General features: G+C 38.0%; 5 protein-coding genes, 1 long non-coding RNA gene and 1 pseudogene across 9 annotated transcripts in view; 2 read left to right on the top strand and 5 right to left on the bottom strand.

Moving 5' to 3' along the window:
• Positions 1-56,974: 56,974 nt before the first annotated feature.
• On the bottom strand, positions 56,975-63,269 carry LOC132065754 (uncharacterized; annotated as a pseudogene).
• Positions 63,270-72,842: 9,573 nt separating this feature from the next.
• Positions 72,843-74,380, bottom strand: LOC132030289 (uncharacterized). Its single transcript, XR_009408022.1, has 2 exons — positions 73,938-74,380; positions 72,843-73,150 (listed from the first exon to the last, which is right to left on the bottom strand). It is a non-coding gene; the product is annotated as an uncharacterized LOC132030289 (long non-coding RNA).
• A 5,138-nt stretch (positions 74,381-79,518) lies between these two features.
• Positions 79,519-90,659, top strand: LOC132056361 (6,7-dimethyl-8-ribityllumazine synthase, chloroplastic). 3 transcript variants are annotated; one of them, XM_059448532.1, is made up of 8 exons: positions 79,519-79,763; positions 81,990-82,111; positions 83,686-83,736; positions 84,003-84,098; positions 85,092-85,170; positions 87,655-87,701; positions 89,123-89,182; positions 90,399-90,659. In XM_059448532.1, the coding sequence occupies exons 1-8, from the start codon at positions 79,598-79,600 to the stop codon at positions 90,444-90,446; spliced, it is 669 nt and encodes a 222-aa protein (XP_059304515.1). In that variant the 5' UTR covers positions 79,519-79,597; the 3' UTR covers positions 90,447-90,659. The 3 variants fall into 3 exon arrangements, with proteins under 3 accessions (XP_059304515.1, XP_059304508.1, XP_059304501.1); XM_059448525.1 differs by having other exon boundaries at positions 83,677-83,736; XM_059448518.1 differs by having other exon boundaries at positions 79,520-79,763; positions 83,641-83,736.
• A 1,891-nt stretch (positions 90,660-92,550) lies between these two features.
• LOC132030283 (inactive glucose-1-phosphate adenylyltransferase small subunit 2, chloroplastic-like) lies at positions 92,551-96,671 on the top strand. The gene is made up of 9 exons (XM_059419853.1): positions 92,551-92,923; positions 93,705-93,995; positions 94,457-94,708; positions 94,816-94,983; positions 95,149-95,252; positions 95,347-95,458; positions 95,561-95,659; positions 96,033-96,140; positions 96,335-96,671. The coding sequence occupies exons 1-9, from the start codon at positions 92,765-92,767 to the stop codon at positions 96,449-96,451; spliced, it is 1,410 nt and encodes a 469-aa protein (XP_059275836.1). The 5' UTR covers positions 92,551-92,764; the 3' UTR covers positions 96,452-96,671.
• A 615-nt stretch (positions 96,672-97,286) lies between these two features.
• On the bottom strand, positions 97,287-104,169 carry LOC132030275 (potassium transporter 4-like). Its single transcript, XM_059419842.1, has 10 exons — positions 104,032-104,169; positions 102,479-102,642; positions 101,572-101,812; positions 101,242-101,490; positions 100,898-100,948; positions 100,524-100,784; positions 100,341-100,393; positions 99,675-99,789; positions 99,324-99,578; positions 97,287-98,707 (listed from the first exon to the last, which is right to left on the bottom strand). The coding sequence occupies exons 2-10, from the start codon at positions 102,632-102,634 to the stop codon at positions 97,626-97,628; spliced, it is 2,463 nt and encodes an 820-aa protein (XP_059275825.1). The 5' UTR covers positions 102,635-102,642; positions 104,032-104,169; the 3' UTR covers positions 97,287-97,625.
• Positions 104,170-109,102: 4,933 nt separating this feature from the next.
• On the bottom strand, positions 109,103-112,367 carry LOC132065745 (pectinesterase-like). Its single transcript, XM_059459272.1, has 3 exons — positions 111,473-112,367; positions 109,788-110,189; positions 109,103-109,518 (listed from the first exon to the last, which is right to left on the bottom strand). The coding sequence occupies exons 1-3, from the start codon at positions 112,365-112,367 to the stop codon at positions 109,229-109,231; spliced, it is 1,587 nt and encodes a 528-aa protein (XP_059315255.1). The 3' UTR covers positions 109,103-109,228.
• Positions 112,368-141,268: 28,901 nt separating this feature from the next.
• Positions 141,269-144,179, bottom strand: part of LOC132056347 (uncharacterized) — a 5,494-nt gene continuing 2,583 nt past the window's right edge. For both annotated transcript variants that reach the window (XM_059448499.1, XM_059448508.1), the window contains exons 2-3: positions 143,464-144,179; positions 141,269-141,538 (exon numbers count right to left, since the gene is read on the bottom strand). The exon at positions 143,464-144,179 is cut by the window's right edge and continues 246 nt beyond it. In XM_059448499.1, coding sequence (XP_059304482.1) covers positions 141,533-141,538; positions 143,464-144,179 — 722 coding nt within the window. In that variant the 3' untranslated portion in view covers positions 141,269-141,532. The remainder of the gene's footprint in view (positions 141,539-143,463) is intronic.

The following is a 144,179-nucleotide window of genomic DNA, read 5'->3' as shown; positions in this document are numbered from 1 at the left end:
CATCTAGTGGCCAGGGTGGTTCTTTAGCCAGAGGATGTGCTCAGTCAGGCCACGGTGGATCTCATCAGTCCAGGGGTGGATACCAGTCAGGTAGAGGTAGTTTTCAGGCCTCCACAGGAGGGGCACAATCGGGCCAGAGTGGTCGTGGTGGTGGTCTTTGCTATTCCTTTGCGAGTGATGCTGTGATCTCAGGTACAATTTTTGTTCATCATCGACCTGCTTCGGTATTGTTTGATCTGGGGTCTACTTTCTCCTATGTATCTGCCTATCATTTTGTTGGTTGGGATTTGACTAGTGACCATCTTGATGTGCCTATTCATGTATATACTCCGGTTAAAGACTCGGTTGTTGTTGATCGATTCTTACGGTCTTGCTTGGTTACTTTTATAGGGTATGATACTTGGGTAGATTTGATGATATTGGATATGGTACACTTTGATATTATCTTGGGTATGACTTAGTTGTCATCGTATCATGCGATCTTGGACTCTCACACTAAGACATTCACATTAGCCATGCCTCGGATTCCTAGATTATAGTGGAGGGGTACTCCTAGCCCCGCTCCGAAGAAGATCATTTCTTATCTCCGCGAGAAGAAGTTAGTTAGCAAGAGGTGTTTGGCTTACTTAGCCCATGTTCGTGATACTAGCATTTATTCTCCGCCCCTTGAGTCCGTACCCATTGTATGTGAGTTCGCGGAGGTCTGTCGAAATTTGCCGGAAATGCCACCCGACCGCAACATTGATTTCTATATTGATTTGGATTCGGGCACGCGCCCCAATTTTTATTCCTCCCTATAGGATAGCACCCGCCAAGTTGAGGGAGCTAAAGGAGCAGTTACAGGATCTATTGAATAAGGAGTTTATAAGACCGAGAGTCTCCCCTTAGGGTGCTCCTATTTTATTTGAAGAATAAGGATGGTACGATGAGGGTGGTCATAGATTACTGTCAGTTGAACAAGGTCACCATTCGTAATAAGTATCCCATTCCTCGCATTGATGACTTGTTCGACCAGCCTCAGGGTGCTTCGGTATTTTCAACGATTGATTTAAGGTCAGGCTACTATCGGGTGAAGATTCAGGTTGAGGATGTTCCGAAGACGGCCTTTAGGACTCGTTATGGTCATTACGAGTTCCTTGTGATTTCATTTGGGTTTACGAATGCCCCAGCTATATTTATGACTTTGATGAATGGCATTTTCAAGTCATTTCTTAATTCCTTCATTATTGTGTTCATTGATGATATCTTAGTGTATTCGAAGAGTAGGGAGAACATAAGCATCATTTGAGGATTGTCCTTGGGTTATTGAAAAAGAAGAAACTATATGCTAAGTATTCCAAGTGTGAGTTCTGGCTTGAGTCTGTGGCATTCTTGGGCCACGTTGTGTCTAGGGAGGGGATCATGGTTTATCCGAAAAAGATTAAGGCCGTTAGAGATTGGGCGAGGCCCATTACTGCGACTGAGATTCGTAGCTTCGTGGGATTGGCCAGCTATTATCATCGATTTGTGAAGGATTTCTCTTTTATTGCTTCTTCGTTGTCTAAATTGACTCAGAAAGAGGTTCCCTTTCAGTGGTCTAATGCTTGTGAAGAGAGCTTTCAGCAGCTCAAGACTCTTATAACTTCAGCCCTGATTCTGGCATTACGCATGGAGGATAAGGATTTCCCGGTATATTGTGATATATCTCATATTGGTTTGGGTGTCGTGTTGATGCAGGAGGGTAGAGTCATTACCTATACTTCCCGTCAATTGAAGATCCACAAGAAGAACTACCCTACCCATAATTTGGAGTTATTAGCAGTAGTCTTCGCTTTGAAGATTTGGAGGCACTATCTGTATGGGGTCCGTTGTGAGGTGTTCACCGATCACCACAGCCTTCAGCACTTGTTCAGTCGGAGAGATCTAAATTCCATACAGCATAGGTAGATGGAGCTTCTGAAGGACTATAACATCGCCATTCTTTGTCATCCGGGGAAGGCCAATGTTGTAGCTGATGCCTTTAGTCGCAAGGCAGTGAGTATGGGTAGCTTAGCCTGATTGGTTATTTCTGAGCTTTCATTAGCCATAGTGGTTCAGAGTCTAGATAAAAAATTTATTTGCCTTGATATCTCAGTTCCGGGCAAAGTCTTAGCTTGTGTTGAAGAGAGGTCCTCCCTCTTGGAGAAGATTAGGGCCCAACAGTTTGAGGATGCCCAGTTGTGTAAGATTCGTGATAAGGTTCCGAAAGGTGAGGCCAAGGAGGCCATGCTTAATAGTGAGGGCATTCTGAGGATCAAGAGACGCGTGTGCATTCCTCGTGTTAGTGATTTGATTCATTTGATTCTGAAGGAGGCACATAGCCCCAGACATTCAATTCATTCGGGTCTTTGCAAAGATATATCGAGATCTGAGACAGCACTACTAGTGGGGGAGGATGAAAAGGGATATTGTAGATTTTCTGGTTAAGTGTGGGAATTGTCAGCAAGTCAAGTATACCCCGGTGGGGTGCTTCAGAGGATGCCCATTACCGAGTGGAAGTGGGAGAGGATTGCCATGGATTTTTTGGTGGGTCTTCCGAAGACCCTGGGCAAGTTTGATTCAGTTTGGGTCATTGTTGACAGGTTGACTAAGTCCATTCATTTCATACGAGTTTAGGTTACTTACATTGTGGAGAAGTTAGCCAGGGTTTACATTCGTGATATTGTGCGATTGCACGGGGTCCCTATTTCCATTGTTTCGGATCAAGGTCCCCAATTTACTTCCAATTTTTGGAAGGCTTTCAGACAGAGTTGGGTACTCAATTGAACCTTAGTATAGCTTTTCATCCCTAAACTGATGGTCAGTCCGAGAGGACTATTTAGTGGTCGAGGATATGTTGAGAGTATGTGTCATTGATTTTGGCGGTCATTGGGACAAGTTCTTGCCCCTAGCGGAGTTTATGTACAACAATAGCTACCATTCGAATATTGATATGGCGCCGTTCGAGGCTTTGTATGGTAGGAAGTGTCGTTCTCCTATTGGGTGGTTTGATGCATTTGAGGTTCGCCCGTGGGGCATAGATTTGCTGAGAGAGTCCGTGGATGGGGTGAAGCTTATTCAAGAAAAGCCTCTAGAAGCTCAGAGCAGACAGAAGATGTACGCGGACCGAAAGGTTCGTGACTTAGAGTTTGGGGTGGGCGAGTAGGTGCTTCTGAAGATCTCACCCATGAAGGGTGTTATGTGGGAAGAGGGGAAAGTTAAGCCCGAGGTACCTTGGCCCATTTAAGGTTCTCTGTAGTGTTAGACATGTTGCTTATGAGTTGGCGTTGCCACCGGGCCTGTCAAGTGTTCTTCCGGTATTCCATGTGTCCATGCTGAAAAAGTATAATTCTGATGGTTCTTATATAGTTCGTTGGGATTCTGTGTTTCTTGATGAGAATCTGTCTTATGAGGAAGATCCTATAGCAATTCTGGATAGGCAGGTTAGAAAGTTGAGGTCGAAAGTGATTGCTTTGGTCAAGGTTCAATGGAAGCATCGTCTAGTTGAGGAGCCTACTTGAGAGACTGAGTTTGACATGCGCAAGAGATATCCCCAGGTGTTTGCTGATTCAGGTACTTTTCCCCATTTCTACTCCTTGTCGCTCGAGGACGAGCGATCGTTTAATTGGTATATGATGTAACAACACGGCTGCTCCTTATAGTGCTAATGACCCTTTTACCCCTGTTGACCGACCCTTTTACCCCTGTTGACCTATCCCTAGGTCATCGGGTGAGTTTTAGAGTGACTTTTGGAGGTTTGAGCCTCAAAGTGTGATTCATTTGACCCAAAGTTGACTTTTGAGTAAACGGACCTTTTTCGGAATTTCGTCGATTTCGAGAGGTCTGGACAGTCATTCTGTCACGACCCAATTTTACTAAGACGTGCTGGCACCTGCCATTTCCCACCTCGATAAGCGAACCCTTTCCTTAACTAGCATACAACAAGAAATGTAGAACAACAATGTAAATAACAATAAATCTCAATATCATTTAAAAAATGAAAAAGTGCGGAAGACATTACAATCTCCAAAGAACTGGTCTGACTCGTACAAGAGCAACTACAAGAATGGCTAATACAAAAGTCTGAAAGTCAAATAAAAAGTTGTCTGAATAATGGAATATAAAGACAGGATAGATGACCCTCCAGGAAGTGACTCGTCAAATGCTCACCCTAGAAACTCGTAAGCTAGGCCTCAGAACTCAGCCTTGAGAGGTAGGAGCGGAACCTGTCTTAAACTCTACACCCCAAAAAAAAGTGTAGTAAGGTAGCATCAGTACAAACAACACGTACGGAGTAGGCATCATAGGCCGACAACAGTTAGTGAACATATATAAAGGAAGAGACTGTAGAATAGATATGCTCGCAATCAAATATAAGGCATAAACACATATCCAAGAATAATTGTTCAGGTATCGAAACATCCAAGAAGCCCTCAGTGAGTTATATCCAGATCAAGCCTATAGTGAAGCATCTAAACTCAGGTCCTTCCAAGTTTTCCACCATTTCTTAGAATAATCAAACACTAGTACTAGCTACAATATTATTTGAAACCTCAAGTCTTATCCTAGGAGAAAGACTCCACTCCTCGAATCCATCCTTTCTCAAGTATATACTAATCAGGTCCAAGATGATCTCAAATCAGGAGCCAACCAGGAAACCAATGTTCATAAACACCATACAGTACAAATAATAATCACAACCAGAAATTAGGTGTATGAGTGAATGAATTATGAATGCAATGATACACACATGGACGATGTCCACCATCCGACATTCATGACATATGGGGAACCGCTAAGTCCATGTACCGTCATTCCGTAACACACAGCCTAGAATGACTCATCCATCCTGATACACACATGCTCCGAGGGGATGATGTCCACCGTCCGACAGTCATGACCCATGGGGAACCACTAAGTCCATGTACCGTCATTCCATATCACACAGCCTAGAATGACTCCTCCACTGAACTCCCCGCTAGCCACTCTGTATCACACAACATAGAGATGGCTACGTGATATAATAATGTCATAAGAATAATAATTACTTCCCTTCTCATTTATCACCGTCGCACCAATATCAAGATCACAACAATATAGCATGGATATGAAAATGTATGTTATGCAATGAGAATATCGAATGCAACATATTCATTTCAGTCATGCCACACAAGGACACTTATCACAACAACAACATCAACAATATCATATCTTTCCTTACCTTTCCAACAATATCAACATATGATAAAATACGATCTCTAACTCATAAGGTCAACCATTAACCATCCAGTCTAGAGTCATTCAATGTTACATTCTCTTTTAACATCATCAGTACCAAGTTATGGTTCAATATCAATAAACATATGAAATGAGTATGCATGCCATGCATAAAGTCATCATCAATAGTAAGTCATAAGTCAAGTTTCCATCCAACTAGTCTCCCATGATACATAGAATCCTCCAAATCATATATGAAATATTAACCATGATTCCTAGAGTTTCTAACAGGCCACAAGCCCGGACACATAAAGCCAAAATAAAAATAGAATGTAACAAGGCGACAAGACACAATCAATCCGTAACTAACCTAGTAGAATTCCATCCCAACTCCACACCCAAGGGCGTACATGCTATCTTCGATAATCACTAACCCTACATATGCTTTACTAACCTAAGTCTAACCATAAGGTAAGCTGTAACCTACCTGGAAAGCCGAACCGCAATCTTGAACCGTCAAACTTGAGCCTTGCCCTTCCTTTGTGCCTTAAAGTAATGGAAGTCTAGTCATATCCAAATACGGTATTAGAATCAAGAAGGACAACACCCATGAGCCTTACTTCTATTCAAGTCCCAAATCCTAACTCATGGAATGGGGAAAACGAACCCTTAAGGGTAAAATGGTCAATTCGAAGGCTAAATATGAAATTTATACTCTAGGTGTTAAATTCACATCAAACAATGGCTAGATTAACTCATGGATTAGGCAAATTCGGATTCTAGGTGAAACCCCCAAATTTGGGTATAAACCCTAACTTTCAATTCCACAAATTGGTCACTAATAATGGTAGATTCATGTTTATATAGCCACCACCCATCAATTCCATACGTAATAAAGCTTAATCCATCCACAAATCACGGTTTGATAACCAAAAACTCATTCAAGAAAGAAACCCAAAAGCCCTATTGGAAGACTCTAGCATGGATTACGAAGTTTCTACGATGGATTATGAATCATAAATGAATAATGAGGATAGATGGACTTACCGCAATGAAGAATCACCCCAAAGTCTCTTGAAATGACCTCCAAGAAGCTTAGAACCGAATGGAAATGAATGAGGCACTTAAGAGTTTTATCATCCCATTAAATACTAGACAATCTCGTCGCCCGCTGCAGCGATCATGAGACCGCTACGGCGGTCTCACTGCAACGGTGACATAATCGCTACGGCGGTGCTCAGCACCAATTGCAACCTTATCCTGACAAACACACCAAATACCAAATTTTTTGCCCTTCTAATAACGGATTAGTGTATCCAATTCCGATGATCCCAATAAAACTTACACTTGTACCACGCACACCATCATAATACCCAGGCGAAGTTGGAACCTTTTCTAAAAACAATCATATAATCGAGCAATACACCCTTGTTAAGCCACAAACGTACTTTTGCCACTTCCGAGCAACCCAACGCTAAAAACATGGAGATCATTTGACCTTCTTTACCATCTGTTCTATTTCTCAAGAAACCCCCCCCCCCCCAATAAATGAATCTAATCGCGACCCCACACATCATCCGTATCTAATCGCGACTCCACACGACAACCGAGTCTAATCATGACTCCATATAACCGAATCCTCAAGCCATAGCTAGAGTCAGAACTTGGCTACGTGTCTAAATTAGAATAATACATCTCGTGTCATACCACAACAAGTAATAACGAAATCGCTCGCATAAGAATTCAAGAATGAGTTTCCACTGTTCGTGGGTGATTAAGGATAAGGCATTAAGATGCCAATTGGAATCGGCCAGATACCAATTCGAACGAAGTAGCACAAAGGAATGAAAGAATTCAAAGTTTCCTCAATGCCCCATAGCCTCTCACAGATAGGTACGGAGCTCCTTGTATCCATCCGCAAGACTCTACTAGACATGCTCCTGTAGTTATAGACTGGGTAACCTAGGGCTCTGATACCAACTTGTCACGATCAAATTTTACTAAGTCATACGGGCACCTACTGTCACGACCTAAATCAATGAATCGTGACGAGTGTCTGACCTCTAATGACCAAACACCCCTATACTTATATCTGGACAATACTGAACATCAAGGGCCCATAAATAACTTAAACTGAATTCACACTACCTCATGAAAGGGTGATGTCAAGAACTCTGTAAAATCTGAATATATATATACATGTTGAAAGAACAGCGCAAGCCAACTAGGCTGCTACATATACTGTACACAAAAGAATAGAAGCCGACAAGGCTATATCATCTGACATATACATACAACTGTCTACAGACCTCTACTGGAGTACAATATTGCAGAAAAGACGGGACAGGGCCCAGTCATACCCATAATGCATATACATCCCAAAAGAATGGCATACCAAAATAGACTGCAGCTCCAGATCAAATGGAGCGCACTGACCACTGCAGGATATAGAGGTTCTATTGAACTAGACCACCGTACGTCTACCTAAACACGCGGTATGAACGCGACCTCCGAGCAATGGGGAGTTAGTACGGATAATGTACTGAGTATGTAAGGCATAAGAGTAACATAAGCATAAGCATAAGAATTATAAACGGAATCGGGAACTCAAATGCCACTGACTGTCCGCATAGATTTGTATGAACCAGTATCTGTAAGTATGCATAAATCTGTATAACTGACAATGCCTCTGTGGGCGCATAATCTGCATGCTCTCAATGATAATCATGCTCATGTATATAAATATAGGCCATACATGTATATATATGCGTATATAACGCCTGTCAAGCCCCTATGGGCATCCCATCATATCATATCGGCCTCTCTGCGGCCATCATCATCATATACACTGCTACGGAACGTGCAGCCCGATCCCTATATCAACATCCTAGTGCACCAGCTGATCAGGTGGTAATGCGTATATAATGTCTATCCCTTTCCCCATGCCCCATATATATATAATACACGCGTATATAATACCTTCTGGTCATGGGTCAATATGCATATGTATATGAATGCAATGCATAACTAATTGTGTACATAGAACTCTCGGAGTGACATAAGGTCGTATTACCTCCGATGGACAACCTTTGAGCTAATGTCATCAACATAAGAAATCTCAAGACCCATGAACAGAAGGAACAATCATATGGGGTATAGGAACATCAAAGACTGAAGTACTTCTAGTGCTACTAAGAGTAGAGTAATACGGAAGCTCGTTTAATCGCTTGTTGGCTCACAACATAGGATCATGCAAAAAATGAAGAAGGAATGGCCTTAACATACCTTAGCGTCTCCTTAATCACTTAATGTTCTCCTTCCAATTCACAAAATCTACATTCAAGAGGAATTACACTAAAGTTAAGTCCTGAAGAAACACTCTTAAGCTCACACTAGCATAGTTAACGAAATTTGGGCAGCATTTTCCCTATTTTATCGAATTCCACCATATGGCAAAACAACTCCCAAACAACAATAAATATATCCACAATATCACAATCAAGAAGTCATATTCAATTAAACCCCAAGTTGGGCCGAAATCCCCTTTTTAAGTTCACACAAAGTCATCTTCTTCATTACACTATCCATGGCTTCTCCATTTTCATTCTTTTCCTCTCTAAGGAGTACTAAACCTTTACATTAGTTCAACAATAAGAATAAGATGGAAAACATACCTTGAATCAAAGAACTTCCCTTCACTCAACTTCCTCCAAGCTCAAGTTTACCACCACTTTGAAAAGGAGCAAGAAACTTCACCTCCCATGGATTACCTTAAGCTCTTGATGTTGATCCTCTCTCTTGATGATATGAAAAGGTGAGAAGGGTTAGGGAACCTCCAAAAGCTCTCAAAAAGTCTCTAGAATGGTAGGGAAATAAGTGAGAGAAGGTGCAAATGAATTTGGGGTCGTTTGGGTTTTAAAAAGGTGGCCAAAATGCACCCCGACCAACTTGGCGAAGAGTATGCGGCTTAGCACACTGAGTGTGCGGCCGCACACTCCTCCATTGACTTAGGGATGGACTTGAGCAGAAAATCCAGCCATTTTGACAAGTTGGCGCCCAGTGTGTGGGTCAGCACATTGACTGTGCGACCGCACACTGCCCACTTTCTTCCGGTTTCGCGAAAATGCGATCCTTTCGATTCGTTTGATCTCCAATCCTTATGGAACCTTCTTGGCACTTGTCTAGAACTTCATTAAACATCTAAGGGGCCTCATATCTCTTCCTCAAGGTCATGCTAGGCAATGCATAGCCAAAATCATATGAAATTTCCCACAACATGGCTCAACCTTAACTTTCTCCGATGAACTTACTTCTTTAGCGTCAAATGCCTTTGGAATCTTAATTAGAATCACCAAACATCCTTCTTAACCTTAAGAGGGCTTCATGTCCACTTTAGGTTTACATTGGCATGTTCATAATGCGAGCGACACAAAATTCCAAGGTGTAACATTCCCCTCCCCCCCCCCCCCCCCAACCAAGAACATTTGTGCCCAAATGTTAAACTCTCAAGGATTCTATAAAAATTTCGCCAAAGTTTCTCCTGTAAATGTATTGACCCATCCTGTACACAGTAACCCAAAATAATGCCACACAGGGCCACATACTAAAATATAACACCATGGCCACACACAACCAATCACAACAACTAGAAATAAAACAATACCTAGGGATGATAATGCTTCACACCGAGCCTCCTGGAACGACGAAAACAGGTATGGGTTGTTATATCCCGTATTTTGAACAACGGGACAATCCGAGTTAATTACAATAAGCTAGGGACAAGACCATTCCGGGATACGAAGTAGAGACTTTGGTTTGTTTTAAAAGTATAAGTGTGTATGACTTTATTGGCATGGAAATATTAAGGAAACATTTGGGGTTAAAAGCTATTTTTGGAAAGTATTTAGTTGATGAAAAAGGAAAAAAAAAGGGGCCACACACATGGATGGTTATAATATGTAATAAAATATGACTAGCAAGTCATCTTTCCCATTTCAACACTTAGAGAACAATCAAGAAACTTGGAGAAAGAGAGACTAAGGCATTCGGCCATAGCTCCAAGAAATCAAGATCAAAAATTAGCCATCAAAAAAAAATTGTTCCTTCTAGAAAATCCACTAATTGAAGGGTCCTTATTAACGTGGGAGTGTTGTTGGAAGCAACAAGTTACCCGTTTTCATCATTCACCACCTTAGCCAAGTTGTGAAGAAAGGTAAGGCTTAATCTTTCTTCGGTTTATGTATGTCGTAGTATGTAAATATGGATGAAATTCGTGGAAAATTTGCATGTTGAAGTGAGCCGTGAATATGGAGTATGGCCGTGTGTGTGTTGTGTTGTGTTAAGGTAATGAACTAGATTCTAGCTAGCATGTTTTGATTATTGTAGTGTGAAGAAATGGATGAGAATCATCATATGTATGTGTGTGGTGATGGCCGAATATAGGCCATGTAGCATGACAAAGAATGGATCAATTCTATTTAGTATTTTGATTGTTGTCGTGGTGACTTAGATATCATCTATGAGAGTTTAATGATTCAAGTTAATATTGTAACTCGGGCTGATTTGGGAGTTAATGTGCTTTTATTGTAATTATTGTATTTATGGAAATGACATTGTTAATGTATGGATTGTTAGTAAATAATGAATTTGGGAGAGAGGAATACGGACGTGGTTGTTCTCAAGTTTCGGGTGAGTTGGAACATGGTTTGAGTTGTTTGAAATATTGTGTGAATTGTTTAAAATGTTCTTGAATATTGTTGGTATGGGTTCGGACTAGTATTTGAACGTATGAGCGTGATGTTGGTTTGAATGTAAGTAGTTAAATTGAATATAGTGAAGTGTTGTGGAATTATGTAGAAAAAGGCTACTAATGTTAGAATGCGTTTTGAATTGACTATTTATGTCATTAGTTTGGTTGTTGGTGTTGTTGTGGAAATTCTCGAGTTGAATTCTCGGGGTTGTCATTTAATGGTGGGAAATGCCGCCCAAATTTCTGTAGAATTTAGTGTTCACTTGGGGAATTCCCAAATGCCTTTAGCTAATTTTTGGCATTTAATGACGTATTCTAGATCTTGGGAAGTCCGCGACGTAAGTTGGATTAGCTTTGGAGATAGAGATTGTAAAGCCCCAATCCTTCTTTCTTTTGGCATGTCCTAGTGTTAAGTAGGCTATGATACATTCGGGGTAATTCCATTCTTACGATCATTTGTATATGACCCTTAATCTCTCTTAATGTTGGCCTCTTAATGTATTTAAATTAAGATCTTTATGTTTTATATGAAAGGCTTTCAAAAGTTGCTAGGGATTTCATGTTTAAAGATTCTATAACTTAACTTCTTTTAAATTTGAATACAAACCAAAATCTTAGTCAAAATAAAAACATCAATAAATACCAAAAATCAAATAAAAAAATAAAGACATCGAATTCGCGCGCAAGATAAAGAACCCGCAAGTCAAGGAGAAATTTGGCGTTATGATGTGCGTGGATCGGATATAGAAAACAAAGTAAATGTGTTATGCCCTATTCTCTCGACCTCTCAAGCCCTGCATGATTTGTCTCTCAAAACATAAAAAGGATCTTGAAAAAGATTACACGGAATCGGATACGTCATCGAAGAAGGGTAAAAAAGAAAAAAATAATATATAAAGCATATACGGGCCTACTAACTAGTTTTCCCCGACACGTATCTATGGTTAAACCACGTACGTGTTCGTATGTTTTATGTTTGGGGATCTACTTGTCTCCGTCCGTGTATAAATGTTCATTATGAGGAGCCGCTTTGGTGATATATGTTGCTCTTTGGAATGGTAAGTGTTATTATAGGCAAACTCGATAAAAGGTAAATGATCATCCTCAACATTACCTTCAAAATCAAGTCACAGCCCTCAAGCTCTCAACACATCCTCGTAGTGTACGTCGGTCACTTAGATACGTTCCGACTCTGATTTCCTATACACTTACGGAGCATGGTGAAATGCGGTGCTAAGAATAACTATACGGTCCTATGTATCCCCATTTATCCAAATCTCATTACTTTCAAAAGATTTCCGCCTACCTTAAACTCTAACTTGCGCGCTGGGACAGCTCGATACGCTAGCATTCCCCAAATCATTTTCACCTGAAATAATGGTTGTATTTGGAACATCTTAGATAAAAACATCAATAAAAAACCAAAAATCATCTCAAAAAGAACCCGCAAGTCAAGGAAAAGATGGATCGTAAATAGTCTTCTCACTCTCAAGCCCCGTTCTCTCAAAACATAAAAAGGATCTTGAAAAAGATTAGTTACGACGGTAAAAAGAAAAACAATACAAAAAATGAACGGACTTTGTTATCTCCATCCATATAAATCGACTATGACCCGCAAGAGGTAAATGATCATAGAATCATCCTCTTCCGGTACGTTCACATTGTCCGTACGGTGGCAATCACGAGTCCCCAAATACGAAAAGAAATCCGAAATATTAACCACCTCCCAGTTTCCATGTCGGGATCTCCATCAACTATGACCCGTATAGAATCATACTTCACGAGTACAAAGGCAACCCGCTAATGAAATACGGGGCACCTGGAATCCATATTGACCTCCATGTCGGGATCTCCGGGCTTTTGGTGCTCTATCTTGACTTGCTGACAATTCGAGCACTGAGCGACAAACTCCGCTATATCTTTCTTCATACCATCCCACCAATACACTTCTTTGAGATCATGATATATCTTTGTTGTGCCCGGATGGATAGAATAGCGAGAGTAATGGGCTTCCCCCATAGCCTATTGTGCCCGGATAGATAGAATAGCGAGAGTAATGGGCTTTCCCCATAACCTGTTGACAGAGGCCTAAAGCATTATGAACACACAATCTACCTCGATATATGAGTACTCCATCTCCTGTAATAATAAAGGATGTCTTTTCTTTACGAAGCGGTATCTCGGTAGTGAACTAAAACAGGATCTTCGTACTGACACCCCTTTATCTCAACTACCAAAGATGACGTGGCTATATCCTGAACTGTGACTTCTGCATCCCCTGAGTCAATCAACTGGACTCCCAAACTGGCTAATTGACAAACATCACGGGCTAGCTCCCTCTTCTCCGGCTGCAAATGGGACAGGCTACCCATAGACTTACGACTAAGAGCGTCGGCTACTACATTGGCCTTCCCGGGATGATAGTCAACATCATAATCCTTTAGAAACTCTAGCCATCGCCTTTGACGTAAGTTCAAGTCCTTCTACTTACAGAGGTACTGAAGGCTCTTATGGTCGGTAAAGACATCAACATGAACGCCATATAAATAATGCCTCCATATTTTCAAAGCATGGATCACCGCAGCCAACTCAAGGTCATGGGTTGGATAATTCTTCTCGTGCTTCTTCAGTTGTCTAGAAGCATAAGCAACAACCTTACTGTGTTGCATCAATACACTGCCTAACCCAATACCCGAAGCATCACAATAAATCACATAGCCTCTGCCCCCTCGGGAAGAGTCAAAACGAGTGCTGAGGTCAACTTGTCTTTCAATATCCCGAAAACTCTGCTCACACGCATCCGTCCCTTTGAAACTTAGGCGGTTACGAGTCAGCTTAGTCAACGGGGCTGAAAGAGAAGAAAATCCTCCTACGAACCTTCTGTAATAACCAACCAAACCTAAGAAACTATGTATCTCTGTTGGTGTCGTAGGCCTTGGCCAATTCTTCACAGCCTCAATCTTTTGAGCATCTACTCTAATGCCTTCGTTTGAAATAATGTGGCCCAGAAAAGCCACAGAGTTCAACCAGAACTCACACTTGGAGAACTTGGCATACAACTCTCTACCTCGAAGAACTCCAAGCACTGCTCGTAGATGTTCTACGTGCTCAACCTCTGACGGAGAGTAAACCAGAATATCATCTATAAACACAATCACAAACAGATCTAAGAAAGGTCTGAATACACGATTCATCAAGTCCATGAATACTGCTAGAGCATTAGTTAATCCGAATGACATAACGCGAAACTCATAGTGTCCATACTTAGTCCGAAATACCGTCTTCGGAATGTCTTCCTCCTTCACCTTAACCTGGTGATATCCTAATCTCAAGTCTATTTTCGAGAAGTATTTGGCGCCTTGTAGCTGATCAAACAAGTCATCAATCCTCGGAAGTGGGTACTTGTTCTTCACAGTCACTTTATTCAATTGCCTATAATCGATACACATTCGCAAGGAGCCATCTTTCTTTCTTACAAATAATACCAGCGATCCCTGCGGCGATGTACTAGGCCTAAGAAGCCCTTCTCAAGCAAATCCTTCAATTGCTCTTTCAATTCCTTCAATTCTGTAGGTGCCATTCTATAAGGAGGAATAGATATTGGCTGAGTATCTGGTAATAAGTCAATAGCGAAATCGATTTCCCGCTTTGGCAGAATGCCTGGAAGCTCATCTGGGAACACTTCTGCAAACTCATTCACCAAAGGAATGGACTGAAAGGCCGGTGACTTTGCTTGTACATCCTGAACCCGAACTAGGTGATAGATGCACCCTTTTCTGATCATCTTCCTTGCCTTAAGGTAGGAAATAAACCTACCCCTTGGTGAAAGCTTGACCTTGCCCTTCCAACTCTAGGATGACTCGCACAGAGCGAAATCAAACTATCTTCGTTACGCAATCACATTAGCATAACGGGAGGCGACCAATCCATACCCGTAATAACATCGAAATCAAGCATGTCCAACTCAATCAAATCTGCTAGGGTGTGGCGATTGCAAGCTATCACTACACAGCCTCGATATACTCGCCTAGCTATGACTGGATCACCAACTGGCATAGACACCACAAAAGGTTTAATTAACTCGGGCTCCATCCCAAACTTGCCGGCAACAAATAGCGTAACATATGATAAAGTGGAACCTGGGTCAATCAGAGCATACACATCATAGGAAGAGACTGAGAATATACCTATGACGACATCAGGAGACGACTCGCTATCCTGCCTACCAGCTAGTGCATATATGCAGTGCTAAAGACCGCTCGAGCTGGATGCTCCACTCCTCCCTCTACCTTGTCCTGCTGGTGTCTGAGAAAATTACCCTGGAGGGTGTACTACAGAAGATGAACTAGCTACAGACCCTAAAGGGGTGAACCGTACTCCGTTTCTCTCGTGGACAACTTTGTCGCACACACTATGACCTGGTTGGCCGCGAGTATAACAACATCGATCCCGGCCGACAACGCTGCGTGTAACTTGCCACAATACACCAAGGCAAAGGGGTCTCATGGGCACGACTGCGGTTTATCTTTGGCTGGACGCTCTAGAACTCGAGGCCTACCTCGAAATAAGAAAACCGATCGAATCTTGGACCTGAAAAACGCGGAGAGGCACTCCTGCTGAATGGAAAGGATATCTGGAATAGTGTTGTATCTGTCCTCTCCTGGACTCGCCTCCGATATCTAAAGATCTGGCCCTCTTACCATGGCCCCTGTCACGGTCACGCTCTGTCCTCCTCTGACGCTTGCGATCTTCCAGATTATGTGCATATGCCCGTATATGGGAGATGTCCATGCCTGGTTGTAATGCAGCAGTCGTACAAGCATCTATCAAATGTGGCCCTAGATCAGCCACAAAACGATGAACTCGGTCCTCCATCTCAGCAACCATGGCTAGGTCTTATCTAGCCATAGAATCAAAATACACACAATACTCTTGGACACTCATCTTTGCCCTGCTCAATACGTAGAAACCTATATGTTCGGGCTCGTCGGACTTCTGGAGGTAAATAATGGCGGATAAAAGTATCTGAAAACTCTCACCAAACAGCTGGAGGGGCATTCTCTCCCCTAGATAACTCCCAAGTCTAATACCAGCATGCTTTGATATCACGAAGCCTATATGAAGCTAACTCCCGGACTCGACCTCGTTCGCGTATATCCCTCGAGGTCCTCGTGTGCCGTCGATAAAATCACGAGGGGTCCATATATTGCTTTATCACGGAAAACAACTGGAAGGATCTAACCTCGGAAAGTCTTAACCCTCGAACTACCAGCCTTGTTTGCTGACTAACCCCAACCCCCTGTGCTGGCGAGCACCGAGCGGCTACCAATTTGGTCGATAAGCCGCACCAACATCCCTCGCGTCACGAGGGCCGGTGCATCCGGTGAGGAGGTAAGGACGGTCTTTGGAGGCGGGGTATGCAAAGTCTCAGACGGACTCTCACTCTGAATCTCATCTCCAGTCCTCGTAGCCTGCCGACTACGATTAGTGGCCTCACCGTCCGCTCTCTTGCTCTTCTGTGAAGCTGTAGCATTCTTGCGAGGCATCGTTGAAATTAGAACAAATCATCAGAAGATAAACTCTCAACTCATGGCTCTACTGCACGATCTAAGAGTGAAAAGAATGACATCATTCTAAATGTCATGTAGCCTCTTGATTATAAGTGTGGTGCACAACACACTCATAAATAAGACTCTACTAGACATGGTCTGGAGACAACCCTAGGACGAACTGCTCTGATACCACTTCAGTCACGACCCAAATAGATGATTCATGACTAGTGTCCGACCTCTAATAACCAAACACCCCTATACTTATATCTGCACAATACTGAACATTAAGGGCCCATAAATAACTTAAGTTGAATTCACACTGCCTCATGAAAGGGTGATATCAAGAACTCTCTACAATCTGAATATACATATATACATGCTGAAAGCACAGCACAAGCCAACTAGGCTGCTACATATACTGTATACAAAAGAATAGAAGCCGACAAGGCTACATCATCTGATATATACATACAACTGTCTATAGACCTCTACTGGAGTACAATGCTATAGAAAGAACGGGACAGGGCCCCGTCATACCCATAATGCATATACATCCTAAAATAAGGGCATACCAAAATAGACTACAACTCCAGATCAAATGGAGCAGACTGACCCTCTTTGGATACAGAGGTCTGACTGAACTGGACCACCTGTCTGTCTACCTAAACCTGCGGGAATGAACGCAGTCCCCGAGCAATGGGGAGTCAATACGGATAATGTACTGAGTATATAAGGCATAACAGTAACATAAGCATAAGCATAAGAATCATGAACGGAATCGGGAACTCAAATGCCACTGACTGTCCCCATAGATTTGTATGAACCAATATCTGTAAGTATGCATAAATCTGTATAACTGAAAACGCCTCTGTGGGCTCATAATCTGCATGCTCTCAATGATAATCATGCTCATGTATATAAATATAGGCCATACATGTATATATATATGTGTATGTAGCGCCTGAAAAGCCCCTATGGGCATCCCATCATATCATATCGGTCTCTCTGCGGCCATCATCATCATATACATTGTTGCGGAACGTGCAGCCCAATCCCTATATCAATATCCTTGTGCACCAGCTGATTAGGTGGTAATGCGTATATAACGCCTATCCCTTTCCCCATGCCCTATATATATATAATACACGTGTATATAATGTCTTCTGGTCATGGGTCAATATGCACATGTATATGAATGCAATGCATAACTAAATTGTGTACATAGAACTCTCGGAGTGACATAAGATCGCATTACCTCTGATGGACAACCTTTGAGCTAACGTCATCAACATAAGAAATCTCAAGACCCATGAACAGAAGGAACAATCATATGGGGTATAGGAACATCAAAGACTGAAGTACTTCTAGTGCTACTAAGAGTAGAATAATATAGAAGCTCGTTTAATCGCTTGTTGGCTCACAACATAGGATCATGCCAAAAATGAAGAAGGAATAGCCTTAACATACCTTAGCGCCTCCTTAATCGATTAATGTTCTCCTTCCAATTCGCAAAGTCTACATTCAAGAGGAATTACACTAAAGTTAAGTCTTGAAGAAACACTCTTAAGCTCATACTAGCATAGTTAACGAAATTAACGAAATTTGGACAGCACTTCCCCTATTTTATCGAATTCCACCATATGGAAAAACAACTCCCAAACAATAATAACTACATCCACAATATCACAATCAAGAAGTCATATTCAATTAAACCCCAAGTTGGGCCGAAATCCCCTTTTTAAGTTCACAAAGTCATCTTCTTCATTACACCATCCATGGCTTCTCCACTTTCATTATTTTCCTCTTTAAGGAGTACTAAACATTTACATCAATTCAACCATAAGAATAAGATGGAAAACATACTTGAATCAAAGAACTTCCCTTCACTCAACTTCCTCCAAGCTCAAGTTCACCACCACTTTGAAAAGGAGCAAGAAACTTTACCTCCGATGGATTACCTTAAGCTCTTGATGTTGATCCTCTCTCTTGATGATATGGAAAGGTGAGAAGATTTAGGGAACCTCCAAAAGCTCTCAAGAAGGCTCCAAAAAGGTAGGGAAATAAGTGAGAGAAGGTGCAAATGAATTTGGGGTCGTTTGGGTTTTAAAAAAGTGGCCAAAATACAACCCGACCAACTTAGCGAAGAGTATATGGCTTGGCACACTGAGTGTGCGGCCGCACACTCCTCCTTTGTCTTGGGGAGAGCTTGGGCAGAAAGACCAGCCATTTTGGCAAGTTGGCACCCTGTGTGCGGTTCAGCACATTGAGTGTGCGACCGCACACTGCTCATTTTCTTCTGGTTTCGTGAAAATGCGATCTTTCGATTCGTTTGATCTCCAATCCTTATGGAACCTTCTTGGCACTTGTCTAGAACTTAATTTACCATCTAAGAGGCCTCATAGCTCTTCCTCTAGGTGATGCTAGGCAATGAATAGCCCAAATGATACGAAATTTCCCACAACATGGCTCAAAACTTAACTTTCTCTGATGAACTTACTTCTTTAGCCTTAAATGCTTTTGGAATCTTAATTAGAATCACCAAACATCCTTCTTAACCTTACGAGGGATTCATGTCCACTTTAGGTTTACATTGGCACATTCATAATGCGATTGACACGAAATTCCAAGGTGTAACACCTATCATTCCCCACCTCGATAATCAAACCCTTTCCTTAACTAGCATACAACTAGAAATGCGGAGCAACAATGTAAATAATAATAAATCTCAATATCATTTAAAAATTGAATAAGTGCGGAAGACATTATAATCCCCAAAGAACTGGTCTGACTCATACAAGAGCAACTACAAGAATATCTAATACATAAGTCTGAAAGTCAAATAAAAAGCCGTCTAAATGATGAAATATAAAGACAGGATAGATGAGCCTACAAGCAGCGACTCGTCAGATGCTCATCCTAGATACTCACAAACCAGGCCTCGAATCTCAGCCTCGAGAAGTAGAAGTGAAACCTGTCTCAAACTCTACACCCCAAAAAGAAGTATAACAAGGTAGCATCAGTACAAACAACATGTACTGAGTAGGCATCCTAGGCCGACAACAGTAAGTCAACATATATAATGAAAGAGACTGTAGAATAGACATGCTCGCAATCAGATATAAGGCATAAACACATATCCAAGAATAATTGTTCAAGTATCGAAACATCCAAGAAGTCCTTAGTGAGTTATATCCAGATCAAGCCTATAGTGAAGCATCTAAACTCAGGTCCTGCCAAGTTTTCCACAATTTCTCAGAACAATCAAACACTAGTACCGCCTATAATATTATCTGGAACCTCAAGTCTTATCGTAGGAGAAAGACTCTATTCCTCGAATCCATCATTTCTCCAGTATATACTAATTAGACCCATGACGCAAATCTGGAGCCAACCAGGAAATCAATGTTCACGAACACCACATAGCACAAATAATAATCACAACCAGAAATTAGGTGTATGAGTGAATGAATTATAAATGCAATGTTATGCAATGATACACACATGCTCCGGGAGGATGGTATCCACGATCAAATAGTCATGACCCATGGGGAACCGCTAAGTCCATGTACCGTCATTATGTATCACACAGCCTAGAATGACTCATCCATCCTGATACACACATGCTCAGAGAGGACGATGTCCACCGTCCAACAGTCATGACCCATGGGGAATCGCTAAGTCCATGTACCGTCATTCCGTATCACACAGCCTAGAATGACTCCTCCATCGAACTCCTCGTTAGCCACTACGTATCACACAATATAAAATGGCAACGCCATATAATAATGTCATAAAAATCATAATTACTTCCCTTCTCATTTATCACTGTGGCACTAATATCAAGATCACAACAATATAGCATGGATATGAAAATGTATGTCATGCAATAAGAATATTGAATGCAGCATATTCATTTCAGTTGTGCCATAAAAGGACACTTATCACAACAATAACATCAACAACATCATATCTTTCCTTACCTTCGCACCCATATCAGCATATGATAAAATACGGTCTTGAACTCATAAGGTCAACCACTAAGCATCCAGTCTAGAGTCATTCAATGTTCCATTCTCTTTTAACATCATTGGTACCAAGTTATGGTTTAATATCAATAAACATATGAAATGAGTAGGAATTCCATGCATGAAGTCATCATCAATAGTAAGTCATAAGTCAAGTTTCCATCCAACTAGTCTCCCATGATACATATAATCATATATGAAAAGTTAATCATATATGAAAAGTTAAGACTGATTCCTAGAGTTTCTAACAACCCACAAGCTCGAGCACATAAAGCCACAATACAAATAGAACGTAACAAGGTGACAAGCCATAATCAATCAGCAACCAATATAGTAGAATTCCATCCCAACACCACACTGGAGGGTGTACATGCTTTCTCCGCCAATTATTAGCCCTACATATGCTTAACTAACCAAAGTCTAACCATAAGATAATTCATAACCTACCTCGAAAGACGAACAACGATCTTGAACCGTCAAACTTGAGCCTTGCCCTTCCTTTGTACCTCAAAGTAATAGAAGTATAGTCATATTTGAATACGATATTAGAATCAAGTAGGACAACACCCATAAGCCTTACTTCTATTCAAGTCCCAAATCCTAACTCGTAGAATGGGGAAAACGAACCCTTAAGGGTAAAATGGTCAATTCGAAGGCTAAATATGAAATCCATACACTAGATGATCAATTCCTATCAAACAATGGCTAGATTAACTTATGGATTAGGTCAATTCGGATTCTAGGTGAAACCCCCCAATTTGGGTATAAACCCCTAACCTCCAATTCCACAAATTGGTCACTAATAATGGTAGGTTCATGTTTATATAACCACTGACATCAATTCCATACTTAATAAAGCTTCATCCATCCACAAATCAAGTTTTGGTAACCAAAAACTCATTAAAGAAAGAAACCCAAAAACCTTCTTTAATACTCATGTTATTGGAAGACTTTAGCATGGATTAGCGAGTTTCTAAGGTGGATTATGAATCATAAATGAATAATGAGGATAGATGGACTTACCACAATGAAGAATCACCCCAAAGTCTCTTGAAATTCCCTCCTAGAAGCATAGAACCAAATGGAAATGAATGAGGCACTTGAGAGTTTTAGCATCTCATTAAATACTAGACTGTCTCGTCACCCGCTGCAGCGGTGACATAACCGATATGACGGTCACCCCTAAATACACTAAGCCGCTATAGCTGCAGGGCCACCGCTATAGCGGTACCGCTGTCGCGGTTCTAGTGTCGCCATAGCGGTATACCAGACACCAGAAATTTCTCAAATTCCAGGTGTCTCAACCCAAAATCCGACTATCACCCGAGGCCCCATAAACACAAACCAAATATGTGGACGTACAAGGAACGCACTCGTGGCCTCGAAATTCCTAACGGGGGTCTTATTGACTAAGTCAACCCCCAATAGCCTAAAACTAACTTTCAACCCATGAAATGAAATTAAATGAACTTGGGTCCCCTTTTTATCAACTTAAAATCTGTCCCGACTCGGTTTTACGGACACACATACGGTCCGTATAATTTATATGGGCCGTATGTGTGACCGTATGTTTGGTCACGTAAAGGCTCCAATTTTGGGCAGTTTATACGGCCTAATATACGGCCAGTATCTTTTATACGGTCCGTATAGTGGACCGTACAATGCTCAGTTTTTCGAAACTTCTTCTCGTCGACTCGTTTGATCTCCAATCCTTATGAAACCTTCTTAACACTTTTTTAACACTTCATTATCAATCTAAGGGACGTTATAACTCTTCTTCTAAGACATTATTAACTTGGTACTTTGAAAATCCTTTTCGATACACAACGTATACCTCGTCTTTCTTGACGAACTTTCTTCACTTACGTCAAACGTCTTTGAAATCTCAATTAGGACTATTAAATACTATTTATTACTTATGGAAACATCATATACTTCTTCCTTTCATTAGTCTATTCATTGTGCAATAACATGGAGTTTTTTCGAGGTGTAACATTCTTCCCCCCCTTTTAAAACATTCGTCCTCAAATGTTAAGTTCTCTGGAATTCTACGAAAATTTTTCTGGAGTTTTCCCTGTAATATGGCACTACCATCCTGTCACAACAGCCCATAATAACAATGCATCATAGGGCCAAAACATAATATCAATAAATTTTGGCCACACACGACCCAAATGCATAAAAAGAAAACATGCATACCTCATAATCTTGATGTTTCATCTTGGAGTTCTTCCGGGGGCTGAAATAAGTATGGGTACTTGGACTTCATATTTTCTTCCGCCTCCCAAGTCACTTCTTATCGGTTGTTATTTCTCCATAAAACCTAAACTGAGGCTACTTCTTTGTTTCTGAGTCTCCTTACTTGTCTATCTAGTATGGCAATAGGTACCTCTTCATAAGCCAACTTTTTTGTAACTTGCACATCCGCTACCGGCACAATTCTAGTAGGATCTCCAACACATTTTTGAAGCATTGACATATGAAAAACTTGATAGACTGCTTCTAGTTCTAGGGGTAAGTCCAATTCATAAGCTACTTGACCCACCCTGCGAACAACCTTATAAGGTCCAATGTACCGAGGACTGAACTTCCCTTTCTTACCAAATCTCATCACCCCTTTCATCGATGATACCTTTAAGAACACCCAATCATTGACTTGAAATTCTAAGTCTCGTCAACGGTTGTCCGCACAGGATTTCTGGCGACTTTGGGCTGTTAATAGTCGGCCTCGGATCACCTTGACCTTTTTTAATGCTTGTTGAATCAGCTCAGGGCCTATTAGCTGTCTTCTCTGACTTCGAACCACCTAATTGGGGATCTAAACTTCCTTTCATATAGAGCTTCATACGGTGTCATTTGTACTGGAATGATAGTTGTTGTTATAAGCAAACTCAATAAGAGGTAAATGGTCATCCCAGCTACCACCGAAATCTATCACACATGCCTGTAACATATCTTCCAGGGTCTAAATAGTGTGTTCGACTTGCCCATCAGTTTATGGATGAAACGTTGTGCTAAGCCTTACCTGAGTACCCAAACCTTCTTGGAAAGACTTCCAGAATTTGGCTGTAAATTGTGCTCCTCTGTCAGTAATAATGGACACCGGGATGCCATGAAGTCGCACAATCTCTTTAAGGTACAACCTTGCATAATCTTCCGCCGAATATGTAGTTTTGACTGGAAGAAATGAGTTGCTTTTGTGAGTCTGTCCACGGTCACCCATATGGAGTCATACTTACTTCGGGAACGAGGTAACCCCACAATAAAATCCATGTTGATCACTTTCCATTTCCAGGTAGGGATTTCCATGGCTTGTAATAATCCTCCTGGCTTTTGATGCTCAATTTTCACTTGTTGGCAATTTGGGCATTGAGCTATAAATTCTGCTATGTCTTCCTTCATTCCATCCCACCAATACATTAACTTGAGATCATGATATATCTTTGTCGCGCCTAGGTGAATAGAATACCGAGAATAATGAGCTTCTTCTAGAATTCGACGACGTAATCCCGCCACATTCGGAAAACATAGCCTGTCTCGGTATTTAAGGACTCCATCTATAGAAATTTCAAAGGGGGACTTCTCTTTCTCATGAAACGTATCTCTATAGTGGCTCAATTGAGGATCTTCATATTGACGCTCTCTCACCTCCATATCTAAAGAGGAAATAGTTGGATTATTAATATTAATTCCTGCACTGCCTGAATCAATTAGACGAACTCCGAGGCTGGCTAGCCGGTGTAGCTCACGGACTAATTCTTTCTTCTCCGGAGGGATTTCACATAGACTACCCATTGATTTGCGGCTCAGTGCATCAACTACTATATTTGCTTTCCTGAGGTGGTATAAAATACTTACATCATAATCCTTCAGTAGTTCTAACCACCGCCTCTGCCGAAAATTTAACTCCTTCTGTTTGAAAATATATTGGAGACTCTTGTGATCTGTATAAATATCAACATGAACACCATACAAGTAATGTCTCCACATTTTTAATGCATGAATCACCGCAGCCAATTTAAGATCATGAGTTGGGTAGTTCTTTTCATGTTTTCGCAACTGCCTTGAAGCATAGGCAATGACTCTACCGTGCTGCATCAACACACAACCTAACCCAACACCGGAGGCATCACAATATACAACATAACCATCTGGCCCTTCTGGAAGTGTCAAGACTGGAACTGAAGTTAACCTATCTTTCAAATCCTGAAAACTACGCTCACAAGCATCATTCCACTGAAATTTAGCTGACTTCTGGGTTAGCTTTGTCAATGGTGCTGAAATGGAGGAAAATCCTTCCACAAACCTTCTGTAGTAACCTGCCAACCCTAGAAAACTATGGACTTTTGCAGGCGTTGTAGGCCTCGGCCAAGTCTTCACAGCTTCAATTTTCTGAGTGTCAATCTGAATGCTATCAGCTGAAATAATATAGCCTAGAAAAGTCACAGAATTTAGCCAAAACTCGCATTTTGAAAACTTAGCATACAATTCGCGAGTCCGAAGAATCCCAAGGATAATGCGTAAATAGTCTGCATGCTCTGATTCTGTCCGAGAGTACACTAGAATATCATCAATAAACACGATCACGAATAGATCTAAGAGGGGCCTGAATATATTATTCATCAAATTGATAAACACCGCCAAAGCATTAGTTAACCCAAATGACATCACCCGAAATTCATAATGGGCATATCTCGTTCTGAAGGCTATTTTGGGAATATCTTCTTCTCTAACTCTCACCTGATGATACCCTGACCTCAGATCAATTTTTGAAAACCATTTGGCACCCTGTAGTTGGTCAAACAATTCATCAATCCGCGGGAGAGGATATTTATTCTTTATCATCACCTTGTTTAACTGCCTATAATCAATGCACATCCATAGGGAACCATCTTTCTTTCTCACAAATAGGACGGGTGCTCCCTACGACGATGAGCTGGGCCTAATGAATCCCTTCTCAAGCAAATCTTTCAATTGTGCCTTTAGCTCTTTCAATTTTGCAGGAGCCATTCGGTAAGGAGGAATAGAAATAGGTTAGGTGTCTGGCAATATATCAATAGCAAAATCAATCTCTCTTTTCGGAGGAAGGCCTGGAAGTTCATCTGGAAATATATCTGAAAATTCATTTACTACCGGAACGGATTAGAAAGTCGGTGGCTTTGCTTCGATGTCATGAACTCGGACTAGGTAATAAATATAGCCTTTAGCTATCATCTTCCTTACCTTAGGTAGGAAATAAACCTACCGCTTGGAGATGCTGTATTACCCTTCCATTCAAGCACGGGCTCTCCCGAAAAATGAAATTGAACTACTTTTATCCGGCAGTCGACATTGGCATAACATGAGGCCAATCAATCCATACCCATAATTATATCAAAATCCAACATTTCCGGCTTGACTAAATCAACTTTAGTTTGACGGTCACATATCACAATTACACAATTATTGTATATTTGTCTAGCTATCACGGGATCACCAGCCGGAGTAGATACCTCAAAGGGTTTAATTGGCTCGGGTTTCACCCCAATATGACCAGTAATATATGGAGTAATATAGGATAACGTAGAACCCGAATCTATCAATGCATATACGTCATGAGAAAATATAGATAATATACCTGTAACCACATCCGGGGAGGACTCAAGATCCTGTCGTCCGGCTAGAGCATAGATACGGGGTTGGATACCACCTGAACTGGACGCTCCCCCTCTGCCTCTACCTCGACCTACTGGAATCTGGGGAGTCTGCCCTACCGGGCGCACAGAAGAAGAACCAGCTGCTGATCCTGTGGGCTAAACCCCACCTCTACCGTACCTTGGGGGACAGTCACGCATCACGTGCCCAGTCTGTCCACAAACATAACAAGCATCTGTACCTTGGCGACATAGCCCCGAATGTAACTTTTTGCACTGACTACATCGTGGGACTGGTGGTCACCTCTGGCTATACTCACCCCCAAACTAAGAACCTGAGACCCTCGAACTCTGACCCTGTCCTGAATGAATGGAGCGGTCAAATCTCCTGCCTGCAAATCGGGGAGGTGCACTAGTCGCCGACTGGCCTGAATGTCTAGAATATGACTGCCTCGATCCTTCTCTATAGTCGCTACCAGCACCCATAGATCTGGCCCTCTTACTCTGCCCTCTGTCAATATCGCGCTCACCCCTTTGTGGATGTTGCTGCTCTTCTAAGTTCTGGGCATGGGCCTGAATATGAGAAATATCCATCCCCTCTTGCAATGAAGCCGTTAAACATTCTTTAAACAAATGTGGCCCTAAGCCACTCACAAATCTGTGCACTCTATCTCCCATGTCAACCACCATGGTCGGAGCATATCTAGCCAATGAATTGAAGTGAAGGCTATACTCCCAGGAACTCATACTTCCTTGTTTTAAATTTAAGAATCTATCCGCTCTAGCTCGACGGACCTTGGGTGGCAAATAGTGGCGGATAAAGACATCTATAAATTCTTACCAAACTGGAGGAGGTGCATTCTCTTTTCTTGAGGATATCCAATTATTGTACCATAGGACCGCCACATCCCGGAGTCTATAAGATGTCAACTTCATAGATTCGGTCTCGGAGGCATGGATAATTTTTAATGTACTCAACATCTCATCAATAAAACCTTATGGGTCCTCATCCGGCTTTGATCCGAAAAACTCTGGAGGATTTAAACTCATAAAATCACGGGCTGTAGTACTAACTGCCCTGTCACTTGGACCCTAACTCTGCCGCTGTGCCTGGGTGACAACTAACTGTGTCAATAAATGAATAGCTTCGGTCATTTGTTGACCGAAGCAGCCGGTGGAGGAATTGTAGGCATAGGAGCTGGAGCTGAAGCCCCCTCTTGTTCTTCTAAGTTAGGCGAAGTGGGAGAGGTATTAGACGGAGCCTCATTATATGATTCACCTTCTTCTACATTAGTTGGCGGCTCCCTCTCCACTCGCCGTGCTGTAGTAGCCTTGCCCTTCTGGGCGGCGGTAGCTTTTCTCTTTATCGGCATCGCTGAAATCATAACACACCATTAGGGAGGAGAAAATCTTATAACATAGTTCTATCGCACGATCTAATAAGATGAAGAATGGTCATTTTTCCTAAATGCCTTGTAGCCTCCTGTTTATAGATGTGGCGTGCAACACACCATAAACAAGACTCTACTAGACACGGCTCGTAGACACTTCCTAGGACGGAACTGCTCTGATACCACTTTTGTCACGACCCGACTAGGGCCATGACGGGTACCTGAAGCTGACTACCGAGCACCACTCATTCTACTAGTCATCATACTTATCCTGCATTCAATTATTATTCTTTACACTTCTAGTCATAGGCAAAACCCATTTTCACCTTCAAGCATATTTACATTTATATACATAAGCCCTTCGGCTATCAAAATATTATATATACAATGAGAAAATCATGAGACCATACTACCCACACATACGTATCTACGAGCCTCTACTAGAGTACTAGACATAAGGACGGGACAGGACCCCGTCGTGCCCAAACATATCCACAAAATAATATGACAAAATAGCACCTCTGAAATAATAGATTGCTCTCGTGACCCTGCTGATCAGCTCCTATGATTCTGGGTCGCCTCCCTACATGTGATTTAGGGTGCTGAGTATGTAAGGCATGCATAAAATTAACATAATAAAGAAAATCATGAAACAAATGGTGAAGATATAACCTGCTTAGCCTTTAAGAGTAAATGCATTTTATACATATCACATATATCAACATATCATATATACCATCGTTATCAACCCACGTCTGGGTAACCATCATACGCCGCCCACTAATGGTGTCATGTCCGGCCCTCTGGGCACGGTGTAATCATATGCAGCCCGCCTTTGCGATGACATGTCCAGCCATCTAGGCACGGTGGAATCGTATGCAACCCGCCTTCGCGGTGACATGTCCGGCCATCTAGGCACGGTGGAATCTCATCATCGTATACTTATCATAGGCTTATCATAATCTTATCATAAAGCATGCATTAGAATTCAAGGACAATCTATAACTATACCGGGGTGACGTAAGGTCGAGAACCCCCGTTTTCATTATGGAGTAATCATGATCATCATACCTTACCTTGAAAGAACTTGCATTATAAGGTGGGTTTAGCAACAATGAGTAACATCAAGGAATCATACAAGGATCATTAGCTTCGTAAAACATCATATCATATTCATAGCATAAACTTCGTGAGAATATCATATCATAGGCTTTAGAATCTCTAGACTTAGGCTCATCATTACCATTATCAAATTCATACATATCTCTTATTCTTTTGTCTCATAAGAAGCCCTATATAACATTGACTCATATTTTCCGGAATGTAAGAAAGTCATGGAGAGATAAAGGGAATTCATATCATGAGAATCATGCCTTAGAAGGAAGGGATTAGCCTTACATACCTTTTCGTTTAGCTACTCTATCGCTTGAACGTTCTCCTCCAATATTCACGTCTCTACCTTTAAGAGAGTTTGTACTATCATTAGATAATCGATAGCTTAAGCATACTTGACTAAGGCTAGAGAAAATTGGGCAGCATTTTCTTTGTTTATACAACTTTCTCATATCATATATCAACTCCCAAATATCACTAATAACATTCATAATTTCATAAGCAACAATCTTCATTCATCTACATTATCTAAATTTCCCAATTTCACTTCAAATCATCCATAACCATGGTCATGGTACACTATTACATTCATTCCTATATAATATTTATCCCATGTTCTTAATGTCATTTATAACATATTTATAATCAAAACATGTCAAGAATCATGATTCATTCTAAGCTACTACTCCAAAAATGCCACTACTCTCATATTCATGACTCATCTTCCACCGCCTTTCATAATCCAAGTCTTTCAACCCCTCAACACCCTAAACCACATGAAATGATCATAAAACTTACCTTTGATAGTGTGGTAATGAGCTTTGAGTGGAAACACTTCACTTGAGCAAAACCCTAGTTCCACTTCCAATGAGATTTCTTGCCTTGGATGAACCCTAGTGAGTTTCTTGCACTTGATTCTCTTGGTTTGATGAAGTTGATCATTAGTTTCTCTTGAATTCTTGCAGGAGAAGTGTGGAGAGGGTTCTAGAGTGTTCTTGAGAGAAGGGGAGAGAAAATGAAATGAAATTAAATGAACTTGGGTCCCCTTTTTATCAACTTAAAATCTATCCCGACTCGGTTTTACGGACACACATACTGTCCGTATAATTTATATGGGCCGTATGTGTGAACGTATGTTTGGTCCAGTGAAGGCTCCAGTTTTGGGCAGTTTATACGGCCTAATATACAGCCAGTATTTTTTATACGGTCCGTATAGTGGACCGTACAATGCTCATTTTTCGAAACTTGTTCTCGTCGACTCGTTTGATCTCCAATCCTTATGGAACCTTCTTAACACTTATTTAACACTTTATTATCAATCTAAGGGACGTTATAACTCTTCTTCTAAGACATCATTAACTTGGTACTTTGCAAATCCTTTCCGATACACAACGTATACCTCGCCTTTCTTGACGAACTTTCTTCTCTTGCGTCAAAACGCCTTTGAAATCTCAATTAGGACTATTAAATACTATTTCTTACTTATGGAAACATCATATACTTCGTGCCTTTCATTAGTCTATTCACTCTGCAACAACATGAATTTTTTTCAAGGTGTAACATTTCTGATATTCTGGTGTGAGAACTACAACGGTACTATAAGCTCTTTGGCGGTCCATTATAGTGCGGGGCCAAAACATAGCGATCGAGTGAGTTTGATGACTAGCCATCGTAGCGGGTTTCTTGCCGCTATAGCCGCATGCTGATTTTGGTGAAGGCCGACATGGTGAGCCATCTCGACGCCATAGCGCATGCGCTAAAGCGGTTCCCATGACCACTGCAGCCGTAGTCGGGCAGAATTATTTCCCCTTTCTCATGTTAATACCCTTAAGCCCTATCACTTCTCATCACATTTTATGGAACCCTTTGGGGGAATAGAGCAACTTGTGGACTGAATCTTCTTGGAGGTAAAATCTACGACCCTAGCCTTCGTCATTTGCCTTCCTCGATTCCCATTTCATGCTTAGAATCACTAGAATCTAGATAGAAAAGATGTGTCTTGTGTTAAAATTCTTGAAATGGGTTTAGACTTCTAAAATAGAAAATAGTGGAGAAATTGACTAGAATAACCATATAATTTGATGAATTCCTTATTTTTAAGCTTATTTTTTCCTTTATTAATGGTTAATTTAAGGGTTGAAGAATTAGGGTCCATACCCAAATTTGGGGGTTTTGCTTTAAACTCGAATTAGGGTTAATCTTGATTTGTTTAAGGAAATGATTAGTGGGTTTGATCACCTAGAGCTTTAATTGCGTGTTACATCCTTCAATTTCCAGTTTTACCCTTGTGGGCTCATTTTCTTAATTTCCTCGGGTTTGAATTTGACCTAACTAGAAGTATAGAAATATGGGTGTCATTATTCGTGGTTTTTAATATAGAATTCGATTATGAATAGACTTTGAGTACTTGGAGGCGTTACGAAAAGGCAAGGCCAAGGTGTGACGGTTCGAGACTCCTATTCGGCTTTCCAGTAGATTACGGTTGACCTTCCAGTTAGACTTCGGGTAGCGGATTATATGTATAGTTAGGGATTGTTGGAGAAAGCATATAAACCTTCGGATATGAAGTTGGGATGGAAGACTTAGTTTGGTATTATTGTGATTATGGCTTGTTGCCTTGCTGTGTCTATTGTGTTGTTGCTTATTGTGAGTTATTGGCTCGTCGCCACGTGATTGATTCTAGAGAGTTGATGCTTGGTGATTACTTCTGTGTCGGAAAACATATTTATCATGAATGAGGTTATTAGGAAGGAAGTAAGGATTATGATATTGTTGTTGTGAGTGAGATTTGTGTGCAAGTGTGGCTCCATTGATTTATATATTCTTGTTGGCATTGTTATCATGCATTCATATATATATATATATATATATATATATATATATATATATATATATATATATATATATATATATATATATTAGGATTGGGTTGCGCGCCGCAACACTTACTTGGATCTGGTTGCACGTACCGCAACACTAACTGGGACCGGTTGCACGTTCCACAACACTAACTATTGGATCGGGCTGTGCGTTCCGCAATAGGTATAGGGACTTAACGGCCCCCCATTGGTCATGACTGTCATGGCGATAAGATATTTCGCCTGAAGCGTGTGTGTATCAATAAATTTGCATTGCATTCATCTCATATTTATTGTTGGCATTGCTTCTGACGTGTTGGTTGATCTTTGGTGATACGTGTACTTGATAGTATTCCAAGAGATTTTATTTCTGACTTATAGTGGAATTTGAGGTGATCACTGAGCTTGCTGATTTGGTATTGGATTCAATACTTGGACTCTGTTGAGCTTTATTTAATTGTGAGCATTCTTAATTTTTCAATCTCTTTTTTATATATATGATTTCTAACTGTTGTCGGCCTATGATGCCTATTTAGTACGTGTTGTTGTACTGATTCTACCTTGATGCATTCTTTTTTAGTGCTGAATTTGTGACCGGATCGACTTTTATGCTCCGTAACTGACCCGAGGCCTTCTGACGAGTATTCCAGGGTGAGCATTTGGAAGGATTCACTGCCCGGATGCCTCTTCTTAGCTACTTGTATTATTGTGATATTCTGAGACAATATTCCACTATCAGACATGTATTCATTTTCAGACTTATAGCATTTGTAGTTCTGGCTCTTGTACGGCCTTAGACTAGATTCCTTGGGATTGTTATTTATTTTCGCACTTATTCACTTATCTTTATTATTATTTACGTTTGAGGCTTATATTTGGTTGCCTTGATTAAATTATTATGGTTGAACGAATGATTTGGAAAAAGAGTTCGCCTACCGAGGTGGAAAATGGTAGGTGCCCGCAATTTTACCTTAGTTGGGGCGTGGCAAAACCTTTGCTGAGTGGGAAGCTACCCGACCTCTAGCCTTTGCCATTGCCTACAAGGACTCATGGTGTTCCCAAACGATAGCTACCAAGCCATAGACACCCGAGTCATTTCTGTCACCCATGTTATCTTTCATGGTATAACCATAAATAGAGAAACCAAATACTTTGACCTAATCCCCATCATCCTTGCCGATACGTATCGAGCCCTAAGCTTATGCCGAAACCACTATAATTATTTCCAAGGATGTAACCTACTCCTATAATGGTGGATTATTAAACATCTAAACAAATTTGAAGGTACCCAATACTTAAGTAAGCAAGCGGGAAAAGATGACATGTATACTCATTGCCCGGATTTCGGACGACAAACCAAAAAGGGTTGGGACTTCATCTTTTCTAGGCTTAGGGAAGATAGCATACAATGGATGTTCGCTGATTTCATATCCGACTCGGTTGTAGTCAAGGAGCGAAAATGTCCATTCTTGCCACTTTTGGGAATTCGAGGGATTCGCTATTATGTGCTCACTAGAATCCTGAGACAATTTGGTAGGACCCAAATCATACCCCAAGTGGGGAACATGGGACAGTTCATAATAGACTATGAGAAAGATAAGATCCAAAAGGTTGGAGACATAGTCTAAGAATGGAATGGTCGTACCAGTTGGGGTCCGAACACTTAGCTCGTGATAGGTTTCGTCCTGAGTGTGATGAAGATTATAAAGATTGGTTGAGGGTCCACTTGCAAAGCACCTTTTCCCCTAGTCTTATCCTTTATAACTGTATCCAATTCAAAGGCCAAGATCAATTCCCTTTGACTTAAAGGCTAGCCGATGATAAGGATGCAACATATTTGGAGAAAATTGAGTATGATCAAGCCATCATAGCTAGCTTGACACACGAGTTGGAATTCACACATAATTTCTTGTTGGAGCTTGACAATTGCGTGAAGAAGACAATGGATGAAATTGCACCAATGAACTTCACAGAAAAAGAATTCTTGAAGGATTCCACGCTGACATCAACTCATCTCCAGATCCAGACCGCCCTCCAAAGGGCCAAGAAGGAGAGGACCGAGAGAGCTTCATCAATATTCACTGGAGGACGTTTCTAATGATTTTACTTTATGCTTATCATCTTTTGTAACCCCCCTTGGGGAAAGTATTATTAATGAAAAACTATGATTTATGGGGCAATGGTTTAATGCAAATGGCACGTTCATGTTTCAAATTGATTAGGATGACTATGCTTTAGAAATGGTAGTAGCATAAATTATTACATGACTATATGATATGCTTATGTGCTTCACGTATTTCATTTAAATGATTGATTGATCCTATGTTCGATCACTATCGTAAAGAAAGACACAAAGAAATGTTAAATAGCCAAAAAGCCCGAACATCAAAAACTAACCCTTTGCACCTCTGAAAAGGTTGATTTGCTATCATGGACCGGCGAAGGAACCAAAGTAACACTACCCTCATAGGCAATCTTTGCTATTGAAGACGAGGGATCATTTTGTAGGAAGATTCGTTAGCTAGAGGAAAAGATCAAATTGGTCCAAGCCAAGATCAAAGAGGTCGACCGAATTTTGGACTTAGCTAGGAACCCACCCAAAGAGACTAAGGAATTGGAGCATTACCGATAGAGCCTTTCAGACAAGGTCAAAGAAATGGCACGAAGCTATGTGCCTCTGATAGTCAAAATCAAGACTCTTGGGGAAGAAGATGAAGATCCCGAGGAGGACTTTGAGCCAGAAGAACAAACCTGGCCGTCTAAAGAGGACACCACTGCTACCTCTGCGGCCCAAGCTGATAGCTACGATGTAGCATAAGGACTCGCACGTCCACCATCGGCAACTTAGTGTACGATCGCCCTCAAAGCACTTGCTTGCCCTTACCATGTAACTCCAAAGCATGTGCGATGTGAAGAGGTCTTTGAAATGATGAAGAGTGTAGAGGCCACATGTGCTAGCTATGAAAAGTTACCGCCTTGAGCTTCGATTTATACACACAAGAGGTGCCATTTCCACACAAACCAACCCGGCCACACTTCGGATGAGTGTGTGGCCCTAAGAAGAAGGATCGTGAGAATGATTGACGATATGACAATCCATAAGTTATGGGGATCCCAATCTTTGTTGGTCCATGAGACGGTCAGTCTATATGAAGGAATCACTTTGGACACCCACATTTGGCGTTACGACTTTACCATCTACAAGGACTCGTATGCCACTATTTTTTTAAAATTAGCAAGTACCGGGAAGGTTTGTCCAATCAAGGTTGTCTAATCAAGGCTGCTTGGAAATCCTCGCCTAGTTGTCCAAGTCAAAGAAGGATATGCTTATTCCATTTAGGAGCATCTAGGCATGATATCGAAGAATGCGAAGCTTTCAAGTTCGAATTGGAACATTTGGTCTACATTAGGGAGATTAGGTAGTGCTACCACCCTATTACTAGGAAGTAGGGCCGAACATGCGTTGTAAGGACAACAACCCATTCCGATCTCAAAGAGAGTTCATCTTTTGAGTAGACGGTCCCCTTTTGTGATTTTAAAGTTTGTCCCCCCTATTTATATGTAAGAGAAACTACATCCGACCTGATGTCCCAAGGAGGGATACGTAGGATGCCCTTATCGGACCTGGTCTAGGAAGCTTTTGGGAAGAATAGATTTAGGAAAAAATATATTTTCTATGTAAACCGAACTACGGAAGGACCTGATTTCCTGCGGAGGGATACATGTACAGTCTACATAAGACTCGGTCCCTATATTATATAAAATATATATTTTCCCATATTTTTAGCATCAAGAAGATCGCTTAAAGCAAGTCAACCATAGACTTCCAAACCAAAATCCACAAATGACTCAAGAGAGCCAAAATACTCAAAGCCTCAAAATAGAGGATCAATCAATGTTTGAATCAAATGCATGACTTTTTATGTGCTTTTGTGTGCCAATACGCTAATCATGTGTGATATCTTGCATTATCGCTTATTTTCTAATGTACTAATGTCATTTGCCTTTGAGTTGTTTTTCTCTTAAAGAAAAGGTTGATCTGTTGTTTGTTCCACACTGGCATGCTTCACTAGATCAAAAGCTGTAATATCATCCGTTTTCGAACAAGACAAAGGCAAGGCAAAAATAACTGGTACTTCGGAAGACGCGCATAATTAGAACGAACTCATCATCAGGGACACACCCCTAGAACCCGAAATACTAAGTCAATTCGGCCAAAAGGCATTTTGAACCCGAGCCTTGAATTCGAGTTGTTTTTTGAGTTCAAAGTTAAATAATTTTGTCTTTTCTTGTCGTCGTTGGTGAAAGGTGATACTCAACGCTCGTCGCCACGTCGCTGCTTAGCAAAAAGATAATCTTCTTCCCTTTATTTTTTATTATTTTTACTTTGATTCTATTTTAGGTGGAATTACGTAGTTATGTTAGTCTAGTGTAGCTTTAAAATCTTATACATTAGGTCGCTGGTTTTTATTTTACCCCTTTAGTGTAACTTTGTCTTTGTTTTAGTAACTCTTAGTTCTCTTTTTAGTTGTTCTTTTTTTTTTTCTGGTAGTCTAGTTTCTGTTACTCCTGATGTATGAAGTATGAAGTATGAAACACTCTTGTCTCTTTCATAGCGAGTTTGTTTCAAGTGTAGAGACATGTGCTGGTATATGCTTAAATCCGTCTGTGTGTATTCATGTATAAATAACCATCTTAGTTTCAGTTCAGACCCTATTGATCCTTTTTTTGCTTTAAAGTTCTGATTTGCTATATGAAATATGGGGATATTGCTATTTGTGTTCTTGGCTAAGTTTTGTGTATATGAGCATCTTACGTATGTTTAGCTTTGTTAACTAGCTCTGTCTGACTCACATTATAATTGATCCCAGTAGATTTGTCAAGCATCTTGTATTTCCCAAAATCATCTGGAGTTTGTTGAAAGCAGTGGGTTATATGGTTGTGAACTGTTATGGATCTTAGTTGCTTGCCGGTGTAGAGTTAATATTTTGATTTTGAAACTATAAAGAAAATTTGAACCACTGTTGATGTCTCAAAATCTTCTGTTTACTTTCCCTGTTTTCCAAGGTCATTTTAAGATCATTGAATGTTTAAATTTGAAGTGAAGTGTAACTCACATGATTAACCTGTTGGATGAAGCATAACATGTTCAATCCCTTTTGTTCCCTCTCCTAATATATGTTTTTCCTTAAGAAAGACTCCGAAATCTTTTAAACTATCAAGTGTTAAACATTTTCCTAAAATATTCAATCAAGGAATAGGTTAACTGTTGACATGAGTTAAGCTTGGGTCATGAATGAGTCTTTCTCTATATAAAGTGGATTGGTTTAGGCTAATGACTCCTCAAATGTTAGCTTTGTTGTTTACTTATGAAGTTTCAGACTAATAGATACTTCAGTTATTTAGAGGACTGATGAATAGTATTTTTTCCAAGTTTAGTTTTTAACCTATTATAATACAAGGATGTGTTATCTCTACTTGTATATTTTACACTTCTCATGGTCTCAGTAACTCTAATGACTAAGTATTAATTTTATGAGCTAATTGCTAGCTTGTATGACTGTTAGACTTAATAGTAAGTTGTTCTTACTTGTTGAAAGCAAAAAACTTATCTTTTCCCCTCTGTGTCGTCATTGTAATCAAAGTTAACTGGTTTCCCCTCCTTCTATGACTATAAACATGTTAGGTTGTGTCTAATAGCTTTTAAAGTCCTGAGAATTATGTGTAGTTACAGCTTTGGTAATGAGAAGTGACTTGGGTGGGGTCTATTTAATTGGCAGACTTTAGACATTTTTTTGCGCGGATTGCCCTTCTTTCGGGGTGGTCTTTAAATTTTGCCTCTCATATTTGTAGTCTTTAAATTATGCCCCACATATTGCTGGTCTTTAATTTTTGCCCTTCACATTGTAATCTTGAGCATTCACGCAGAAATCATGAGGTTCTAGGTTCGAACCTCCGCTCAAGCATAAATTAAAAAAAAAAATTGCAAGGCAAGGTTTGGGTCGCGTGTATGCCAGACCCGGCATACACTTGTTAAGGAATTACCAAAGTTATGCCGGACTCGGCATACTCATGCTTTATGGGCAGACTTGGCATAAGTAGCCGGGTCCGACATAACTTTGGTAATTCCTTAACAAGTTTATGACGGTGGGGGCATACTTATGGACAAACTTTTAGTTAAGCCTTAACTAAAAGTCTTTTCCTAGTTATGCCTTATGGGACAGACTTTTAGTTAATAAGACAATTAAAAAGATCTTTCCTCTATAACGCGAAACTTTTCCTTAAGGCATAACTAAAATTTGTCTTATAAGACAAAGTCTATGTCTTAAGGAAAAGTTATGCCTTATGGGGAATACTTTTTAGTTATGCCTTAACTAAAATTACGCCGCTAGGCATAACTAGTGAAAAACTTTTTAGTTAAGGTTTAACTAAAAGTTTGCCCATAAGTATCTTGGAAAACTGGCCGCATAAACTTTGTGCCAAGGAATTACCAAAGTTATGCTGGTGTCGGCATACTTATGCCAAGTCTCCGCCATAAGGCATAAATACGGGTCCGCATAATTTTGGTAATTCCTTCACAACTATATGCCGGTGGCCATAGCGAAATTTAAACTCGCCTTGTGATTTTTTTTTTTTTAATTTGGTAGTGAGGTTGTCAACTTGGAAAATGGGTTTTAGCCTGAAGCAATAAAATTTAAAGATTTCAAATAATATAAAAAGTAAAATTTAAAGACCGCTAAAAAGAAGGGCAATTCTGCTAATTGCCCGACTTTAGAAGCTAGACTCTTTGCCTATTGTATGTCTCTGTTGCTTTCCAGAAGGGCTAGTTAGTTGGTTTAAGATAGAATCGACTTTTCTTTTTATAATTAAAGTACTACTGTAAGAACTGTTTGGGGCTGTTACTACTTAACAGTTGTAGTTTGATAAGAATTGAAGAGGAATAAGAATGCAATTTATTTGTGTTGAGTCTTAAGTATTATTCCTAATATCAGAGTCAATTTCAAATAATTTTACAAATCTTTATATACATGTTTGGTTTAGCATCTATTAAAAACAGTTGGGGTCTTCAAATACTGGTTCTTTTGAGGATCGTTTTTTAATCTTGAATATGTGTTGCCATATGATTCCTTAACAGTAAGATATGAAAAATGTGCTACCTTGAGTTTCTTTAAATTACATTGGGCAAGCCATGGTATATTGGCATAAAGATATATCTGGAGAAAGGGGAGTATCCCAAAAATACTACGAGCAACCAGAGGAAATCCATCCGAAGAATGGCCAATGGATTCTTCCTAAACAAGAAAATCCTCTACAAAAGGACACCGGATCTGGGATTACTTCGATGTGTGGATGTCGTCGAGGCCACAAGATTACTGGAAGAGGTACATGCCAGAATCTGTGGACCTCACATGTATGGGTTCGTTCTAGCTAAGAAATCTTCCAAGCAGGTTATTATTAGATGACAATGGAAAATGACTGTTGTAAATTCGTGCAAAGATGTCATCAATGCTAAATCCATGGAGATCTGATCAGAGTTCCACCGAGCGAGCTAAATGTTGTTAGCCCATCTTGGCTATTTGTCACCTGCAGCATGGACATCATTGGACCCATCGAGCCCGCTGCATCAAATGGACACCGGTTTATCTTGGTCTTCATAGATTACTTCACCAAATGGGTGGAAGCTACATCGCACAAATCAGTGACGAAGAAGGCAGTAGTCGATTTCGTGCGAAACAACATTATATGCCATTTTGGCATACCAAATTCCATCATAACAGACAATGGAGGAAATATGAACAGTCACCTGATGAAGGATATTTGTGAATAGTTCCTAATAAGCCATCGAAATTCCACCGCCTATCGGCCACAAATGGATAGAGCTGTAGAGGCAGCCAACAATAATCAAGAGGATATTAAGGAAAATTATAGAGAACTACAAATGTTGGCACGAAGAGTTGCCTTATGCGCTGCTTGGATACCGAACAACAACTCAAACTTCAACAGGAGCAACCCCATATTTGCTTGTCTATGGTACTAAAGCAGTCATACCTGCCGAAGTAGAAATACCATCACTAAGGATCACCCAAGAAGTAGAGTTGGACAATGTCGAATGGGTCCGAAACCGATTGAGCAACTGTCTTTAATTGATGAAAGGTGGATGATTGCCGTATGTCTAGGCCAATTATGCCAGTAAAGAATGGCACGCACCTTCAACAAGCAAGTCAGAGCTTGACTTTTCCAAATAGGACAAATGTTACTGAAGCGAGTGTTTCCACACCAAGATGAGTACAAAGGAGAATTTGCACCTAACTAGCGAGGTCCATACATAGCCCACAAGGTACTCTCCAGAGGAGTGGTGATACTAGCATAAATAGATAGCCAAGAGTGGTCAAATCAATCAACTAAGTCGCAATCAAGCGGTACTACGCGTGAAGACACGTTTTTTAATTTGCAATAGTTATTTATTTGTTTGTAATCTTTTTGTAATAGATAGAAAAAATTAGATAATTTTCTTGTAATATGAACTACGCAATGACCTGACTTCCCCACAGTGGGACACCTAGGCAATCCATTTGGGACCCGGTTGCATTATTAGTAAAAACCAAAACTCAATTACTTTATTTTGAACTACGTTCGACCTGATTCTACTGCGACAGGATACGTAGGCGCTCTTTGAACTCGGTCATACCAAAAAGAAAAACCCAAGAAACCCCTAGGAAGCCATAAGAGATAGGACTTCGAGAGGAATTCGGAGTTGGCCCGAGAGTTTTCCACACACATTTAACTAGGCAGAAATTTTGAGAGGATCTCAAAATTTGTTACATCATGACTCAACCCAAGAGTTAGCCGATTCAAAACCTTAAACTGGGGGATCTCATAATTTCTTACATCAAGATTCAGCACGCACGAGAGTTCTCCAAAACAAGACTTTAAACTAGGGCAGAATTTTTGAGAGGCTCTCAAAAAATCCACTCAAGGAAGCTGAAGTTTCAACCATAAGATTTAGCAGAAAGTGGAAGATTCCTCGTTCAAATGCACATGTCATGACAATTAATTCAAACATTTTTCAAAAAATTACTTCTTTCAAGCAAAAGGTTGAAAGATTTATGGTCAACAATCGCAAAAATATTTTACTTTAAGATAAACTCATCTTTCAAAATTACCGAATCCGAGATGATCGAATCCTAGAAAGTAACCGAGTTGGCAAAGCAAAAACACAACAGAAGACAACAACATGGATCAACCTTATAGTAAACTAATATTTTCTAGATGTAGGTCTCCAGTGTCATCAAGAGGACGACCATTTGTTGCTAACATTGTTTGTTCATGATGATAAAGTAGGTAGAGGGCTATGAAAGGAAAAAAGTGCCACAAGGGCAAATATTTTGGCCAAGAGGGCCACGAAAAGACAAAAATGCCACAATGGCAAACATTTAGCCAAAAGGGCTACAAAATGACAAAAATGCCACAAGGGAAATATTTAGCCAAAAGGGCTACAAAATGACACAAATGCCATAAGGGAAAATATTCTGGCCAAGAGGGCTATGAAAAGACAAAAGCGCCACAATGACAGATATCTAGACAAAAGGGATACAAAATGAAAAAATTCCATAAGGACGACGATTAGGCCAAGAGGGTCATAAAAGACATAAATGGTATATCTGACCGAGAGGGTCATAGCCGACATAAAGGATGAAACAAAGATGACTTAGACAAAGGGGCCATATCTGTCATTTGCATGCCAAGGGAGCCATTTCATTGAAACATTTGCATGCAAAAAGGGCCATTTCATTCAAACATTTGCATGCCAAGAGGGCCATTTCATTAAAAAATTTGCATGCCCAGAAGGCCATTCATACAAACTGCCGAGAGGGCCATTCATACAAACTGCCAGGAGGGCCATTCATATAAACTGCCGAGAGGGCCATTCATACACGAGAGCTAACTATTCTTGAGAGGGCCATTCATATCGGGTCATTCATACAAACTTCTGAGAGGGATATTCATACAAACTTTTCAAGAGGGATATTCATACAAACTTTCAAGAGAGCCATTCATACAAACTGCCGAGAGGGCCATTCAAAAAAACTACCAAGAGGGCCATTCATATAAACTGCCGAGAGGACCATTCGTACATATATTCCAAGAGGGCCATCTATTACAAACAAATGACCGGAGGAGGTCACACAAAATCAAACACAACCAAGAGGGCCATGACATCACAAAACCACGCAAGGGTGGTATAACAAGGACACAAAGCAAAGATGGTCATTTGAATTAAGTGTTGCCAAGAAGGCCACCTCACAGAGTCCGAGCATAGTGGTTGACCAATGGGTCACCCACAATGTTACCCAGTAGATGGAAGCAAGTTACTAATCGCCAAGGAGAGGAGCAGGCTGATCAAACCACACCCGGAAGCATGCAGATCAAATATGGAACTTTTTCTTACGCAACCAGTCGAGATAGGGTGTCCATGAGAGCAAGCTATCGGGTCAGGAATTAGAAGATCGATCCACCTCATGATCATCCGTACAAACTTAAATATTTGCTTTCTTTTTAAAATTCCTACAATCAGTCGGGCACACACCGGATAAACACAAAGGCATTCCCGCACAAGGGATACCCTTTTTCTCTGATCGAGTCGAACTACAAGTGACTTGATTTCTAAAATTAGGGATATGTAGGCGGACTCAATGCCAGAGAGTCAATCACGCTCCAACAAACCACTCCGGGCTTCTCAGTTTTGACACTTTAAGATTCGAGATTTGTTTAAAAACTTGCATTTAGAAGTCTAATGAGTCGAACTACAAATGACCTGAATTCTCATATAGCCTGAGATATGTAGGAAACCCAGAGACCAGAGTCCGGCCATACATTTGAAAATTGCATGGAAAAAGAGAAGTATTTGAAATTGGTCAGCCAAAAATTAGGTTTGTCAAATTTCGATGATCAGGGATGGGCTTTCCATCCTCGAGCATCGAAGAAGCAATTGTTGACACCTAATTTTGGCCCACCAATAATTTTGTTTAATTAGCCGGAGTTCTTGGATCTCAAACGGAGTGAAATATGTATTTTATAAACCAAAATTATTTCTACAAAATTATTTCGATAATATTTTGCCATTTCATTTGGAAAAATAATTTTCAAATATATATTGTAAGTAATTTAAAGTATGTCGCATATTTTCCATCAATATTAAGGTATTTTTCAAAATTAATTCAAAATAGTTTAAAACAATTATTCAATCAATTTTTTAAATTATTAATATCAAATTTACAAGTATTCTACTCCATTAAATTCAAGAAAATGATTAATTCAATAAGATAATCAATGTGAATCTCAATTTTACAATTTTCATAACTGCATTTGCATGTATTTTCAAATCGTGAAAATCGATTAATTGCTATGTGTTAATTGTGGCTATATTTGAAATAAGCCAATTGCATGATTAAAGTCAAATAGGGATATAATTGCAATAATTATTCATGGTCGTGTTTTAAAGAATTAATTGGTTAATTATTTTATAATGTGGTCATAATTGGAATGTTCAATTAATGGACACTTTTAATTTTGGCTATTTGTTAAAACATGGCATATCCGCCCCCCCCCCCCCCCCCCCCATATATACACATGTATACATGAATATGAATGAATATACATCTATATGCATGTATATATGTAATGACAATTTGGGCCCCCTTCTTTTTATTCCAAAATGGCCGACCAAACTAACCCACCAAAACATGCACAAAGCGTATTCCTCGAAGACCCATTTTTCTCTTTGAGGAAAGGGTTAGATAAAACCCTAGCCTCCACCCTTTTTTCCTCTCTTCTTGCCTCATCATAGCCGGAAATGGCAACGAGTCAGACGTACTATGCTTTTCACAGGCCTCGCATGGCCGATTGTAAATGTTTGCCTCTTCTTTCCATCGTGATTCGACCAAACAGGTATGAATCCTCCTCTTTTCTTACTTTTCTACATTTTTCTAGGGTCAAACTTGTACAACCTCAATTACTTTTGTCTCATTACGAATTTAAATTCTCTATTTCCATTGGATAGTATCGGTTTGAGAGGGAACTCAAGAGAATTGCCCCCAAAATCCCTTAGTCCCATATCGAAAATTAGGGTTTAGTTTTCAAATTTTCGGGTTCTATATGAAGAACCCTATATCTCAATTCAACACAGACAATCACTAATATACACACACAAAAAGTATCGAATTAGAGCAAATAGGTTCAATATACCTAGGGATCTAGCATTTGCTAGAACCTTTAACTTTTTGAGCCTTTAGTTTAAGAATTTTAACTTGTTTTCGTTTGTGTAATGACCGCTAGGTCGTTATGGGGTCTTTGACCATTTTACCCTTGCTAGTACCTTCCCGAGAATAGAAATGAGCTTGATGGGAACTCAAAAAGTTAGAAGTCTAAAAACTGAAACTTGTGTTGGTTGTTATTGTGCATTGTCTGAAACTTATCTTCATTTCTTTTGGGGGATGACTTTGTAAATTAGACCCCCGTTGAAAATTTTGAGGCCACGGGTGAGTCTGCAGCATGTATTATGTATATGTGTATGTTTGATTTGCGTCTGTAGGGCCTCGGATTGGTGTTAGGATTTTGGGTGAAAAACTGATTGAAAAATCAGAGCTACTGGTCAATATGGACCGCTACAGCGGTGGTAGTACCGCTGTAGCGGGTCAGCCATAGTGGGGGCAGGGTCGCCGCCGCGAAAGTGGGGAAATTAAATTAGGTCCGCCATAGCGGGACCATTCCCGCTATAGCGAGACCGTCGTAGCGAATGTCGACCGCTGCAACGGTCGACGGGAGGTAAAAACAGTGTTTTATATTCCATACTCCGAATCCATTCCCCACATAACACCAAAAGCAGTCCCCAAGAACACTAAGGCAATTTTTCTAAGGCTAGGGCACTACTCTCCTTCAAGGTAAGTCTCAACCTCTAACTTCATTCATTCCATAATCATCTTAAGTCCCTACATCATCTAAGGTTCTTTAATGGTTAATTGAAGGGTTAGAACCCTAGAATGTATGAAACCCTTGAAATAATGAATGGGTATTGATTTTATTATTGTTTAATCATCTAGGAGTATAGATTATCACTTCCTAAGATGAGAAATTGATTACCAATAGTGGGAATTGTTGATTGAGACATAGGATTCCAATAAAAGTGGAAGCTTTAGACTAAAAAGACTAATTGGAAGGGGTTGAATTAATCATAGAACCTATGAATTATTATAGCATGATTGCTAGGACTGATTTTAGGATGAATTCGAAACTAATGATAGTTCACCCATTGAAAAGAGGTAGAAGTAGTGGGGTTTTCTTCCCCAAATTGATGTTGTTGAGTAGATGATTCCTCACTCATTTAGCGTTATGATTTCTAGACTTTGAATGTTTCGAATCTTTGCAAAAGGGGAAAACGGTTGCAGAATAATTGCATTGTTCCAGTTCAGCTTCGAGGTAGGTTACGATTTACTTGAGTTAGACTTGGTTAGTTGATTGTATATGTAATGAAGTTGATAGGAGAAAGTATGATTTGGTTGGTATGAACTCTGATTATGTGGGCTTGTTTCCATTTCTTCATATATGGAAACCTGAGATTTGTTGTGTTTCAAAAGGAAGGAGTCAATGTATAATTTTCTTGTTAATTGTGATGGTTGCATATTCATGCTGTATTGAGTGAATTTATCTGAGTCGTATTATGACTTGTGGCATGGTGCCTTGTATTCATTAACATTGATATTATTGACTGATCATGTTCCATATTGATTGTTGGACCGAAAATATGTTGAGATTCATATTTTGATCAGATAAGAAGATATAAATATATATAAAGGCACATTTGACAGGGGGTGAGGATGTGGCCTAGTTATGGGCTCGTGATCTGAGGTCTGTTCCGGAGCAGTGGTACATGGACACCATGGGTCTATGCAGGTCATGACTATTTGGGTAAAATAATATCGTTTAGCATGTATGTACATGGTTGTGATACTTTCATTATTTTATAGCATTGCATCGGAGTCATGTTATTTTTGTTGTTGGCTGATGACTGAACTTATATCAATTCAGTGATTGATTTATAGCTGGACTTATGGTTCATTTATAGCTGGACTTATCTTATCCTTGTGATTAGCTCATTTCTGTTGACGACATCATTTTTTATGTGATGTTGTACCTATCTGCCTATCTTACTGATTTTATGAAGTATGCATGATACTAATCTTAGTCGGCCTATGATATCTACCGGTACACAGTGTTTGTACTGATACTACCTTGCTGCACTTTTTATTTGAGTGCAGATTGTGTTCCAGAGACATCTTCCAGACCTCATATCTAGTGTGAGGCCAATTCCTGATCAGATCCAAGGGTGATCTCCTATTCATGCCACGTCACCTGAAGATCTTTCCTTATTTGGATGTCTACTTTTATTCCAGACATTTATAATTATTTAGATAGTTATTTCATTCATTAGACAGCTTTAGGTTTTAGAGTCCTTATATGATGACTTTCGAATTTTGGGGTTGTAATAGTTAGGATTTCCACACCTTATATTTATTATGGAATGACTAGACAGTTGGCTATTATTATTATTATCATTACATCCTTGAATGTTTTAAAATTGATTAATTAAATGATGATGGGTTAAGGGAATTGGTTCACCCACTAGGAGAATTAGTGTGGGTGCCACTCACGGCTATTGGGTCGTGACAGTTTGTGGCTGAGCATTGGAGTGGAGGAATGAAGGTGTAATAACCCATTCGATCGTTATTGCATTTTTACCCTTTTGCCCCGTTGACCTCTTCCCGAGCCTCGTTAGCATGATTTTGACCCACGAGGATAGGTGGCACGGTTCCTTAGATCGTCGGGCTAGTTTTAGTATTACCTTTGGAAAATTGAGCTTTTAAGTTAAAACCATTTGACTCAAACTTGACTTTTGGATAAACGATGTGCCTTTTCAAAATTTCATCGATTTCGAGAGGTCCAGATAGTCACTTATGACTTGGTGGGAGGTTTGGTTCGTTTCCCAAGAAACTTAAGGGCGTTTTGGGTTATTGGTTAGAAAGGTAGTTTGGGCCGTTGGGTGTTGACCCGATCAATTAGACCTCTGTTGGGAAGTCTGAGGCTGCGGGTGAATTCGTGGCGTGTTTTTTAGTGTGTTTGCATATCTTGTTTGTGTTCGGGACGCCTCGGATCTATATCAGAATTTTGGGAAAGTTTGGCGAAAAACAGATTCTGGTTTCTGGTGTATTCGCCATGGCGAGACTAGAAGCGACAGCGGGCCCGCTATGGCAGTGCCTTGTCCACTGTGGCGGTATCCTGAGAAATGTGTCTTGCGCTATGGCGACTCTTTTGACCGATACAGCGGGGTGACGGGGCCAGAACCTAATAAATGCTAAGTTGAAACCTTTTTCATTTCCCCATTCCCAATATTATTCCTCCCAGGCACTTTGGAGGCGATTTGAGGTGATTCTAGGTAGATTGAGAGAGAGGGTAAGTTCTTCAACCTAATCTTCTTCCATTTCCTTTTTCCTTAACATGATTCCATGATAGAAATTCATGAAACTTGAGATAGAAAATGGATTTAAGCCTTTCTTCATGAGTTATAATTGAGGGATTTAGCTAAGTTAAGTATGGAATTGGTTCGATTAATGTTGTTAGGCTTGAATTTATCCACTTATTGTGATGAAATTGAAGAGGGAAAGTTGGGTTTTATGAGAAATTCCTAAAATGGGTTTTAGACTTCCTAAATTGTTGATGAAATTGGCTAGTATAACCTTAGATTCCGATTTATTCATTGTTATTAAGCTTGTATCTTCCATTTTTAGAGGTTAATTTATAAATTAGCAAGTTAGGTTTCAAACCTAAAAATTGGGGGTTTCACTTTAAATCCGAATTTAGGTTAATCTTGGGTTAATCTAGCAATTGATTACTGGGTTTTGATCATCTAGACTTGAATTGCATATTCCACCTTAGAATTTTCCGCTTTGCCCTTGTGGGCCCGTTTCACCAATTCCCATAGGTTGGAATTGACCTAAATTAGAATTATAGCAATATGGGTATTGTTCTTCTTGATTTCTAATGTAGAACTCAAATATGATTAGACCTTGAGTATTTGGAGACGCTACGAAAGGGCAAAGCAAAGGTGTAGTTGTTCGTGGCTCCTGTTCGGCATTCCAGGTAGATTACGGCTTACCTTTTAGTTAGACTTCGGTTAGAGGATCATAGATACAGTTAGTGGTTGTTAGAGAAAGCATGTAAACCTTTGGGTATAAAGTCGGGATGGAATATTTAGGATGGTACTGTTGTTGACTTGGGCTTGTCGCCTTATTGTGTTCTATTGAGTTATTGATTATTTGTGAGTTGTTGGCTTGTCGCCGCGTGATTAATTCTAGAGTTAATGCTTAGTGATTACTTGTGTGTTAGAAAGCATATTTATCATGATTGATGTTGTTGGAAAGGAGAGAAGGGTTATGATATTGATATTGTAAGTGAGATTTGTGTCCATGTATGGCACCATTGATTCATATATTCCTATTGGCATTGTTATCATGCATTCACTCATTTATACATATTTTGGGATTAGGTTGTGCGCCGCAACACTTACTTGGATTGAGTTGCACGTACTGCAACATTGACTAGATCGGGTTGCACGTACCGTAACACTGATTGGGATCGGGTTGCACGCTCCGCAACACTAACTATTGGATCAGGTTGTGCATTCTGCAGCAGGTACATGGACTTAGCGGTCCCCCATGAGTCATGACTATCGAGGCGATGAGATATTCTGCCTGAAGCATATGTGTATCATTGCATAGCATTGCATTTCATTGCATTCATATTTCATCCACTCATACATCTAATTATTGGTTGTGGTTATTAGTTATACTGTGCGGTGTTTGTGAACATTGATTTCCTGTTTGGTTCCCCGTTTGAGATCGTCTTGTGCCTGATTAGTAAATACTTGAGGAATGATGGATTCAAGGAGTAGAGACTTCCTCCTAGGTTAAGACTTGAGGTTTCGGATAACATTGTTGATGGTACTAGGGATTTCGGTTATTCTGAAAAATTGTGGAAAACTTGGTAAGACTTGGGTCTAGACACTATAGGCTTATTCTAGATATAATTCATTGAGGTTTTCTTGTATATTTCGGTACTTGAGCTGTTATTCTTAGATGTGTGTTTATGCTTTATACTTGATTATGAGCATGTCTATTCTTCAGTCTCTTCCTTTATGTATTTTAACTAACTATTGTCAACCTATGATGCCTACTCAGTACTTGATGTTGTACTGATGCTACCTTGCTACACTATTTTTCAGGGTTTAGACTTTGAGACTAGTTCCTCTTCCACCTCTTGAGACTGATTTCGAGGGCCCGGTTTGCGAGCTTCCAGGGTGAGAGTCTGATGAGTTGTTGCTCGGAGGCTCATCTATCATGTCTTTATATTTTTTTTATTTAGACAGTTGTTTACTTGATTTTTCAGACCTGTAAATTTAGTTATTCTTGTAGTTGCTCTTGTATGAGTCAGACCAATTCATTGGGAATTGTATTGTGTTCCGCACTTGTGAATATTTATGCTTCAGATTTCTATTATTTCTGTTCTAGTTGCTTTATGATGGATTGAATTTATGATTTGGAAAGGGTTTTCCTATCAAGGTGGGAAATGGTAGGTGCCCATGCGACTTAGTGAAATTGGATCGTGACACAAGGCTTCCAAGTCCATTCTCGATTAAGGCTACATACATAAAAAGTAAACCTTTTCCTTTATTTATTTTAGTGTTCTTAAGTGTTTCCTGTATATTTGGTTATTTTATGCCTATGTGTTAGCTATGTTATGTATTAGCTTAGTGTTAGTTTAATTCTGTTAGGGTTGATTAGTCATTAAGTATGTTTAGTTTATTAGTTCATACATGTTTAGTATTAGTTTAGGTTAAGTGTGTTTTAGTTTAATTATTTGTTTGTATAAGCATGCCATTTATTTTTACTATCAAATAGTAGTATGTTAGCATAACTGCTTGCTTAGATTAGCTTGATTATTTGTCTACTAGGTGTATAATTGCCTAGCTTGTCTGCCCCTAATGTTTAGTCTGAGAATGTTGTTCTAGGTTCCTTACATGGTCACAGATGCTTCATTTACGGAAAGCTTGATTCTGCCGCTTGAATATTTATGTTTAAGATCAAAAGAATGATATAAAACTTTGGGAATTGGAGTAAGGGTTGTTCTGTACTAAACATTCCATGTTTTGAGTCTATCTATCTTGTCCTCTGTCTGTGTTTGTGAAGACTGTTGATGGAATGTGGTATGAACATGGTTTTGCTATGGACATTTGTAACGACCCCCTAGGTCGTTATGTGCTTTTTGACAATTTTGCCCCAGTCGGCTCATTTTCAAGACTAGGAATGAGTCTAGTGATAACTAAAAGATTCAGAATAATAAGAAAAAGGCATTTGATTATATTTTGTGCATTTGGTTGAAAACATGTTTTAATCCGTTGAGGGGTTGACTTAGTAAATTAGACCTCCATTGGAATTTTTGAGGCCACGGGTAAGTCTATAACTTGTTTTTACATATTTATACAAGTCTGGTTTGTGTGTGTAGGGCCTCGGATCGATATTGGGATTTTGGGTGGAAACTACCGAAAACCGTAGCAGCATCGGTTCTGATGCGACTGCCGTAGCGGGGACCGCCGCACCGAGTTCGCCACAGCGGGGCGCTGGTCGCCTCCGCAGGACTTTGGAATTTGGGGTTGGACTGCCATAGCGGGACCACTATGGCGCGGTTTCAACCAATTTGGCGAGTCTAGCCATTTAATCAGGTCCGCCGTAGCGGTGGGAGTTTCCGCTAAGCCGAGACCGCCGCAGGGGAAACCGACCACCGTAGCCGAAACTAGTGACCGCCGTAAGCGGTCGACGGGTGCGTAAAAACCCACTTTTTATATTGCAAATTTTAAGTCTTTTGTCACATAGTACCAAAAGTAGTTCCCAAGAAAGTAGGAGGCAATTGTCCTAAGGCTTGGGTTGGTTCTTCTTTGAGGATAAGTCCTAAGCTTTATGTTATTCATTCCTTTTTTTCTTTAAGTTTTCATAGTTAGTTCTAAGGTCCATTAATGGTGGGTGGAATTCCTAGAACCCTAGAAACAATGAGCCTTTAATTAAATTGTGAATTGTTGGTTTTGCTACCATTTACATTGTCTAGAAGTAGATTATCACTTTCTAGGATGGGAAATTGATTAATTATGGTGAAAATTGAGTGTTGAGACTTAGGGTTCCATCCAAAATGGGAACTTTGGCCTAAAATCTGTTTTAAAAAGGTTAAATTGATTAGAATCCTATAAATTGGAGGATTATGATTGTTGGGATTGAGATTATGATAAATTCACCATTAAATAATGATTTCACCGATTTGAAAAGGGTAGAGGTAATTGGGTCTTCTTCCCTAATTGTTGTTCTTATTTTGAATAGATGGTCTATTACTTACTTATCGTTATATTGCTAGACTTTGAGCATTCCGAATCATTGCGAAAGGGGAAAGCTCTAGCGGAGTAGCTTGCATTTGTCCAGTTCTGCATCTAAGATCAGTTGTAGTTTACTTGAGTTAGACTTTGATTAGTTGATTGTATATGTAGTAGAATTGACAGGAGAAAGCATGATTAGGTCTTCGGACATGACGTCTGGTTAGATATTACTTAGGTTGGTATGATTGCTGATTATGTGGGCTTGTCACCATTACTTTATGTACTGAAACCCGAGGTGTATTTGTTGTGATATGGAAGGAAAGGTTTGACATATATACTCTTCTTGTTGATTGAGATGACTTATGCATTTATGTTGTTTTTGAGTTGATTTATCTGAGACTTGTTGTGACTTGTGGCAGGGTGCCCTATATTCTTGACATTGATATTATTGACTAATCATGTTTCATAATGAGTGTTGAAATAGAAGTATGTTGAGATTCATCTTGTGATGAGATACAGAATTATAGATAAGAGGCATATTTGACAAGGGTTGAAGATGTGGCCTAGTTTAAGCCACATCTGATAGGGGGCGAAGATGTGGCCTAGTTTAAGGTACATCTGACAGGGGGTGAGGATGTGGCCTAGTTATGGGCTAGTGATCCGAGTTCAGTTCTGGAGCTGGTGATACATGGACACCATCGGTCCCTTGCAGGTCATGACTATTGAGCGAAAATAGCCTTTATCATGTGTGTACGGTTAAGATACTATCATTGGTTGCACTACATTGCATTGGACATATCTTATTCGTGTGATGCATTGTTGATTTGTTGATAATTGACATTTTGATATGATTGTGTTATTGTGTTGTTGTGCCTCTCTGCCTATTCTGTTGATTTTATGAAAGTATGCTTGATACTAATGTTAGTCGGCCTATGATATCTACCAGTACATAGTCTTTGTACTGATACTACCTTGCTACACCCTTTTTTAGTGCAGATTGTGTGCGTAGACTTCGTCAAGACTTCACATTTAGCTTGAGGCCATTTCCCGACCAGATCGGAGTGTGAGCTCCTATCCATGCCATTCCGCTTAAAGATCTTCCTTTATTGATGTCTATTTCTATTCCAGACATTTATGATATTTATAGACAGATATTTATTCTTTAGATTGCTTTATGTTTTAGAGTCCTTGTATGATGACTTTTAGATTTTGGGGTTGTAATAGTTAGACTTTCGCATCTTTATTTTAGTATGGTATGACTAGATAGTTTTATAATTATATTCTTGCCATTGATTTATAATTAGTTGAACCAATGAGAATTTTGTTAAGGGGATGGTTCGCCCACCAGGAGTTTTAGTGCAGGTGCCATCACGACGGGTTGGGTCGTGACTAACTTGGTATCAGAGCCCTAGGCTCGTCGATCTCGTTGTACAAGGACATGTATAGTAGAATCTTTTGGATGGGTACAGAGACGTTTGTACTTATATTCGAGAGGTTACGGGACACTAGGAAAATTCAAGTTCTTTCTTTCTTTCGTGCTACTTGATTCCAATTGGTATCTAAATGATTCAAATTGGTATCTGACTTTTCTTTCTATTCTCTCACAGATGGTGAGGACTCGTGCGAGGGCAGCAATAGATGAGGTACCCGAGCAGGCCGCTGGGACTGCAGCTCGTGGCAAAGGTCAGGTTAGAGGCGTTAGTCGAGGTAGAGGCCTGGGAGCAGAAAACAAGCACTGTCACCCGTGCTAGATCCCTCGCACTCGTGTAGTTCTGGGATGAGGCGGCAGAGGTTACGTGGCAAAGTGATTGACGATGTTATGGGTCCAGGTGTTGAACGGTTTGGATCGAGGTAAGTGTGTTAGTTTCGGTTGGCCGGGGGCTGAGATTGGGTGATCAAGCTACAGACAGAATCCGTGCTCCAAGACATGAGGTATTTTCTAGACCAGTGGCAGGGCCGGTGATGATTGGTGAGGAGCATGATTTTCTTTGGAGGCTTACTATGATGAATCCTCCAGTTTTCTATGGCACTGAGACTGAGGATGCTTACGAATTTAATATTGATTGTCACGAGAGGCTCCATAAGTTGGGGACGGTTGATAAGCATGGTGTTAAATTCGTGACCTTCCAGCTCTTAGGTGATGCTAAGTTGTAGTGGAGGGCTTATGTGGAGTGTAGACCCGGGTTTCCTCCGTTGACTGGACTCGCCCTATTCCTAAGATTCTTGGAGAAGTACGTTTCGCATACTATGAGGGATAGGAGACGTGATGAGTTCAGTAACATTGAGCAGTGTAATTCGTCAGTTGCTGCTTATGAGGCCCGGTTCCATTCTATTTCTCGTTATGCTCTGCAACTATTACCTACTGAGGAGGAGAGAGTTAGGAGATGTTGAAAGGGTTGAACACTCCTCTTCAGTTGTCAGCTCTTCAGCTTGTGGTCTCAGGTTCTTCTTTCCAGGAGGTGGTGGATCATGTTAGGACCGTTGAAGGTGTTATGCAGGATGGTTATAATAAGTATACGGAGCAGAAGGCCCGCAAGGGTGGTAGTTTCAGTGGTTCATTCTCCCGAGGACAACGTACTTCCTGTGCTTATTCGGGACGTCCGGTCGTTGAACTATGCAAGTTTCTGCCGAGGCCCATCAGGGCTAGTGATTCTTCTTAGTCGGCCCGGTGGATTCACAGGCCAGATTTTTCGACCATGGTGGTTATTTAGCTTCTTCGGTTTCTGTTCAGCGGCCTATGCTAGACCGTGGATACTTTGAGTGTGGTGAGCAAGGGTATTTCCAGAGAATTGTCCCAGACTTAGACAGGGTGCTCAGTATCAGCCTCCTAGGGCTCCAGTTTCATCAACTAGAGGAGGCGGATCTTATAGTGGGAACCGTGCTCTGACCGGGCGTGGTTGTCCTGACGAGTGTGAGGTGGCACCCGACCGGCGAGGCGGATCCCGCCGGCAGGTAGACATTAGTCGCGTTAAGGCGGGAGCTCGTACAGATGTCGATCATGGAGGTTCGCAGGCTAGTGGCGGACGGATTCATTACTATGCCTTTCGGTAGATCGGCCGAGGATTCGTACGCATTACGGTGTAACATCTCGCCTATCACCAGATAGCTTCTGTGTTGTTTGATCCAGGTTCCACATTCTCTTATGTGTCTACATACTTCTCTATGGGTCTTGATATGGTCTGTGATTTGCTTGATACCCCTATTCATATATCTACCCCAGTTGGAGACTCTATGGTTATAGATAGAGTACACCGGTCTTGTACTATCACATTTATGGGGTATGGTACATGGGTTGATTTAGTGATTCCTTACATGATATATTTTGATGTTATTCTAGGTATAAGCGCTGTGCTAGCTCCTTACCATGTGATTTTGGACTGTTATGCCAAGACAGTCACTTTAGCTATGCCAGGTATGTCTAGACTTGAGTGGAAGGGTGTCCCTATTTCCTCAAAGAAGGTCATTTCTTTTCTTCGCGCCAAAAATCTAGTTAATAGAGGGTCCTCGGCTTATTAGGCGCATATTCATGATACTAGTGCTGACGTTCCATCTCTTGAGTCAGTTCCTGTGGTGTGTAAGTTTGCGGAGGTGTTTCCCACGGACTTTCCACGTATGCCATCCGACCGTGATATTGACTTAGAGCTAAGGACTCACCTTATTTCTATTCTGCCATTTTGGATGGCACCAACAGAGTTGAAGGAGTTGAAAGAGCTGCTTCAGGATCTTTTGAGTAAGGGATTTATCAGATCGAGTGTCTCCCCTTGGGGAGCTCCTGTGTTTTTTGTGACGAAGAAGGATGGGACGGTGTGGATGTGCATTGATTACCGCCAGCTGAATAAAGTGACCATTTGAAACAAGTACCCCATTGCTCATATTAATGATCTATTTGATCAGCTTCAGGGGCTTCTGTGTCATCTAAGATTGATTTGAGATCGAGGTGCTATCAGTGGAAGGTTCGAGCGGAAGATATTCCTAAGACAGCTTTTCGGACACGCTATAGCCACTAAGAGTTTCTTGTTACGCCATTTGGGCTTACAAATGCTCCAGCTGCTTTTACGGATTTGATGAATGGCATTTTTAAGCAATACTTGGATTCTTTTGTAATAGTATTCATTAGTGACATTCTGGTTTACTCGCAGAGTAGGGAGTATCATGAGAAACACTAGAGGTTTTTTTTTTGGGTGTCTGAGAGACAAGGAGTTGTATGCCAAGTTCTCTAAGTGTGAGTTTTTTCTTGAGTCTGTATCTTTCTTAGGCCAAGTAGTGTCAAAAGAGGAGATTATGGTTGATCCTAAGAAGATTGAGGCAGTGAGTGATTGGGCTAGGCCTACATCAGTGCTAGGCCTACATCAGTGACAGAGATTCTCAGCTTTATGGGTTTAGCCAGTTACTACCTTCAGTTTGTGAAGGGATTTGCTTCTATTGCTTCACATTTGACCCGTTTGACTCAGAAAGAGGTACCTTTTCAGTGGTTCGACGAGTGTGAGTAGAGTTTTCAAAAGCTCAAGATTTTATTGACGACAACTCTAATTCTAGCATCGCCCGTGAAGGGCAAGGACTTTGTGATTTATTGTGACACTTCTCGTTCTGGTTTGGGTGCTTTGTTGATGCAAGAAAAAAGAGTTATTCCTTATGCTTCCAGACAGCTGAAGATTCATGAAAAGAATAATCCCACTCACGATTTAGAGTTAGAGCTGTGGTATTTGCCTTGAAGATTTGGAGGCACTATCTCTATGATGTTCATTGTGAGCTTTTCACCTATCATCACAGTCTTCAGCATGTGTTTACTCAGAGGGATCTTAATTCTAGGCAGCAGAGATAGATGGAGTTGCTTATGGATTATGACATAATAATTTTATATCATCCTGACAAGGCAAACATGGTAGTGGATGCCTTGAGTAGGAAGTCAGCTAGTATGGGTAGTTTGGCTCACTCGATCGTTTCGGAGCATCCATTAACCATGGAGGTCCAGACTCTGGCTAACAGTTTCATGAGGCTTGATATGTATGATTCGGGAAGAGTATTGGCTCGTGTTGAGGCTAGATCATCGTTTCTAAAGCAGATTAAGGCAAGGCAATTCGAGGATGCAAGTTTGTGTAAGATCCGTGATAAGGTTTTGGGTGGTGTGAACAAGGAGGCCATGATTGATAGTGAGGGGGTCTTGAGGATTAAGGGGCGTATTTGTGGTCCTCGTGTTGATCACTTGATTCAAATGATTCTGGAAGAGTCCATAGTTCTAGATACTCTATTCATCCTGGTGCTACCAAGATGTACTGTGACTCAAGGTAGCACTATTCGTGGGCTAGGATGAAGCTTGATATTATTGAGTTTGTTTCCCAGTGTTTATATTATCAGTAGGTTAAGTACGAGCACCGGAGACCTGGAGGTACGCTTCAAAGGATGCCCATTCTTGAGTGGAAGTGGGAGAGGATAGCCATGAACTTTTTCATTGGTCTTTCGAAGACCTTGGGCAAGTTTGATTCGATTTGGGTCATTGTGGATAGATTGACAAGTGTGCTCATTTCATACCAGCTCAGATTACCTACACTGCTCAGGAGTTGGCTCAAATTTATATCAGTGAGATTGTTCGTTTGTATAGTGTCACGACCTAATCTGCCATGACAGGCACCCACACTAACTCCTAGTGGGCGAACCAATATGTCTAACCATGTACTCATTCAAGTCCATTTTTAGTTGACCAATTCATGACAGTTAAACACAAGATAAAGCAATAAATAGTCATGCCCTAAAAGAATAACGTAAATGTGGAAGTCCTAACTATTACAACCCCATAATCCGAAAGTCACCGTACAAGGACTCTAATCCAAAACATGTCTAAGGAATGTATACGGTCTAAATAAATAACCATTAATGTCTAGAATGGAAATAGTCATCAGAAAATTAGATCTTCGAGCAGTCTGGCATGGATAGAAGCTCACCCTAAATCTATCAGCAAATGGCCTCAACGCTAAATATGAGGTTGGGTAGCTGTCTCTGGATCACAATCTGCACTCAAAAGAATGCAGCAAGGTAATATCAGTACAAACACTATGTACCGGTAGATATCATAGGCCGACTAAGATTAGTATCATGCATAAATCATAAAATCAATAGAATAGACAAGCTAATCAACAATACATAATCAGATAGCTCAACAACAAGTCCACCAATGATAATAACAAGAAAGTCAGTCGATGATGTCAAATCAAGTCAATGGAAACAAACAACGGAAATAAGTCTACCAACAACGACCAAATACACGTTGTACACACATGCTAACTGATGTCATTACTCAGTAGTCATGACCTGCAGGGGACCCATGGTGTCCATGTACCACTCGTTCCGGACTCACTCCCCCGACTCGAGCTCACAACTAGGCCACATCCTTACCTCCTCCCCCCCCCCCCCCCGGTCAAATGTGCTTGTTCATATCTAGGCCTCGTCCTCACCCCTGGTCAAATGAGTCTTTTCATATATATTCATATTTATTGTCACATCCGTTTCAATAGTCGATTTATCATTTTGTACCTCAATTCAACCAAGAAGATCATATTAACTTCTCACCACAACATCATCAACCTGTAGGTCCCAACATATCGAATAGTGGCACGAAGCCCACATAATCACTCAATCAATAGCATATAGGAATTTCAACCACACACATTATGCTTCAAGACTAGACATGCTTTCTCCTATCAATTTCACAACACACACAATCAACTAATCAAAGTCTAACTCAAGTAGACCGTAACCTACCTCAACTGTAGAGTTGGAACAATGCAGATTACTCCGCTATAGCCTTTCCCTTCCGTAAAGCCTCGAAACGCTCAAAGTTTAGCAATTAAGATGCTAAATAAGTCACAACCACCCTAGTCACAAAATCAATTCAATGAACACCCTTCCCTTTTTCCCCATTTTAATGGGTGAATGATTTCTAGGTGTAAATCAATCTAATATTGGCCTTACAACCACGAATTTACATTGGCCTTACAACCATGAACTATTAATTTACAAGGCAATTTAATCAAATCATCTATTACAAGCAGTTTTCATGGTCAAGCTACCATTTTTATGAAACCCTAAGTCTCAATTCACTTAGTTCATGTCTCTAATGGTTCAATTCTTGATTAAAAGTGATAACCCAAGCCATTAGATGATAAACACACAATAACAATCATAACCCATCAACTATTGAAAGTCTATTAAGTTCTAGGGTTACTATTCCCAATTCACCATTGTAGACCCATAAAAGGGATGATAATCATAGAGATGAAAGCATAATGATGGAAGGAATGGTTGAGACTTACCTCTCAAGGATATTCTTGCCCTAGCTTGGAATTTCGCCCTAGGTGCTTGTGGGGAACTGTTTTGGAGTTTTATGAATAAAGAATTAAAAACTAAGTGTTTAAAAACCGAGATTTTGTCCCCGTTGACCGCTGCGGTGGTCCACCTATCGCTGCAGCGGTCCCGCTATTGTGGGCATGTGCCCGTTGTAGCGGACCTCACTAATTTCTTCCCTCCGCTGTGGCGAGCCCGGTAGATCCCGGCGCACTATCGCTAAAGAGGTCGGTGCCCGCCATAGCAGACACCCCAAACTCAAATGACCGCGATGGCGAGAGGCCAGCCGCCGCGGTCCCCCCGCCTCCGTTGTCCCATCTTCCGCCGCGGCGGTCCACACCGCATCGTAAGCTCGATAATTTTCACAGTTTTTCAACTCTACCACCCAACACTTCATCCGAGGCCTCACAAACACAAACAAAACATGCACATTGATATAAAAACACCATACGGACTCACCCGTGGCCTCGAAATTCCCAACGGAGTTCTAATTTCCTACGTCACCCCCAATGGACTAAACACAATCAAACAATAATCACAAACAAGCCAAGTTTTTAGTTCTTAGACTTATACAATCGAGTTTCTATTAGCTCGTTCTACCCTTGGGAAGGTTCTATTTGGTAAGGTGATCCTATATTTTCCATAATGATCGGAATGGTCATTACACCAGATACTAATTAAAACACCGTTAGTCCCTGAACGGACAAGGATGAAGAATCTAGGAGAAGTTACCTGTCTCGGCGAAAAGCTGAGGATACTTGTTACGCATATCCGATTTTGTTTCCCAAGTAGCTTCCTCAACCGGGCGATTCTTCCACTGAACTTTCACGGAGGCTATTTCCTTTGACCTCAACTTACGAACATCTCTATCTAAGATAGCAACAGGCTCTTCCTCATATGTCAAGTTCTCATCTAGCAAAATCGAATCCCAACGGATTATGTACGAACCATCGCCGTGATACCTCTTTAACATTAAAACATGAAATACCGAATGAACGCCTGATAAGCCCGGAGGTAAAGCCAACTCATAAGCTACCTCCCCCACACGCTTGAGAATCTCAAATGGCCCAATGAATCTCGGGCTAAGCTTGCCCTTCTTCCCAAACCTCATCACACCCTTCATGGGTGAGACTTTCAACAACATTTGCTCTCCCTCCCCAAACTCAAGATCTCGGACCTTACGGTCCACATACTCCTTTTGCCTACTCTGTGCTACCAGAAGCTTAGCTTGAATCACCTTCACCTTCTCTAAGGACTCTCTCAGAAGGTCCGTACTCCAAGGTCTTACCTCAAACGCATCAAACCAACCAATAGGAGACCTACATCTCCTCCCATACAACGCCTCAAATGGAGCCATGTCGATGCTCGAGTGGTAGCTATTATTATATGTGAACTCTGCCAAAGGTAAGAACTGATCCCATGACCACCAAAGTCTATCACACAAGCCCGAAGCATATCTTCAAGAACCTGAATAGTCCGCTCGGACTGCCCGTCAGTCTGAGGGTGGAAAGCTATACTAAGGTCCAACCTAGTACCCAATTCCTCATGCAGATGCTCCCAAAATCGAGATGTGAACGTTGTGCCCCTGTCGGACACGATGGAGATAGGAACCCCATGTAGCCTAACCACCTCACGAATGTAGATCTTGGCTAATTTCTCCGCGTCATAAGTTATCCACACCGAAATAAAGTGGGCAGACTTAGTCAACCTATCAACAATAACCTAGATAGAATCAAACTTCCCCAACGTCTTTGGAAGACCAACCACGAAATCCATTGCTATTCTTTCCCACTTCCACTCAGGAATGGGCATCCTCTGAAGTGTACCCCCAGGTTTCTGATGTTCATACTTCACCTGTTGGCAATTCAAACACTGAGCAACAAACTCCACTATATCACGCTTCATCCTAGTCCACCAGTAGTGTTGTCTCAAATCGCGATACATCTTAGTAGCGCCAGGATGAATAGAATACCTCGAACTGTGAGCCTCTGCCAGAATAGTCTTGATCAAATCACCCACACGTGGCACGCAAACTCGCCCCTTAATCCGTAACACCCCCTCTTCATCAATCACAGCCTCCTTGGCCTCACCACGCAACACCTTGTCACGAATTTTACACAACTTAGCATCCTCAAACTGCTTAGCCTTAATCTGCTCCAGAAACAATGATCGAGCCTCAACATAAGCCAACACCCTGCCCGTATTGGAAATATCCAGCCTCATGAAACTGTTAGCCAGAGTCTGAACCTCTCTAGCTAACGGACGCTCTGAAGAGATCAAACGAGCCAGACTTCCCATACTAGCTGACTTCCTGCTCAACGCGTCGGCCACCACATTGGCCTTACCCGGATGATACAAAATGGTGATGTCATAATCCTTCAGCAGCTCCATCCATCTCCGCTGCCTAGAGTTCAGATCCCTCTGGGTGAACACATGCTGCAAGCTGCGATGGTCAGTGTACACCTCACAATGGACACCATACAAGTAGTGCCTCTATATTTTCAACGCGAACACCACTGCTGCCAATTCTAAGTCATGAGTAGGATAGTTCTTCTCATGCACTTTCAACTGTCTAGAAGCGTAAGCAATCACCTTCTTTTCCTGCATCAAAACAGCACCCAAACCAGAGCGTGAAGCATCACAATAAACAACAAAATCCTTGCCCTCCACGGGCAATGCTAGAATAGGAGTTGTCGTCAATAATGTCTTGAGCTTTTGAAAGCTCTCCTCACACTCGTCGGACCACTGAAACGGTACCTCTTTCTGAGTCAAACGGGTCAAATGAGAAGCAATAGAGGCAAACCCTTTCACAAACCGACGATAATAGCTAGCCAGACCCACGAAACTATGAATTTCGATCACTGATGTGGGCCTAGCCCATTCCCTGACTGCCTGAATTTTCTGCGGATCCACCATAATACCCTCCTTCGAAATTACATGCCCCAAGAAGGACACAGAAGACAACCAAAATTCACACTTGGAGAACTTAGCATACAACCTCTTCTCCCGCAATACCCCAAGAGCAATCCTCAAATGTTTCTCATGCTCCTCCTTACTTCTAGAATACACCAGGATATCATCAATGAACACTATCATGAAAGAATCTAAAAAGGGCTTAAAAACACTGTTCATCAAATCCATGAATGCAGCTAGGGCATTAGTAAGCCCGAAAGACATAACCAAGAACTCATAGTGTCCATACCTGGTCCTGAAGGTTGTCTTAGGAACATCTTCTGCCCGAATCTTTAACTGGTGATACCCTGACCTTAAGTCAATTTTAGAGAACACAGAAGCTCCCTGTAGCTGATCAAACAAATCATCAATACGGGGATGGGATACTTGTTTCGGATAGTGACCTTATTCAGCTGACGATAATCAATACACATACGCATAGACCCGTCCTTCTTTTTAACAAACAACACAGGAGCACCCCAAGGAGAGGCACTCGGGCGAATAAACCCCTTACTCAAAAGATCTTGCAACTGTTCTTTCAATTCTCTTAGTTCTGCTGGCGCCATCCTATAAGGTGGAATAGAGATAGGACGAGTCCCTGGGTCTAAATCAATCCGAAAGTCAATGTCACGGTCAGGTGGCATACCTGGCAAGTCCACGGGGAACACATCCGCAAACTCGCGTACCACTGGAACCGAATCAATAGATGGAGTATCAGCGCTGGTATCATGGATATGTGCCAAATAAGCTAAACAACCCTTCTCCACTAGCTTCTTAGCACGAACGAAGGATATGATTTTCTTAGGGAGGGGACTAAGGTTACCTTTCCACTCAAGTCTAGGTGCCCCGGGCATAGCTAAGGTAATGGTTTTAGAGTGACAATCTAGAATTGCATAATGCGGGGACAACCAACTCATGCCCAAGATGACATCAAAATCTACCATGTCTAGGATCATTAAATCCGCCCAAGTACTATATCCCATAAATGTAATCGCGCAAGAAGGGTAGACTCTATCTACCACCACCGAATCCCCAACCGGAGTAGATACATGGATAGGGGCATCAAGAGTATCACAAATCATATCCAAACCACAAGCAAAATATGAAGACACATATGAAAAAGTAGAACCCGAATCAAATAAAAATCGAAGCCATCCGTCATAAATCGAGATAGTACCGGTGATGACAATCGGAGGCCTAGCCTCGGGTGTCACCGGGAAAGCGTATAAGTGACTGCGCCCTCCTGTAGCCTGTGAACCATTGCGATTACCCTATCTAGTCTGAGCCCCCCTTTCGGCCGTCGTCCACCTCTCGCCGCTCGAGGACCGCCTCGATTAGGCTGAGCGCCACCCCTACCCGCGGTGTGGCCTCCCCGCCCTGCCGGTGTATAGTCCTTACCTCCTCTATCTGGTGCAAATGGAGCTCGGGGAGCCTCGACACCGAGTCCTATGACCACCCCGTCCGAGTTTACGGGGGCAAAAACCTCTTAATATGCCCCTACGTCACCACACTCGTAACAAGCACGGTCCTAGCGTAGGTCGCTGAACAGAAGCTGATGAAGCAGTATAACCCCATGTTGACTCGAAGGCGATAATTGGCCCCCGATGGGCCCCCAACCGACACCGCATAGCAGAGATCGAACCGGACGCCCGAATACACTCGTGAACTTGGACCCCTCGAGAAGGAGTTGCTGAAATTTTCACCCCTTCGGGCTTTCTTCTCTACTTGCTTTGCATGGCTCTCCTGCCTAATCCACTCAACAACACACACATGCTCCGCTACCTTCTGGAATGAAGCCCAGTAGTCACAAGCTGAAGAGTTGTTAGCTGAAGTCCAATGTTAATCCCTTCACGAAACTCCTGATCCTCTCCTCCTCGTAGGCAACAACTGAAGAGCATATCGGGACAAGGAATGGAAACGGGACTCATAAATAGCAACAGACGAGTTCCCTTGATCAATATTAGCAAACTCATCCTTCCTCCTGTCCCTCAGAGTACGTGGAACATACTTATCTAGAAACACTGAATAGAACTGAACCCAAGTCAACGAAGGTGACCCAGCTAGCCTGCACTCCACATATGCCCTCCACCACAACTTGGCATCACCCAAGAACTGGAAGGTCACAAACTCAACACCATACTTGTCCACCGCCCCATCTTATGGAGCCTCTCATGACAATCTATGATGAACTCGTACGCATCCTCTGACTCAGTACCATAGAAAATCGGAGGCTTCATTTTAGTGAACCTCTAAAATAAATCATGCTCCTCACCGGTCATCACCGGCCCTGCAACTGGCCTCGAAAAAGCCTCAAAACCCAAAACTTCATCCAAGCGAGGTGCCACTACTGCGGCATGCTGAACTCCCGAGCTCGAACTCGTCCGGACTCGGGGCTGCTATCCCCCGCACCCTACCTCGCCGGAACGACCGGTATCGCCCGGTCCGTGCCAACCCATGTAACCGTTCAACACCGCGCCATCGCATCGGGTATACCCCGGAGTAGCCGCCCAACCCGGCGAGACCGCCGGCACCGCTCGTTGGCCGAGCTGGGCGATTCGCATCTCCCGCGACCTCATTAGGAGCCACTGGAGGCACGGGATCAACCGCCGGGACTCCCCCAACCGGTGCCGCCTCGCCGCTCTCTACCTCCACCTCTACCTCGTCGCCACGCGTGTTCTCGCCATCTCCGAGAGAATGAAGGATAGTTAGATACCAATTTGAATCATCTAGATACCAATTGGAATCAAGTAGCACAAAAGAAAGAAAGAAAAGGGAATTTTTCTAGTGTCCGGTAGCCTCTCGAAGATAAGTACAGACGTCTCCGTACCGATCCGCAAGACTCTACTAGACATGTCCTTGTACGACGAGATCGATGAACCTAAAGCTCTGATACCAACTCTGTCACGACCCAACCTGCCATGACTGGCACCCACACTAACTCCTAGTGGGCGAACCAATATGTCTAACCATCTACTCATTCAAGTCCATTTTTAGTTAACCAATTCATAACAGTTAAACACAAGATAAAGCATTAAATAGTCATGCCATAGAAAAATAACGTAAATGTGGAAGTCCTAACTATTACAACCCCAAAATTCAAAAGTCACCGTACAAGGACTCTAATCCAAAACATGTCTAAGGAATGTATACTGTCTAAAATAAATAACCATCAATGTCTGGAATGGAAATAGACATTAGATAAAGAAGATCTTCGGGCATTATACTATCTGGTACGGATAGAAGCTCACCCTAAATCCATCAAATGGCCTCAACGCTAAATACGAGGTCGGGTAGTAGTCTCGGATCACAATCTACACTCAAAAGAACGCAAGAAGTAGTAAGTACAAACACCATGTACCGGTAGATATCATAGGCCGACTAAGATTAGTATCATACATGAATCATAAAATCAGTAAAATAGACAAATAAGTCAACAACACATAATCAAATAGCCCAACAACAAGTCAACCAATGATAATAACAATCAAGTCACCCAATGATATCAAATCAAGTCAACGGAAGCAAACAACGGAAATAAGTCTACCAACAACGACCAAATACACGTTGTACACACATGCTAATTGATGTCATTGCTCAGTAGTCATGAGCTACAGGGGACCCACGGTGTCCATGTACCACTTGTTCCGGATTCACTCCTCGGACTCGAGCTCACAACTAGGCCACATCCTTACCCCCGGTCAAATGTGCCTGTTCATATCTAGGCCTCATCCTCACCCCCGATCAAATGAGCCTTTTCATATATATATCTATATTTATTGTTACATCACTTTCAATAGTCGATTTATCATTTTGTACCTTAATTCCACCAAGAATATTATATTAACTTCTCACCACAACATCATCAACCTGTCGGTCCCAACATATCAAATAGTGGCACGAAGCCCACATAATCACTCAATCAATAGCATATAGGAATTTTAATCACACACATTATGCTTAAAGACTAGACATGCTTTCTCTATCAATTTCACAACACATACAATCAACTAATCAATGTCTAACTCAAGTAGACTGTAACGTACCTCAACTGCAGAGCTAGAACAATGAAAAATTACTCCTCTATAGCCTTCCCCTTTTTTAATGCCTCGAAACGCTCAAAGTCTAGCAATTAAGATGCTAAATAAGTCACAATCTCTCTAGTCAACAATATCAATTCAATGAACACCCGTCCACTTACCCATTCTAATGGGTGAATGATTTCTAGGTGTAAATCAATCTAACATTGGCCTTACAACCACGAACTATCAATTTACAAGGCTATTTAATCAAATCATCCATTACAAGCAGTTTCCATGGTCAAGCTACCATTTTTATAAAACCCTAAGTCTCACTTTACTTAGTTCATGTCTCTAATGGTTCAATTCTTGATTAAAAGTGATAATCCAGCTATTAGATGATAAACACACAATAATAATCATAACCTATCAACTATTGAAAGTCTATTAAGTTCTAAGGTTACTATTCCCAATTCACCATTGTAGACCCATAAAAACGGATGATAATCATAGAGATGAAAGCGTAATGATGGAAGGAATGGTTGAGACTTACTTCTCAAGGATATTCTTTCCCTAGCTTAGAATTTCACCCTAGGTGCTTCTTAGGAACTATTTTGGAGCTTTATGAATAAAGAATTTGAAACTAAGTGTTTAAAAGCCGAGATTTTGTCCCCATCGACCGTTACGGTAGTCCACCCATCGCTACAGTGGTCCCACTATAGTGGGCAAGTGCCCACTGTAGTGGACCTCACCAATTTCTTCCCTCCGCTGTGGCGGTCCTGATCCCGCTATAGCGCCATCGCTACAGCGGTCCAGTGCCCGCCATAGCGGACACACTAAGACCAAAAACGACCAATGCGGCGGTCCACCGCCACTGAGCCGATCGCAAAGAAAGAATACATCCCCCACCGTAGCGGTACCACTAAGACAGTAAGCTCGATAATTTCACTGTTTTTCAACTCTACCACCCAACACTTCATCCGAGGCCTCATAAATACAAACAAAACATGCACATTAATATAAAAACACCACACGGACTCACTCGTGGCCTCGAAATTTCCAACGAAATTCTAATTTCCTATGTCACCCCCCAATGGCCTAAACACAATCAAACAATAATCACAAACAATTCAAGTTTTCAGTTCTTGGACTTATACATTCAAGTTTCTATTAGCTCGTTCTACCCTGGGAGGGTTATATTTAGTAGGGTGATCCAAGATTTTCCATAACGACCGGAAGGGTCGTTACACATGGGGTCCCTATTTTCATCATATCTAATAGAGGTATGCAGTTTACATCCTGATTTTGGAGGACCTTGTAGGCCGAGTTGGGCACTCGATTGGATCTCAATACAGCTTTTCACCCTCAGACATATGATCAGTCTGTGCGAACGATTCAGGTTCTTAAGGATATGCTTTGAGCTTGTATAATTAACTTTGCAGGTCATTGGGACCAGTTCTTACCATTGGCAGAGTTTGCTTATAATAATAGTTACCATTCGAGCTTTGATAGGACTCCAATTGAGGCTCTTTATAGGAGATGATGTAGATCTCCTATTGGGTTATTTGATGCATTTGAGGTAAAGCCATGGGGTACTAACCTTTGAAGAGAGTCATTAGATAAGGTTAAGGTGATTCAGGATAAGCTCTTAGTGGCTTAGAGTAGACAGAAGGAATATGTGGACCGAAAGGTCCTAGATCTTGAGTTCATGGTTGGGGAGCAGGTTTTGTTGAAGGTCTCACCGATGGCGGTGTGATGAGGTTTGGCAAGAAGGGAAAGCTCAGTCATAGGTTCATCGGTCCATTTGAGATTCTTAGCCGTATGGGGGAGGTAGCCTATGAGTTGTCTTTGCCTCCAGGTTTATCGGGTGTTCACCCGGTGTTTCATGTCTCTATGTTTAAGATATACCACGGTGATGGTTCTTACATTATTCGTTGGGATTTAGTCTTGTTGGATGAGAACTTGTCTTATGAGGAAGCACTTATTGCCATCTTAGAAAGAGAGGTTCGTAATTTGAGGTCTAAGGAGATAGCATTGGTGAAGGTTCAGTGGAAGAATCGTCCCATTGAGGAGGCTACTTGGGAGACCGAGTCCGATATGTGAAATAAGTATCCCTAGCTTTTCACCCAGTCAGGTACTTTTCCCCTTGTTTCCTTTCCTTATCCATTCGAGAACGAACGATTGTTTAATTGGTATATGATGTAACGACTCGCTAGGTCGTTATGTGCATTTTGACCATTTTGCCCCTGCCAGTTCATTTTCGAAACTAGGAGTGAGTCTAGTGATAACTTAAAGATTCAGAATTCTAAGGCAAAGGCATTTGATTGTATTTTGTGCATTTGGTTGAAAATATGTTTTAATCTATTGAGGGGTTGACATAGTAAATTAGACCTCCGTTGGGATTTTCGAGGCCACGGGTGAGTCCGTAGCATGTTTTTACATATGTATGTATGTCTGGTTGTTGTGTGTAAGGCCTCGGATCGATATTGGGATATTGGGCGGAAACTCAGTGAAAAACCAGAGCTTACTGGTTCTAATGCGCTGCAGCAAGTTTGCCACCGCGGGGCACTGGTTACCGCAGCGGGACTTTGGTTTTTGGGGTTGGACCGCCATAGTGGGGGTTGAACCGCCACAGCGGGACTGGTACGGCGTGGTTTTGACCGCTATGGCGAGTCTGGCCATTTAATGAAGCTCGCCGTAGCGGTGGAAATTTCCGCTATAGCGAAACTAGTGACCGCTGCAGTGGTCGACGGAAGGCGGAAACCCACTTTTTATATTGCAAATTTCGAGTCTTTTGTCACAAAACACCAAAAGCAGTTCCTAAAAAAGTAAGAGGCGATTTTCGTAAGGCCGGGTTAGTTAACCTTTGTGGTAAGTCCTAACCTTTATGTTGTTCATTCCTTTTCTTCTTTAAGTTTCCATAGTTAGTTCTAAGGTCCATTGGGGAAGTCCTAGAACCCTAGAATCAATGAACTTCTAAATAAATTGTGAATTGCTGGTCTACCGTTTACACTGTCTAGAAGTATAAATTATCACTTTCTGGGATGGGAAATTGATTAATTATGGTGAAAATTATGAATTGGTGGTTTTGCTACCGTTTACATTGTCTAGAAATATAGATTATCACTTTCTAGGACGGGAAATTGATTAATTATGGTGAAAATTGTGTGTTGAGACTTAGGGTTCCATCCAAAATGGGAACTTTGGCCTAAAATCTGTTTTGAAAATGTTAAATTGATTAGAATCCTATAAATTGGAGGATTATGATTGTTGGGATTGAGGTTGTGATAAATTCACCATTAAATGACAATTTCACCCATTTGAAAAAGGTAGGAGTAATTGGGTTTTCTTCCCCAATTGTTGTTTTTATTTTGAGTAGATGTTCTATTACTTACTTAGCGTTATATTGCTAGACTTTTGAGCATTCTAAAGCATTGCGTATGGGGAAAGCTCTAGCGGAGTAGCTTGCATTTGTCCCAGTTCTGCATTTGAGGTAGGTTATGGTTGACTTGAGTTATACTTTGCTTAGTTAATTGTATATGTAGTAGAATTGACGGGAAAAAGCATGATTAGTTAGACTTCGGCATCTTTATTTTATTTGTGGCATGACTAGACAATTTTATGGTTTTATTTCTTGTTATGAGTTATAATTGGTTAAATGAATGAATATATGGTTAAGGGGAGCCGACCTGGGGGTTTAGTGTGGGTGCCATCATGACGGGTTGGGTCATGACACCATGCCACTTGAAGATCTTCCTTTATTGATGTCTATTTCTCTTCTAGACATTTATGATATTTATAGGCAGGTATTAAATCTTTAGAAAGTTTTTTTAGAGTCCTTGTAAGATGACTTTCGAATTTTGGGGTCGTAATAGTTAGGATTCTATGCTTTTATTTTATTATGGTATGACTAGACAGTTTTATAATTATATTCTTGCCATTGGTTTATTAATATTTGAACGAATGAGAATTTGGTTAAGAAGATGGTTCGCCCACCAGGGGGTTTAGTGTAGGTGCCATCACGACGGGTTGGGTCGTGACAACTTTGGTATTTTAGTGTAGTTAAGAGATTGTTTTATCTATTTGAGGTCACCATATGAAAGCTAGGATTGTTAGCATATTTCATAACTAACTAGGTTCTATTATTAAGCCTGAATATTGGCATAAGTTTAATGTGAACTAAGAATGCCTATTTTGACTATGTGATGTACTCATGTAGTGTCTTCCCTGAGAGAAGTTCAGTAGATAGTGGCTGTTATGTAATCCAAAATGTCTTGTTCCACTTTGTTTCTAACTATAAAATGATTTACATACACCTTGAATACTCTTTATGTTCCACACCTGAGCATGATTGTTAGTATTGGACCCTTAGGGGCAGTTCATGTATCTAAATGAGTGTGTATGCTTGTGTAAGACCTTGTGATGCCTATCCATAGTAAAACGGCTACTTGTATGTTCATTATAACTCATACCTTGCAACTGTACATTTCATTTTGCCTCTTTGATAGCATGAATGTGAAATAAGGACCATGCTCCTTTGCTAAACATGTCTATGATCAGTTATGACCATGTATATCCCAATGATTATTTAGTTTGCCTGTTTACTTGATTTGAAAAATGACAATCTTTGTTGGCCTCAACTTGAATCTTGCATAAGGCCATGTATAGATCACCAACTCAACTGCTATAGCGCATGCCCTTTTCTAATACTTGTCTACACAATTGTATTGACACGGCCTTTTTGAGTAAAGCATGTTGACTGCTGAGTTTTGTTTGAAGTAATGGTCATATTGAAGTTGATTTACTGAGGGTATTGGTTGAATGATGAATCCTTGTATATCTTATCCCCTCAGTCCTTTTTGATGTTGTGTGTTGTCTATGAGAATTCAAATAGTACATGATATGTGTTTCCTACCTTGACATTTAACTATCCATCCCAGAATTGAAGTTTGAATTTGATGTTTGTTCTATTTGCTATGATGTTGTGGCAAACTATGCCAAGGATTAATTTGACATATACAAGACTAGTTACTGCTTGTTTCTCCTTCTCTTCTCTATCAGTGTTGAAAGCAAACAAGCCTGAACAGTTGTGTTGAAATGGAATCTGGGCATATTGGTTAGGTATTGTTGGCATAAAATAAGTATACTGGCTCCTTTTTGAATAAGATGTTGCATCTTTCCTTTATCTTGCTTCAAAGTTGTGCTTCTGCCCTTTGTTAATTTTGTCTTGTGAAATCGCTATATATGAGATATATACACATATATACTGAATGTATTCAACCTTAATGTGCCTTGGCATATATCTGTTGGTATATCAGGTCTACCCTTGGTGTATCTCACTATGACTTTGGAATAAAAGTGCTATGTTGATTAAGATTGGGCTTAACTCTTGGATGTTATCCTTAGCTACCACATTGGACCCTTCTTTTTATGGTTAGTGTCTATTTGTTCTGGGCCTGTTTCCGATATTTTCTTTATTGGGCTTGTTTTGCTTCAATTTCATTCTTAATCTGGGTCAGTCCTTTTGCCTTAACTAATTTGCTTGTATACATATATATGGGACTGAAATACATGTATGTATATGCCTATATATGTGATGTTTCTTTTTAAGTTCTTGTTAGTTTATTTACCAAGTCCAGGTGCTCTCTAACCGCCTTTTCCTTTTTCCCTCTTTGTTTTGCATAAGAATCCATAAGGGCCACTCGGGCATTTCTACATGAATGATAAATGATTGGGCCAAAGGCCCAACAAAGATACTTTTTTCATTCCATATATATATATATATATAATGATAAATTGATTAAAGGCCCAATCAAAAACTTTTTTTTTTTTTTTTTTTTTTTTTTGGTGAAAATGATATATATATATATATATATATAAGCAACTAGTGAGGCTTCGTGTTAGGTGCACTAGCCTAACACTTTTCCTTTTATTCCATATATATATATATATATATATATGTATTGCATACGTAAACCAATGCTTGTAATTATTGAAACCTGAATGTGTTAGAACTTAGAAATTCCGCGTAGAAGTTAGAAAAACTTTCAAACGCCTTTCTCCCAAATTAATTTTTTTTTTTTTTTTTTGAAACAATGCATGAAATTGGTAAATTGGATTTTTTTTTTTAAAGTCTTTGGAAAACTGAAAATGATATATATATATATATATATATATATATATATATATATACACACATACATACATATATACATACACAATATACGGGCATAAGGAAGAAAACTGTTTTGGGCCTTTATGCCTTTGGATAAAAATGGGATTGTTTTGAGCTTTAATTTTGAACCAAAATCGAAAATTCTGAATTCCCTACACTTCGACTGTTTTGGATAATGAATAAAAGATTAATTTTTCAGAAAAAATGCAAAGTGTTGCAAAAACTGATTTCCTAAAACTTCAAAACTTAAGGTCTTTTAAAACCTTTTGGGCCTGAGCCCAAACCGTAAGACATTGAAACAAGAGAAAATGCACTTAAACTTCATTTTAGGGTAAAGGTTTAAAAGTAGGATTTGATTGACCACATTGGACAATAGATAAACATAAAATGCAACACCTTTTCATACATGTGTAAACCTATGGCATATTTATAAAAGAAATACACTTAAGCCTTTTTTTTTTTCAATAGAATTATAAAGAATTAAAAGCATAAGCATTTGAACCAAATTAAGTTGGACTCTACTTTAAGAGGATTCTTAAGTGTGTCTTGGTTTGGATATGGAATGACTTTAATACTTTATACACATTTTAAAATCCGACTCCTTTTGTCTTCCAATAAATGAATTTTTGCCAAAAAATGAGTTATTATATGCCATGACAATTTATACAAGGAAATAAAATATTTTTAGCAAATACTTACAATAATCACACATTGAAGTTCGTAGGTCAAATGTATTCTACGGATCCTTAATACTGGTGCTTAAAACCTTCCCTAGGGATCACCAGAACTCTTACCTCAAACTCTTGTTTAAAAGGAATTTTCTCTTATTTGATAAACCCTTTTCTACTTGGTTTTCCTAATTTCCCTTATAAATTAGATGTCGACTCTAAAAAATACAAAAACCCAAATAGAGTCAAGAACCTCGAAGTAGCTTTATGCACCCGCGTAAAAGTGAACTGTAACAACTTGTGTTAACTATGACTAATACATTTAAATTCGGGTAATAGTCTCATGTTTCTTTGACATAATAGCAAGTCACGTTTTTTCGGTGAACATACATTTAATATAAACTACTAAAGAAAGCAAGAGGAGGGTACTACAAGATAAAAGTAAAGGGACAATCAATCATTTATATTTTTTAACTCAATTACTGTGATCTTGTGGAAGCAAGAGAGAATTTCTTCTCTTGACATATGAGGATACTACAAGAAATGCCATGTATTTCTCTCCATAAAAGCATAGTATAACATTATGTGCTCCTTTAGAGGGTGCAATGAATGATGACCATGACACATTTCAAATAGTACCAAAAATAGATAAAATAAATTCAAATTTTAAAGGTACAAATTAAAAATGCTACAAGAAAAAGATAACTAAATATTCAAAGAAGTGAAGACTGTCATCTCCAAACTAGAAGGTAGAATTACTAGTTAAACCAACGATTACATACGCATGCTGAGTGTGCAACATATTATATATCTACTCTTCTGTAAAGCATAAAAGAGGAATCAAACATGGCAGGTAAACTGTAAGGTCCAGCTTTCCATCCCTTCTTTTAACTATTACTAAGCTTTCCTTGAAAGAATAAATTGAACAACCATCTTTGACATCATTTCTCCTCACTCTCGAATAACGAAATTCAAGATACGTCGTCTCTTGGATCCTAACATCAAATGAGACCAGGCGAGAATATTTAGTTGCAAGAATGACATTGTTAGGATTTCAAGACTTAACATGTAAAAAGCATGACATGGTAAGAGGATTGTTCGAAATCCCTGACCGGGTCCTACCCATATGATAAACATATGCAACAAGTATGGTCCAGAGGACAATAGAGCGATCAAGCAATATCATATTTAGACTCCAAAAATTAAAAGAGCTTGTAGCATCCGACCATTCAATCTCTGCAAACACCTCATTGCCAAAGACAAACGAAAGAATACTACATTTTTGTTGTTCTTCCTTTAGCAGCCAATACTAAATCCATTCGGATAAACAGTTTCAAGGAATTCTATACTGTATTTCTATACGAGGGTTTCATAATTTCAAGGTAGAAGGACTCTTCATGAATTCCACAAATAGAATATACATATGCATTTGATCGAGGGATTATATGACTTATGATGTCCTCTTAGAAGGAACGGAAACAAACCACTTATAATCATCAGTTATGGGTCAAATATGATCCCAAAATTATAATCGAGTACTCTAAAAGATGGTTGAAGTTCAAAGCTAGGTGCAGGAAGAGGTTCGACAATGCCAAGGAGATGTTGCCTGTGTTACCATCAATTACTCTCTCAATTAAAACTAAGTTATTTACAAAACCTAAAAGGTATGTCATACCTTTGAACCTTTAGAGATAATCAGAATTTTCATTTACAACTGCATCTAAAAATGAAATTAAAGTGGTAGGATTGAGATTGAAATTGGGATTAAGAGAAAATCATCACCTGGGGGGCATCCAGCATCTTCATAAACCAGGTATTCGAGGATCTTGTTCTTACTTCTCCAATTGTACGGCTCGCTGACGAAGCTAGGGCTCTTGATAGTTTTGTACCATTTCTTGCTTACGCTTTTGAATCGCAACATGGACTTTAAAGGCAACCTCAGTAGAATCTCTGTTACTAAATCTTGAGGCCAAAGTTGACTGCCATTATCGCTTGTGGCCATAGTAGTACAGAAACAGGGTGTTAAGAACGATGAACAACAAAGCTTAACAGAGGAAAAAAATCCCTAATGAAGATAGGAAAACATATAGAGTTAATTGATTGAGTGAATTACTCGGTGCTTTTTTTAATAGATTCCCTACTTTTTAAGTCTTAATTTCTTTTTGTAATTACTACCATGTGATTACCTTATAACAATTAATCTAATTAGTTTACTGTCATTTATAATTATTGTTGGGGTCTAGGAGTGGTATTACTTCCGCGTTCTATTTGTTCCACCTCTTTCTTCTGATTAGTTCAATTTATTTAGGCATCTCTGATATTAGCATCATTTATTTTGTGCATATCTAGGCCTCATTTGTTTGCACTTAATAGAGGGCTGAATGTGAATGGTTCAGACTTCAGGCCATTAAGTGCATTTGTTTACATTTAGATTTAAGCATAGGTCTCAATCATGAAGATCTTGAACAAAGTCTTTATATCATTAAGAGATTTTGTAAATAATTTCCATCGCCCCTTTGTCCACAACCACCACCGCTAACCACCTCTGCCATCACAACCACAACCATAACTGTCAACCACCTCCACCGTCGCCAATCACTTGCAACCGCCACCACTGTTGTCAACCACTAGTGTCAGTCACTACCACATCTATCACCTCCATAATTATAATTATATCCACTACTGCCACCACCACCACCATTGTCGCCGCCACCATTATCAACCACTACCATCATCAGACAATTGCTACTACCAACAACCTACACCATCATAACTATCACCGTCGCCAACTACCCCAACACCATCGTCAACCACCACACATTCTTCAACCACCACTACCAACAGCCCCAACTACAACATTAACCAACACCACCTTCATAACCACCGCCACCACTACAAAATGTCACCATTGTGTCAGTCACTACAACACCAACCACCTCTACCATCACAACTATCACCACCACTGTTACTAGCCACTAGCACCAACCATCACCACCACTAGTACTAGAAAACATCTCCACCATCACCAATGAACATAAATATTTTATTTTTTATCAAATTAAAATTTTATTTTAACAAAATTTATAGTTTTTTTTTTCTAATATTTTGAAGTATTTTTATTACGTTTAAATAAAATTATGCACATTCAGATAAAAACCAAATAGTCTTAATTATTCAATGTTCAGATCTAGATACAACATCTTAATCATTCAGACGCGCATTCAGATTCAGATGTCTTAATCTTAATAAAAATAAATGAGGTCTTAATCTATTTTGTCTTAATATATCAACTTTGTAGTTTGATAACTAATCTATTTTGTCTTAATATATCAACTTTGTAGTTTGATAACTAATCTATTTTGTCTTAATAAATCCTGAACTTTGTAGTTTGATAACTTTCAATTGCAACTAACTTGATAGACGTTTCAATAACTTTAAGAGTAGGTGCCATGAGTGGAATCGCAATGACCAGCTTCACAAACAGTCAAGCCCAGCAAATCCAAGCTTACAAAAACAAGATTTGAGCTTACAAGAGATAAATGTGTATATCGGGCTTTTGATTACACAAATAGTAATCGACGAGGATTTCTAAAATGAATCTCAAACGCCATCTTTGTCGGCTACTTTACCAATTTGAAATTTTGGTTTTTGATTCTTTTGTTTTCTGCTATAGACAATTTGCTTTTTGTGGGATTATTTTGATAAATGAATAAAATAGTGCCGGGTCCCACCCAGTGACCTTGCCTTAAAAGAAAAGTTAGGTTGAGCTCGATTCAATACTGTAACTAAATTTGAGAACATGTTGGCAGGGAATTTATGAAAGATTCCCATTGGAATGCGGGTAATAACTGAAGTCATCAGTAACATTAATATCTCCTTTTTCTTCTTTTTTCTTTCTTTAAACTTGACCCTCCCTTTATGTGGTATATAGTCAAACCTCCCTACAATGTTATAGGCAAAAAAAAAAATCATAAAACCTAATTTTTATAATGTTAAAAAAAATGACAAAATTATTTAGATTACAAATCTCAAAGATGAAAATATATATTCATATAATATATTTTGTCTTAAATAGTGTATTAAAATATTTGATCAAAATCTCTAGATATATTAGTGGTAATCTTAGATATTTTATTTCTATAAATATGGTTAATGATAGTATATATCAAGAGAAAAGACATCATTTGACCCGACCCTTGAACTTGGCACGAAAACTGGCCAGTAACTAAACTTAACTTGTATTTATTTACCCCCTTAACAACTTTCATCTTAATTAAATACAACCCCAAATGCCGACGTGGCAAAAAAAAAAAAAAAAAAAAAAAAATTAAGAGAGTGAAAATTATATATATATATATATATATATATATATATATATATATATATATATATATATATATATATAATTAAAAAATAAAATCAAAATGCACCCCCACCCCCACTCGCTCCTCTCCACCCCACCCCACGCCCCGCCCTCTTCTTCACCAAACAACCCCGCCCCCACCACCATCTTCTTCTTCACAACCCCCACCCCCACCCCACAGCCCCGCCCCCTCTTTTTCACCCCACAGCCCCGCCCCCACCACCTTCCTCCTCCTTCTTCTTCTTCTTCACAAATTCCTCTTTCTCTCTATATTCTCATCATTCTTTTCTTACCATTTTCACCATTTTTTGGTTTCTTGATTTTGATTTTTGTTTTCTTTCCTTTCAAAAATAAAGTTATGGAATAATGATTATGGAAGAAATGGGGTTGCTAATAATAATAATAATAATAATAATAATAATAATAATAATAATAATAATAATAATAATAATAATAATAATAATAACAACCAAAATAACCAATTTGGACGAATTTGAGAAGGAATGGGATGAAATTTGGTGGGGTGATGATGGTGGTGGTGGTGGGTGTGGGTTAAAGATGTGGGTGTTGTTCTTATGGGTGGTTATGGTAGGATGAGGAGAAAGAAGAAGAAAGAGAAAGATAAAAAATGAAGAGTTGGTAATTTTTGACATGACAATGACGTGATGAGGATGACGAACTGAGCTATGTTCAATCATGGCGGCGTCGGGGGCTGTGCGGCGGCGGCGTCGGGGGCTGTACGGCGGCGGCGACGGAGGTGTGGCGGCAGCGGGGGGGTTGAGGAGAAAGAAGAAGAAAGAGAAAAGGGGGAAAGAAGAAGAAAGAGAAAAAATAATAAAAGAAAAACAAAAAATGAAGGGTTAGTAATTTTTGACATGGCAATGACGTGGCAACGATGTGGCAATGACGTAGTGCGAGTGTAATACACCTCCCATTGTGAGAGTGGTATTATTTTTTCAGGGTGGTAAATAATTGAAATGAAAGTTATTACAGGGGCTAAATAAATACAAGTTAAGTTTAGTTGTCAAACTGAATTTTCGTGCCAAGTTCAAGGGTCAAATGATGTCTTTTCTCATATATCAATAAAGAAGATAGGTGTTATGGAGGGTAATTACAAAGAGCCAGTGTTACTGTTAAGTAAAAAGTTAGTTTGGAAAAAAACTTGGTTGTTATAGTACGGTGTTACTCCTTCTGTTTCAATTTATTTGACTTACTTTCCTTTTTAGTTCGTTTAAAAAAGAATACATCTTTCCTTTTTGGCAAATCTTTAATTTTAACTTTCCACGTGACATGTTTAAGATCCTGAGATTAAATAACTTTTTGGTACATTCTACATATGTTTAGTTTAAGATCATAATATTCAAAAACATTCTTTATTTTCTTAAGGGTCGTTTGGTATGTGGAATGGAATAAGTAAGGTCATTCAAGGATTGAGATATCCCATGGGGTTATTTTATCCCATAAAAATATGGAATACTAATTTCACCACTTTAGTACAAATGGTGGGATAAAATAATCCCGAGACTAATTAATACCCACTATCAAACGCAGAATAAAATAATTCTGCATATTTTCTAGAGATTATTTTCTTTATTAGAGAAAATGACAAAATAGTATATTATTTTTGGGTTTGGACCTAAAACTATACATGCTCTTTTACATGGAGCATTAATATTCCATTATGTTTGCATAACAGGTGCACTTTTAGTCAACTCTCAAATATTTTATTAAAAATTTAACAAAAAGGGCAAAAATACCATTGAACTATTAGAAAATGCCTAAAAATATCCTTCATCCATCTATCTGGCTAAAAACACACCTTAGTTCAACTCTTTGGCTCATTTATGCTATTTGACGGTCAACATTAAATCAAAAAAAAAATTATTTAAATTACACATGGCATTTTATTACTAGTCTGATTTTCTAAATCTGAAAAAATTGGATTTTTATAAAAATCTGGAACAACTAATTTTTTTTTTTTAATGTGGTGAGCCCCTTTTTAAAAAAATAAAATAAAATCAGGATTGAATTTTTATTAACAAATGTGGAATTTTTTAAATTTGGAAAACTGTTTTTTTTTTTTTAAAAGGGTGGAAAACCCATTTTTTTTTAAATATGAAAAATTGATTTTTTTATTAAAATTTGAATTTTTTAAATCTGAAAAATTGAATTTTTTAAGTAAAATGTGCAAAACTAATATTCCATAATTTTCTTCTAGATTAAAAAAAAAATAGTTTTCTGCATTTTTTCTTAAACACAGTTTTTCCACACTTTTGTAAAAAAAATCAATTTTTCCAGATTTTTATAAAATCCAGTTATTCAGATTTTGGAAAAAAAAATACACTTTTTCCTTCTTTTTTTTTTTAAGTGTCACAAAAATAAAATCATGAAAATCTAAAATTTCTAGGACAAAAAAAAAAACAATTTTACTGATTTAAAAAAAAAAAAACTATTTTTCCAGATATTTTAATTTAAAAAATCCAGTTTTCCATTTCTTTTCCTAAAAAATCAACTTTCTGATTCTTAAAAAAAACCATTTGTCAGATTTTTTTTAAGAAGATCAATTTTCCAGAATGCCATGTGTAATTTAAATAATTTAAAAAAAAAATAGTATTGACCGTCAGTCAAAGAGCATAAATAAGTCAAAAAGTTAAATTGAGAGGTATTTTTAGCAAAATAGATGAATGAAAAGTATTTTTAGACCTTTTCTAATAGTTCAGGGGCATTTTACCCTAATCCTTAATTTTTAACAAAATATTTGAAAGTTTGACTAAAAGTGCACTACTTATGTAAACATAATGGACTAATAATGCTCCACATAAAAGAATATATATGATTTTAGGTCTAAACCCAATGATAATATACTATTTTAATCCTTTTCTCTTCTTTATTATCCAACCGACCAAACGAGTCCTTAATTCGTATCAAATCAAAACCAGACAAACAAATTAAAAGATAAAGTTTTATATAAGAATGCCGTTATACAGATGTTTGATTGTATATCGAAGCAATTGTGAAAGTAGAAACATTGTATACTCTGTAAATATCATCACATCACAGTTCCAAATAGTGAGAAAAAATGGCAAGTGCAACATTTGTAGAATTCAGTAGCCTTGTTCCTCGTCAATCAACTCCCAATCCTTCACAATTGCAACATTTCAAAAGTCCCCTTTTATCGATATCTTTCCATAACACAAATATTTCTTCTAAATTAACTGCTTCTCTTTCATTCACTCAATCTCAAGGTTAGTACCAATTTTTATCTTATTTCTGTTTCTGAGTTTGTATTTATTTTTTGTTTAGTACCAATTTTTATATTCTGGGTTGTTTTTTTTTTTGTTTGTTTGTTTGTTTAGTAAGTACTAATTTCTATTTCTGGGTTGGTGTTTTTTTGTTCGTTTAGTAAGTACAAATTCTTATCTTATTTCTGTTTCTGGGTTGTTGTTTCCTTTGGATACAGCTTTTGAAAGTATTTATACCAAGTAGCCCAATATACAATATTATACAGCATTATACTTGGGGAAAAGGGAAAAGCAAAAACAACAACAACAACCCAGGGTAATTTCACAAGTGGGGTCTGGGAGGGTAGGATGTACGTTGACCTTACCGCTATCTTTACCTTTGTGGGGTAGAGAGACTCTTTCCGATAAGACCCTCTGCTCAGAAGAAACGTAGTCAATGCAGGATTGCAAGAATAATAGAACAACAAAATATCAGGATAGAAAATAAATAGAGTAACACATAGTAATACAGACATAAAGATAATACTCTACGTGATACCTAAGAAAGGAGAAGAGTAGGTGGAAAGGCTAGCCCCCACTTCTCTCACACAGCGCGACAAAACTCAACTATCTACTAACTTTCAATTCTAATCTTTGATGTCCAAATCTGCCTATCTAAGGTCATGTCTTCAGTCAGCTTCGTGCCATGTCCTATCTAATCACCTCCCGCAGTTCTCCTTCGGCCTACCACTACCTTTCCTAACTCCTGCGACCACCAATCGTTCACACCTCCTAACTGGCGCATCCTCACTCCTCCTCCTCACATGCCCGAACCATTTCAGTCTCGCTTCCCTTAGCTTGTCCGCCACGAAGACCACTTCGACATTGTCCAGTATAACTTCATTTCTAATTATATCTCTCTTAGTGTGACCCACACATCCATTTGAGCATCCTCATCTCCGTTACCTTCATCATCTGAACGTGAGCGTTCTTAACTGGCCAACATTCTGCCCCATACAATAATGCTGGTCAAACCACCACTCTGTAGAACCTACCTTTCAGCCCAGGCAACACCTTCTTATCGCAGAGCACCCCGGAGGCGAGCCTACATTTCATCCACCCTGCTCCAGTACGGTGTGCGACATCATCGTCAATCTCCCCATCCCCTTGTATTTTTTTTTTTTTTTTGAAACTGGTGATGTTGTATTCCTCAGCATTAAGGATATGCCGGCAACCTTAAGAAGACAAAAAGGGGATAGGTACTACTTACAGAGAGCCTAACAAATCTACAAGCTCTGATTCCTCTATTTCTTTCTCTTTACACCAATAAAAAGATACAATACAATTCCATTTACTATGTGAATGGAATTGGACCTATCTTCAAAGCTTCTAGTATTCCTCTCTCTCCGCACAGTCCACCAGATACAGTGTGGGATAATTCTCCACCATTTCTTCTGGCTCTTGCTTCCTCCTCTTCTAATCCAGCAACTCAGTAGATTTGCAGTGTGCTCAGGCATGGTCCATTTTGTGTTTGTGAGGGTAAAAAATAAAGCCCATAACTGTGCAGTGAATTTACAATGCAGAAAGAGATGGCTGTTGGTCTCATCTGTTTCCCCACATAGTGGACATCTGGAGACAATGATCTGTCCCTTTCTCTTCAAAACTTCATGAGTCAAACAAGCCCTTCAAACTACCAGCCATGTAAAGCATTTCACTTTAGTTGGTGCTATATTTTTCCAAACATTTTTCGACAAAATTTGTTGGTTTTTGTTTTGTTGTGCATTGTCAATTTCATAGACCCTTTTAACTGAAAATTGCCCATCCTTGTTATGTTTCCATCTTATAGAGTCTGAATCTGATGTAGTGCCACTGAAGCCCTCCAATTCATGCAGCAAATTTGTCACCCTGTCCACTTCCCAATCATTCAAAAGTCTTCTAAATGATAAATCCCACCCTTGAGTAGTCCAATACTCGTTGACAGTTGCCTCAGGATTATTGCACCCAAGATACTTGAAGCTTCCTCTTTTGGGTATAGTTTGTGCCTCGATCTTCATGGAAAAGGGAAAAGCATTATACATAATGTATCAACCTATAAAGTGTATAAAAGGTGTTTATACACAAATATGTGCTAAATCGGGTGTTTATACCCCCCCCCCCCCCCCCCCCCCTTTTTTTTTTCTATCTTATTTCTGTTTCTGGGTTGGTGTTTTTGCTACAAAATTGTGAATTTCCTTTTTTTTAATTGACTAGGTTTTGGGTTTGCAATTGAGAGCCAGTGCAAGGAACAAGAACGTGGGGATTTAGTTCAAACATCAGCTGTTAGAGAGTTGAGTGGTTCTCTTACATCTGCTCAGGGACATCGATTTGCTATTGTGAGTCTGTTCTCTTTTTACCCTTTATTTATTTTCTATTATTGCATAGCATCATAGTATGCTTCAATTTTATTACTACGGTTGTTTCTTTTACTTTAAAATGTTCATCATACCTTCTACTCTTGCATTTCTTTCAAATCATTTTTTGAAAAACGATTTTCTTGAGCTGAGGGTCAATCGGAATCAGCCTCTCTAACCCACAAAGATAGGGGTAAGGTCTGCGTACATTCCACTTGTGGGAATATACTGGCTATGTTGTTGTTCTATAGTTAAATCTGATTTTCTTTGGTTACTCTCCCCATAGTTGCTTGCTTACTGTGTACATTTTAGTAATCTCTTCAGTCTCAATTTGCTTGGCACTGTTTATTTTTTGACTGTTCTTAAAAGATTGGTACTTTTCTAGACTTTGAAACTATTTAGTAGGCGTTTGGCTACAGATTCCAGATATTTTTCACTTCATTTTGAAGTCATGAAGTTGGAATCGAAGATGGAGTAGTGTTTGGTTATACTTTTTGCAAAGGAGAGAAGAGAGCACTTTATTTGGATTTTGTGAAGATGGAGTTGGAAAACAGGTTTGGAGAACTTCTCCAAATTTGGAATCCAACTCCAAGTTCGATTTGGAAATTTTATAACCAAACTCTAAATTTTGAAAATAAGTGAAAAATTATTCCCAAAAAAATTGAATAATTCTCATGACTTGTTTCGAGCTTTATTCATTAAAAAATGAATAGCAACAGAGAAATTGGTAAATTCTCATTATTCAATTAAGAAATCCAATTTTTTATCATTAAAGATTTCAAGAAAGTAGCAAGAACTGGATGTAAAACAAGTACTTTGTTACTTAGATTTCATTACATTTTTCTCAAAAGAGTACTTTGTTAGTTAGGGCACTTTTATGCATATTTAGCTTATGTGTAAAAGATCTTTCTTCATGTTCCTTAAAATTTGTGTCACTGTCAAACACATTGGGACTGAGGCCACTGGCGGAGCAAGGATTTTCACTAAAGGGGGTTCAAAATATGAAAAAGTAAACACGTGAAGAAGCCAAAGGGGGTTCTACGTCTACTATATATACATAAAAAATAATTTTAACCATGTGTAAACAGTGTAATTTTCCGCTGAAGGGGCCCCTCCTCCCTTCGCCACTGACTGAGGCAGTATTAAATTAATGTAAGGATTTTTACCACAAAAATCAATTATATCATATGTAAAGGTATAGTCAATATAGCTATACTTAGGCATCCATCTATCTCTAGAAAGGAATTTGGGATGTTGGCATTGTCTCAAGAATTCCAGAATTTTCTCTCTGCGCGACTTATAATAAGATAATTATGTTTAAGCTATTTAAAGTCCCTTCCCCCTCCCCCTGCCCCCAAATTATTTTGATGAATTTGGTCTGTTGCTCTGCTCTGTGTTTGGTTTTACTTAAGGTCATATTGCAGTTGACTTTGTTAGAGCTTCCATATTTTAATTTTTGTTGGTTCTTTTCTGTACTATTGAAACTGAATTGCATCTTTGTGGTTCTAAAGGTGGTGGCTCGTTTTAATGATCTGATCACCAAGAAGCTTTTGGAGGGAGCTTTGGACACTTTCAAAAATTATTCAGTTAGAGAAGAAGACATTGATGTATGTGTTTGGCAATTATCTCCCTCATTTGTTCTTTCTACTGTCGCAAAAAATTACATGATTAATTGATTATAGCTTGTGGACCAAGTCACTGTTAGACAATCATTTCTTCATGGACTTCCTTTAGAAAAGAACCATGGCATAATGGCGTTATTATGTTTTAGAATATTTCATATCATAGATTTGACACAGAGTTTAGGCATGTTTAAGAGTCTCTTCCATTTCATGGCATCACCTGTCTTTTCCTCATAATGATTTGTGTGCAGGTTGTGTGGGTTCCTGGTAGTTTCGAAATCGGTGTTGTCGCGCAGCAACTTGGCAAGTCAAGAAAATATCAATCAATATTGTGTATCGGTGCTGTGGTAAGCTTCCTCAGAATTTCATGTTGCTTTTGTTCTGTTCTTGCTTCCTCCAACTGCTTCTTTTGATGGTCTTTTTGTTTATATGACTATGGAAAAATGGGTGATTGCAATCAGTTTGCTTTTGGATTGTATCAACTTAGAATTGATGAGATCAGCTGTCACCGTGTCTATTCTTCATGATTAGAAGATTGAACTTTGTTACGACCCCTTTCTCAAATTCAATGAAAAAAAATGATAGTGAATATAAACAAAACTCAAGCATGAATGCCAGCTTAGAAGACTACTTTTGCGAGATACGAAAAATAATCAATGGAAGAAAGGAATTCAGGTTTGAATTCCCTATTGAAGTTTATGTTACTCGTGATCCATCAAATGATACTCTTCTGCTATTTTGGGGGTAGTATGGATGAGGAAGGGAAAAACCTATTGGAATGTGCTCTATTTGAATGATATGATTTTTCTTGCTCGCTATTTTCTTGTCAAGTCTTTTTTATTTACTTATAATCTTTCTGGTCAATACACTTAGTGTTCTAAATATAAACAATGCTATATAAAGCTAAGAATCAGAACATCAAAGGTAAGACGAGAGAAATACCTACTATGTCGTTGGTTATTTCTATAAACCAAACAATCCATCTTTCTTGTTTCTGCCTTTTATCTGAATACTGGCATGCCTAATATTCCTTTCCATACTTGATATGCTTTACTTGAGCCGAGGGTCTATCGGAAACAGTCTCTCAACCTTCACAAGGTAGGGGTAATTCTGCATACACACTACCCTCCCCATACCCCACTTGTGGGATTACACTGGGTATATTGTTGTTGTTGTTGTACTGACATGCCTAATATTTTCCATTACTGGTTATGTTGTTGTTGTACTGACATGCCTAATATTTTCCATAGTTATGTGGAAGTCAATTCGGTTGCTTCTTGTTGCTGTGTGGATTATTATCTTTTAATTTTCTCTTTTTCTATGTGTTTTGCGGCCAGTAGATTAAAGGTGATACCTCTCACTATGATGCTGTGGTTAATGCTACCACGTCTGGAGTACTTTCAGCAGGTTTAAATTCAGGTAAAATGACCTATTTTCGGCATTGTCAATCTTTCAGTAATTATTTTCTAATTATCTTGTTAAAATTTTGAATCCTTACTGCAACCGTGCCGATCCAATACAATTTGGGTGTGGGACTGCACCAATTGGGTCACCCCAACTTGGGTGTTTTGACTACACATATGACCAAGAAGTATGGGCACATTTGGCATTTGATTTGATTTTGGGCTTATGTCATACATATATTCTCATAAAGAATTGGAACAGTTTGCTATTATACGAGGTAACTTATGAATAAAATCTTAAGTGTTCACCAAAAATTTAATTATACTAGTTTTAGTTTAATAACTTCAATTAGTTGTCAAAATATATACTTATATATGTCGTGTTTATGTCATACATATATTCTCATAAAGTATTGGAACAGTTTGCTATTATACGAGGTAACTTACGAATAAAATCTTAAGTGTTCAAAAAAAATTTAATTATACTAGTTTAGTTTAATAACTTCAATTAGTTTCATTGGTTGTGTCTTAACACCAGTATCCGTACTCATATCTGCATCCCGAATCCTAAGATTTAAGTGATGACAAATTCGACTTCTATATCTGCACTCAGTTTGGGTGCCTAGACCCATGTCCAAGTAACATAGCTCGCTTTTAGAGATGTATACAATTAGGAATAACTTGGTCTTCTAATCATTTTAGTGCATATTGCCTAGTCTTACCCAAACTTTTGCATGACTTGCGACAAAATTTCCTTTTCCTGAATGGCTGGAAGAGGATAAGGAACTCTATTCCTTTTTGCAAATTGATTGTTCCATTATAAAATAGAGTTCCTTATCCTTTTCTTTTAAGGGATTTAGCAGGCTTTTTTGTGTTCCCAATGTAAGTTTTGTTTGGGTGTCCGAGTAAGAGTTGGTAAGTTCATGGGTATTTATTGTAATGTGATGTGTGTCAAACAGTGACATGAACATATTTTTTAATTTTTTGATGACGGGGAAATCTGTTCGGGGCCAACCCTTAAGACTAACCACAGCCTTCTAAACTCAGTATAATGGGCCCTCCCTTCTACCCTTCTCCACTTAACTACCATGCTTACTTCGGATGGTGTAAGGCTCGAACCTGTGACCTATGTCACATGTCACTCAACCTTTGCCACTTGAACTAAGCCCTTGGGGCACATGCAACTTATTTTTCTTTCGCTAGTTTAAAGATTAGGATCTACAAGTGAGTACCATTTTTTCTTCTTTTATATATTGCTTACTTTTAGTATGAACAAAGGAATTTAGTATTCCATGAATACTGGCAAGAGAAAGTATGTTAACTTCTAAAAAAGGTATGTTGTTAACTATTGGAGTGTGTGACCTATTAAGATATCTCGGAATTCATGTATGAATGTAATTGTCAAGCTAAAAACCACATTATTTAATGGGAAAAGGGTCAAAAATACCCCTCTACTTTGGAAAAAGGGCTAAAAATATCTCCCGAACTTATTTTGTGTCAAAAATACCCCTCTCATCCTTAAAGTTTTCAAATATACCCGTCTTGATGGAAATTATCCCCCAAAACAACCCGAAATCATTTTTTAAACGTAGGTTAAGGGGATCTTATGGGTTATTATTTAGTTGGGTCGGGTTTAAATGATGGAGCGGGTTTAAAAAATGATTTCGGGTTATTTTGGGGGATAATTTCCGTCAAGACGGGTATATTTGAAAACTTTAAGGATGGGAGGGGTATTTTTGACCCAATAAGTTCGGAGGATATTTTTAGCTCTTTTTCCAAAGTAGAGGGGTATTTTTGACCCTTTTCCCTTATTTAATTTACTTATTCAGAAAAGAGAACCACATGATAAATTTGATTTGAGCTATGTAATAAATCTATATTCTTGGAAATTGTGAATGTTGTATTATTAAAGGCGTCAAACAACTTAACATCACAAAATGGTTCGTGTTTCAGGGTGTGAGTTGCTTAAGTAATTGTATAACTGTAGGGAGTTTGTGAGTCATTGTTTGAGACATTGAACACGACTTCCAACTTGACCTCTAAAACAATGTATCTATTTTGAGTTACTGTGCAAGCAAGTTGTCAAGTGTCAAAACCAGGGGGGTCTCATTTTTTCCATGAAAATTAAAGATAAAAATGTAAATGGTAAGACTCTTTTTTTGGTTGATTGGATGGTCCAAGCTCATCTTGGGGTGTTGGTGACTTCGTGTGTGCCAATCGGTCACTCATGTCAGTTAACTGTTTTTCCTCCTCTAATCCACTGCACAAGAAAATGAGATACTTTTGTACTTTTGCCATACTTCGTTGATAATAAGAAGATTGGCCTTTTGGTAAGGACTATAATGCTATAGCAAATTCTAAATCTTTATCAAATCCTCCAATAACTAAAGCTACTTCAAATTCAAAAGTTATTCTATAATGATTATTAGTTGCTTTCTTTTTAGTTTACTTTTGCATTAGCTGATGAAAATTAATGTCTCCTTAACGTGATGAGTTGCAGGTACGCCTTGCATATTTGGTGTTCTCACATGTGATACCTTGGAGCAGGTAAATTTGCTTGGCAATCAGTTCTGTTTTACACAAGCATATTAGTAGGATTACATTTATAGTAAATTTGCTTGGCAATCAGTTCTGTTTTACACAAGCATATTAGTAGGATTATATTTATAGTAGCCACTAATTGGTACAGCGATTTGCAGTAATATGTCATTACCTATATCTTTTCTTTCTAACTTCAATTAGACAAGTTGAATCTTGGACATAACTACAAGTGATATGATCTTTTACAAATGTGTCCTAACTAACATATATAGTTTTAAACTAAAATACTAAAGCTTGGAGCTTCACCTTTAATCGTTTTATCGTCACACCTATGGACCAATATATTCTGAAGTCTACGTGGTACATGACTCAACCATTTTAGGCAACCATCTTTCATTTTACCCTCTATATGTGGTACTTTTACGATCGGTAGTATATTGTAATTTCTAAGTTGTCCAGCTTAAGCATAAATGTAGACAAGAAACATCTTATTTGACTTCTGAACACTAGTTGGCATGTCTTTCATCTAGTATGCAGCTTGTTTATCCAGGTAGCCTAAATGTTCTGGAGAAAAATAAGTTGAACAAACTTAAGTGATGCTGTTACTCCCTCTGTCCCAATTTACGTGAAGGTGTTTGACTGGGCGGAGTTTAAGAATGAGACAAAGACTTTTGGAACTTGTGGTCTAAAACAAGCCATAAATATTTGAATAGCTATAAATCATCTCATCAATGGTAATTTGGGAAGTTTAAAGCTAAATGGTTACTAAATGTAGAAAGGTATCATTCTCTCTGGTACTAACTAAAGAGGAAAGAGTGCTACATAAATTGGGACGGAGGGAGCGTTAACTATTAATTTCTGTGGATCACTATAAGATAAAAAGGGCAGCCTGGTGCACTAGGCTCCGCTATGCGCGGGGTCCGGGAAAGGGACGGACCACAAGGATCTATTGCACAGCCTTACCCTGCATTTCTGCAAGAGGCTGTTTCCATAGCTAGAACCCGTGACCTACTGGTCACATGGCAGCAACTTTACCAGTTACTATAAGATAAGATCTATAATTTACCGCCTCTTGAATCTATATATATCTAAACATTATTTTTGGCTTGCTGGAATGCTGATCATAACCCCTCTATGCAAAGGCAGAGCCAGGATTTTTAGTTTATAGATTCTGGACCACTATTATGTTTGCTTATTGTGTTCTTGATATATTACTTGTCATATTTAATGATTTTAATAACACAAATATAAAGTTTGAGCTAAAATTATTGGGTTCTACCGAACCCATATCCACCATTGTGGGTCCGCCCCTGCCTCTAAGTCTCCCCTTCCTGTATTATTTTCTCTATCTGCTTTTTATGCTGTCCAGGACAGTCTCTTTATGGTTTGGTAGCATATCATATGATGAAATTTTCATAATATTGTAGGCATTCAACCGTGCTGGTGGGAAGGCTGGGAATAAAGGTGCTGAAGCAGCATTGACAGCCGTAAGTTGTCTGTAACTGTGTCGCATTACATATTGTTGTCAACAAGTTATCAATCTTGTCTGATTTTGCTCAAATTGCCTGCCCTGTTATATAGTTCTTTCAACTGCTTGAACTTTCCCAAGTGTCACTTAGAGGCATAGCCCGACTCCTGGTGCAAGTTGTAGCTTTTATGTAACAAGATGAATAAAACACAAAACCTGAGAAGATAGGACTTTAATTTTTCTCTTTAGCAATTGATACCGTCTATATCCAAAAGTTTTGGGTAGCTAAATATGTGCATACGAACGGTAGTTCTCCCTTAATTTAGTGACACTTTTACAGGCAGAGACGAAGATGATACATCATCCAATCTGTGACAATAGTTAAGCTTGTAATTAAAGACTGAACCCAATGTCAGTTTAACTGGAAACTAGCCTGGAAAAAAGTGAAACATCTGGTTAAGAACTCTTTTAATATCTTCTGTTGCATACAGAACTTCAACTTTTAGGTCAGGCAGATTTTCAAGTTGATTTTAATTTTAGGTTGTTAACTTAATATAGTAGTTTGGAAATGTACTTTGAAATGTCCCATGTTCAAACAGGAGCTGACCGGTGAGGCCTAATGATCAATGATGTGGGATAAAAACCATGGAAGATCAACCCTCAAATCCTAGGGTTCAGATTCTAGAAGAGATACAAAATACTGCTCCCTCCGTTTCAATTTGTTCGTCTTAGTTTGACTTAGCTCGGAGTTTAAGAAGATAAAGAAGACTCTTGAATCTTCTAGTCTTAAACTAAAGATGTGTAATGTGTCAAAATGCCTTTTGAATCTTGTGATCTTAAACATGCCATGTATGATCTTAGCCCTTAGGTGTAAAGAGTTACTACTAACTGGTTACCTTTGACTCAAAAAAAAAAAAAGGAGAGTTACTGCTAACTATAGAAAGTGACATTCTTTATTAAACAGACTTAAAAAGAAAAAAGTAAGACAAACAAATCGAAATAGAGGGAGTAAGTTATTTCTCTCAATCTACCTAAAGCCTTTATTCCAATCTACCTAAAGCCTTGGTGGGCATAATTACCTAGTACCTATCTTTTGGCGGAAGGTAGCAGGTAGTGGAATAAGTAAGGTGCTCGAAAGCTGGTCCGGACACCACCCTAGTAAAAAGAAATGTTCAAATTTCATTTGATTTTCTTGGAATTGTCGCTTAGTGATACTGTTGTTTCAATTGTTGCAGATTGAGATGGCATCTTTGTTCGAGCACCATCTGAAGCCATTACAATAGGAAAAACATCCTTTTTGGCTGCAGCTTTTCTTGAGGAACCAGAATTGCCAATTGCTCTAAATTGTTTGCAGGAATAATATTCTTGAACCAAACTGCAGTTGTTCAATGTTGTACTTTTGAATAGTAATAACAATAATCTTATTTTGTACTGAATTTTATGGACCTCATACGATAATAACGTTTCACTATAACGGCTAAGTTCTTTTTGGAAACGATTTTTATGTTATGTTGTAGTATATGTTTTCTATAATAGCATTTCGCTATAGCAATAAAAAATTTTTTTTAGATAAATGACCATCCTATAAAGAGGTTTCACTGTACTTGTTTCCGTGGCAATATTTTGAACATGCTTAGAATTTTATTAGGTCTACCTGGCCACTCCACCCATTCTTTCTCCTAAATTGGTAGACAAAAGCAAATAAATGGAGTATTGCAGATGCTTCATCTTTTGTTTCTTTAATTTTTTCTTTTTTCCCAATTTTAATGGATACACTCTTCTACTTCTCCATGTGGTTAATGTTTACGATTAATTATCAATGTACTAATTTGTGCAAGTTTGGCATCAAGGTTAGGCATATAATAAAGTTCCACTTTAAAAAACTTGTTTCTTTCTTTTCCAATTTTTAAAGGATATACTATTATATTGTCCCATATTGCTTCTGATTCATTCTTTAAGAAGTGCCAACTTTTGTAATCAGTGTTCGGTCTGGAACATTCTTTTTTTCCCTTAAATTGAGTTGTAGAATTAAGTCAGCTCACCATTTGAAGTATATAAGAGTTTTGAGTTAGCGTCAGTAAATATCAAAACATTAAATTAAGAGCTCTTAATTTTGTTGGATCAATTGTTCATTAATGTGCTTAAGAAATAAACTATTTCTCTTAAAATTACCACTTGTTAGTAACGTTTGAAATCCTAAATATTGTGCATAGTGAATATAAAATGGTAAATTTTTGATAATTAACTTTTTCGTACTAACAAAAAGCTTCTCATTATAGTTGTAAAGCTAATTATGCTAAAGACTAACACTATTATAAAAGCTAGTAGTCCATCTTTTAATATAAAATGGATTTAAAACTCCTTAAACATGCTTGATATAGAATTTATAGAGGGGACAAAATAACAGAACACACGAAAGCAGAGATAATGCCTACCTTCGGATCCACTCCATTCCCATTTGCCAAAATACAATAACTGTTCTTAAGATTCCTTTCAAACTTCAAATATTGCCAATCACATCATGCTAACCAACCCCTCACTCTTCCAACAGTGGCGTACAAAGAAAAATATCGATTTATTGTCATAATTCGACTTGTAAATGAGTTTGAGTCTAGGACTGTAATGCTTTTAAGACTTTACTTCCGGTCTCAAATTGATAGTATTTATTGTTTATTACTATTAAATAATGTAGTGCTCTTAAGACTTTACTTCCTGTCATGATGTTTACTTTGTAAAGTGACGCAGGATGACACTCATAACTTAGCTTGTTTGGATGGTTGTTATACGTAGTTTCATAATGTATCATATTGTATTACCTTGCATCGTATTATATCGTATGTATTATATTGTATTATATTGTTTTGATGAATACGACGTTTGGATAGATTGTATGATTTCATGTCGTTACCTAATATCACACATCAACAATTTAAAGAATAAACTTACAGCATTATAAAGAAAAGTATACGAAGTATAGTTATTATTAAAAAAAGGTAGGGTAAAATTTAAAATAGGATTATTAAATAATAAGCAAAGTCATAATGAGGGGGAAAAAAAGGTAACGATGCGACCACATCAAATCGATCATTACATAAAATGAGACTTTTCTTCGTTATATTACGACAAATTTAACGGTACGATACAATAAAATCTAAGTAATAATCAGGTCAGACAACAATGCAATAGGTCCCACTCACTGCTTCCAACCCCGCAATGAAAAAATGAGAAAATGAAAAATATTGAACCGATTGAAATAACATGATTATCATATGAGGGAGAAAAAGTTGAAAACTATATTTTATATGTAAAGAGAAGCTTAGAATCAAAGTTAACTATCGAAACCATCAAAAAGGAACAAACAAAAACCTTAGAAACATTGAAAAGAGATTTATGATATAACACATGCTCGCTTTAAGCTAAGTAATTAAAGGGGACAGTATTCTGATGGATTGCCTGTTTTCATATACCACAGGCAACACTAAATATTCCCTCCTAAAACTTCCCTTTCTTAAATTCCTGTCTCATCACATAAAGGGAAGATGAAGCAAAGTATACCTATTAGTAGGGGATATAGAGATTTTGACATAGAAAATATTCAGTCATGTCTCTTCCTACTTGGTTGAATCTCAAGATTAAGTCCCCTCATTGTGGTTACAAGCCTACATCAAGGCTCATTCGGGCTTCTGTTCCATCAAAGTTGAATCTATCATATACACAGCCCTCTGAATGTCCAAACATTCCAGGTCCTCCAGCAGACCAGGTTTACATAACATTTTCCTTAAATATCCACACGTTTACAATATTTATCACGCACTCTGCCTTGTAATTTTGTGTAACAGCTCGCACACTGCTGACAGTTGAACTAGAAATGGGGTTCACTGTGAAGCTTGTGTTAGTCAAATGTCGCATTGAGATGGCAGGGGAAGTTAGGATCCATCAAGGGCAGGTTCATAATTCAACTGTCGAGGCATTTTGTAGTTGAAATCCAAGGGGACAAACCGTGAGTCCTCAAAAGTTGGGTCAGAGTGGACAATACTTTGGTAGTCGGGCTTAGATCATCATATTTTGTTACCATCTCTAGTGGTTCTTAAAAGAGTAAAATGTCAATGTGAAAGAATCTATAATGTAGATGTTCTTTCTTCTCCAATCAGTTTTTAAAAGATCTTTACTCTGCCTTGTTCTTCCACGTATTAGCGCACGGACCACTTGTGGTTGAACTCTAAAATGTTCATTGTGAAATTTGCATTAGGAAACTCCCACATCAGAATGGGAGGGGAATGTTAGGGGGCATAAATGGCAGGTTCAGAATTCAACTGTAGAGGAGCCTTTTGAGTTCAAAGCCATGGGAACAAAATCTTGAGGTCCCGAAAGTTGGGCGAGAGCGAACAATACCTTGATAGTTGGGCCTGAACTGATATATTTTGTTACTATTTTCTAGTGATTCTTTAAACAATAAAATTTCAATGTGGAAAGAATTTGTAATATAGATGGTCAATTTTCTTCCTCTCATATTTTTTAAAGATCTTTACTATGGTTGCCAGAATGTTGCAGCAATTGTGTTTGGAGATGGATCCAATTCAAAACTTTATCCATTGACAAAGAGAAGATCAGAAGCTGCACTTCCTATAGCAGGAAACTACAGACTCATTGATGCAGTAGTCAGCAACTGCATCAATAGTAATATAAAGAAGATTTATGCACTCACACAATTCAACTCTGCTTCTCTGAATTCCCACCTTTCAAGAGCTTATTCAAGTGCACGCATTGGGAGCGAAGCATTAGTTGATGTAATTGCAGCTTATCAGAGCCCTGAAGGCAAGGGATGGTTTCAGGTAAAAGAAAGAGAAAAGAAAAACAGTTTCGAACCTTTACTTTTGTGCATGTTTTCCAAATATTTATAAATGCTTGCTAAAACATTCCCCCTTGAGTATCTGCCAATACGAATAAGAGAAACTCTAGTATATCCATTTCTATCCCTTCAATGTGGGGAATTTTTCATTTTTGTCCTGTCGGCTGAATTTAATTACGGACGTTAGCCAAAATATACAAAATATATACACCGATTATGTATATAATATGTATATATATGCTTAACATACAAAACATATACATTTGCCAGCTACTACTTTTTAGGGCGGTCCAAGAAGGTAATTATCCCTTCAGTTTATTCTACAGATAAAGGAATGCATAGAGTTGAACCTAGTAAAATAAGTATTTGAAAGATTTCGTAGGTTCGTCTCTCCATTGGAACCATAGGACCCTTATGCTTCTTTGTGTTTTCTTCTATTCTCAGGGAACCGCTGATGCTATAAGAAGATGTTTGTGGGTACTAGAAGAGTATCCAATTGTTGATTTTCTGGTCCTTCCTGGTTACCATCTTTACAAAATGGATTTCCAGGAACTCCTAGAGGTCCATTGCAACAACAAAGCTGATATTACTGTTGCAGTGTTAAGCAAAACGAGGAACAACGATACAGAATTAGGTACTTTCCAACTAAATTCTGAAAATCAAGTCATTGCATTCAAAGACAATCCAGAGAAGAGAGTATGTCACTTTTTTCTTTCTCCTCTTACTTCCAATTTCTTCATTTGTTTTTCATATTGCTAGCACAGGAGTTCCTTTCCTTGAACAATATCAAAACATTATTTCAGGTACAAAATTCAGAGCAATCCATTGACATTTCTCATGATAAATTTGCCAGCATGGATATCTATGTTGTTAACAAAAATGTCATGATAAAGCTTCTGACGGAGTACCACCCCATGGCGAACGACTTCAGAAGAGAAGTTGTACCAGGTGCAATTTCCTTAGGAATGAATGTAAGAGTCGTGTATTTCCGCATCCGAGCAACTTCTTGCTCTAAGTTAGCCATTCTTTAAGATTTTTTTCAAAATTTTGAATTATAAAATATCTCCCTCCTGTTGCGTAAAGATATTCAACATTTTTCTCTTCACTCTTAATTGAGCCGTTCTTGGAACAAACAGGTATATGCACACAAATTCAGCGGCTACTGGGAAGACATGAGAAGTATTGAAGCTTACTACCAGGCAAATATGGAAAGCATAAAGAATACAAAGAAGGCATATAAGTTAGTATCATCAAAAAAAAAAACTATAGTGTCAAGAGTAAATGCACTGGATCCCTTAAATATCACCTAACTAAATTTTCCTTTTTAATAGCAGCTTGTATGACAAAGACTCTCCCCTATACACTTTGCCTCGGCACCTGCCTCCAACTCAGATAACTGATGCTGCTATAACAGACTCTGTGATCGGCGATGGATGCTTTCTCAATGTATAAAAGTGATCAATTGTCCTTGAAATTTAGATAAAGTTTATAATTTTTCTAAAGAATTTGGTCTCACAACATCTTTCTTTCATACTTCGTGTTTTCTAGAGATGCAAGATCAGAGGTACAGTGGTTGGCATGAGGACGAGAGTTGGAGATGGAGCGATAATTGAGGATTCAGTAATAATGGGATCTGATACTTACCAAGTAAGACACGTGAATACAGTCATTTGGCATTCAAGGTTGATCACATTGAGGAAATGGAGATTACAGTCATACCTCTATATAACAGTCATCCTCTATAACAACATTTCAGTACAACGGCCAAGTTTTCTTTGGAACCGATTTTTCATGTTATGTTATATTATATGTTCTCTATAACTTCATTTCACTATAGCATCCAAAAAATATCCAGAAAAACGACGCAGTTATAGAGAGGTTCGGCTGTATATAAATCCAGTTCATCTTCAAGTAAAAGTTCGGAGAGACTCCTCATATTTCTACATTTGATTCTTATCGATCATAATAAGGAGCATTAAGTTTCTAGGGGAAGGATATTTAACTTGGTGTAAATATGCAGAGTGGTCGCCTAGAGGAAGATATGCACATTCCTATTGGAATTGGAGAAGGCTCACAGATAAGGAAAGCAATAATTGATAAGAATGTGAGAATTGGTAAAAATGTTAAGGTACTTTGGAAAAATTCCTATCAAGCTCTAAAAGCATCTTAATTTCCTCTTTGAACATGTATAGATGCTAAGAATCAGACGTTCGAACACGCAAAAGTGTTTCTATTAAAAAATGTACAGCATATTGTACTTTGATATTGTTTATTTCATTTTCTTTATCAACCGCATTTCATTCTTTATTATCTCTCATGCAGATTTTGAACAAGGAAAATGTCCAGGAGTGCAATAATGAAGCAAATGGTTACATTATCACTGGAGGCATAGTCGTAATTCTGAAGGGTGCCTTAATTCCAGATGGAAGCATTCTTTGATTCATATTGGAGATGGATAAAAATCATCATTCTTTCAATGATTTGATAGGAATACATAGCTGCAGGGAATCAAATTGTACACTGAGATTTTTTTTTTCATCATATATTTTAATCACTTTGGTTGATACTTCAGATTTAGATCATACTCAATCATTCTGTGGTGACTTGTATTCATGTTAAGGGGAATAAAGTTTACAAAATCTCGAATCTTTTTAATTAAAAAACTGCCAGCCTTGTTCTTTCTGAAAAAGCACCACTAAAAGTTGCCTTCAGACTTTATGGAAGAAAGGCAAGACTAATGAACTTTTTTTTTGGGAAAAGAAAAGGAAGAAAAAACAAATTTGTTAAAAAAGATTCTGAAATAGCCCCTAATATCAGAAAGAATATACTTATAGGGTTCCAAAGGGAATAGGTGTATTGAGAAGATCAGTAAGATATATGAGAGAATTAGGAAAAAGAATTGGTTTGGAAAATGCTAAATTACTGCTGTTGCTTTTTATTATTTTTTCTTTCATCGATATAGATTTTCTGGTACACGGGTGAGCTAGTGAATAGCACAAAAATAAAAAAAGAGACGAGGAAAGACCCTTGATGAGATTGAACCCTGCATCGGGTGCAAGTGAAGTTAAGAACAATTAGTCTACAACTTCACTCTGAAGGTTCTGTTATGTGGATACCAAAATAAAAAGAATTAAATGAATGCAAGTCATTCTGGCCCATGTTTACTTTTCTTGGGGACAATGAGAAGAACTATTTTGCAGCAAGGGGGAAGACCACAAAACCAATGGCAGCAACATCAAATTGCTTATTTGCTGTAAAAATTAACTCAAAAGAGTAACTTTATCCTAATTGGACTTTGAGGTTTGTTACTTGATGTACTCCCAACTCTAAAGTACAATATTCTGAAAAAAGAGTAAAGGACATGTGCATGTTTATGTTTTCCCAGCAGGCTAAGATATCAAAAGTCTGAAATTCTCTATATGCATACGACCATAGAAAGTGTAGAACATGAAAAACTAAAACTACTCCTCTACTCTTATGTTGGATATCACATTCGATTTCATAACACTACCAACATTTGCTATCGGATATCGCATTTGAAGTTAAGACTACCAATCATCTACTAAGCCTAAACATTCTGCAGTCTAAATTCCAATGCCAGGTTATCCTCCCCCTAGACATGGTATATCATGCCAACTTCAATAAGACTAATCTGAGGAATGTTCAGCACCACAGAAGGACCCCTACAGTTCTTGCGCAGAAATGAATATCCAATATCAACAACAAACTTCTTTAAGAAAGAGGACGATCTCCTAGCTTTCACGTAGGAGTGCCCCATTATATATGCAACCCCTGCCTCCTTTGCTCGAATTAAATCTTGAAGCTCATCCTTAACAGCTGGATCCATGCCAGGGTTTTCTGGCAATTGAAACCTAACTCGCCGCCTCCTTATTTGTGGGTTCTCATCAGCGTAAGCAGATCTTAGACTCTGGAGGGTCAGAGACTTGCTGCTTTGCATGGAGTCCCTCATTCCAAAATCCTCTGAGACAATTAATGTTGAAGTCGACTGTATCGTTTTTTTGCTTATAACTGCCATCCTTCCATCAAGTGATGGAGTCTCGGAGCTTGACAACTGTGGTTCCACAGCTTCCATTTGGATAAACTCTGCTATACTTTGGATGAGAAGGTCCTCGAAATCCTCATCATCTCGCTGTATGTCCTTATAACCATACCTAACAATGCAACGATACATGCGATAGGGTCTTGGACAAATGCGACCAATGAGGAAGCGTTCCTCAGGTGAGACGTACGGGACTGGAACATATTTGACGCATAAAAACACCAGCACACTGTGAAATGCAGGGAGATTTGTGAGAAAGTGAGAGAAGATAGATGGGACCCCTGTTGCCAATTCTGAGTACACGAGGCCTATCCCTGGGACGCGCACAATACCAAGGCTGGGGCCCATGCCAAGGAGCCATTTTAACGGAACTTTGTTGTGCAGATCAAAATTGTACTTCTTGCGAGTTCCATAATGCCAGACAAACATGACAAATAGGAAGACAAAGGCGAGCACGAGGGAGACCCATCCTCCCTGTGGAATTTTAATGAACGCGGAAGACAGGTACACACCTTCAATGAACCAGAAGAACAGGAGAAAGCAAGTGGCAAGAAATATGTTTCTTTGCCAGACAAAGATCATGACCAGTGTGATGAGAAACGTCGTGATAAACATACCTGTCATGCAAGCTAGGCCTGAAAGAAAAAGAATTCATATGAGAAAACAACCAAGAACTATAAAAGGCTAAATTAAAATAAAGATTCAATTGTGGACATAAATAGTAAATTTCTTCGTAGTATCTGCAACAACATAAATTGTAAATCAGTGTCATGATAAAAGAAATTACTATGACCAGAAGGGAATACTTTCTGTACTGTTTTTGATAAAAGGTACTGTTTTTGAGAAAAGAAAGCAGATTCTTTTCTCCGGGTCATGCATTTAGAGATCCCTCCTTGTTCACCTTTTCTCGCTTTAGTTTATCATTCTATCTTTTCAGAAGAGACTCCTTTTTTTGCCCACATGGCTTATAAATCCCCATCACGAGGTTTGCAAAGAAGAGTACATTACTAGAGCTAAGCAGCACATTAGAAGATCACAATCATGTAAAGCAATCAGGTCCAGCGAAAAAATAGCAAACAGAATTAAAGATGGATTTTTCACCATGATTGAAATAGTTGGGGAGAAGAAATGATGGAGATTGTAAGCTACTATATATTGGAGTTAAATGTTTTTTTTAAACAACAAACAAAAAATTGTATAGTCATAGGGAGCATCAAAGATCTTCAACATACTGTTAGCTGTTAGTCTTACCATATGCATTTCCAATTAAAAGTGTGTCCTGGAACCCAACAGCCACCGAAAGGGTAAGAATCATAAGGATCCAATTTATTTCTGGTATATAGATTTGCCCTTTAACATGCTTTGAGGTGTGGACAATCTTGACTCGAGGGAAGCAACCTAGTGCATTCAATTGCTTGACTATGGAGAATGTAGCTGTGATGATGGACTGGCTGCCAACAATGCTTGCAAGTGTAGCAATGGCAAAAACAGGCCAATATACACTCTCTGCATGAAAGCAATGAGTAGTAGTTGGGAAATTGAATATAACTTCATCAACAATCTCGATAACAGTCTAATTCAAAAGTGAAATAAAGAACTAACCAGGTATTGAATTATAAAAGCTGTTTGGAATAGCATCAAGATTTTTGGACAGAAAAGCAGCCTGACCCATATACTGTACCACCAAGCAAGGGTATACAAGAAATGAAAAGGCAATCTGCATAGAAAAAAGACTTTCAGATTGACATGGTGCAAGTTATAGAAATCCAACTGATCAACTACTGCATTGAAAGATGACGCACAGAAGTGACCACTATAGGCAATATAATCTGTCCAGTCACAAGGATAATCAGCTTAAGGGGAGGACCCATTTCACAAAATATACCACTTTAGATGCTTTTTGGATATGTTACTTATATTGTTTCTTTCAAAATTATTTTGCAATCTTAGGCACAAAAGTTACTTCAAATGGTTTCAAATTATCTCCACTTAGTTGTCATCTGAAGTTCCTCTATGATTAAAACAAATTCATTATCTTAATCCTTGTAAACCTTGTTTGTTTGTTAAAAATAGATCTTTTACATTTTTGAACTGTTCCAGACTTAAATATTCACTATTAAAATGCAACCAGAAACCAATTCTTGCCTGTTGCTTCCAACCCAATTACTTTTGTCCTAGTGCTCAGGATTTGCCAGGAAAGACGTTTATGCTGGGTTAAATAAAGAAAGAGCACAACAGTTTCTTGAAGCTGCAAACAGGCTGACTTACCCTCATTGAGCAGGACGTGAAGTGACCAAGATCTGCAAACATAGCTTCAGTACCTGATGATGGCAAATGAATTAGAAAAAAAAGATACTAAACTCTAAAGGACATGCTATCAAAAGGACAACTGCTCTGAATTCAAAGACTACTTTTTTATCTTGGATAAAAGAGCTGATATCTTTGATGTACCTGCAACAGAGAGGAGGACACCTCCAAGAGAAATCCATCCATGTTTTCTTGTTTCCCCAAAGAACTTGATGATATAATAGGGAGAAAGAGCATACACAACCTTGGGATTCCAAAATATAATGTTGTAGAGCCCAATCCCAAAGATTGATATCAACCAAACGATTACTATTGGTGCAAACAAAAAGCCAACCCTATGGGTCCCAGCATGCTGTAGTGCAAACAGACCAACCAGTATCAGGCAAGAAAGCACCAGCACTTCACCTACGATGAAAAACAATTTATGATCAATGCCTTGGATGGAAGTCACATATGACTATGAGCAACTAAAAAGTGATAAAATATTTACCCAAAGAGGTAAATCTAAATAAATCTACCGTGAGATAGGTGTTCCGCAGCAGCCTTGATTCCTGTCATGGACGATATAACTGCCACAGTGAAATGATTCCTTGTTAATAAATATACTAAATTGACAAAATTAATGCAAGAGTTCTGATTGCATTTCTGCACTAACATAGGCTTAGCAAGGTAACAAATATGTCATGCTAAAATTTAATATGTCATCTATCATTCTCCAACCGAGAAAGGGACCAGTTTCATAAAACCAACTAATAGGTCTAAATTTATTTTTTCCTTTTTTTGGATAAACTGATAGCTTTTGAATTACAAATGTACACCAGCTGATGCATATAAGAAAGCAACTACTGTTAGAATTATCAACCTGACATTGCAGGCGTTAGAATACCATCACCAATGACCATGCAAGCCCCCAACAATACAATGACGAGTAAAATTGTACGCGACTTCTTGTGTTTCTCAAGAAATCTCTTTAACGCTGAACATGATGATGTGGACTGCCCAGCGAAGCCATATTTGTAAGCAGATAGCTCCTCATCAGCTGCTTGCTGGTTGGAAAGTAGACTAAATTTTGCATGTCTACAGAGTAGAGAGTAAAGAGCAAATGTTCCACCTGGTAAGATTCAAGTATAATCGATCAACACAATCAGGTTCCACAATTATTAATAGATTCAGAGCCTTCTTTTTAACATACCTTCACCATTATCATCAGCACTCAGGACAATAAATACATATTTGAGCAACGGAATAAGAGTTATTGTCCAGAAGATCAACGAAAATGCACCAAATATTGTTTCTGGAGTCTGATAATCCTGCAACTTCCCCACAAATATACTCCTATAGACATAAAGTGGTGAAGTGCTCAAATCTCCATACACCACCCCAAGACTCTGGTATGCCAATAGTAGATTTCTGGAAACATACACCAAAGGGAACTGCAAGACCAAATATAAGAGCCGAGCTGGTTTCATACATAATGAGTAGGTGGATAAATGCTCAAATAACACATGTTCCAGAAAATGAACTTGACAAATGAAAACTAGAAAAGAAGAGGATCAACTTTTCTGTTAACTGAAGAGTAACGTGTATTATCTGCTCCACAAATTTCAGGTTATGTGATTTCTGTTGGAACTGTTCAGTCACAATGTACACATAGCTTAAAGTCTTCTTTGTCTAAAATCTCCTTATTTGGATTATTTGGATGAATAAACGCTCTACGGATGGGAATCTTCTTGTTTTTGGCTGCTGTAATATCTGCATAACTTATGTGGGGTCTGTCTATTGCTTTACACAAGATAGACTGTGGAATGAGAATACTTGCAGTGAGTCCCAGAGAATTCTTATTCTCTTCATTTGTGCAAGGGAAGTGGAGTGAAGGGAATTCGCAACTAAGGTTATTTTTATTTCCCTCCTATGGAAAAGAAAAAATAAAATTAGTTTTGCTGCTACATTGCCACCTGACTGGTTATGGTACAATGCAAGCTTGCAGGAATTATTTGTTGACCTCCAATAGACAGTGTAATATTTTACTTGTATTGCACGCCCTATCAGAGCAAGTTAAGATGAAAGCAAAGCAAAACTAAAATAGAAATATTATCCACCTTTGAGGCCAACTTCCTTTTTTTCCTTTCTGATTGGGGTTGTTCAACTCGTTCCTCTTCTCCAACTGTAATGATCGATTCCTGGGCCCCACCTGCAGACGACGGAGGTGGTTGCTCCACATTATGTTGCATGCGCTCAATATCACCTTGATACATCTATTTACCTGTCGTTTGGTTCAAGTAATCCATGTAAGTTGAAGAGTAGAGCTATCAAAAATATAGAAAGAAAGAAGTTAAAGGGACAGGACAATGACCAAGGGACAGCACCTCCCCATCCCTCACAAGATACATCTCACGCCTATAAGTCGTTATAATTATCCAAGAAGACACTTTTATCAAATGTGGAAAATAAGCTCTCACGGATATAAGCAAAGAAACAACAGCATAAGGTAAGCACCAGGAGAATTATCTTATCTAATGATTTCTAAGCACTTCTAGTTCATAATTAATTTATTGAAAGAGCGGAATTGAAATGAAAGATTTAGATTCTTAGTGATCGCAAGCATCAAAAGTGTTATCTTGTAAAACCAGGATTGATTACTCAGATGGTCACTCAACAAATACTTGTTATCTCAGAAAGTCACGTTTCTTCTTGATTCCAATTTTGTATTCTGAGATAATAACTATTAGTTGCGTGGCCATTTGAGAAATCAACTCTGTAAAACCATTATATTGCCAGACTGGACACCAACAATCTCAGTTTGATGCAAAGCAATTAAAAGCCCAATCCCTCTTGAAGAGAAAAGCTTACATGATACACAAGAAACAGATAACCTAGAGTAATCAACTGAAACATAAATAAGTAAACTTCTCAGAATTGATGACAAGAGCCAAGAAAAAAGGTTGGAAGAAGATTATCATGCAAGGCATATAGCCAAAGAAGTGGTGGAACCTGTTCGTTTCATACACACACCAACTGGCAGCAAAGATAATGCTAGAAAAGGGAATACAAGTCACCTTCTTTGATCGATTAATACTCTATTTATCTCAAATTGCAGTTTCTTGCCATTCGAAAATAGACAAAACAGCATGGCCATTAAGTTCTTTGCAATTCACCAAAGCTCAATGAATCTTAAATGATGGTAACTAGCCAACTTCCTTTTTGCCAAGTCTTTTTCTTTTTAATCATCAGAGTATATTTTTTTTTTTTTGAAACTTCATCTTAAAAAAGTGTTTAAAACATCAGACTATCTTTCCTAAATCAATAGAACAACAAACAAACAACAATTGCGTCTCAGGGGTGGACCTAGTGCATTAGAACCCAGTAGCTTTGGCTCGAATCCTATATATATGTTAAATTATTCATAATTAGCACAAAAATAGATTACAAACAAATCAAATGAGACGTTGCTTGATAGAATCACGAACTCGAATGCATAAAGTTGAAATCCCAGATGCATCTCTTTACCAAATTACTTCATTATCCAATCCATTCTACTTGACCTTAACAATAGAATCTCAAACTAATCAAGAGGGATCAAAAAAGAGCAAAGCAAATGGTAAAAAGAAAGTCTAAAATAAAGCATCAAAGTCGTGGAACCAATGAAACCAACCAAGTCGTGAAACCAATGAAAAGTAGAGTGACAACACTTCCTCTTAGAAACAAGACTGTATTTTCCCGCAATGGCGCAATGAATGGCGGTGACATAAGCTGGGTTACGCGCGGTGGCTATATTTTTTTTGTGTCTCTGTGTGTGTAGGGAGGGAGGAAGGAAACACGTGATTGAGATAGTGATGAAGTTACTAAAACTGGGGTCAAGATTAACCTTTCTTCTTCTCCTTCATGTTCGCCCATGATTGGTGATCTTCTACTACACATGGCTCCTCCTACGTGGTCTACCATTCTCATGCAGTTGGTTGCTAAAATTCTATGGACATTATTTACTCTTCTGTTTTAAGAGTAATTGAGCACACCTGACTTGGTTTTCCATACATAAACTTTGTATTACTAAAAAATATACTGATAATTTGCATATGACTAATCCAACATATGGTATTAAACTTGAGATAACGGTCAAGAAACACACTTGATTTTTTTTTTTTTGGAAGTTTCATACCCCAACATCAGTTGTTCCCTTGTCCTACACTTAGTTGAGTAGATAGTGATAATTCAGGTAGAAAATAGAAACAACTTATAGTTGGCCTAAGTGTGTTTTAATACATAGATAGATAGTGATAGTTTAGTAGGAAAAGAGAACAACTAATAGTTGAAGTGTCAAACTCGCGAAAATGTAATAGTTCAGGTGTGTTTTTTTACTTAAACTTACATAAGTTAATGCGGAATTTGCAGTATTACTTTAGTAACATACCTCTATTTATTAATGACATAATACAATACAACCCCTTAAACTTGTCAATAAATTTCACTTAGACATTCAAACAATGACTTATTTCAATTGAACGCCCGAACATATGATAAATTAAGGATTCCAACTCAAAAATTTGAAAAATAAAAGTTTGCGCTTGTTCTCCAACATCCATTACGTAAACAAGTTAACCACTTAAAATATATAAACCCCTTTAATTATACACATTAGCTTCAATAAGCCATAAAATCATATGCGTGTTCCATTTGATGTTGATGTATATGATTAAAGAATGATGCATATTTATGTGATTAAATTATTTACGTAATAGGTGTTGTAAGCACGCAGAAAATTTTCTAAAATATGAGTCGAAAGTGTCTAATATAAATACTTTATTATGAATTCAGGTGCTCAATTAGAACGCGTTATAGTTCGATTATCAAAATAAAATTTATTCACAAGTTTAAGGAGTTGTCATTGTATTTGGCCTATATTATTTTATACAGAACCAAATAGAGATTACGAGTATATGCACTAGCAATACTTGAATACGGGTATGTCTAGACAAAAATTATTTACTCCAACATTATTATTCCTAAAAGACCAAGCATTATTGTTCGCAAAATGAGGAAAGAAAAATAGATCAATACATGCATCAAACCATGTTAATTTATCATATTTAAATGATAAATTCAGGTAGAAATACAAATAATAAGTAAATAAGATGAGTAATATGTAAAGACACATGTTATGCATTTTTTGATTTAGAATGACAAATATTTTCGTACTACATCCGAGGGTCTTTCGGAAACAGCCGTCCTACCTTGGTAGGAGTCAGGTCTGCGTACACTCTACCCTCCCCAGACCTCACGTTGTGGGATTTCACTGGGTTGTTGTTGTTGTTGTACATCCGCTCTCACCTAAATTCAAAAAGGAAAAAAAATCAGGTTCATCCTTAATTTGGTAATAGTAACACGTGTTATATTGTACTTCCCCCGTCTCAAATTATTTGTTGTTGTTACTAAAGATAGTTCTCTCATATTATTGCCGTTTTAGAAGTTCAAAGCAAAATTAATTATTTTTTATCAATTTTACCCTTAATAGGATTTTGTCATTAATGGAGTATATGATAATAAATAGAGTAAACATTTAATAGAGAGAGATTATAAATTAGACATAAATAAGTGTAAAGCTAGTAGAATATCTTCTTAATTAATAATTCTTAAGGGGGGTGAAATAAAAAAATGACAAATAATTTGAGGCGGAGTAGTTTGTGACGAATTGTGTATTCAACAAATATACGAGCAAGAATTTAAATTCAACGTTGCGACTTGTGACCAATGATTTGAGCTTGAAGGCCTGAATGACTCTTGACTTACTTCTTTATTCAAAATTTAAATGTGAAGGAAGACTTTGAATACTTTGTTAATCAGAATCTCTATCGTAATTTTTGATAGAATTTAAGTTTTATGTAATGATAATGTGAAAAATATTAATCATCATTTAAAACGTAATTTTATATAATTTTATTTAATATTAATAATTAATAACTTAGAATAGATATATGATAAGTAACCTATAATAATAATAATAGGTTTAATTAAATTAATGAAAGAAAATTTTCATTACACTGTAATATATAAGACTTGAATCATTTTTTAAATATTATTTGTATTGTGGAGGATCCTATTTATAGTAAGCGGAAGAGAGATATATAAGGGGAAATTTCAAAATGTACACTTGGCTGACTTACATTGCAAAAATATAGCTCAAAACTTACATTACAAAAATATAGCCCAAAAAACACTTTTATACAATGTTATACACTTATATATAAAAGCTAGGTACATTATGTATATAGATGAATGAAAGCGTATAATTTGTAGGTATATACTCTAAAAAATATAATTAGACACGAAAATACGCACTTATACACAATTATACAATATTGTATAAGTAAGTATAAAATATAGATCTGGACTGATTACATTATGTATATGGGTGTATAAACATGTATAATAGTGTATAAGAGGTGTGTATACACCCTTATGCACCCACTACCCCTCCACCTACTTGTTTCTCCACCTCCGGTGACTTCCCCACCGTCGGCGCGACCCGAGATTTCTGGCCAGAAGTCATCATCGGAGCTCCATCGTGCAACAATCACAACGCCACTGCCGCTGCTCTATCTCCCGCCAAACAACCTAGACCAAACCCAATGCCACCAGTGGTTCTCGTTCGCCGTTAATGCCTGTTTGCCAGTGACGTAGTGGTGGTCGGAGGTTGCTCCTACTTGTCGGAGTAGCGCAGAAGACAAATAGAGGCTGCTAACAGTGTCTAACTACCTCCGATGGAATAGATCTAGGGTTTCGGTAGCAGTAGGAGGCAGAAGAGAGAGAAGAGGCAACTCTAAGGTTTGTGGGGGAGAGAGAGCGAGAGAGAGGAGTAGGATTTCTTCGGCTGTGGAGGATGTGCAATGGTGGGGGCGGCACGAGTGAGAGAGAGAGAGAGAGAGAGAGGAGGCTGGGTAATTTTTTATAAGATTTAAAAAGGTGGATCAATTTTGGTAGCATTGTTACCCTAATTAACATACAGCGTAATTAAGTCTATATACTTCTATTGAAAAAGAATTACTTCATTTTTGTAAAAGAGAACTAAAAAGATAAAAAATAATTAGTTCAAAACTAAGCGAGGGACTGAGATTCTAACAACATCTCCTGCAGCACACGTATAAATGCTAAAAGCACATGTAATCAAAACGAGATTCTTGACTAAAGGCTAAATTGGCTAAACCATTAGCTACCAAATTAGTCTTCCAGCTCCCGAATTAGCCTTCCAGTAAATATGAAAATCCTATCACAAAATCCACGATCCTTTCCCATTTCCGCTCAGGTATAGGCATCTCCTAATTCACAACACCTGGTCTTTGTGGCTCATATTTCACTTGTTGGCAATTAAAATACCGAGACACATACTCAACTATGTCCCTCTTCATCCGACACCACCAATAATGATGTTTCAGGTCACGCTTAGTAGCTCTTGGATGAATAGAACACCTTGAACTGCGAGCCTCCAAAATCAATTGTGTCAAACCACCAGCCCTAGGAGCACAAATGCGGCCCTTAATCCACAGAATACCCTCATTATATATCAAGAACTGCTTTCTTAGCCCTTTCCCTGCAACACTTGTCCCTAATGATACATACATTTTCATTCTCAGACTGTTGAGCCTTGATTTGTTCCATCAAAAATGACTGTCTCTGCACATGCCAGAACCTAGCCAGGTTGAGAAATTTCAAGTTTTCCATTTCCAAGGGACGTTCCTCCACTTGCATCACTTCTTGACTGCTCATTCTCACTGCCTTTCTGCTCATGGAATCAGCCATTACATTTTCCTTGCTCAAATGATACAAAATATCCCCCTCGGGACTACCAGTAGCTTCGGTTGTTGAATTTCGTGCAAGTTAGGTTATGGTTGTATGGCTGCAAGCGTAACGTAGGCGCTTTAGGTATGTGTTGACCATGCACTCTCGCTTTGTGTAATGTCGTATATATAATTGGGGTAGTGTGGTGATTGACCTCAATGCTAATGGTGATCCCCAAGTTCAACGAATGAATGAAGCTATATGATCGTACCCGGATAGAGACAATGGTCTTCCTCTGATCATCGGTTCGATTCCGATAGCCGGCTTTTCCCTATTATTTTTTTTACTCTATTTTTTAGATGATTGATAATGTTCCTTTGGAATTAAAGAATATTAAAATAGCGCCTTCCTCCTTATACATAGGTGTAGTTGAGATATTTTCAACTTTGTGAGAAGGGTGTTCTCTACGTGAAATCATATATTCTTACTATTTCTATTCATTCTTTTCAGGTATAACCGAATCCACCCCCTGTTGTGTTATATTGGTGCCAATATCATATAGTAAAAAAGTCTTCTCAGCAAAAAGGTTTCAACTGCTGCATGACAAGTTCATTGTTCCCAGCTTCGCGTGCAGGGCGCGTTAAGGAATTTTTAATTAATCGTGTATTATATTTCTATTATCATTAAAATAATTATGAATGGATTCTTAATCTTATCCTGATATAGCTAGGTTTAGCCCTCAGCTTGTTGAGTCTCTATCTCTATTTGATCTTCATCTCTTATAGTTGTGTAAGACCACTTCTCGAACATCCTCTTTCCCTTATATAAACACAGGTATACTCCAATACAACATTTCCTTACAAATTAAACATGTTTACATTGGTTTGTCTCCTTTTTAAAGTTTTAGCTTGGCGCACAATAAAAATTAAAGCTCAAAATTGGAAATGAAAACATACGTGGCTCAAGTCAGATATCTAAATAAAAAGAACATAACAACTTGTTCAAAGATTCAGATGGTGCAACCATACAAAGTTCATAAAACAGAAAAATAAATTATTAGAGGGTCATAACATTTTGGCTTAAAGCAAATCACCAGTATAAGGGACTTTTGTGTCAGGCAGCCAAAAATCCCCTACTATAAAATTAGAAACCGTAAAGATGCTAGCATTTGTGCTATCAATCACATGATAACCAGGCCAAGTTACCCTATTGCTCGTGTTAGATCCAGGGCCTGTGTTGTTATATTCAGCATAATATAACGTACTTAGTGCGAAATCGCCGGACCAAGCCGCCCAACCAGCAGGATTTATCAAGCTATCCATGAAGGATTGCATATAAACTGTTCTAGAATACTCCTTCCATGGCCTACCTGTTAAAGAAAAAAATTAACTAACTAAGTTTTCTCTCTCTTATAATTTACTAATTTTATAAGTATGATCTAATAACACACATTAACATAGTAACAGAGAGTGTGAAGGTTGTGTGTCTCAATGGACACACTATTATAAAGAATTTCAATTTGTTTGGCCCGTAAAAAAATCAGGTTAGAACTTGGGTAAAGACATTATTAAGTAAATAAATATTTTCTGTTTAATAGTTTAAGCTTTTAGACGATATAGTAACCCATTTTAACATTACCTAAATATGTCTTTGTAGTGCCGTTGCTTGAGGCTAGATCATCCGCAGCTTTTATGGTGCAATTATGAATGGATGTGCCAGTATTCTGGTTTACATCAGTCCTTCCCTGTGCAGTTATTGCATTAAACTGGCCTTGCATTGGAAGTCGAGGATATATGTTACAGTTTTGGAAAACTACTGCAGCATTTCCAAATATGAAATCGACAGTTCCATATATGTCACATTCCCTGTAGAATTGTCTCAGTGAATGTGTGTATAAAGTGTCTTGATACCCTTCAAAACTACAATTGTAAAATGTTGATAGATCAGCACCATTACGAACCGCCACTGCTTGGTGTTTTATTGCTCCAGCTGTGTTCTGAACGGTAATATTCACTCCCAGAAATCCTTGCGCAACCACAGCTGCATCATTTATTTTAAATTAGTTTAAGTTCTATGCATTGACGGTGTAAAAGTATTTACAAAAATTATCTGATTTTTTAGCTTTTTGCACACCTGTTTAAAAAGCTATTTTGGAACATTAACTATGAACGTTATTAATTGTATTAACCTTTATCTCTTCTCAAATTTACTCATAGGAAATTATATAGAGTTTTGAGAAGTTTGTGTAGATAACTTATTAGCAAGGGTAACTTTGAAAAAAGAATTAGTGCCTTAGCTTATTAATTTTTGAAAGGAAAAAATCATTTATTTTGAACCAATAATTTCGCGGGGGTCTTTAAAATCGTAGAGACGAATACATGAGTAGGGGTCGAACCCCCGTCATAAAATAAAAAAATAATTTCGCAAGGAAAAGGTGATGGGCATACAATCTTTAAGAAAGTTAAAGTTATGCCGTGATCCTAAGAGATAACTAAATGGTTCGCTTCTTCAATTCTTTTAGTTAAAAAATTTTCACGAGGGGGCATACAAATTTAAACTTTGCCTTATAAGGCAAATATTTTCATAGTTCGTAGTTTTAGCTTTAAGGATTAATTCCAACTATAAGTGATCCGTTTGTTTGGGATTCCATTTTAAACTAATCTCCAACTTAGACATCACCGATTCAATATTTACATACTTTTAAGATTTACTTTTTACAAAAAACATATATTGGGTTTATTGCCCGAGATAAGTTTTTAATTTTTTTGTATACACTTTTCTTGTATCATGTATCTTATAAGTTTGTGGTATGTTTCACAATATGAAGGGAAATATTTTTTTTTGAAAAATATGCGGGGGTTTAATATGAAGGGAAACATTTTTTAAAAGTTTTTCTATTTACCACGAAAAATGTCAAATTTGGCCTGGGGTTGATCGTCAAAAATATTTGCGCAAAAAATTCATAAAAATGTTTTTCTAGAAAATAAGATTTACCCTTCAGATTTTTTTATTTTTTTTATTGTCAATTTTTTATGTGGCGGTATCTTATAAGCGACGGTATGTTTAATATTAAGGCCATTTTCAATTTAAGTTTTTCTATTTACCATTAAAAATGTTTTCCTCAAAAATATTTTTTGAAATTTTGCCATCGTTTTTTCTAGAAAATAGACCCTTCAAAAAATCGGTCATACTACATCTACCAATTAATTTCGACAGACTTTTAATGTAATTAATTCCTTAAATTTCAACCCCGCCCATTTGACACCCCTACTAGAGAGTATGAATTCATGACTTGAAGATGAAATAAGCAATTCAATAATTACCGAACGTGGCAGAATTAAAGGTTGTCCATCCATCAACTACGCTGCGATTACCAGTAATAATGGTCTTATTAATGCCATCACCAACAATCATCAAATACTTCTTGTTGCTAGCAATGGAAACATACTCTTGGTAAACACCTTCAACCACATATATCATGTAATAACCGTTGCCTGCTTTCGTGTTATTTGGTGCATCTGCAATGGCATCATTTATAGTTGTGTAATTCCCAGATCCATCTTGATTTACCACTACTATTCGTGTCACATTGACCGCGGTAGTTTCACTAATTTGCAAGAGTTTTCGTCCCTCGAAAATCATTTTCTCCTTCCAACTTTGCTCCTTCCAACCGTTTTTAAATAGAGCGAGTGACACACTATACATCATGCTACCGTTAGTTAGTGTAGGGAAAATGTCATTTTTTATGTTTGAAGCTGAAGGAGTGATTTGAAGACTGTCCATACAAGTTTGTTGATTGGTTAAGGATGCACTAAGCAAAGTTGTTACATCATCAAACTGTGAACCTCCAAGGGTATTTCCGGTTTGACTAGTAGTACCTTTGACATTGGATAAGAAATCCTTATTTAGGCCAAGGAGTAATTGACAATCTTGGAGGACAAAGATGGTACTTTGATCATAATAAGATGCATTTTTGGAGTTTAAGTAACTATTGATTGAATTGAGAAAATGTGTACTTGCTAAAAAGGATTGGTGGATGGACAACTTTCCTGAGTCATATGTGTTTGTGGACTTATTTTGAGGAAGAAAATATTTGCAAAAGCTAGGGAAAGGAGTTATGTCACAAATTTCATTTGTGGAGGTGGCATCCACAAATGAGTGAAGTGTGAGAATCAGAAAGAGAGGGAGCCTTCTAGGCGATAAGTTTTTTATTCCCATAGTGGTAACTATGTGTATGTACTCTACATATCTAATATGTGTTTATATAGGCATTGTTACATGCATTGAGCTAATATTGAAGACTTGAACGTATACGCTAACATGGAAACGAGATGATGAAGACTTAATTGCAATAATGCTAGTTGTAAATATTTTATACCATTATTCTTGGGTAGAAATACCGTTTCTCTTATTAAGACACGGAAACTTGAAATATGATTAGCAAGCTAACAAAGTTATACCAGGCAATATATTAAAGTCTAAAACACGCCGTCATAAGTTTATACACCCTCACTTCCAATTTACGTAGCACCCTTTTCTTTTTAGTTAGTTCAAAAAAAAAAATGTCACAAATTAGAAAAACTTACCGTTTATCCTTAATGAAATGATTTATAGCCACACAAATGTCTAAAGTTTGTTTTAGACCATAAATTTCAAAAGTCTTATTTTTAATAACAACAAGTTTTTTATGTCGAGTCAGCGTTATTATTATAGAGTGGAATGGAGAGAGTATAAAGCTCCGGAAAAGGCCAAGTCGGCAGGATTTTCACCAAAGATTCTGCTTTGTCATTGAAGTATCTTATTCTTTTTATTATTATCTACTTTTCATGTAAGATTTTTTTTTTTTTTTTTTTTTTGTACAATTTGCAGGATTACCCTTCACTGGGGGTGCATGGTCTTTAATTTTTGCCCCTCAAATTGGTGGACTTTAATTTTTGCCCTTTGCTAAAATCACTTTATAACAGGTTTGAACTCTGACTCGGTCAAATATTAAACAAAAAACAAAAAATGTGAAATTTAAGGTTTTTTGCATGCTTGAAATAGAGAGTTTCAAACTCTGCCTTTTGAAGGCAAGTGCGCATGCCAATTAATCTACACGTGAAATTCCTTCTTTTTTTTTTTTTTTTTTTTCTTGAGACGGAGTTCGAGACTCCAAAACCTGGGAGTAGGTAGGCGAAGGGCAAAAATTGAAGACCACGCAAAAGAAGGAATCAGCGCAAAGATGATTTTTTTCTTCGCACCCCCCCCCCACCCCGGCCACGCACGCCTGACATTAAACTAAGTTAAACATAGTAATCACCTCGTGGTGAGTTGAAATAATCTTCATGTCGTCGCGTCTTCAAAGCATCCAAACTCTACAGTGAATTGTAAAGCTGAACGTAATTATAATTTTTTATGCGTATTCAAGCTATATGTTAAATTAGCACACTAAGGTCATAAAGGGCAATTATTTGTGAATGTTCCTCATTCGGGGTGGTCTTTGGGTACACCTTACCTTCAAATTCTTTGGTCTTTAATTCTTGCCCTTCGTGTAGAAACCCTGAGGTTCTAGGTTCGAACCCAGGCTCCGGTATAAAAATAAAAAATAATTTCGCAAGGCAAAACTTAGGAAAAGTTATGCTGGATCCTGTATAAGCGCCTTAAGGCATGCGGTCCGTGAGAGGTTGTGTAAAGGCGGACACATTATGCCTTAAGGCTTAGTTGTCGCAAGACGACTCTGCTTAGAAACCGGCATAGGTTGTCTTAAGGCATAACTAAAGTTATGTCGGATCAACATAAGATGTCTTATAAGGCAAAGCTTAGTTATGCGCCCAGAGCAGCTTTGTACGCATAAGTGATTTTCTCAAAGCCTTGTCTTGCGAAATTATTTTTATTTTATGTACGGCGGGGTTCGAGCCATGACGCCGATATTTTTCGGCATGCCCACCCGACGAAATGACTTGAGCCAGGCGGCTTGGGGGCAAAATTTAAAGACCCCTCAAAAGAAGCCAATCCGCACAAAAAATGCGTCGGCAAATAAAGTAAGCCGGACCCCAACGCCACCACTCCACTATCCCACATTTTTATATTTATATGCTATATATGGATCTTGAAGCAAAATAAAATCACAATTCTCAGTTCTACTACTCCTATATTATATGATTTGTGTTCCAATTGGGGTAAGGAGTGTGTTTAAAGTAATAACATGGCTGCTACTAAGTTTGCTCCGATATCCGAGGAGAATAATGCTAATATTTAATTCATTGAGACCACTATTTCGCACTTTTTATATACTATATGGATCTTGAAGCAAATATAGTTGTAATCGCAATTTTACTCTTATGTTATAGACTTTATACACCGTGAAAGTAGACATTTCTTTACACTATCGAGTCACATTTAATTGTTCTAATAGACAACTTGTTTTAATTTTATGTCTAAGAATTATATCTTCGTAGAAGATTACTTGCAAATTACTTTTTGATGACCTGATTGTGTAAAGAATAATTTACATTGACCGTGTATCCTACTTGAAACACAAAAGGGTGTGTGTTTTTGTGTGTGTGTGTGTGTTTGTGGGGGGATTGAATTGCCCCCCTTTTAAAACCTAATCCCTTTTTAAAACGGAGTCGACTAAGATGCATCTTGAGTCAGCTTAACCTACACAGAATAGATAGATAATTAAAATTCCTAGTCTGTCTTGATCATGATGCATTATTTGAATCCCTAGTTTTTGTTCTTTCTAAAATTATGCTCCAAAGTATATATGAAAACAACATACAGATAGCGTGGGGCTTAGTTTAACTTCCTTCGCGCGCGCACACACAAAAAAAAAACAAAAAACAAAAAACTAAACAAAAAAACAAAAAAACTATTTATGTGATACGCGATACACTTTCCTCTTAAATTAGTTTCAAAAAAAATTATACAAATTCCTTATTTGAGAACAATTTAACTTTAAACTTTACTTTTTACGCTTGATTGTGAGATCTATAACGACAAATATCTTTGAACTTTGTTTTAGACCACAAGATTCAAAGTTTTTTTGTCTTAAACTACGTCCGGCCAAAACTATATCACATAAAAATTGGGACGAAAGGAGTAGTTTGTGAGCTTTCATGACTAAAAATACTCATATGATATGGGTGACACACAGTTAATCTCAAATAAGCCCATGAGTTGATGGATATACAAGACTAATTAATTGGGTTTTTTTTTTTTTTTGGGGGGGGGGGGGGTGGGGGCCTTGGCAATGGCCATGTAAAACCCAGTTTGAGTGGAAATTGTTAGATGTGTGGACAAAATTCTACATTAATAATTAAAAAATAAAGGAAGTTACATCTAAGACATAATAAGAATACTTTAGAGAGTAAATATCTCAAAAGATCACTCAATTATGAGAAATTATGTACCAAAAGTCCAACTTTTTAGGTGTGCGGACAAAATCCTACATTAATCATACTATTCTAAAGTGGGAGCCACATAGTTCAAAGTCGGTTTAGCAAAATGCCCATAAAATGTTGAACGGCCTTTTTACCCCGCAACCAATTAATACTCTTATAATGTTTTTGTATACAAATGTAAATACACATTCAAATAAAAACCTTCAATGTCATATTAATATTGTATAATGTATTTAATGCAATAGTAATATTGTAAAATGTATCATCCAGTGTCTTTGAGTATCTCAAAATATAATGGTAAACGTATTTGACACTCTAGAAAATGTGGTATTAGTTCTTTGTATTTCTAGCCAGAGTAAATTCAGAGAATATTTAATTTGTTTTATATATTCTTAATTATTATTTAGAATATCAAGCTTTTCACCTTTAATCTTCCATATAACTTGTAACTTATTTCTTCATCAACCACTAATTTAGCCAACTTATTCATTAATACAAAAAATTTGTGGAACTTGAAGAGTTGTATTTGAAGAATTACGCAAGAAACAGAAGATAAGAAACTAGCTGCTTTTCTTATTATTTTCGTTGTACAAGGACAGTGTATATATACACAACCACAGCCCCTGCCTAACAGTTTCTGGCTTAGTCTTCTACTTTAGATGCTATTCTATACAATGACTACATGGACTTAGTATATACTTATGACTCTAGTGGCTAACCCTTATCACTAAGATCCTGACTGGTATCTCTATCATCCCCCCGCAAGCTGGAGGTGGGTAGGTGCACAACGCCAAGCTTGGTCCGCAAGAATCGAAAATGAGCTTTTGCAAGTGGTTTGGTGAACACATCAGCAACTTGGAGTTGTGAAGGAACGAACTTTGTGGCCATGGCACCTTGGACAACCTTTTCCCTCACAAAGTGGTAATCAAGCTCAATGCGTTTTGTACGAGCATGGAGGATGGGTTCTTGGTCAAGTGCATTGCGGAAGTATTATCAGTGTAAAGGAGAGGAGGACTGGGCAAGGAAATGCCAATGTCTCTGAGTATGTATGTGATCCATATTAGCTCGGCAGCCAAGGACGCCAATGATCTATACTCTGCTTCAGCGCTCGATTTTAACACAGTAGTCTGTTTCTTAGAAGCCCACGAGACGCAATTCGAACCTAGAAATACACATAACCCCGTCGTTGATCTCCGCGTGATAGGACAACCACCCCAATCCGAGTCAGAAAAACTGACTAGATTGCCTTAACCCTAGTGAGCATTTTGTGAGAGTTAGACGGGCTAGGTGGCCGAGAGAAGGTAGATGGACGAGGCGGGACAACTGGTATAGGTTGTGATGGTGAGTGTGGCAGTGGAGGAAGATCCACAACGAGATTAGAGCCTTCAAGCTGCGATGGTTCACTGATTGGTGATATATGAAATGTTGGACTTGAATCTAGAGAATCATGTATGGGGGATAGAGGACTTGGTGGTGCAATGTCATGGTCTGCTTGCTGGTTGTTTGAAGGATCTGTGAGCACTAGTTGCGGACTGTTTTCGGGAGTTTCATCAAGCAATTGTGGTGTAGCAGCAGCATGCACGGCAGATTCCTCATCTAAGAGGTGAATAGCTTCCGTTTGGACCGATTGTGGTGTATCAACCTCCTTGTATGTGAAGAAATTTGGATATATCTACATCAACATTAGGACTAGAGCACACATATGGTAGATTAGACTCATCAAAAATGACATGCCTGTAAATATAAACCCGCTTAGATTCAGGGTGATAGCATTTGTAACCTTTGTGAAGATGACTATAACCAATAAAGATACAAGGAAATGTTTTTGGTTGAAATCTGTCCTTCTTGTAACCTTTGAAATTGGGAAAACACCTACAACCAAAAACTTTCGATGTATTGTAGTGAGGTGCTTGACCGAATAACTTTGTGAAGGGAGACGCCATTTCAAAGTTGATGTAGGCATTCTATTGATCAAGAACACTGCAGTCATAAAGGCTTCAACCCAAAGAAACATCGGCAAATTAGCATTGAAAACCAAAGTTAAGCCGGTTTCAACAATATGTCTATGTTTCCGTTCTACCACTCCATTTTGTTCTGGAGTGTGAGGACAGGAAATGTACCTTTTTATACATATTGACCCCAGTGACTTGTAAATTCAAGACTATTAAACTCTCTTCCACCGTCACACTGAAAGGTCTTAACTTTCTTAGAAAAATGATTTTCCACCAATTTATGAAAAGTCACGAAGCTAGCAAAAAAATCAGATTTCTTCTTTAAGGGATAAATCCAAGTGAATCTGGTACAATCATCAACAAAATGGACATAGTATCGAATTTCTTGAGAAGACGCAACAAGAGCTGGTCCCCATAGGTCACTATGTATTTTTGCTAAAAGTTCAGACTCTCTTTTATTTGATGCTTCGAAAGGTAATTTACAATTCTTCCCGATTTGACAACTAGTGCATATGGAGGAAATTTTATTCCAGCCACTAACATCAATCAAACTATTGCTATGCAAGAATTTAAGAGTTCTAGGATGTGGGTGTCCTAATCTCTGGTGCCAAATTGAGTCCGAAATCCTCTCTGTCCTTGTAGTTGTTAAAGCTTCGTCTAGTCCTCACTCCAAAGTATATAAGTCATCTAGTTTATTCCCCTTTGCCAAATTTTTTCCTGTTTTCTTGTCCTTAACAATAAACCACTGTTGGTAAATTTCAAGGAACAAGTATTGTCTGTTACAAGTTTGTTAACAGAAACGAGATTTTTCTTGAGATTAGGCACAACAAACACACTTTTGAGATGCAAATCTCTTCCAACACTTGTGTCTCCTATGTGTGTAATTTTAAGTTCATCATCATTTCCTACCATTACAGAGTCGATACCTCTAAAGAGAGACGGATTTTTAAGAATACCTGTTGTGTGAACCATATGATTGGTAGCTCCTGAGTCCATATACAAATTATTATCAGAGTGATCATTGAAACTCATTGATGCAAGTGCTTGTGGGACTTCTTGTTGTGCTTGATAGGAATAATCCCACCTATAATAGCAAGAGAGCGCACTATGATTATTTCTTCCACAAATCTGGAAAGCATTTGTTTTTGAACAATCTCTTGTTTGATTAGCTCCGCCTCCACTTCCATCATGAGGATCACTGAACTTCCGCTGGTTGTTGAATCCTTTATTTCCTCTTCCTCATTGGTTTCCCCTACCTCTATAGTAATTTCCTCGACCTCGACCTTGTGATGTTTGAGCCACAAAGGTCGTTGTCGAATTTATATGAGGCTGTTGAACATCATCTACATCTTCCCTCATTTCAAATCCTCTAAGGGTGGTCACAAATCGATTGAAGGTAGGATATGGTGGTTTCCCTAACATCATAGTGCGAAGGGTCTTGTATTTGCTTCCAAGGCCTCTAGCAAAGTTAATTACTTTACTATTTCATCCAATGGTTTGTGTATAGGCATAAGACTATCACAAATTCCTTTAAACTCCTTGATGTATTCGTCTATGGATTTTGTTCCAGGTTTCATGGTTTGAAGTTGTTGCTTCAACTGAAATTCCTTGTCTTTGCTAGCTTATAGGTAGGTATCCTCAAGACACGGTCATAGTTGTTTTGCGGTTGCGCACTCGATAATGAGAAACATCGACTCTTCTGTCATTGTACCGGAGAGCCAACTTCTAACTAGAACATACGTTCTTCCCAATCTATGAACTTAGGGTTAGGGAACGGGTCTCCTGTTGCGTTTTCGATAGTTTCGGATGGTGCTTCATCTTTTATGATGGCATTAACTTTCAAGGTTTGCATGAGTTAAAGGGTCTATGTCCTCCAAACAAGGTAATTTGATGATTTTAGTTTAATGGGCCAGATGGTAATGAGTTGATAGATTGAGGACGGTGAAAGGCCTAAACTAGAGCTCGAGGATGCAGTGATGGCTGGTTTTTCACGAGGGAGAGGCTTCAGGATCGTTCTTTCTAGTCAGTTGATCCTAAGCTCTAATACCATGAAGAATTATGCAAGAAACAGAAGATAAGAAACTGGCTGCTTTTCTTATTATTTTTCTAACTGGATGCTTTTTTTATTATTTTCCTTGTACAAGGACAGTATATATACACAACCATAGCCCCTAGAGTCCTAACAGTTTTTGGCTTAGTCTTCTACGTTAGATGCTATTATATACAATGACTACATGGATTTAGAACATGCTTAGGACTCTAGTGGCTAACCCTTATCACTAAGATGCTGACTAGTATCTCTATCAGCATTAAGTAATTAAATGACTACTTTAATTAGTAGATATGTGGAAGGGAAGCCCGAAAAACACAAAGAAAGAACAATTTAAAGGCTGGAAGTGGCTTCCATTTTCCTTAAGAATGCTTTTACGTTAGTAAGTTTTTTTCTTCAATTTTTCATTTTCGTCGTCTTTTTAACTTGGCTTAACTCATCGACAGACCCCTGAACTTGTCCATTTATTCCATTTAGACCCCCCAACAGAGCATAATACCATCTGAACCCTCCAATATCACTAATACTGCGTCACTTGGACACGCTGGGCCAGCTTGGCACATCGCGTGAAGCTTAGTCTAAACAGACGCGTGAAGTAGCTAAATATTGCTGACCCACACCAACGGTAATAAGCCCCCAATGGCAATAATATGGATCCCACACCAAATAAATATTTGACCCCTTTCATCATCTTCCCCAATTCACTTCTTCAACCCTAATTACTCCATAGCCATTTTTTCTCTAAGATTCTTATTTTCCAGTCAAATTAAGCATTTTTTGCACAAATTTTTTCCACTCTCTCTCTCTCTCTCTCCCCTTTGCTTTGAACTATAATCTTGCTTCAACAATGGCAAAAAATTCAAGAGTCAAGTTTTGCCGATGTGGGCGTATTTGCAAATTGAAGTTTCATGGAGTCCAAATAATCCAGGAAGGAGGTTTTTTTTGTGCACAACTGATGAGGTGGTGTATTTTATTATTTGTGAATTTTTCATTACTTTCTTTTATACTTCATTTTTCCCCGTAATTGATTCAAAAAGTTTCTTGCTTATTTTTTGAAGGCTAAAGACGGATGTAATTACTTCAATTGGTACGAACAAAGGCATCCCGAGCCAGCTTGTAAAGTCATCTATGGGTTGTTGAAGAGGGTTAAAGATTTTGAGGAAACTAAGGCTCGTTCAAGAAGAATTAGGAAGATGGTGGTGTTTGGTCTAGCATTGGTGTTTGCTATTTGGTTCCATTTTGTGTATTGTACTTGATGAAGTTTAGTTCTACTAGGTTAAATTGCACTGTATATCACTGTTTTAGGTAGTATATTATGGTTTAGGTTGTTCTCAAAGTTGGCCAAATTTTGTGGTTTTGTGTAATGTATATGGCCACACTTTTATGAATGGAATGAATATGAATATATTGTGTTTTGGCTAGAAATTCTTGTGTTCCTGCATTCATTTGGTCCTATATTGCATGCAAAAAAGAAATTGTCAAACTGTTGCAAAACTTAAATTGGTGTAAACTGGTGCAAAGCTGGTGTAAAACTGGTGCAATACTTAACAGAAGTTCATTCATAACTGGTACAAAACTTAATTGGTGCAATACTAAACCAAAACTGGTTCAAAAACATAACCGAAACTGGTGCAAATACTTTGCCAAAACTGGTGCAAGACTTAACACAAAACTGGTGCAAATACTTAACCAAAACTGGTGCAAGACTTTAACACAATAAACTTAACACAAATACATCTTCATTCATTCATTAACTGGTGCAGAAGTTCCCAAAAAACTGACATCAAAGTACTTCTTGGACTTACACATAACTGCCAACAGGTTTCAAAAATACATAAAAATTCAAGTTGTCACACAACAACCTTGCAAAAACATCTAAACATGACTAGTCTGATCCAAACAATACCAAATTAGAAATAACAAGAACTAAACTTAACACAACTAAACTTAACAACAACTACATCTTCTTGCTTGTTGAAGAGCTGGCTGGTGTTGGTTGGGTAGAAGCCTTTTTGTTGAGGGTGTTTCTCCTATTTATAGCTTGCTGCTGTAGCTGTGACAGCTTTTTTGCCTCTGAACTTCAGACCAGGAGGTTCAAATCCAAGGTCAATGTTTACTGCACTTGTGTCCTTCATAGACCTTCCATGACTCACAACTCTCTCACTTGAACTACCAGGCTGCAATTGACATTAAAAACTATTAGATTAACTTAACAAAATGCTATAAATGATTTCTAGATTGGAATTGTAAAACTTGAATCCTAACATTAATGACAGTCCTTCTAGTTCTGGGGTTTACATAACATCCAAATCCTGCATTTTTAGGATGCTTTCTTGTAGAGCTTGATTCAGCAGTTTCTCTACCTCTTTTCAACCCAGCTCTAACAGGAGTTGGAGGAGGTGCATTAGGAAATAATCCTCTCTCCCTTCCCCTGCCTCTGCCCCTACCCCTGCCCCTACCCATGCCCCCGGTTGCACTAGATGGACCAGCTTCTTGACCACCAAAAATAGCCCCTGTTTGACTACATTGAGTTGCTGTCTTAGCTTAACTTGAAGATTCTCCTCTTACACCCTAGAAATAAAATCAAATGCCAAATGTTAGAAAAATACAACAATGATATAGTATTAAATCTAAAAGTGTAAATCACATCAGACCCTTGTTACTGGACAAGACTTTTTGTTATGGCCTAGTTGGTGACATGTTGAACATGTCATCTTCACACCCCTTCTGGACAGCTTGCCATACTTTTTTTAGGCTCATCTTTGTCCTGTCTTCTCTTTTTCTTAGGTCTACCAGGTATTACTTTTGGTGATGGAGGCTCAATCTTCATGTTATTAGTCTCAAGCCACATCTTCATGTTGGGGAGTGGGTCAAGAAAGTATGAGTATGCCTTTAGAAATGTCTCCTTTCTATACCAATGGTCCACATGATTATATGGTTCATCACCTAGATGATAGTATGCACATATTGTATATTGGTAGGGGATTTCTCTTAACTGCCATGTTCTACAAGTGCATGTTTTGTTCCTTAAGTGTACAATGAACCTATAATCATATTCCTTAATCTCAAACCCTTCTAGCCCATTCCACAAAACATAGCATTTGTTTGATAGTTTCTTGTTTTCTTCCAACATCACCCTTGCCATAGGTGAAATATCAGTTATCCATGTCTCAACAAATTTTCTCATTTCAACATGCCTAGTCATTACTTTTTGTCTAATCTCATCTAGCATGTTAATGATAGACTTGTGCCTAGATGCTAGTATCCAAGAATTAAAAGTCTCACACATATTGTTTTCAACTACCTCACACTTAGAATGTTCCCTAAAAAAGGCTCTACACCAATGTTCTTTATTAAACTTCAATAAATCTTCACATGTGTCTTTTCCTATTTTATCTAAGTTTGCAAGTTCTTCTTTTAACTTTACCTCAATGGAAGCTTTAGAGACCCTCCAGAACTGTTTTCTTCTTTCTTCACCTCTCTATTCTTTCTGCCAATTTGCCCATATATGCCTAGTGCACTTCCTATGCCCAGCATTTGGTAAGATATCACAAAGTGTGCTCAGCAATCCCTAAAATACAAAACAGAAATTTCAGTTAATCAAAAACAGAAAAAACAAAAATTTAAGTTAATCAGAAACAGTCAAGTATTACCTTTTGCATATCTGACATTCTTTGTTAGTCCATCTCCAAGTCCAAGTCCCAAACCATTGATTAGGTTTTGAATAAACCATGTCCATGACTATTTTGACTCATTGTCAATCACAGCCCAAGCAATGGGATATATCTGCTAATTCCCATTTTTTCCCACAGCCACTAGAAGTTCACCCTGACATGCACCTTTCAGGAAACACCCATCAAAACCAATGATTTTCCTACATCCCTCTAACCAACCCCTTTTCAGTGCATCAAAGCAAACATAAAAGTACTTAAACAAACTCACACCAGGCTGACTTTCTCTGACTGTTTTAACTATACAAGTGTTGCCAGGATTACTCAACACAATCTGTTCAGCATAATCACAAAGCCTTTCAAACTCCATCCTCCAGTCCCCCATAAACTTATTAAGCACTATTTGTTTTTCCCTATAACATAGAGTTCTACCCACATACAACCCTAGTTTTTCCCTAACCAAGTCCTGAATTTCCCAGATTCTAATATAAGGTTGAGAAGTGATCCTTTCTCTAAATTTGTTGGATATAAACTTAGCATTGCACATCTTATTCTTGTTAAGTATAGTGAACTTATGAATTGGATGATAAGTTTTTACGATAAAATCCCCAAAATTTCTATCAACACTAGCATACGACCTCCAATCACAAATCTTAGACTTACACCTACACTTCACGTGCTTCCTATCATTTTGTTTAAGTTTCAACCGAACATGATATTCAACGGCATAATTAGCTACTGCCTCCCTAAACACTTCAACACTTTCAAACACCATGCCTAGCTCAAAAATGCTTACAACACAATCTGGATCATACTTTAATTTGTTGCTCTTCCTTCTACTTGGCAAGTCAACACTAGGTTCAACATCCACATCCAACTCACCATCAGTATCTTCACTATACTCATCAGCAGAACTATCAATAAACTGCTCATCCCCTGCTAAGTAGCCAAAATATTTGGAAGCCTTGTTCGTTCCAATATCTTCAAAACCCCTACCTAATTTTCCCTCACCTAGAGGTACCTCAGCAGTAACAGTTGGTTCTTTTCTTTTTGGTTTTGGCTTTGGCTTCTTCAATTTAGTTCTCCTTCCATTCCTCAAAGAAATCAACTCTTCATCAGCTTCACTATCTTCTTCATCATGTATTTTGTCCAGATCTGACTCACTACTAACCAGAAATGAGTCCCCATCATAAAAATCAGATTCAGCAACCTCTTCACCATCAATAACATATTCAACATTAGATTTAGCAGCTTGTTCCCTCTCTACACCACTTACCGGAACTTCAACATCAGGAATATTGCTTTCATCTTCAATAGTAGCCTCTTGTCTCTCTTTAGGCACTTCAATATTTTCTCCAAACCCAGTATTTATATTGCTGACATTTGTTGGCCTAGATGCAATATTTACTTTATTTTCATCTAACTCTAGCCCACAAATAAGACTAGTAGGGCCCACTTCTTCCACCACCTCAGGGGTTTCACACACATGCTCAATATAGAAATGCAGCTCATCACCATTTTCCAAGTCACTCACAAGTTTTGTCAATTCTTTATCAGTATTCACTTGGACAAATGTTTTACTTATCAAGTTTTTATAAAAGAAACCACCCACTACATTATATCCAAACCTTTTAGTATAATACAATAGCTCAAATAAAGAGAAGTGGTCCTTATCAATATCAGCTATCTCAACATCCTTTTCATCTATATAGTTAGGGATACGGTCCATTGTAAAGTTACTACCATGGTGAAAATGAACCTCAATAATTTCTGACATATCTTCTTTTTAAGATTCCCAATCGATTACAAAAAAGCCCTAATTTTTGCTCAAAATAACAAGAATACCAAGCACTATATTTTTTTGACAATAATAAAGTCTAAAGCACAAAAGTTACCTTTTCAACAAATGAAATGTGTAGCAAAATAACTTTGAACCCTTCAGCAAAACACCAATAGATTGAAACATTCAATCAAGCCAACAAAATATACGACAATAAGAACTTAGGGTTTAGTGTGGGGGGAATTAACATTTGGATGTGTTAAAATTGGGTGGAGTTGAAAATGTTGTCGGAAAATCTTCAGATGATCGATGAAATTAAGGTTGGGTTTAGGTTGAAATGGTTTTGGGAATATGATCGGGTGCGTCTGAAGTAAATGGATATGTAAAAGGGGTTAAATGGGAAGAATGGTCTATGTGGCAAAGTAAAAAGACGTGGCAAAATTTAAATGGAGGGCTTATACACGTTGGCAGCTCGTAACTGCACGCGAAATTTATTAGTTCACTAGTTGGCCCGACGTGTCCAAGTGGCACAGTATTAGTGGTATTGGAGGGTTCAGATGGTATTATGCTCTATTGGGGGGTCTAAATGGAATAAATGGACAAGTTCAGGGGTCTATCGATGCGTTAAGCCTTTTAGCTTTGTATTTCTTTTGCTTTCCTTTCTTTTCTAACGAAGAAAAATTTGCAGGATTCCGTTGGAAAGGAATGCTATTGTGTATCCAATTGCGCATTAAAACATAAACAGAAAGACATCAAAAACTCAAGAAGAAATTTGTCCGGAAGTTATACATAGCATGGCTATAAACAAAATCTGAAAGCCTGACTCAAGAAAAAAGTCTGGGAATTTACGAAGGTCCTATGCCAATAATAGTATGTATATATTATATTTTATGGACTGAAAAAAGCGAAAGATCTAAGAAATTGGTGACTTTTGTTTTCTTCATATAGCAAAATTTTACTTATGATAATACTATTACATTAGAAGTCATGGCTTGCAAATCTCATGGGACTTCTAATTTTTTTTATTTTTTATTTTTGCTTTCATATCAAAATATATATAAAAAAAAAATTAAAAAAAAAAAAAAAAAACCTACGTGTAACTTACTAAATTTTGATGTTCATCTGCGTAGGTTAAGACGATATTCAATCATCAAATAATCGCTATCTTCAATTCCCACTACTTTCAAACTTTACATATGATAAAGAGCACTATTTCAACTTGTGCCGTGTTGCTATTGGAGATTCTTGAGCATCAGGAGAGGGAGTAGGTTGGTCAGAAGGCCGACTTTAGGATTGACACTAATTGAGTCATTCTTGTAGTATATTATGATGATTACAACTTTTTTCTTAGATGAAGAGATCAGCAATATATGCTATCCAATATATAACTGTTTACTACCAAAAAGTGTTGTTATTTAAGTATTTGGTGGATAGTTGTTTTCAAAAATTCATTGCTTGTAATTTTTAGTAATGTTTAGTAGATATGTAGTTTTATGAAATTTATTATAACTGTGTATATGCAAATTTAGAGCGTTGATATTAATTTTTACCAGTTGATTAATTGGACTTAAAAGAATATAACAAAATAGAAATAGTTGCCAAAATGCTTTAGAAAATTATAGCCGAAAAGCTTCGGAAGTTTCACAATAGGTATAATTGAAGTTTCACAATAGGTATAATTGATTCCTCCTTTCCTTTTTTCTTCAGCCAAAAAATGATTACTGAAAAATTCAAAAATATTAAATGAGATACAATAATTAATTTTTGATATGCAATAAATTTTATTTTAAACGCAAACACTTTAGAAGCGAAGTATACACGTGCAAAGCACGTGTCCGAAAACTAGAATTAATAATATGTACATATTAATAAAATTTTAAGACAATACAGAATTTTGACTAAAATTGTTGGATTATCTCAAATCCTTTCCTTTTATGCTATCTCTATCCCTGATAAAAAATCTCGACTTCAAACCAAGAAAAAAAAAAAATCTTTAACAAGGAGTACTTCCGTTTTAATTCGCTTACACAACACAAATTCAAAATAAAGGGAACAACTACCAAACTTCAAATTAAAAAACAGATAAAAACGAATTACCACCCCTAAAAGAAAGAAAGTCCAGTATGAATATTCATTCCGCTAGAGCAAAGAGAGTGATTAGAAAGAAGAAAAAGGCCCAAGAAGCCAAAATACACCCAAAAAAGAAGAAGAAGGGACCAAACAAGGTGGAAGAAAATAAGGAAAAAAGAAATATTTTGTTGTTTACTGCCAAAAAGTACTGGTGTTATTTATGTATTTGGAGGATAGCTGTTTTCAAGAAATTCATCCCTTGTAATTTTTAGTAATGTTTACTAGACTTCTGGTTTTATGAAATTTATTACAACTGTGTATATGCAAACTTAGAGCGTTGATAGTATTTTTTTACCAGTTAGATTAATTGGACTTAAAAGAATATAAAAATAATAGAAATTGTTGCTAAAATGCTTAAGAAAATTATAACCAAAAAAGCTTCGGAAGTCTTCACAGTAGGGATAATTGGTTCTTTTTTTTTTTCTTTTTGGTAAATTAATGATTTTATTTAAACCAAAGTGCAAATTACAAAACCAAACAGTCCGAACTCTGTTTCTCAGTAAATACAAAGGACCATGACTCAACCTTCTTAAGGAGCCTAGCTATGACCATTACATTTCTAGACAGTACCATTACACCAACTAATCACATACAAATAACCTGCTAGTACTAGACTATGCTACTACATATGCCGTACAAAACAGAGAAAAGAGCAAAATCAGTAGTGAAAGCTGCATCTCACAGCAGCTTCAAGGGACGGTATTGTCTTTGGGATAGCCAGTCTTGCCATTTCTTCAAATTCTTACCTTTGATGTGGATAGAGAAAGCAATTTCCCTGCATATCTTGTCAGCCATGTAGTGACCATTCTGGAATCTGATCCGGTTGCTTTCTCTCCACACAGTAGCTACAAATATGACAAAGGTGTAGTTTATAATGGCTCTCAATCCAAATTTCCTTCTTGCCCAGTTTGCTACCCATTTTGTCTCTTCATGCCAGTTGCCAATAGGTCTTTGAACCCCAATCCAAGTAAGAAGCCTTTGCCATAGTGTTTTTATAATTCAGCGGTCCAAAAATAAGTGTTGGAGTGTTTCATCAGCACCATCATAGAATACACATGTTGGGGGTACTTGTATACCAATCTTGAGCGGCCTATCTCTACTGTAGCCAACCTCCCTCATAGGGCTAACCAAACTATGAAGTTGTGTCTAGGATGAACATTGGGATGCATAGTTATACTCTTCCAGGGCATCTTGGGAAGGGATGGGATCATAGACACATACATCTTTTTTTATAGAGAAGTTTGAATGATTGAGCACTGAGTCAAACCTGCTTTGCAGATCACCCTGCAAGTTTACTGCTTGCATTATGAATTGCCTAGCTTCCAGTATTTTCCTAACCACCCAAGTAGAATTACTTGGGATGGTGCAGTCTTTTACTAATTTGTTCTTTATGTAGTATACGTGAACCTATTCTAATCCAAAGGTAGTCCTTCTTCTCAGAGATAGCCCACAACTGCTTTAGGATTGCAGCTTTGTTCCAGAAGCATAAGTTTATGACATTTTGCCCCCCTGCTGCCTTTAGTGAGCAGGTTTTAGCCCAGGAGATTAGACCTTTTTTAGATGTAGCATCACCACCAGTCCACAGAAAAGATCTGCACAAACTATCAATCGTATTCATAATTCTCTTAGGTAGGATAAAGATTTGTGCCCAATAGGTTTGGAGGCCAAAGATTACTGATTTAATCAGCTGCAATCTCCCAGCATAGGATAATAGTTTTGTTGACCAACAAGTTATTCTAGCAGTGATTTTCTCTACCAAAGGCAAGCATTGAGGGACTGTTAGTTTCTTAGATGAGAGTGGCACCCCCATATATTTGAAAGGCAGGGAACCTTCACAAAAGCCCAAAGTAGATAGAATCTCCTGCTTCAGAATATCTTTGACCCCAGTCATATAAATTGAGCTTTTGTTCACATTTGCTTGTAAACCAGATGCTGCTGAAAATTTGTGGAAAGCTGCTTGGAGTAGCTTTATGGCCTGAATATCTGCTTTGCAAAACATCAGCAAAGCAGATATGCATCATCCCCAGCTTTTTACACCTTGGATGGAATAGAAAGTTCTTATTTGCAGCCACCACATTTAATTCTCTTTGCAAGTACTCCATTGCTATGAAAAATAGATAGGGTGACATGGGGTCACCCTGCCTAATACCTCTCTTTCCAGGATATGGTGTGGTAAAGCCTCCGTTCAGTACTAAAGAATATTACATAGAAGATATGCACTCCATAACCCATTGAATGAACCTATAAGGGAAACCCAAGTTAGTTAACATACTCTTTAGGAAGCACCATTCAATGGAGTCATAAGCTTTGATAAGATCAACTTTCAAGACACATCTAGGGGAGGGGACCTTCCTCGTATACCACTTGAATAATTCATGGATGAATAAGATGTTATCTATGATGCTTCTGCCTCCTATAAAGGTTGATTGAGAGGTGCTGATAATGGAGCCAATCACTTCCTTTATTTTGTTGGTCAGGACTTTTGTGATGATGATTTTATAGATAGAAGTGCAGTAGACAATTGGCCTGTAATCCTTTACCTCAGTTGCAAAAGAACTTTTTGGCACAAGTGTGACTGTTGTGCAACTGAATGGTTTAAGCATCTTACCGGTATAGAAAAACTCCTTCACGGCCTTGAGAACATTCTGACTAACAATGTCCCAATGTTTAGTAAAGAACTCTATTGGAAAGCCATCAACACCAGGAGCCTTGTCATGTGGCATTTCTTTCATGGCACTAATAATCTCTTGATTTGTAACAGGCTGAATGAGAGATTGCCTTTGTTCATTAGTAAGGCAAGGGCTTTTTTTTTTTGTAACCTCTGCATCTGGACAGGGTATGGTTTCAGCAGCAGTGCCTACTAAACTAGTGTAGAAGGAGATGAATTCCTTTTTCACTAGTAGAGGGTCAGTGATCTTTGCACCAGCTGCATCATAATGGAAGCAATATTGTTCCTGCTGGCTCTGATCGTACATTGTGCATAAAAATACTTTGAGTTAGAATCCCCATTTGCTATCCAGCAGGCCCTAGACTTCTACTTAAGAGTTGATACTTCTACATTGCTCCATTTGTTTATTTCTAATAACTGCATTGTCTCATCATCAGTATAGTTCTGGTTCAAAGGGTCTGATGACAGTCTTTCCTGAGTGATCTCATTGGACTGCCTGGCTTGGCTAAGTTTCTGTGCATAAGAGGCTAGGTAGGAGTTAAGATCTCTCAAATTGTCCTTTAGATGTCTAAGCTTCTGGTTCAGCTTGAACATGTGTGTTCCACCAAAGTTTTGGGCCCACGAAGTGCTTAGAATCCCTTTGAAGTCAGGATGTTGCATAATAGTCATGAACAATTTAAATGGTTTGGGATGCAAATTCAATTGGGGCCTGTACTGTATGAATATAGGAGAATGTCTGAGACTCCTGGATTTAAATAGTCAGCTTCCACATGCCCATAGAGTTGAATGCATGTTAAATTGCCCAGTACCCAGTCTATTTTTGTGTAGACTCTATCATTGTTCTACTGCTTGTTACAAAAGGTGAAGTGTCACCCTTCTGCCTTAGTGGTGTAAGTTGAAGAATATCAACACAATCTCTGAATTCTTGTGTTTTTCTTTGGTGTGACTGGGGACCCAAGTCTATCTTCAGAGGAGAGAATTGCATTGAAGTCACTTGCAAGCAGCCAAGCATCTTGTATAGTTGATCCCACCTGTCTCAAGTCAGACCATAAGTTGGTTCTTTCCTGAGCTTCATTCTTAGCATAAGCAACAGTAAGGAAAATGGAAAAAGATGTAGTTAAGTTGTCTATCTGACAGTGTATGAATTGCTCTTTCATCAGTAGCACATTAACTTGTATATGAGGTTTCTAGAAAAGCCAAATTCTACAATTGGGAGGCATGGGGGTAGTTACAGTAAGGGCTCCACCCCCTGTGCTACTTTCCTGAGTATGCCGTGAGCTTTATTCTCCTTGACTCTAGTTTCCAAACATCCAAATACCTCCACTCTATGCTTTTGCAGAAAAGTTTCAACTCTTTCTGCTTTAGGGGCTGATTTAGGCCCCTAATATTCTGTGTAGAAATGATCATGGGGGATCATGAGAAATCCCAAGGTCTTCAGGTTGTCCAGATACATCATTTATGGACCTATCCTAAAGATTAGCAAAGCTATTACTAGTTGGAATCACAGTTGTTTACACCATCTGAGCAAAAGCATTAGCTTGAGATTTTGGACTACTTTGGGATTCAGCTACACACTTCTCCTTGTTATGTATAGTTGGTTCTTGTGTATGTAGATCATCAGCGAGGTTAGGAGCAGTATCATTTTGGGGCTCAGGGCCACTCTTCTTTGCTATCCAGTCTTGCCTAAACTGTCTCATTCTTCTCCTATTTCTCCTTCTTCTTCTAGAGGCTGCCTCATAGTCATCTTGTTTGATCTCCTCTCCTCCCACCCAACAATCCTCTAGTGTGTGACTAAATCTCATACAATTTGTATAGAACTTAGGTCGCCAATCATAATCAACAACTTGATTTATGATGCCTGAGGGGGTAGTTATCTCAATTGATTCCACAAAAGGTCGACCAACGGTGCTTGCAATCTTAGTACGTGCTTCAATAGACCAATACCTTATCGGCAACCCAGGAAAAGTCACCCATAATGGAATAGTTGTCAAGCAGTCAGGGTTGAACTCAAAATCAATTTGCCAATTATGCACAATGAAGGGCTTGTTGTGGAAAGAATAAGGTCCTCCTATCAAAACTCTATCACAATCTTCATGGTTTACAAATCGAAATATGAAATAGCCCAAGGCATGTGCAAGCACTTGGGGTTTTTGCTCAAAGGAACAGGCATGCGAAATATAACTCTCTATCGTTTTCATACAAGGAGTATCACCCACGACAAATCCAATTAGAGCATTTTTCCAGTAATTAATTTGGGATTTCACATTATCCTCCATAATCGTAACACACAATTTACCCTGTTTCATGTAAGATGCCCAAGTTTAGGGTTTTACCTCTCTGAGCTAGCCGATTTGCATGAAAGTCCTTCTTCCCCGATGGAGTAGGATGTGCCGAAGTAGTTGCTTCAGAAAATTGAAGTCGACGAGCCGCCGGTGAGGTATCAGAATCTTCAAATCCATGTAGGTGAATCGAGTTTTGCGAATCAGTATCATCATCCCCAACCTCAATTTCCTCTGGTATAGGCTGAAATTGAGACGGTAGAAAGCTTCCAAAGGTTACCGAAGGTAGTCTATAGCTTGAGTCGTCCGCCAGCGTCACAATCTTCGTCGGTGTAGCAGGGGTGGTCTTTGTGCGAGCCATTTTTTACCGAACAGTGCACGTTAGCGAGCCTTGCTTAACGTGCGTTGAGAGCTAAAAAAAGCATCCTGAGTCCTCTTCCTAGGGATTCTTCCTTTCCTTTTTTCGTCATATACGTTTACAAACAAAAAATGATTACTGAAAAATTCAAAAATATTAAATGAGATAAAATAATTAATTTTTGATATGCAATAAATTTTACTTTAAACGCAAACACTTCAGAATATGTATGCAGTTTAGGTGATAATTTTTTCTTCTACATGTTAAGTAATAAGAAGCTAAGTATACAAGTGCAAAGCACGTGTCCAAAAACTAGAATTAATAATATTGCACATATTAATGAAGAGGTGAAACTTTGTCTATGGTAACAGCATAACTATTAGCCCCTTTTTTTGTGCCCACGTGTCCGCACCTGTCCTACACTCTACTCTCCTCTTTCCCTATTATCCGCCGAGTTGCTTTTAATCCACGTGTGAAAAAATGCTTATTTTTCTCCAATTTTCTTCTCTCTGCATTTTAACAACAATTTGCTTACTTTGTTTTTGCTGCTAAGGAAAAAAAGGGGTCTTCAAGAAACGGATCCTCTTTCACAACTAAGTTTACCACCCGGGTTTCGGTTTTACTCGACTGATGAATAGCTTTTAGTTCAATATTTGTGCCACAAAGTTGCTGGTCATGATTTCTCTCTACAAATCATTGGTGATATTGATTTATACAAATTTGATCCTTGGGTTCTTCCAAGTAATTGAAAAATAAATGAAGTTACGTCTAAGACATAAGAATATTTGAAAAAGTAAATATTTTAAAAGGCCACTTAATTATGAGAAATTACGTAGCAAAGTCATCCAATTTTGTTTTGTATCAATAAAACAACTTTAAAATATATGTGCAGTTTAGGTAATAATTTTTTCTGCTACAAGTGAGTAATCAGAAGCTAAGTCCAAGACCTAAAATTAATAATATGCACATATTAACTAAAATTAATAATATGCACATATTAATAAAATTTTAAGACCATACAAAATTTTGACTAAAATTGTTGGATTATATATGTCAAATCCGTTCCTTTTATGCTATCTCTATGCCTTATCAAATATCTCGACTTCAAACCATGAAAATAAAAAATCTTTAACAAGGCATGCTTGCCCTTTAATTCGCTTACACAACAGAAATTCAAAATAATCGGAATAACTGCCAAACTTCGACTAAGAAAAACAAATGAAAAATATTACGACTGGAGAGTGATTAGAAAGAACAAAAAACCCAAGAAGCCATATTACACCCAAAAAAGAAGAAGAAGAAGGGACCAAAAAAGGTGGAAGAAAATAAGGAAAAAAGAAAAAGAAAGAATAAGGACGTGCCACTCAATTGTGACACCGTTACAACACCTTTTGTCTGCACTCGTTTTCCCCATTCCCTTCTAATGAAAACAAACATCACCCAACTCCAAAACGCCAACTCCTTTTCCTGTGTTCACGTGTTCGCACGTGTCCTACACCCTACTCTCCTTTTTCCCTATTCTTTGCTGACGGGTTTTTAATCCATGCGTGAAAAAATGCTTATTTTTCTTCTTTTTTTTTTTTTCGATGTAAGTTTCATTTTATAGTTAAAAATATTTGATGGTTAAAAGAGGAAAAAAAGGAAATTCAACAAATACCTTATTAAGTCACCGAGTCGTCCTGCCATGTGCAAGTCATGTGCTTCTATATCACTTAACAGTCTAGAACAATATGGAGAATTTTGTCCGGAAGGATAATGACGCTGTGAAAATTTGTCTATGATAACAATGTTAACTATTAGCCCCTTTACTTGTGCCCACGTGTCCGCACATGTCCGACACTCTACTATCCTTTTTCCCTATTCTCTGCAGACGTGTTTTTAACACATGCGAGAAAAAATGCTTATTTTTCTCCTTTTTCGATGTAAGTTTTGTTTTATAGTTAAAATATTTGATGGATAAAAGATGAAAAAGGAAATCAACAAATACATTATTAAGTCACCGAGTCATCCTGCCACGTGCAAGCCACGTGTCTCTATATCAATTAAGCTTCTAGAACACTGCAGTGAAATTTTTTCCGCAAGGATAATGAAGCGGTGAAAGTTTTTCTATGGTGATAACATTAACTATGCGAAGCTTAATTAAAACCACGTCTAATAGTGTGTGAAGCAAGTTTTGAATATTTGATGGTTACAAGAGAAAAAAGGAATTCAACAAATACCTCATTAAGACATCGAGTCGTCCTGCCATGTGCCTCTACATCACGTAATTAAGCTTCTAGAAATCTGAGGTGAAATTTTGTTCGGAGAGATAATGAAACGGTAAATTTATCTATGGTAATAGCGTTAACTAAACGAAACTTAAAGCGAAAAAAAAAAGAAGAGAAAATAGGTGTCTTTCGCGTGTCGGTTAAAAACACATCTAATAATTTGTGAAGCAAATTTTGAATATTTGATGGTTAAAAGAGAAAAAAAGGAATTCAACAAATACCTTATTAAGTCACTGAGTTGTCCTGCCACGTGCAAGCCACGTGCCTCTATATCACTTAAGATTCTAGAACACTGCAGTGATCTTTTTTCTGGAGGGATAATGAAGTAGTGAAATTTTATCTGTGATAACATCGTTAACTATTAGCCCCTTTTCTTGTGCCCACATGTCCTACACTCTACTCTCTTTTTTCCCTATTCTCTACCGACGTGTTTTTAACCCACACGTGCAAAAATGCTTATTTCGCTTTAAGCTTCGTATAGTTAACGCTATCACCATAGAAAAAATTTCATCGCTTCATTATTTCTCGAATAAAATTTTACGGCAGTGTTGTAGAAGCTTAAGGGATATAGAGGCACGTGGCGGGACGACTAGGTGACTTGACGAGGTATTTGTTGCATTCCTTTTTTCCTCTTTTAACCATCAAATATTCGAAATTTACTTCACAAAATATTAGACGTTTTTTTAAGCCACACGTGAAAAACACCAATTTTCTTTACTTTTTTTTCACTTCAAGCTTCGTATAGTTAACGCTATCACCACACCGCTTCATTATCCCTCCAGAAAAAAATCACCATAGTGTTTTAGAAGCTTAAGTGACAGAATGACTCGGTGGCTTAATAAGATGTTTGTTGAATTCCTTTTTTCCTCTTTTAACCATCAGATATTCGAAATTTGCTTCATCAACTATAATTTGTTGCAAGAAATTTCACCAATGAAGAAAGTATAATTCACTCTCGGAACAAGAAATATATCTTAAGACTGAGTTCCAGACCATTAAAAATGACGATATATCAATTATTCTGTTACATTTTTTGAAAGCAAAAAGTTATCCATATTGAGTATTCATATTATTGAATTTTTTCATAGGTGGTGATGAATTTTTTCATAGGTGGTGATGAATTTATTTAGAATAGTTCGGGTCTTCTTCACCGTATGAATTAAAATTTTGAAGTTGAATTATGTCTAGAATTTATTTCTTCTCATGACATCAACATTAGAACCATTTAGTTCGTGATTACTCACTTTTAGGTTTTTATTTTATATTATTTAAGTAGATGTTCAGCTCTAAACGTGCGAGAATGATTTATTTACTTTCTGATGAAGTTTGACATTTTTTGCCAAATAACTTAGTTAAATTTAAAATTCATTTCTTACCATAAATCCAGGGGGTGGATTGATTGCATTAATACAGGTTCATACGAGCACAATAACTTTTGATTAAGTCTAGCTAGTACTTATATTAGGAAATTTATTACACACACACACTCTTACTTTTTTAATAACAACGACGATAATAATTTGATGACTAATTCAAAAATTATAAACTTCAAATTCTGCTATCATCTTCTTTGCATAATCTAAGCATGACCTATACATAATATTAGTTTTATCACTCAATTATCATTATATATTTTTAGTTTTTTTACTTCTCTAAACACTTAGATCCCGTTTGTCCATAGATACCAAAAAAATTCACTTTTTTTTTTGGAATTTTAGAGTTGGAGTTGTGTTTGGCCATAGTTTTTGAAATTGTAGTTTTTGGTGAAATGTAGTTGCAAAAAAGTAAAAAAAGTGAAAAAAATTTGAAAAATAAGTTTTTGAGTTTTTGATATTCCAGAATACAACTTCAAGTTGTATTCGGAATTTTCATGACCAAACGGTAATTCCGGAAAAGAGTGAAAAAAATTCCGAAAAAAAGTGAATAATTTTTATAGCCAAACGGGAGCTTAGTTATAATAAGTTCATTTTTTTAACGTAAATATCTAGTGTAGTAAAGTATATTTATTTAACGGAAAAGGGCCAAAATTACCCTTGAACTTTGAAAAATAGTTCATTCATACCCTTCGTTATCTTTAAGGCCCGATTATCTTACGGAGGTTATCTATGGAGTCAATTATACCCTTATTTGCCACGTGGCATCATCTAGCCTCTTCAAAATTATTTTACCCTCAAATAATTTTTTACTCACTAAAAAAAATCAATCCGACCCGAATTTTTTTTTTTTAAAAGCAAAAATAATACGTATAATTTTTCCAAAAAAAATATAAAAATAATTTATTAGCCGGAAAAAAAAAAAACGGGAGCTTAGTTATAATAAGTTCATTTTTTTAACGTAAATATCTAGTGTAGTAAAGTATATTTATTTAACCTCAAAAGTGTAACTCTTTTTCTCCCGTGCTATAGTTCATGCACTTTCACTCTCTTTTCACTTTGATAACAGCGAACCTTTTTCTACGTGTCAACTTTTAAAGCCATGGTGAGTATTTGTTGACCCATCGAAATGGACGACGGTACTTATCTCTAGTGATTTTTTTTTTTTTTTTTCATTTTTTTTGGCGGCGTGCCCTTCAAATGCATAGGTCTTTAATTTTTGCCCCTCAAACTGCTGACTTTTAATTTTTACTCTTCGCCTAAAACTCTTAGATTTCGGATTGAAATTTTCGCTCAGTCAAAAATTTTAAAAAATTTCGCCAGGCAGAATTTTATTTGTGAAATTCTGCCTTAGATGGCTGAAGAGTTTGTTAAGGCATAGTTTGCCTGCAATACTCTACCTTAAGGCAGAGTTTGCCCATCAGACATAATTTGCCTGCAAACTCTGCCTAAAGATAGAGTTTTGCAGGCACACTATGCCAGATGGGGCAGAATTTGCAGGTAACTTTTGCCTCGCGATTTTTTTTTTTTTTTAAATTTTAGCCTGAGCAGGGATTCAAACTCGAAATCCTGAAATTTTACATGAAAGACAAAAGTTAAATACTTTCATTTTGATGGATAAAAATTAAACACTACCCCAAAATAAGGGCATCATTACTCTGCCAATATAAACACCCACCATAGCTCACAATTCAAGAAAATCTTAGAAAAACAAATTTCAGAAACTTTAATTTTTCTCTCCAATTTTCCTCTCGCTCTCTCTGTGCATTTTAACAACAATTTGCTTACATTTTTTTTTATTTTTTTTTGCTGCTAAAGAAAAAAAAAAATGGGTCTTCAAGCAGGGCCATATCTAGCACAATAAGTTGGGAGTTCAATTGAAGTTTTGAAATATACATAAGGATTGAATTTATAAACTTATATATTTATTTTATTTTATGGGAGAAAACTTTAAATTTCATAAAATATGTTTTGTGATTATTTTAATATTTGGGGCATTTGAAAAAAAAATCAAAAATTTAATTAGATCTTTTATGACCGTGCAAAGAGCGAAGAAGTGCACTTAGTTGAAAAATAAAGGAAGTTATATTTAAGACATAAAAATACTTTAAAAGGTAAATATTTTAAAAGATCACTCAATTATTAGGAATTCTATAACAAAGTCATTCAATTTTGTTTTAAATCAATAAAATCACTCAACTTAGGGATTTTTTCTTATAAAATCACTAAATCAAATTTGTCATAAAAAGAATATGACATTTGACCCGCCATAAGGTTTATTTGAGTGGAGAAGAGAGAAATGGAATTTATTGTTTTCACATGGGTTAAATTAATTTACTGGATCAAGTTGGATTAAACGAGAGAAATCAAGTAATTTCTTTTGAAATTAGAAAATGGAAATTGATTTGAGGGAATCCATTAATATGGGACTATTTTTGTTAACTTTAGTAAGGGCAGGGTATAAATAGCCCAAACTTGTAATGGAGGATAAAATTGACTAATAAAACAATGTAGAGAGGGATTTTTGACCCTTTTCCCTGAAATGAACAAAGAAACTGTAAGATTGGCTTTTACAACAACAATAACATATCCAGTACAATTTCATAAGTGGGTTCTGAGGGTCAAGTGTACACAAGTAATTTCCCTTAGCATTGTGTATGCTTCCTGACATATTTGGCACATTGTGTATGTTGCCGTGGATTCATAGTGTTGACTAATTCTTTAACTGCCATTTATGACGATTCGTAGTGTAAGTTGTGTTGAGATATATAATATATTTGATAAACAATGGTTTGGACCTTGATTGCTATTATATAATGATATATTCATGTGCATAATATTTTTGTGCTTGTTGTGTGTTTGTATTTTCTAACACTTGTTCTAGAGGTATTTGAAGTGGCGGGTCGAGAATCTTCTTATCAGGGTTATATTTATGTATAACTCACTCCTTCGCATGTCCATGCAGAATCTTGTCGTTGAGAACGAGGCTAGTAATTGAAGACTTCGTGAGTGGATTCTATTCTCGGGCGAGCCACCGCATTGTTCGTGGAGGCGGTCATTTCACTTTATCTAGTTTATTTCTAGTTATTTCTTTTATTTTGGGTTTACATGCGACACTCAAACTCATGTAACTCGTTAGATGCTCCATGGTCTTAGCGTGGGATGTGGGCTTGAGATTCTTTTTATCTTAGCGTTGGTTGGTTTTCATAAATCGATTATGGATTTGGTTGGCGACTATTTCGCATTTTTATCATTAATAACGTTGTTGGACCTGCACTTATTTTCTTTTAGTGTTTTGTAAATGATTAAGAGTATGATATATGATTCGCCTGGCGCGTGGTATTTGCTGGGTGCTAATCACGTCTAAGGGGTATTTTGGGACGTGACACCTTACCCCTAACTTGACAGAGAGGTTGTTTCTGATCGACCCTCGGCTCAACTAAAACAGTTTTAAGAGAACAATTTTTAACCTATATAGAAGAGTGAGTGTGGACCAGGGAAGATCGACACATGTGCTTTCGGTAAATAAAATTCATGTTAGTGGCATTTAAGACATTTGCTTTTAACTGCTATGTATATATGCTCATTTTAAGGGCATGTTAGCCATTTCGGAGAATAGTTCTGCAACTTCGGGCATACTCAATTTTGTTCCTTCTTTTTTGTCTCCCTCATCATTTCTTTAAGCATAAGAAGTAGTCAATAAATAATCAGGTAGGCATTTTGTTTTATTTGAAAGAAAATTTTCAGCGGTAAGATATAGTTAATATTACTTGCACATTTGGTCACTTTACACAATTAATAATATAATAAAAAATGTGTTAATAAATATCTAAAATATTTTTATTCTATTTGTAAAAATACAAATAAATTACATGTTTAATGTGTAGGAAATTATTACAAATAGTCAGTGTATATTATTAAGTAAGTTGTGTACGTTTCTTATTAAGTTCTGAAAGATTCATGTTTAAAAAACGTTTGCCTATTTTTTATCAAGTGCGTGAATAGAGATATTCAAAAAAATTACCTTCTTTATTAAATTTTATAAAATCAAATACACAAAAGCTTCATTTATGATTAAAAATAATTTATTAAATTTTATAAATTTAAATTCATAAAAGCTTCTTATTTATAATTTTAAACGAGTCAAATATTTTTATGTAGTTTCTAAATATGTAAAAAAAAATAATTAAAAACCTTAAAGATTGTATATCTGACCGTCACAATAAAAAGTTTGACTCTCAAAATCCGGACTTTGTGATATAAATTGTGATAGAGGGAGTAGTTGGTTAGTACTTTTTCTTAAAAATTACGTTGTATTACATTCGGAGATAGGGAGAAAATAAGGAAAGTGATTTATTATACGCTACTAATGCAATTTGAACCCTTCACTTTAATCTTGAAAGACATGATACCCAAAGCTATCGCTCAACCCGTTAGTTTGTACTTAAAATATAGGGCTATAACAAATGTTGTTTAAATTGTAATCATGTTTATGTAATTTAACTTTCATAATTTTATTATTAAACTGATATATTTTCATATCGGACCTGACATAAACTTGTGAAGGAATTACCAAAGTTATGCCCGGCCGGACATACTGATGCCAAGTCTGCCCATAAGGCATAAGTATGCCGAGCCCAATATAACTTTGGTAATTCCTTCACAGGTTTATGTCGGTGGACTCATAACGAAATTTAAACTCTGCCTTGCAATTTTTTTTTAAATTTTGACTGAATGAGAATTCAAACCTGGAACCCATGGGTTTTAGCCGAAGGGCAAAATTTAAAAATTTCAAATATGAGGGGCAAAATTTAAAGACCACCCCAGAATTGCCCGCTTAACATTATCTAGTTTTTAGTATAAATTACCATAAACCTTTCATGGTCCAAAATGGTTAGCATTTTGTCCAATTAATGGTCTGCTAGAAAACCATGGCAACATAAGATAACAATGAGCCAAATATAAGAGTTGAAATGTTGACTAATTTCTTGAATGGCTCTTCTAGCCCCTTTGCTTTCAATAATGACCAATCCTTCTTACCTTTTCCACTTAAATACCAGGCTTTTATCTCCTCATGTTGAGAGCGCATAAAGCAAAGCTCTGTGGGTTCTTCTGGCCCTTGATGCTCTTAGTCAGAAGATAGGAATCGCATCCGATAAGAAACTCAACAACATTAGAATGTCAATAGCTAGTTATGACTCGCGCAATGTCTAAAAACATCAAGGGGCATATAGTATATCAACCACAACAATAAAAGCAAACAAATTCATCACGACGTCAATCACAACAAGTTACACAAGCAGAGACATAATTCCAAAATAATCTGCAGAGACATAATTCCAAAATAATCTACTAAGTAGACATATTTCACATTCAAGTCTAAGTATATATTTATTTTGGGGTCTAAAAATCCCCATCAGCAGATGACATTTCCTCTATAAAGCTCGTGCCTCAAACAAGTGCATCTCCAACTTCAATCCTGTGAATGGAAGGACAGAGTGTCGTTACATGTTTGTACAGCCAAGGGGTTAAAAGGAAACACAAGAGGGCAAGAGAGAATATGCATAACACAACTATGCACAGAGAGTGTGATTATACATGATAAAACTATGTACTAGAGACGAAGATTACACTGGGTATGTTGTTGTTCTAGAGACGTAGATTAATTTCCGCAAGAGAAAGTGTAGACTAGTAAGGGAGTACAGTTTCTGTATTGCAGTTTCTAGGATTTAATGAGACTTTCTTGGTGTCTATGGTTTAATCTCCTTTTTTTTTTTCACAGTTTTCATCAAATCTAACATGATGACAAGTAAAACCAGTCGGAATTAGGCACTAGATGACTGACCGTGATGAGTCAACACGGTGACATGAGATTACATTGTAAAATACAGAAGTTGGAACAAATTAATTTCTTTTGGCAAATTGTCATTTCAAGTCCCAACATGTATTTTCTAATAAGGGACCAAAAGAAGAGATCAACAGCAACAACAAACCCAGTGAAATCCCACAATGTGGGGTTTGGGGAGGGTAAAGTGTACGCAAACCTTACCCTATTTCGAAAGATAGGGAGGCTGTTTCCGAAAGACCCTCGGCTCAAAAGAAGAGATCGCGATTTAAAATTTAAAAGAAAAGATCTTGTTCCTTGTGTTATTACCTTAATGCAATTGTAAATTTTCTGAAATGGACAGGATTATGCCCATTGCCCAGCAGTAGACTACAGAGAGAAGCTTTAGTAGAAATTTAACTTCCAGATTTGGGCGGAAACGGAAGAGAGAAGCTTTAATAAATCGATAAACTGCTACTAGTGCAGCGACTTTGCTTAAATGAGAGATAACCAAGCTAGACACATGCCTACACAGAGAGATTTTATTTTGCAGAGTAGACTATGATCTTCCAATGAAGAATCGGATCGATGATTGAATAGCACAATTTCTCTGCATACGACACCGAATTATAGCCTGTTTGGCCAAGCTTATTTTTCCCTCAAAAGTACTTATTTTTCAATAAGTGCTTATTTTAAAAAAAGTGAAGTGTTTGGCCAAGCTTTTGGGAGAAAATAAGTGCTTTTGGGGAGTAGCAGAAGCAGTTTTTCAGAAGCTAAAAAAAATAGCTTTTGCCCAAAAGCACTTTTTTGAAAAGTACTTTTGAGAAAAATACACATAGAAGCACTTTTTAAAAGCTTGGCCAAACACTAATTGCTGCTCAAAAGTACTTTTTAAATTAATTGGCCAAACACAAACTGCTTTTAGCCAAAAGTACTTTTTAAAATAAGCTATTTTTAGAAGCTTGGCCAAACAGGCTATTACTCACATAAGAGGCATGGCTTCTCTGGCTTCTCAGAATTCACAGAAGATACATTTTCTCTTACCTCTCTAGATAACAAACATGTAGGCTGGAAACTAAATTATGAAAAACATGGTTCATTCGACATTACCAGATACCAACAATAAGTTTTAGATACCAACATTACCAGCATCTGTGATCTTGTAGTCTCCCTTGAAATAATTAAGCTTTTTTAATTACCCACATACTTCACGAGTAAAGATACATTTGTCTTTTCATGTCCTTTAAAGATACATGGTTGAGTCAATAACATACACATATTTATAAAACAAAGTGCTAAACGACAGCGAAACCTCAGAATGCTCAGTTAGAAAAGAGGCTGGCCTTTTCAACTTAGAAGCACAGAGAAATGTCAAATAAGTTGAATGAGCAACACCGGAGATTATTAAAGGGATAATTACACATTCGGACTGGCCTAAAAATAAATAGCCGCATATAATATACAAAAATATACATATAACATGCATATTATATACAGTCAGTATAGGTTATGTATACTTTGGCTATCACCCGTAATAAAAATGAAAAAAGCCCATTATTAAAGCATAACAGATAACATACCTCATCTTCATCATCGTCTCCCCCATCTTCTTTGTTCTTCTTGAGACGGGTTGTACCCCCCTCCTTGCTAATGGGCAACTTCATTGGTCCGAAGGGCGTGTCCACATTTATGTTACCTTTCATGGAATAGCCAGTACCTCTCCCTCTGATCATGTCCCAAAGAGCAGAGCCAAATTCCTTGGGCCTGAAGGTTATGGGAAGATCGATATGGCTGATTCCATTTTTTTCAAGAGTAGCCGATTTCTCAAGATCTGCACCACCAACATTGACATCGGAGAGCCAGACATCGTAATCAAGGCTTTTGAGCCCCAGATCAAAGTCGTTCTTGTTATCCACCTTTAACTTAAGAACTGCTACAGTTTCCTCGAAAGAGAACTTCTCGAAATGGATTTTCTCAAGATCAATATCTGGCTTGTAAGGTACAGGAATCTCGCCACTTTTCTCAAGAGGAATAGTTAGCCTACCAAAAACAGGCACATCAACTATGAGGTCAACCTTGATCTTATACGGAATGATGCTTCCAGGCTTTATAGAGCTGTATGTAGTTTTGATGTCATCATAAACCAGATTAAGTGGTATTTTGACGGTCTCCGAACCATGTGCATGTATTGTTCCAGCATCAGGGATCAATCCAGAAAGCAGTTTCCTTCCATCACTCTCGATTAAGTAGTTTATGTCAATAAGAGGAATTGGGATGGGGTTCGGGTTCTTCACAA

Source organism: Lycium ferocissimum, chromosome 1 (assembly GCF_029784015.1).
Source record: "Lycium ferocissimum isolate CSIRO_LF1 chromosome 1, AGI_CSIRO_Lferr_CH_V1, whole genome shotgun sequence".
NCBI classification, from domain to species: Eukaryota; Viridiplantae; Streptophyta; class Magnoliopsida; order Solanales; family Solanaceae; genus Lycium; species Lycium ferocissimum.
The sequence above is the reverse complement of the archived record's forward strand: the minus strand, read 5'-3'. Positions and strand labels throughout refer to the sequence as shown.

What these genes read in the sequence shown, in the direction of transcription:
- LOC132056361 (XM_059448518.1), top strand. Translation starts at nt 79,598, where the DNA reads ATGGCAAGTGCAACATTTGTAGAATTCAGTAGCCTTGTTCCTCGTCAA. An exon ending in TTCATTCACTCAATCTCAAG is followed by an intron (nt 79,764 to 81,989) that starts GTTAGTACCAAT and finishes TTAATTGACTAG; the next exon opens with GTTTTGGGTTTGCAATTGAG. An exon ending in TTCAGCAGGTTTAAATTCAG is followed by an intron (nt 85,171 to 87,654) that starts GTAAAATGACCT and finishes GATGAGTTGCAG; the next exon opens with GTACGCCTTGCATATTTGGT.
- LOC132030283 (XM_059419853.1), top strand. Translation starts at nt 92,765, where the DNA reads ATGTCTCTTCCTACTTGGTTGAATCTCAAGATTAAGTCCCCTCATTGT. An exon ending in AAGACAATCCAGAGAAGAGA is followed by an intron (nt 94,709 to 94,815) that starts GTATGTCACTTT and finishes ACATTATTTCAG; the next exon opens with GTACAAAATTCAGAGCAATC. An exon ending in CAATTTCCTTAGGAATGAAT is followed by an intron (nt 94,984 to 95,148) that starts GTAAGAGTCGTG and finishes TGGAACAAACAG; the next exon opens with GTATATGCACACAAATTCAG.
- LOC132030275 (XM_059419842.1), bottom strand. Translation starts at nt 102,634, where the DNA reads ATGTATCAAGGTGATATTGAGCGCATGCAACATAATGTGGAGCAACCA. An exon ending in AAAGGAAGTTGGCCTCAAAG is followed by an intron (nt 101,813 to 102,478) that starts GTGGATAATATT and finishes TTGGTCTTGCAG; the next exon opens with TTCCCTTTGGTGTATGTTTC. An exon ending in CTTTTATAATTCAATACCTG is followed by an intron (nt 99,579 to 99,674) that starts GTTAGTTCTTTA and finishes GCTTTCATGCAG; the next exon opens with AGAGTGTATATTGGCCTGTT.
- LOC132065745 (XM_059459272.1), bottom strand. Translation starts at nt 112,367, where the DNA reads ATGGGAATAAAAAACTTATCGCCTAGAAGGCTCCCTCTCTTTCTGATT. An exon ending in CTTTAATTCTGCCACGTTCG is followed by an intron (nt 110,190 to 111,472) that starts GTAATTATTGAA and finishes TAAATGATGCAG; the next exon opens with CTGTGGTTGCGCAAGGATTT. An exon ending in CACTACAAAGACATATTTAG is followed by an intron (nt 109,519 to 109,787) that starts GTAATGTTAAAA and finishes TTTCTTTAACAG; the next exon opens with GTAGGCCATGGAAGGAGTAT.